The sequence below is a fragment of the Felis catus genome, chromosome X (assembly GCF_018350175.1).
Source record: "Felis catus isolate Fca126 chromosome X, F.catus_Fca126_mat1.0, whole genome shotgun sequence".
Classification (NCBI taxonomy): domain Eukaryota; kingdom Metazoa; phylum Chordata; class Mammalia; order Carnivora; family Felidae; genus Felis; species Felis catus.
Genome location: NC_058386.1, coordinates 113,432,289 through 113,576,467, shown reverse-complemented (window position 1 = coordinate 113,576,467; position 144,179 = coordinate 113,432,289). Strand labels below are relative to the sequence as shown.

Here is a 144,179-nt window from a genome sequence, read left to right as displayed (position 1 = left end):
GCAGGAATGAGTTAAAAATGTATGAGGAGATGATCGATTTCATTAGTAATTAGAAATACGCAGGATGAGCCAGCGACATAATGTGACTTTATGCTCACAGCCCAAACTTTTAAAAATGGATAATGCCCAGTGCTGGAAAGGATATACATAATCAAGAATCCTCAGGTAGGGGCGCCTGGGCGGCTCGGTTCGTTAAGTGGCCAACTTTGTCTCAGGTCAGGATCTCGTGGTTTGGGGGCTCAAGCCCCCCCTGCCCCCCCCCCCTCGTTGGGCTCTTTGCTGTCAGCCTGGAGCTGGGTATGGATCCTTCGTCTCCCTCTCTCTCTCTCTCTCTGTCCCTCTCTGTCCCTCTGTCTCTCTCTCTCTGAGAACGCGTGCATTCTCTCTCTCAAAAATTAAAAAAAAAAAATGGATCCTCAGGTATGTTTGATAAAAGTAGAAACTGATGCAGCTATTATGAAAGGTCATTTGGAAGTTTTTATGAAAACAGAAACGTGAATTTCCCGGGACCCGGCAATTCCACTCCCAAGTATTGAGCCCAGAGAAATTACTGTACAGGCACCCAAACGATGTAGGAGTGGGGCGCCTCGGTGGCTCAGTCAGTTAAGTGGCTGACTCTTGATTTCAGCTCAGGTCATGATTTGTGGGTTCGAGCCCCACTTTGGGCTCTGCACAGACAGCGGAGCCTGCTTGGGATTCTCGGTCTCCCTCTCTCTCTGCCCCTCCCCTGCCTTCTCTCTCTCTGTCTCTGTCTCAAAGATAAATAAACAGTAAGAAAAATATTAAAAAAACCATGGAGGAGTATATTCACTGCAGCAGTGTTACTAAAATTAAAATACTTGATGCCGCCTAAATGTTTGCATAAAGTAAGGTACCTGCAAAGGATGAGTAGCCTATGGCAGTAAAAACAAAATGAAATTGGTGTAGACTTCAATAACACAAGGTCGAGTGAAAAGAGAAGGAAATGAAAAGAATACGATGTATAGCCCGATATTATTTGTATAAATGTAACACCAAAATTATACATGCTTGTGAAGACTTCCCACTGTATGTGCGTAACGGGCTGGAGGAGGGTCGATTGAAAAGAGCCATGTGCATTCAAGATGAAATCAAATGGAACTGCATGCTGGTTTTAAGTCACTGTTGCATTTTGAGGTTGAGAGAGAGGGGAGGAAATGGGGGGAGGGGCAGGGCTTGTAGATTTGGAGGCAACAAGCACATTCTGGAAAGCAGAGGTTGTATGGAAAAACGAGTCCCCGTTAGACAATCGTAGCCTTCCCAGGGAAGTCTGTTCGTAACCATTCTCCAGAAGCCCGCAAAGAGGCAGCGAGAGGGGTCCACGTCGGGATGATGATAGTATATTCACATCATTTTGCCGGAAATCATGACGGGGCCTGAAATCCATGGTCTTTTTCTTTGGTTTCATCTCCATTAGAGACAAAGCCAAACACTCAGGTTTTATGAAACAGGGATTTTATCTGGTGCTCAGGTGCCTAACAGGACAGTTGATGCGAGGAGATTTTTGTGAAAGAATGACGAAATCATTTTTAGTTTCTGCTAGATACTGTCAAAGCTTAGGAAGTATAGGACCCAGGGAGTTTGAAGGATTGACAGGTCTCCGGTGGTGGCACAGGGGCCGAGGGGGGCCGTTTCGTTGCAAACTGCCTTATTAGGGGAAGTACCCCTACCCTTCTAACTTGACCGTGTATTTGTATTAGCTGATATCATGGCTCATATTCCGTCCGTTATCCTTGATTAGCATCAATTAATCTCAGTAAAAATTTGCTTGTGTGTAAAGTGACTCATCCCTAAGGGTAGTGACTGTATGCAATTATCGGGTAGACTTTTGACAAGAGAAAAAAAAGATCGGAGCTAAATAGTCCACAAATGAGTACAGGATTTTGTTATGATTGGCTCACCGCAACACTGTCCTCCGCAGGCCGTGTACTGTGCCTTTAATTATCTCATAAAAACACTGGAAGGAGTGATTTTAAGACCCTGCTGTGTGATCCCGGGTTACATATTTAATTTTAATGAATCGTAGTTTTCTCTTCTGTAAAATAAGAAACTCAGTTTAGATGATCTCTAAGCTTTCTTCAAGCCAAAAAAAAAAAAAAATTCTGAATGTGGCTTTCGAGATTTTCCAGGTTTGTGACTTGGGCTGAGAATAATTCAAAGACGCACACAAAACTGAATCCTAACCCCTCTCTAACGCTACGTCATTATTTTTGAATGATAATTTTCACATTTTTAAATTTGGTCCATTTTTAACGCGAAGCTGCATAACTTAATGACGCATATGCAGAGTAACATATATGAGGTATTGAAATTAAAAGCAAATATGCAATTCAAAAGAAGTTTTATTTTGAGGTGTGAAAGCAAATTATAGGGGTGCCTGGCTGGCTCAGTCCGTGGGGCATGTGGCTTTTGATCTTGGGGTTGTGAGTTCGAGTGCCACATTGGGTGTAGATATTACTTAAAAATAAAATCTCAAGGGGCGCCTGGGTGGCTCAGTCGGTTGAGCTTCCGATTTCGGCTCAGGTCATGATCTCACGGTTCATGAGTTCGAGCCCCACATCGGGCTCTTTGCTGACAGCTCGGGGCCTGGAGCCTGCTTCGGATTCTGTGACTCCCTCTCTCTCTGCCCCTCCCCCGTTCATGCTCTGTCTCTCTGTGTCTCAAAAATAAATAAACATTAAAAAAAAATCTCAAAAGCATGGGGTGTCTGGGTGGCTCAATCGGTTAAATGTCTGACTCGATCTCAGCTCAGGTCTTGATCTCAAGGTTGTGAGTTCAAGCCCTGCATTGAGCTTCACGCTAGGCATGAAGCCTACCTAAAAATAAGTGGTTATATTAGGAGAAAAGTGCAGGGACCTTCTAAGAGAGCCTTTCTTCCTAATCCCTAGAAAAGCTACACGTAAGTAGATGTGTCGGTCCATCTATTTTAATGCTGTGTTAGAAAAATTTAAAGACTGGTTTTGTCGACACATGATATGTTGGAAAAGGGATCTACGTACAGTTGTGGGTTTTTGTTTTTTTTTACACTGACCTTAATTTCTATATGGGTGTAATCAAACTTTCAGGGTGATTTGGTAAAATCATGTTAACAGCTACAAACTGTCTGAAATTCCTGCAGACCAAGAGGGCAGAACTGATTCCAGGGCCTTCTATTTGGGTTGTTAGTAATACTCCCTTTCCAAAAAACACCTCAGAGTCACAATTTGGAAAACCAGGACCAAAGTAGTCTCTGCCCGTCCACATTCCTTCCTTCTGCATCGGGGGGGTCGGATTACATGTCCTCTGTTTCAGAGATCCGAGAGAAATACAAAACACAAAACGGTCTCCCCCAATCTGTTAGAAATCCTTGCCCGGTTTCCTGGAGTGACCAGGAAGCGGAAGGAATACTGGTCTCCGAAGTAATATTCTGCGAGAGAAAATGACTAGTTGAGATACCCTCACGTATGACAGCAGAACTGTAGAGCCACAGAAATAATTTTTCCAGTGCATTCGGTTTTAAATGGACTTTAGGCTCCGGAAGGAATTTCTACTTACTGTAAGACTGATGGAACACTGGAAAATAGCGATCAGAACCCCATCAGTGCTCTCCCTCATGCAGCGGAACAGCCAAGTTGGTCAGCAAGAAGACGAGAAGAGAGAAAACTTGGGTCCCCTGATTAAATCCCAGGGTCTTCCGAGGGCGGAAAGATTGAATAAATTACCACCCGCTCTGACCTGGCATACCAAAGGGTTATATCCTCAGGGTAACGTTGAAGGAGAAGTAAAAGGAAGTAAAACGGACCACAGGTGATTCTTGGGTTGTCTAGACAAGACGCCCTGTGTGAAGGGGCACAGACTATATATATATATTATATATATATATAATATATATATATATATAATATATATAGGGACTGAGAGCGCCCCCCCCCCCCAGCCGACAGTCAACAAGGAAACCATGAACTCAATGCCACAAACAGGGTCGACTTGGAAGACTGTCAGAGGCAGGTGAGAACGCAGCCGGCCTCAAACTTTGATCTTAGCCTAGAAACCCCAAGCACGGAACTGTGCCTGCATTTCTGACAGAACTGTGAGCTAATAATGGGTTGTTGCATTAAGGTGACCGAATTTGTAGTCACTTGTTAGGCAACAACAGAAAAATAATAACGCCTGAGAAATTGGAATGATCTGCAATCGACCGTGAAACAGATGTGTTTACTGTGCCTAGAGAAATCAAAGAACAGCTTGAAAAGATCAGCCGGAAACAAGAACCCATGAAGTTTGTCACAGATTGCTGTAGCCATCCATGATAGGGTAATAAGGATCAGATTTACTCTCCTGACTTTAAGCAACTAGAAACCTTGGTAAAATACGTGACTCGGTTGCTTTCAGACTGGACAGCAAGGCAGCCCAGGACTGTTATCACAAAGAGAAGAGAAGTAAATGAGATGATCCCTCCAATCCCCTCAACATATTGCCAGGAGGCGTTTCCAAAAGCTACCCTGCGGAGGGAGGGGGGCCTGAACTGAAGAAATTGAGGGAGGCCAGTGCAGCTGGTAATCACGGAGCAGAGCGCCAGAGAGGAGAAAACCGCAGGCAGAAAGCTCCAGAGATCTGCGGAGGTGTTCCCTTGAGTCTTTGGCGTATTACTCATGAGAGGAAACTGCCAGACGCAGGAAATAGAATCACTGTCGAGCACCAGGCTGAACAATTACCAGAGGTCCCATCGGGCTGAGAATATTTTGTGTTCCTACCAGCCAGAGTGGAAAGACATCACACACCGTGCATAGGGTAGAGTTGTCACGATAGCACCATGGTAGAGGAGGTACATTCGTTCTTGAGAGAAGAAGACTCTAAGAAGGCTCAGAGTCTCCCAAACATTGGTCTTAGCAAAGCTGTTTTGGATATGACACCACAAGAGCAGGCAACAAATGCAACAATAAACAAGTGGGACTAGAGCAAACTAAGAAGCTTCTGTACAACAAAAGAAACAATCAGCAAAATGAGGCAACCTAGGGAATGGGAGAAAATGTTTGCAAACTATCTCCCTGATAAGGGGTTAATGTCCAAAATATGTAAGGAACTCCTACAACTCAATAGTAAGAAAACAATCAGATTTAAAAATGGGCAAAGAGGACACCTGGGTGGCTCAGTCGGTTGAGCACCTGACTTCGGTTCAGGTGGTGATCTCACAGTTCGTGAGTTTGAGCCCTGCACGGGGCTCGCTGCTCTCAGCACGGAGCCCGCTTCAGATCCTCTGTCCTCCTTGCTCTCTGCCCCTCCCCTGCTCATGCTCTCTCTCAAAAATAAAAATAAAACATTAAAGAAAAGTGGGCAAAGGAGTTGAATAGACATTTTTCTGAAGAAGAGATCCAGGTGGCCAACAGGTACATGGTTGCTCACCGTTACTAATTATCTGGGAAATGCAAATCAGAACCACAATGGAGCTATCACCTCATGCCTGTTCGAATGGTGATCATCAGAAAAGACAAATTCAACTGTTGGCAACGCTCTGGAGAAAAAGGAACCATTATGCACTGTAGGTTAGAATGTAAATTGGTGTGGTCATTATGGAAAACAGTACAGAGGTTCCTTAAAAAATTAAAAACAGAGGGCGCCTGGGTGGCTCAGTCGGTTAAGCATCCGACTTCGGCTCAGGTCATGATCTCACGGTCCGTGAGTTCGAGCCCCGTGTCGGGCTCTGTGCTGACAGCTGGGAGCCTGGAGCCTGCTTCAGATTCTGTGTCTCCCTCTCTCTGACCCTCCCCCGTTCATGCTGTCTCTCTCTGTCTCAAAAATAAATAAACATAAATTTTTTTTTAATTGAAAATAGAACTACCATAAGATCCAGCAATCCCACTTCTGGGTATATAGCCAAAGGAGATGAAAACACCCCCCAACGTACATTGCAGCATTATTCACATGGAAACAACCTGTGTCCATCAATGGGTGAATGGATAAAGAGAATGTGATATATATATCCCCATTATCTATCATCTGTGTACACACTATCATCTATCTACCTATCTATCCACTACATATACATATATATATACAGTATATGTACACCATATATAGAATTTACACACAATCTATATAAATGGTAATGAAATGTTATTTAGCCAAGAAAAAGCAGGATATCCTGCCCTTTGCAACAACATGGACAGACCTACCTTGAGGGCATTATGCTAAGTGAAATAAGTTAGACAAATACTGGGGCACCTGGCTGGATCAGTTGGTAGAGCATGTGACTCTTGATCTTGGGGTCGTTGAGTTCAAGCCCCATGTTGGGTGTAGAGATTACTTTAAAAGTCTTTTTAAAAAAGACAAATACTGTGTGTTCTTATTTATAGATGGAGTCTAAAAAAAGCTGAAGTCATAGAAATAGTAGAATGGTAGTTGCTAGAGGCTGGGATATTGGGGAAATGAGAAGATGTTGGCCAAAGGGTATAAACTCCCAGCTAAAATATGGATAAGTTCTGAGGATCTAATACACAGCATGGTGAGTATAATGATCAATATTATATACTTGAAAATTGTTAAGAGAGTAGATCTTAAATGTTCTCACCACACACACAAAAAATGGTAATTACGTGAGGGGGTGGAAGTGTTACCTTATTGTGACAATCATTTTGTAATACATACATGTATCAACTCCTATTTTATTTTTTAATATTTTAAACCTTAAACTTATATATGTTGTAGGCCAATAGTATCTTAATAAAGCTGAGGGAAAATGTAAAAAACTAGATTAAACGAACAAAACAAGTTGTACCTACCTTTTGTAGATGCTGTCTACAAAAGATGAACTTTAGTTTTCTTTAATGTTTATTTATTTTGAGAAAGGGCGAGAACGTGCGCAGAGCATGAGCACTGTCTGGGCTCAGATTCACAAACCATGAGATCAGGACCTGAGCCGAAATCAAGAGTTGGATGCTTGGTTGACTGAGCCACCCAGGCGCCCCTACAAACAATGAACTTTTAAATGAACATTCACAAGTAAGTCAAAAGCTAAAGATGGAAAATAATGTAGAAGTAATACTGTCCGACAATCTGGGGTGACTGACTATACAAAATACAATTCAAGACAAATAGTTTCACTAGAGAGAAAGAAGGGCATTTCTTAAAATAAATAAACAAGGGCACCTGGGTGGCTCAGTCAGTTGGGTGTCCAACTTCGGCTCAGGTCCTGATCTCATGGTCCATGAGTTTGAGCCCCGCGTCGGGCTCTGTGCTGATGTCTCGGAGCCTGCAGCCTGCTTCTGCTTTTGTGTTTCCCTCTCTCTCTCTGCCCCTCCCCTGCGTGTGCTCTGTCTCTCAAAAATAAAGGTTAAACTTAAAAAAAAATAAACAATACATCAAGAGGACATAAAAATGCTAACTCTGTATGCGTGTAACACACAGCCAAAAAGGAAATGAAACAAATCTGACTATATTAAAGAGAGAAAAAGATAAACCCACAAGCATCATCAGAGATTTTTAAACATCTTTTCTCAATAACTGATCGAACTAGATAGAAATGAAGCAAGTATGAGGAAGATCTGGAGAACACTGTCAACCACCTTTACCTAATTGGCATTTCTAGAATTAAACACCAAACAACTGCAAAATATATATTCTCTTTACATGCACATGGAATGTATACCAAGATAGGCCATATACAGGAACATAAATCAACTTTCAATACATTTCCAAAGTTTGAAATCTTAGAGAGCATGTTTATGATTAAAATGAAACTATATTAGGTATCAATTACAACAAGAAGCCTAGAAAAGTCCTGATTATTTGGAAATAAAAAACATTTCTAAATAACTCACGGGACAAGTAAGAAATCAAAAGGTGAGACACACAATATTTCAAACGGAAAGAAAATGAAAGTACAACATAGCAAACTTCGAGATTGGCAGCCGAAGCATGTTTGGAAAAAAAATTATAACTAAAATGCTTCGATTACAGAAGAAGAATGGGTAAAAAGAATTGCTAAGTTTCTATCTTATGATCCTAGGAAAACAATACCAAATTGAAATCAAAAATAAGTAAAGCAAAAGGAAATTATAAAAATAAGACATCAATGAAACAAAACAAAACAACAGAACGTGTACTAAGTCAAATGCTGGGTTTTGAAGAGGCTAATAAAATTGATAAAAGCATGGCAAAACTAAGAAAAAAAGAAAAACCAAGTAACCAGTGTTAAGAATGAAGGAACAGATATCACAATAGATTCTATGGATATTCAAAGGGAAATATTATGTTAATACGTTAGACAAGATAAAATGTTGAAATACAAAACATCTTACAAAAGATGACATAGAAAATGTGAATAGCCTAATATTTGTGAAATTAATTGAAATTATTATTAGAAACATCTACACAAACAAAATCCCAGGCTCAGATGATTTCACTGGTAGATTCTTCAGACATTTGAAAAAGAAGTAACAATTTTATACAAGCTCTTTCAGAAAATGGAATAACCCTGATTTCAAAACTTGGCAAAGGCATTCCAACAAGAGAGATACAAATCGAAAAATATTGCATCAAATACTAGCAATTTGTATGAAGTAATACCTAAAATAGAAAATACATATGATTGAACGGAATTATCCTTGCAATGTAAGGTAAAAAAATATATTCCATGTAATCCCCCATTTCACGTAAGATTAAATATTGAAGGAGTATATTTCATAAAAATTAAAAATTTCTCAGAGGAGATCATTAAGAAAACAAATAGGCAAACGATAGGTCAGATGCTGTTTTCCATGGTCCCCGTGGTTGGTATAAAAACCACAAGGACAGCTGAAGCCTGGTAGTTTTTTTTTTAATGTTTTTACGTAGTTTTGAGCGAGACTGAGTGCAAGCAGGGGAAGGGCAGAGAGGGAGGGAGACACAGCATCCGAAGCGGGCTCCGGGCTCCGAGCTGTCGGCGCAGAGCCCGACGTGGGGCTTGAACTTGGGAACCGCGAGGTCGTGACCTGAGCCGAAGCTGGACACTTAACCGACTGAGCCACCCGGGCGCCCCTGAAGCATGGTAGTGTTAAAGGCACGGTCGTATCGTTCTGCGTGATTCTCCCACATCTGTGTGACTCCCCAGAGGGCTTGGCAACATAGGTTCCTAAATGCTCAGCCTTCAAACTTGAGAGGTCAAAGAGTGTCTGACGGAGTCTCAAAAGCCTATCTCTTTACAAGAGTTGAAACTATTACCGGCCGCTGCGGGAACTCGAAAGTCTGAGGACCTGGCCACGGGGAACGCTAACCCCGACATGGTTCACCCACCTATTACGGCTTCTTGATACATTTAATGAGTTATTCTGTTGTGTTGTCCAGTGAATTACCCAGGAGACTACGTTTTGTGCTATAAGCAACAGCTGTAAATCCAAAAAAATAGTTTTTTTCCCCAAACATTTCATTTTTTTTCAGCTTATTTATTTCGAGAAAGAGAAAGGGCGAGCGAGGGAGGGGCAGAGAGAGGGAGAGAGAGAGAATCCCACGAAGGGCAGAGAGAGAGAGAGAGAGGGAGAGAGAGTGTGGAACCCGAAGCGGGGCTCGCTCACTCAAAGTGGGGTTTGAGCTCCCCTGATGCGGGGCCCATGCTCACTCGAATCAGGGCTCGTGCGCCCCCATAGCCGGACTTGAACTCACGAACCGGGAGATCAGGACTGAGAGGAGGTTCGATGTTTCACCTGCACCACCCAGGCGCCCCAAGAGTTAAAATTTCTTTTCTCACTTGAAACGCAATTTACGAAGAATATACCTTCACGTTTTATTTTGTCTCATTTTTTTAATGTTTATTTATTTTTGACAGAGAAAGCACGAGTGGGGGAGGGCAGAGAGAGAGAGGGAGGGAGAGAACCCCAAGCAGGCTCTGCGTTGTCCGTGCAGCTGTGAGGTCAGGATCTGAGCTGAAGTTGGACACTCAACCGACTGAGCAACCCAGACACCCCTACCTTCACCTTTTAAAACCCTCATTCAGCCACTTTCAAGTCTGGTGGGGGGTTTTTCCTAATGTTCATTTACTTACTGAGAGAGAGAGAGGGGGGGGGGAAGGGCAGAGAGAGAGGGAGAGAGAATCCCAAGCAGGCCCCCCACTCAGTGTAGAGCCTGATGCGGGGTTGATCTCATGAACTGTGAGATCATGACCCGAGCTGAAACCAAGAGTCTGACCCTTAACCCACTGAGCCACCTAGGTGTCCCAGCTGTAGTGTTCTCTCAAACATATAAGTAGACTCATTGGTGTTTCATCGGAGAATGAGATTGATAATTGTATTTACAACGGAATACATTAACGAATCCATTCGTTAATATTTAATAACCATTGAGAACTGCTTGGCTTACATGTCTTAGGCCAGAGAGTAGCCTGTATGTAATATTCTTATTTATGTGTCCACAAGAGAGGACAGAAGGATATATTCCCCTGGAAAAATCACAGTGCTATCGAAGAATCCCTGCTTCCAGTCCTTGTTTGGAATGAGACAGGGCATAAATAAGTAATAAATAAAATTAACATACCCATGATTTCTTTGTATATCTGTTTTCTGTTTCCTTCATCACTCCTCCTCAATCTTCGTGTAAAACCTCTGTGCCATTAAGTTCAAGCCCGTTGCTATACAACCCTCCCCCCTCACCTCCGTTGCTGTCATCTTCGTTCTAGGAATTCAACAAGCCTAGGAGGCCCCCCCACCCCACCCCACCCCACCCTGCCGTCCACTTTCTGGCCTCGAAAGGCCTTACTTCCTGAGACCCAATATGGACACCTTCATTCCCCCACTACCTCAGCTGGGCACTCCCGCCATGACCCCCCCCACTGCTACCATTAGCAACTGCTCCTCTGAACCCACTAATTCGAGACGCGAGAGAGTATATACTGTATATGTATGGGCATACGAAGTTCTAGAAGAGTCAGAATTCTGGTTGCCTCCAAGGTAGAGGAGGGGCAGGACTGACGAGGAAGGAAACTTTCTGGATATAGGTGTGCGGTACACGGATGTATCCATCTTTTAAAATCGTGCGGCTGAAATGCGCGCACGTTAACATAGGCCATTTTTGCTTACAAAACAAGTGTATGAGGGTAATAAGTAACTTGGCAAGTGGGGGGACAGCTGTAGAATGTTGGTAGTTGAAGCTAGGTGGTGAGTACACGGGGTTTCGTTGCATCATTTTGTTTATTTCATGGTTGAATTGTTTACAATAAAAAGTTATGAAAAAGAAACAAAGGATGAAACGATGGAAGAAAGAAGGCAGACATTAGTAATCCATCATAGGATCCTGGTCTAAGAATCCCCACCAGTCCATCATTGTCTCTAATAACCAGAAGAACGTGTGAGAGACCACCAATTTTCCATCCCCGGTCTGAGGCATATACTCCCGAATTTGTCACACACACACACACACACACACACACACACAGCAAAAAATAAGTAGAACTTACTGCAATATATTAAAGTGCCTAGCTTCAGGTGGTAGGATTATGAGTGATTTTTACCCTCTCTATATTTTGCGGCACCTTGCAAATGTGTAATTATGAATATACATTTCTTTGATAATCAGAAAAGTAAACCATACAAAATTTTGAAATATTTTCATTGAGTTTCTCTTGTATCGTTACTATGGTTTCAAAAATTCAACAGGCTTTGCCACATTATCGCTCTCAGGAAAAGCAATGCCACTAATCGTATTATTTGTTAGCAAAAAAGCTTTTGCCAAGGTATGAGACTCCAGGGTACTTTTTTTGTAAAGATAAAAATGCAATACTGCACAGGAGATCTGCTTATTAGACATTGGGCACGCTCTCTGTAGAACCAAAATAACTCTTCAGAAATTTCGTGCCAAATTCACAGCTAAACTGTTATGCAAATGTAACTACATCTAAATTAAAAGTGCTGAGACGATACAGCCAACAGACTTTGAAGTTTGATTGCTTTTGGTGGTGTAGGCAGAAAGGTTGGGATATCTTAAAGTAAACAAGACGCATCACACTTTATTTTGTTTCCTGTTTGATTGGGGGTTCACAGGACACAGGAAAACCAAAATGATCAATGAAAACAAGATAGAGCGAAGGAGAAAGGAAAGGATGGGATTAAATGTTTGAGGTAAGAGCCTTTGAGCCCTCAGAGAACAACACCGGACATGAACTTAATTGCAGGCAGAGTCTGTAAGCCTTAGAACTACAAGCGAAAAAGGGATTGACCACCTTTGAATTCTGTATGTTAGAAAGTCTCATTATTTAACTTCCTTGCATGTATGCCTTGCCTTCTCAACTCGATTTTAAAAATAGCTGTCTCCCGGGGCGCCGGGGTGGCTCAGTCGGTTCAGCCTCCGATTCTTGATTTCGGCTCGGGGCGTGATCTCACAGCGCGTGGGTTCGAGCCCCATGTCAGGCTCCGTGCTGACAGTGCTTGGGATGCTCTCTCTCCCTCTCCCTCTGCCCCTCCCCTGCTCATGCGTGCACAGACACACACACTCTCTCTCTCAAAATAAAATGGCTCCCAAGAGCAGAGAATCCATCTTCTACTTCAGGCTACTTGTCTTTGAGCTACAGGCTCTACGAGGCCACCCTAAATTCTCCATAGTCAGACCCGTAGAACCTAGCTCGGTGCCTGAGACATAGTAGGCACTCAGTATGTGTTGAATAAAAGAACGACTATTCCCGAGAGCATGCTACCTGGTGCCTGGCTCACAGTAGAAACTCGGTAGATATGTGTTGAAGCGGTTATCCATTAATCCATTTATTCAGCCCACGAATATCATTGAGTGTCTGCTATGTGTCAGGCACTCTTCTAGGTGCTGGCGACGTGGCATCGAGCAAAGTGACATCCTGCTTCCACGGCACTTACGCTCTAGGGAAAAGATCGCCATCGAGACCCCATAACAGAATGTGATTTTGAGTTTTCGTTGACATTACGACAACTACCCCCCGTTTTAAACGTTATAATATGAAGCAACTCCTGGGTGCCGGCGTTTGACTTCCGTGGCACTTGACGTTGGTAGGTGAATGTGATTGAAAGCGGTTTCAGGTGACAAGTAGCAGCATACGTAATTATCGCGACCGGAGGGCTTTCCAAGACAGCACATGAAAACTGCTGCGGAATATCCAGTTCTTGAAGACTACATCCTATGAACCAGGAGAGAGATGGTTTCCAATAGAAACGGAGATTCCTTGTATTGACAAAGATGAATGGTTCCACTCTGACTCTGCTCTTTCTAATTTCCTGGCTAGTAGAGATCAATCAATACTCCTTAGACAGTACCCATTTAAGGCTCTGACAAGTGTTATTTTTTAGAGGCCATTCTTTAAGCTTCTCATTAATGAAAAGCGGTACCGTAGCAATTCGTCGCTGGTTCCACTCTGTTTCCTGGCCTTGCTCCGTCTGGTCCTGATATTACAAACAGCTGAAATCAGTACATTGCGATATTATGCAAATGTGCTCTGGCAGATTGAGCTAAGAATAGTGTGCATCGGGCTATTTCAATTTATTGGGCGTATAGATGAATTTGGCAGTTTTTAATGAAGGAACTTTACGGACATTTAAACATGTCTCTGCATTAGAAACGTTTTTCCTTATGAAGGTTAAGTAAACACCAGTCCGTGGAAGAACTTTAAGCCTGCTGAGGTTAAACGTAGGAATTCAGAGAGGAAGGGGGAAGCAGGCATCGGGCAAGCAGATATTAGTGTTTTTTCATGATGTCCTTTTGGATGAGCTGTGGAAGCCTGGGCTGGATGCCCAGTAAAGCTTGGTGGATTCAGCCCTGGTCAATTTACTGTAGCCAAAAGGTGCTGATGATGGCTCAACTGCAATCCTGGAGGGAACTTTCTAGTGTCATACTGCAGAGCTGAAAACTTGGGCTTGTCTTGTTCAACAATTGTTTAATGACTTGGAGGAGGACATTCATAACATATACATAAAGTCTGCCTATCACAAGAATCTGGTAGGGACAGTAAATGCACGGTTATGACAAAATCGGGGGCCTTCGAGATCTCTCCAAGCCAGACTCTTCATCTGAATCTGGAAGATGACCCTGGATTGATGTAAACAAACATAAACGTTTCATATTTATGTGGAGAAAAAGCCAGCTTATTTCAGGGGAATTCTTAGTCAAAGATCAAGGGACACTTCTTTTCAGCCCCTGAATTAATTAATTGGTTATTTTCATAAGGCAGCAAGTGGAAGATTTTGGAGTCAAAAGGAAAGTTGAAAGTTTCCCCACAAAAGACAATAAAGATAATAGTAAAGAACAATTCGTTTTTACATGTAATGGTCTTCAAACCCAACCCTGGTAATAGGTTTTTCTCTTTCAAAATAAGTCTGGGGGGCACCTGGGCGGCTCAGTCGGTTAAGTGTCTGACTTCGGCTCAGGTCACGATCTTGAGGTTCGTGAGTTCGAGCCCCGCGTCGGGCTCTGTGCTGATGGCTCAGAGCCTGGAGCCTGCTTCCGATTCTGTGTCTCCCTCTCTCTCTGCTCCTCCCCCGCTCATGCTGTCTCTCTCTCAAAAATAAATAAATGTTAAAAAAATAATTAAAAGTCTGGAAGGTGTAAACCCCACCCCTTCCTGTCTGCCTTCTCAGGAGAACCAGGCTCCTTGGACATTATTGCATCTTAGGGGAGAGCACACTTAACTCCTATAACCAAGATGATAGTCGTTGTCTAATTACCTGTTTCCCTTTTCCGTTTGGGACACTGAGAAGTGGGCTTCTTCTGTACTTAAAAAAAAATTACAAAGTCACCAACACACCTATTGTCTCAGGACAGAAAGCAAGATAGAACACTTTTGCAGAGCATCTCGTGTTTTGTTCTTTCCCTTGTAAAGCATGTGATGCCTAAATTACCATTTGGAAATTGGATGGCTAGGTAGTGGTGATGCCACTTTCTAGGAATATGAATGAGACTTTATTAAGCTCATTTCATTTTGTTTTTAATAAAGGATTGTCACATAGAAAGTGACAAAAAAAAAAAAAACACCTCCTGGCTTGAAAGGACAGGAGTTTTCAAGTATGTCCTGGCATAGTACTAAAAGGAACATACTTGAAAACACACACACACACACACACACACACACACACACACACATAGGGTTTTCATTTACTGAAAGTAGATAGGAATAAAGTACGAAACACAACTTCCAAAAAAGCTGGTGTAGGCTTGGCTCTATTTTTTTTTCTTAAGTTTACTTATTTATTTTGAGAGAGAGAGAGTGTGAGCAGGGGGAGGGGCAGAGAGAGAGAGAGAGAGAGAGAGAGGGAGGGAGAGAGAGATCACGTGGTGACACGGAGAGGCTCAGCCTTTTCAGCTGGAGCAGTCCTTACAGCCAGAGCCGTGATGGGGTGGGGAAGACATCTAGGACCAACCAGCTCGCCAGCCAACCCATTAGCTGAGGGAAAATGCGTAAGTGGGTCCAACTGGCGGAATGTAGAACAGAGCTGAGCCCTGCCCAGATTGCCAACCCACAAGATCATGAATAGATGACTTTTGTTTTATAGGGCGGTTTGTCATGCAACAATCGAAACTGATACATGCTCTTACCTGGCAAATTTTGCTTCTAAAAATGATCCTGTGCAAGCCGTGTGGATACATGTGGCCACTACAGTATTTCTTTAAAAAAATTTTTTGTATAAATGTTTATTTTGAGAGAACGAGAGAGCGAGCAGGGCAGGGGCAGAGAGACAGGGAGTGAGAGAGAATCCCAAGCAGGCTCCACACTGGCAGCGCAGAACCGGACGTGGGGCTTGAACTCATGAACCGTGGGATTATGACCTGAGCCGAGACCAAGAGTTGGACGCTTAGGCCGACGGAGCCACCCAGGCGCCCCGCTATTAGGGCATTTCTGGAAGAATCGAAATGGAAAAAAAGGTGACTGGTTAAAAAATTATGGCGTATCCAGGTAATAGGACACTCAGCCCCGGAGAGGAGTCAGGTGGTTCTACATTTATAAACATAGAAAGATGTCTAAGGTATGTTGTTACGTGGAAAAGCAAACTTCGGCGGGAACAGCTCGCCACATTGATGCAGATGCACAAGCAGAGGCGAACGTGTAGGCGCCGGAGACACACAGAAACTATACAGAAGCGCAGTTCTGAGCTAAGGCGCTGGGCCGGAAGTTGAGGACAGGAGGGGGACTTTGTCCATTTCATTCCTTTCAGTAGTTTCCTTTGGGCGCATATTCCCTAGATACACTAACTAAAAATTAAACGGAGATAAAAACAAACACAACCTCCACGTCCTCGCCCTGCCTGCAGTCGCTCCTCGTCCTTGCAACGCAGGCTTTGCGGTATCACTATGTGCATCTAATTCTCATACCCTTTGCCATCTCCTGCTCGGCGGGTGTCGGGAGCTCTCCACCTCTTAGCAGCGGTCTTCAAAATGAGGGATGTCCGATCCGTATGTTCTAGCTCGAATAGTAAGAAAAAGAGCTCTATTTGTGTTGTATATGTGGATGCATGCGGGCACCCTCACTCGGCATTTATGCGACCATCTATTGCGTAAGGGAGGCGAGGGGTTTTAGGGAAAGAGCTGGAGGTCTGCCACACACGGGGGTTTCCGGAGGTGCCCTTGGACTTTCCCCTGATCACAATTAATTACAGTTTGTGTGGGCCCAGCTAATTTGACCTGTGGATGTTCAAACACCCCGCTTGAAATAAAGCAACTTGTACAAAACCGACGAGTAACTTAAAAGAAAAAAAAAAGACTCCTTCCAAGAAACTCAGCTTCCAGGCTAACACAAATAACCTAAGTGCAAATTAATGACAAGCAAATGACAGATGTGACACATTTCCTTCTCCTGGTACAAGCGCTCAGTCAGCCAGATTACAGGGTAAAAGCAGTACCTAATAGATCCTACAGAGTTCGCCAAAAGGAAAAAAAAAAAGAAGAAAGTTGACTCCAGAGGTCCAAGTGTATAAAATCACATGAGACTCAGTCCAGTACTTTCCCTGAGTTCATTTAACAATGACGACAGTTTTGAGGCCTCTGCCGAGGACTCCTGCTTCTTAACAAACTACAAAATTTCACACACCACTTGGAGCACATTTGCTTATTCGGCACGAAAACATGATTGAAATAATACACGGGAAAATATGATGATAAAACAGAAATGCATTCCTCGTCAGAAAATGCTGTCGGAGGAGGCACACAAATTACTGTGGCAACACAGTTACATGAAGGGTTTTCAAAATCATGCCGAATGAGAGCAGCTAGGTACCGTGCAATTCCATGTATACGAAACTCCAAAAATTCTAGAAAATGAAAATTTGTAGAAATTCCAGGACACGCGGACAAAAACATGAGCGGTTGCCTGAGGCCAGGGTCAGAGAGAGGGATGGATTGCCAAGGGGCTCAAGGGGACTTTTTGGGGTGATGGAAATGGTCCGTATCTTGGTCGTGGTGGTGGTTCCGTGGCCGTATGTGTCTATCAGAACTTGTACATTTCAATGTATTCAGTGTATTTGTACGTAAATCATATCTAAAGTTAATTGAAAAGAGGGCGCCTGGGTGGCTCGGTCGTTAAGCATCTGACTTGGGCTCAGGTCATGTTCTCACCATTTGTGAGTTAGAGGCCTGTATTAGGTGAGTCCTGTCCCTCTCTCTCTCTCTCTCTCTCTCCCCCCGTCTCTGCCCCCCTCCCCTGCCCCTCCTGGGATTCTCTCTCTCTCTCTGCCCCTTGCTCACTCGTGCCCTCTCTCTCTCTCTCGAAAAATACACACATACATACATAAAGTTAATTTAAAGATATTAGAAAGTATACTAAATGGAAAACACGAGAGGGATGGTAAGCACTCTCCTAGGTGCTGGAGATAACAGTGGTGAGCAGAAAAACGGTCGTCGGTCTTTCCCACTGATGACAGCTTATACAGCGGAGGTGACCAACCACAAAGCAGATTATCACGGAGAGTTGCAGACTCCAGAAAAGGAGTAGCAAGGAAAGCGGAGGTTTGGGGAGAGCCGACACTGAAAGAACTTGCCCTAGCTTGTGAAGTCAGGGGAGGAAGGTAGAAATTGGGCCCCGACCGATGGGGAATCATGAGCTCCCCTAACCTGTGTAAGCTCTACCTCTCATCTGGCACGTGGCACAAACTTTCAGTGTCGGATTGTCGCGCGTCGGTATCTTCACTCCCTAACTAGACGGTCCGAAATTGGAGTCTGGAGTCTGGAGCCCAGGCCACACAGTTCTGTCTCCCTCTTACTGTACCCAGAGAGGAGTGGACGCAGGAGACACTTCAGATTTACCAACTCTGCAGGCCAGAGAGACTAGAGGCAGCCAGGGTCGCCTCGTGCGGGGGCTAGTGGCTGTGGGCCGAAACGGGAGATCCGGCCAGTCACTCTCAACTCCCCGTCCCTTCCTGAGGCCGTGTGCACCGTGGCTCTCGCTGCCCCTTGCTGCTGGCTTTCCCAGTGACTGCTTTCGGGACACGGCATTTGGGAAAACTTTCCGGGTACCTCGGCCTCGTTGGCCTGGACGTTTTCGTTTTAGGTTTTCACTTCACAAGCTTTGAAGCTCGTCGTTTGCCTTCTAACTCAGCCAAACAGTGCAGTCACTTCGGCAGCCGTCGACGCGCGGCAAGGGCTCGAGAAATTTCTGGCTAAAAATAGAGAATTGACTCTTCTGTAGATACACGACTTTAGGGGCATAGGAGTATGAAAATGGTTGATGTCCTGGAACGAAGAGACTATCTCCCAGACTTGAAGAAAGAATCTCCCGGAAAGTGCTGGGGGATTTTTGTTTTGTTTTGTTTTAAAGCTACAACTAAGGCGACGAGCCATAAATGGGATTGGCCTCAGCATGACCATTGATTACTGTACAGACTGGTCATTCAATTAACAGTCTTTTGGTGGTAGCTCTTCTAACTCAGCCTTGCTCTCTCAAGACGAAAATGAAGAAAAGAAACGGAATACTCTGTGGAACCAGGAATTATGTAAATTGTACCGCAAGGGTTATTTCTTATGTAAACAAGGGCATGAAAACTCAGACAGGGATTGAATGCGGCTACAAACCAGAGTTCTGTACTAAACTCAATGTCAGGCGGTCCTTGGCCCTCCCTCAAAATATAGCACCGCTTCGGTCCTAAGCCACCGGGCTTTAGAATACTGACAGGACAGGGGTGCCTGGGGGGCTCAGTCTGTTAAGCGTCCAGCTCTCGGTTTCTGCTCAGGTCGCGATCTCCCGGGTTCGTGGGTTCGAGCCCCGCGTCAGGCTCCACACTGACAGCTCGGAGCCTGCTTGGGATTCTCTCGCTTTCGCTCTCGCTCTCCCTTTCTCTCTGCCCCTCCCCTGATTGCGTTCTCTCTCTCTCAAAATAAATAAACTTAAAAAAAAAAAAAGAGGACTGACAGGACATGTTCCCAGTTAATATAAAGGGAAGCCCGGGACTTCCAGAACTTCAAATCAAGGCACCCGGTACTACCAAAGCCACACGGATGAATCATACTATGAGGTGTAGTATATGCTGTGGCGGATGGGCTATTATTCATGTCACCGCGCTATATGACTCTCGCTATTGGAAACGAGACATGAAATACAAAGGCAGCCACTTCTGCACGTAAAAAATCAGAGTGATGGGGGTGACGGGAGGTATCGCAAGTAAAATATGGCAACAGCCAGTTAATGAACTTTGCTAGGAGGCCCCGGGAGCCACAGGAAACTGGGGTTTGGCGGAATGCCTTTATATTTTAGATAATTATTTTCTCAACCACTTTGTAAAGCGGCAGAGGCTCCGGTTCCTTTCAAAAATGTTACTTATTTGTCCTTACTGTTCCAAGAAGGACAGATTTCCTTTGCCCGAAACGTGTTTTTGTTCCTGCTCTCCTGTTTCGTTCTCACGACAGCACCAGGAAATTGGCAAGAAACGTGTTGTCCCAGTTTATGCGTGGGGAAATGGAAGGCCCTAGAAATTAAGGACCTGCTCAGTGCCATCAGCCAGTGTGTGGCTGAGCTTGGCCCCGCGGACACCTTGGTTTCAGCTCAGCGAGACTGACTGGCGACCTCTGGCTTCTAGAACTTACAGTTCAGAGGACACGTCTGTGTCGTTCTCGGCCTTGAAGTTTGTGGCAATCTGTTACTGCAGCAATAGGAAATTATTACAGGGAGATACAAAACCAGATAATAAAGTGAAGTGTGAGGGCCCGCTTTGTCAGCATATATGCTAAACCCGGAGCGGTAAAGAGAGGCGTGGGCTGAAGCAGAAACATGAAGGGTTTCACTGTAGGAAGAGGAGAACAGTTCACACAGTTGTTCTGGAAAAATTGGCTACCCGTGTGAAAATTAAGTGCATGTGGATTTCTACTCCACACGACATACAAAACTCACTTTCAGGTGGCTTGAAGGTCTAATATGAAAAGCAACACTTGTGAAGCTTCTAGAAGAAAATCCAGGAAAATATCCTTATGACTTTAGGGAGATAGCTAAGAAGACAAAGGAAACCCAGACTGTGAAAGCAACAACCTGATAACTAGAAGCACTGTCATTTTTAAACCTTTTAATACAAAAAAAATAGGTTTTTAAGTGAAAAGACACACCACACGCTGGGAGAAAATATTTGCCATGCACGTCCCCCCCCCCGAAAAGACCAGAATATGTACAGCATGCCCACAAATCAGGAAGCAAAAGGTAATTCCAATAACAGTGAAGGCATGATTCTAGCTCGTGCTGTGACGGCCTCACAGAGAAGGGACTGAAGGAACGACAATTCTGCCCTCCATTCAATTTCCTTCTGATGCTCCCCACGTGAAACCAAATAGAAGCGGCACAAGACCCACCAGACTTTTGAAAAATTTTTACTGTTTCTCTATTTTTGAGAGAGAGACCCGGCACGAGCATGGGAGGGGCAGAGGGAGACGCAGAATCCGAAACAGGCTCCAGGCTCTGAGCAGTCAGCCCAGAGCCCGACGCGGGGCCCAAACTCACAAACCGTGAGATCGGGACCCGAGCCGAAGGTGGGCGCTCAACCAACTGAGCCGCCCAGGCGCCCCAAGACCCACCCGATTTTAAATCCAACCATCCCAAGTGTTGGAGAGTATGTAGACCAAGGGCAAATCCCACACAATTATGATGGGAGTGTAAATCCCTACGACTGCTTTGGAGAGCAGTTTGGCAATATTTATTAAAGCTTAGCTCAATCATACTTTATGCCCCAGCGATTGTACCTCTATGTGCTCTGCTAGTGCAGCAAAAGTACAAGAAGGTTCATGGCATAATTATCTCAAAACATGGCTTGAAAAAAATGCGTCAATGAGAAGAATCTACTGTAGATTCAAGCCTGAATATGTCGTATACTCAAGGAGACAACATGGGGGCCATCTCACAAACGTTGAGCATCAGTGCACATCACAGAAGGATATTTTCAGCATAATTCCATATAATGTTTTAAAAACGTACCCAATCATGGCAAAGGCCGTATAGCTGTACATCTGTGTGCAGCTAATTGATACAGAATTGCACGGAATAATGGACATCAACTCAGAATAGTAGCTACCTCTGCGAGCAAATGTTTTTATTCAGTGTTATGCCATATATGTGTTAGGGTGCCCTTTAAAACATGAAGTGTGACAGGTGCTGGAAGAGAGCTATGCCCAGGGGCCTTTGAGAGCACAGAGTAGGGGCCCAATGATCTAGACCTGGTCAGGGCGGTCAGGGAAGTCTCATTAGAGGAGCTAGCACTGATCAAATGGCTTAGACCATCGTAAACTCTCTGGGACATCAGTGTAAGGAGAAATCAGGGTGGTGTGGACACAGCATTGAGGAGCTCGACTTTACGTGGGCCTGAAAGAATGGGCAAACACCGCATGGAAGAAGCAGTAGGTGGAAAGAAGCTAAGCCAGAGAGAGAGGACAGAGGCACCCTTCCAGAGAGAGCATGTTTCCATGCGAGAGACAAGTTTTAGCCAGTAGGGCTTTACATTTCACTCATTTGGAAACTAGAATTGCCCCCGGGAAAACATGGCCACTCCGAAAAGAAAAGGTCAAGGGAGCGGAATCTGGGTACGGTATAGCTCTCATCCCTTAAATGTGTATGGCTCTCTCTTGCTGAAAAGGCTTGTATATAGTCACAGAGCCAGAGGTAAGAGGACGGGAGCGCTACCCACCCCCACCCCCCACCCCTGCCATTGTACAAGACACAGGTCAAAGCCTTGGAGAGATACGATGGTTTGCCCGAGGCCACCTGACTACTAAGTGATGGGGTCAGGCCTAAAACCAGTCCTTCGGTGGCAAGTTCAAAATTTCTTCTGCGACCGTCTGCCTGTTCCTTCGCCTTTTCACAGCCAAAGTTAGATCGGCAGTGGAGCGCTTTCCCTTGCAGAAGTACAGATCAACTGAAGAGCTTTTTAGCAAATTTGAATGGAAAGAGAGTGTTCACAGACACGTTGCTGACAATTTCTTTGTACGAGGCAGTGATGTATTGCATCGGCGTGAAGGGCCCCATCCCTTGGGAAGGGTGGGCTGGTAAGTAATTGGGATATTCCAATCTGCATAACCTTTTTTAAAGCACACAACCTGATTAAAAGTGCAGTCTCCCAGTAATAAATGGTTCAGAGGTTACATTTCTTCTATTAGACCAGAAATTCCATAAATGAAATCAATGAAATAAAGCTGATCAGTGAGCCTGCCTAAGAGCCCAGAGACGGCATGAAGCACGATCTCAGCGTAGGTGACCAATTGGGTTAAAAAGATTAATTTTACTGGGTTTTATACTCGGAGAGAGCCATACAGCACAAATGCCGGTAGCCGATGCATTGAAGGAGCAATCGAACTGAAACATAACCATGACTTTACCTTTGGAGACCCACTCGGACTTTAACGTTTCACCTGATATTACGGGGGCAAGCAAAGGCACGATACACGTTTTCTGCCTTCAAGAAGTCTACAGTTACATCTGGGAACTATAAAACATTGCAACACAGTAAATTAGGACATATAGATTGCAAGAACTGTTTGGAAGGAACTAATTACGACGCCTAGCAGATAGTTACTGCTCCATAAAAACGGGTACAGTGGGGCGCCTGGGACGGCTCAGTTGGTTGAGCATCTGACTTCACATCACGGGAGGATCTCACGGTTTGTGAGCTGGAGCCCCGCGTCGGGCTTTCTGCTGTCTGCACAGAGCCTGCTTTGGATCCTCTGTCCCCTTCTCTCTCTCTCTCTGCCCCTCCCCCACTCATTCTCTCTCTCTCTCTCTCTCTCTCTCTCTCTCTCTCTCTCTCTTTCAAAAAATGAATAAACAGGGGCGCCTGGGTGGTGCAGTCGGTTGAGCGTCCGACTTCAGCCAGGTCACGATCTCGCGGTCCGTGAGTTCGAGCCCCGCATCAGGCTCTGGGCTGATGGCTCAGAGCCTGGAGCCTGTTTCTGATTCTGTGTCTCCTTCTCTCTCTGCCCCTCCCCCGTTCATGCTCTGTCTCTCTCTGTCCCAAAAATAAATAAAAACGTTGAGAAAAAAAAAAAAGAATAAACGTTAAAAAAAAAATAGGTGCAGTGGCATCATACTGAGGCATGTTGCACCAGTGGTTGGTTTCTTTCTAAAATATTTAAGAAATGTGGTGAAACCACTGTGCTTCTCAGCCAGTTGGAGCCCCACACCATGTGAAAGGCTAGAAACTACAAAACGGCTCCTGGACTGATTATTGAGCCAATAGAGGGGGTTGCTTTTGAAGCCGCTGATTTGCCAAGAAGATGAAATTTTGTTTAAATCGCGTATACCTTGAAGTGAGAATAGTTTACCGAGACAAAAATGGTTTGTTAAGAAAAACCCTCAAAACAACATTTTGTAACTCGCGTTATTCCCCAGGTCGCCGAGAGATGATACTTTATCCGCTCTTTCAACGCGTTCCAAAATACGCAGCATTAACCATGGTTTTAAATACAACTGGAAATACTTTACAATGAGGACAGGACCGAAGAAGAATCTCATAAGGAAAAAAAAAAAAACACAATAACAAACCAGTGGTTAGGGCGAAGAAAACAAAAGCGGTGTGCGGTAATTGGATGGGCTCAAAGAAAGAGAACAAAGAATAAGCAATACCATATTAAATTATTGTTAATTGGAAAAGCCGAGATGTTCCTTCAGGCAGAAATCAGTAATTAGAATGTGGCGAAGCTCCTTATCGTCCTCTGGGTTGGAAATAAAAAGTGGATTGCCTCTCCTCGACTCGGGTTTTTCCCAGTCAACCGTAGTTAGGTGTTTCCACTGGTGAGAAACAGCAGATCGCGAAATAAAATGTGCCACCCCAACCCTTTTTTCCCTTAGAGACGGAGCATATAAGCCCTTGCCTTCCAGTCAACACCTAGGTGCTCAAGGCCACCCCGACCCAGCAGGAAGCGTACAGATAGGCAGAGGGGACGCGGCGGCCGGAACAGCGTCCGACTAGACCCGTGGCCTACACCACCCTCCCTCCAGCCCTGATGCGCAAACCTGCGTGATTCCACCTGGCCTGTCTGTCCCCTTGTCAACCCCTGCCTCCGGAATGACAAGATTCTAGGGATCCTTTCTCTAGGCCCCCCTGAGCTCTGGATTCCCCAACCCGTTTTGGGTCTCGGTATGCAAATCCATCCCACACACCAAGAAGCAGGCCCCGGATCCGTGTTTCCGAAAATAGGATTCATAGACCACCAGAGTCAGAAATGCCTTGGGGTGAGCGTGAGGCTTTGCTAAAACGAAGATCCGGGGGCTCAACTCAGACTTACTGAACCAGAAGAGTGGCGTTGGAGCCCAGAAATTGTCATCGAAGTCAGTACTCTGGGAGATTTTAACATACATGAATATTTAAGGACCAGCCCCCCACCTCGCTGGCGCTGGCTCCTTGTCATTTCTTCCCTGGGAAGTGTCCTGCCCCCAATCCACGCAGCTTTTCCTCCTCATTCAGCTGTCAGCTCCTAGGGCACCCCCTCCTAAAGGCTTTCCCGGGGCAAGATACCCCGTCCCCCGCTTTCAGTCACCGTCACATCGGCTTCTTGCATCTTCCTCGCGGTGGTTACCACTATCTAACCAGTGATCTTGCTGTGTGTCTGTTGACTGGCGTAGTGTCTCTTCCCCAGGGAGAAGGCAGACGCCCCCAAAGCGAGACCCAGATCTTTCCTGGCGCTTCCCTCACTGGGCCCAGGATAGCGTCTGACAGGTGATAGGTAGGTTCTCAATAAAACTCGCTGAGGGGCGCCGGGGTGGCTCAGTCGGTTAAGCTTCAGCCTTGAGCTCAGGTCATGGTTTCAGGGTTTCAAGGTCTGAGTTTGAGCCCCGCGGGGGGGGGGTGGGCTCTGCACTGACAGTGCGGAGCCTGCTTGGGATTCTCTCTCTCCCCTCCCCTCCCCACCCTCCCCTGCTGGTGCTCCCTTTCCGCTCTCAAAATAAAGAAAGAAACTAACCCCCCCACACACACCAAAACCTTTGAAAAGTAGTTGTTAGGAAAAACGATTTTTCTAGAAGGATTGAAGATGCACCCTTAAGTTTAATGGAATTCTTTCTATGATGCTTTACACATTTGCAGTATTAGGATTTATAAGAAATGGATCTGAATGACCAAAATATATTCCTCATATATATTTGGTCTTTGCCCGCGGTTTCGAGCTCACAGTTCCCCAAAACTTTGGAATTGCCTAAGTGATGAGGGCTTCAAGGTGTCTTTTGTTATGTTAATCAGGCTGCTTCGGGAAAGCTCCTCAGTGTGGGGGCTGGTTGCTTCTGGAGCCCATCAAGTGATTAGAGGGTTGACACTCTAAGTCCCACCCTGCCCCCCACCCCCGGCCCCGGAGGGAGAGAGGGGCTGGAGATTGAGTTCAATCACGAATGGTCAATGATTTAATCGATCACACGTATGTAACGAGGCCTCCATAAAAACCCCCAAAGAGAGGCCGGGGCTGGGAGAGTTTTTTGCTCGGCGAACACGTGGAGATTCCGGGAGACGGGCGGCCTGGAGAGGGCAGGGGAGCTGTGCGCCCTTTCTCCAGACCTCGCCCTATGGATCTCTTCTTTCTGGGAGTTCCTGAGTTACATCCTTCTATAATTAGCCGGTGATCTAGTAAGTAATATGTTTCTCTGAGTTCTGGGAGCCTCTAGCAAATTAATTGAACCCAAGGAAGGGCTGTCAGGAACCTCTGATTTAGAGCCAGTGGGTCTGAAGTACAGGGAACAGCCTGGGCTTAGCCATTGGTGTCTGAAGTCGGGGTGGGGGCAGTCTTTTGAGGCAGACTCGGGGATCTGATGCTAGCTCCAGGTACAGTGTCTCGACTGAGGTGAAGTTCGGGACACCCTACCGGTGTCCCAAACTTGTTTGTTGGTGTTGGGTGGGGGAAACCTCCTCCCCAACACGCATGTTGGAAATTGATTTTCAGCACATCAAAAGAGCACGGCCTGGCCTTAACAAATGTATTAAAGGGCAGGGAGTTTGGCCTATGACTTGGGATCACCTGAGCACAGATTCCCAGGCATTCGGATATCAGCGGTTCCTGAAGGATGAACTGAAGCCCCATTATCAGCGTGTGTAGAGTGCAGAAATCCCTCGAGTTAATACATTTATTCGGGCACGTGATCGGTGGTTTCCTGAGCATCTGGGCACCTCTGGCGGCTCTTTTGAAGAAATGTACCTTGTTGTACTGAAATCCGGCAGCTCCAAGGATGTTCACTCCCCTGTTCTTACCACTCCGTTTTGGGGTTTATCATCGCGGGGCCTAAGACCTTGGAGTAGACCTTGCTTCATCCATGTATTTGCAGATGCCATTTAATTAAAAGCTGCAGCCTCCTAGCATTTTCTCTATTTTACGGAGGAGCCACAAAGGCTCAGAAAATTTAAATAACTTGCCTAGAGTCCACGCTGGTGTACGACCATGTGCACACTGGCCTTCCAAGAATTGATTACTTGGCTTCCCAGATGAGTAGCAAGGCCTTGTCGGGTTCCCCAGTTCTAGTCTTTCCCCGTGAGCTTGGTTGGCCCATTGGTGACTCATGAAATGCAGATGAGAAGATGCCTGGATTAATATTTTATCATTGTCCTTGTTTTTAGGTTTTTACATAGGCCCTTTTTGAGAAAAGAGTACACGATCATAATAAATTCCGCACAGCACAGAATGGTATACCGTGAGATGTACCTGAGGCAGACCCAGTGCAACCACCATTAATGGCCTCTTGTCCATCCTTCCAAAATATTTTATGCATAGAATACAAGAAACTATCCACACACACAAACACACACACATAATATATATATTATATTATATTATATATATAATTATATATTTATATAAATACATAATAATATATTATAAATATATATAAAATATATATATAAATATATATATAAATATATATTATATATAAATATATATTTATAAATATATATATAAATAATATATATAAATAATAATTATATATGTTATATATATATAAACATTTATATTTATATTACACAAATGGAAGCATCTGCACCTTGACTTTTTTCACTTGATGATACATCTTAGAGGGGCACCTGGGTGGAGTAGACTTTGGCTCAGGTCATGATCTTCTGGTTCCTGCGTTCAAGCCCCGCATTGGGCTTGCTATTGTCAGTGCAGAGCCTGCTTTGGATCCTCTGTCCTCCTTCTCTCTCTGCCCCTCCCCTGCTCAAGTGAGCTCCCTCCCTCCCTCCCTCCCTCTCTCTCTCTCTCAGATAAACATTAAAAGAATGATATATCTTAGATACAATTCCTTTTCATTGTTAAACCTAAACATATACTCCTGTCTGATTTTTACCGACATTTGACAATTAAGTCTTTGAAGCACACGTAATTGAAAGAATGAGACAGTACGAAAATGCACATTATGTAGATTTGAAAATTAACAGTTTACAGTATCTGTTCTAACACCTACCTATCTACTGATCAGTTCATCTTCTTTTCTTTAATGCCTTTCAAAAGAAATGGCAGGCATCCATTCACTTCTGCGGGGAACACCGAATGTCTATCATGAGCCAGCGTTAAATGTTTGTTTACAGTTCTTAAAGTAAAATTTACACAAAATGAAAGGTAGAAATCTTAATATAGCCTTGAATGGGTGTTGATAAAGGAGTACGCCGTGTAATCCCAAACTCTATCAAAACTGTAGAACATTCCATCACTCCAGAAATTTCCCTAATGCCTCATTCCCTGTCAGACTCCACCTACACCCTCACCAGAGGTCACGTTTTGATTTTTTTTCCCCCAGTGGATTAGTGTGGTCTGTTCTAGAACTTCATATAAGTGGAATCATAATGTCCTGTCTCGTGGAAGGCTTTTACTTGACATCCTATTCGTTCGTACTGTGTGTATCAATCATTTGTTTCTTGTTATAACGAAAACGTATTCCATGGTATAAATATACAGTGTATGTTATTTTACATTTATGTCCACGATCCATCTCAAATTCGTTGTTTGTGTGTGATGCGAGGGAGGAGTTGAGCTGTATTTATTACCTTCCCATATGGAGAGCCAGTCGCTCATTCTACCGCCATTTGTTGAAAAGCTATTCCTCTCAACATTGGATTGCTTTAGTGAGTTTTTCCAAAAATTAAATGACTGCTGTAAGTGTGGGTCTTTCTCTGGACTCTGTTGCATTAACCTTTATGCCAGTACTGTACCGTCTTAGTAATGGAACTTGACAGTAATCTTGGAAATAAGGTAGTGTGTCTTTCCAAATTTGCCCTTTTTCTAACTCCCTTTACCGTTCTAGATCCTTTTAATGCCGTATACATTGAGGGAATTAGGTTGACAGTTTCTGCAAACAAGCATGGTGGGATTGCGTTGGAGATTGCATTGCACCTATAGATCAATTCGAGGATTGATAACTGACATCTTAGAAGTATTAAGCCCTCCAGTTCATGAACATAGCAAACTTTTCCATTTATTTAGGTGTTAATTACCTCCAGTAAAGTGCGGTATAGATAGGGTTAAAGTAGCCATTCTTCCCTTGTTCTGAGGAGAAAAATAGTCAACGTGCGCAGCACCATTAAATGTGATGTTGACTCTAGTTTTGTTTTGTTTTGTTTTGTGAATGCCTTTCGTCTAAATAAAGAAATTTCCTTCCATACCTAGTTTGCTGAAAGTCCTTATGATGAGTGGGTGTTGAATTCTGCCTTCTGTGGTTTTTCCTTTATTCAATAAATACAGCAAATTACATTGTTTCATGTTTTGAAGTATACCAGCCTTACATTCCTGAGATAAATGTTGCATGGTTATGATCTGTCGTTCTGTATTTTTGACTTTTATTTGCCCAAATTGCGTTAAGTGTTTTGTGCCTGCCTCTGAGGGATACTGGTCTCCTGGTGTGTTTTTTTTTAAAGTTTTATTCATTTATTTTTAAGTAATCTCTATACCCAACTCAGGACCCCAAGATCAAGAGCCCGATGGTCCCGCAGCTGAGCCAGCCAGGCACCCCTGTGTTTTTTGTTTTTTATTTTGGAATGAGTTTCCCACATTGTAAAATTATGTTTTTGCTTTGTCTCAGAAAAGAAGCTGTGAATCGATCCCTCTTCCTCTATTATTTGGAAGAGTTTAAGATTCATGTTATCTCCTCCTTAAATATTTGATACAGTTCACCAGTGAAGCTATGAGACCCTGATTTTCTTTTTGCACAGTTAAAAAAGTAAAAAAATTCAACTTCTTGAAGACTTATTGTGTGATTTAGATTTTCTGTTTTGTTTCTTGTCCGTTTTGGGAGGTTGTATTTTTCAATAAGTTGGCACACTTCAACTAAGTTGTCTGCTTTGTGGTTCCAAAATTATCCATAATATTTCTTTATTATACTTTAACATCTGTAAGATTTGTAGCGATAGCCACTCTTTCATTACTTTCATTGCTAATTTGTATCCTGCCTCTTTTTTACTTCAAAAAAATTTTTTAACGTTTATTCAGTTTTTGAGAGACAGAGAGAGAGAGCATGAGCAGAGGAGGGGCAGAGAGAGAGGGAGACACAGACTCCGAAGCAGGCTCCAGGCTTCGAGCCGTCGGCACAGAGCCCGATGCGGGGCTCGAACCCACGAACCGTGAGATCATGACCTGAGCCGAAGTCGGACGCTTCACCGACGGAGCCACCCAGGCACCGCAGTTGTTTTCTATTGCATGGAAATCTGCTCTTCAGGATTTATTTCCTTCTACTTATTTAGGATTAAAGGTTATCTTTGCATTTCTTTTTCTAGCTTTTTGGAGTGGAATTTTTTTTCTATTATAAGTGTTTACAACTACAAAGTTTTCTCTAAGTGTTGCTTTAGCTACATTCCATAATTCATATATGTTATATTTTTATTTATTTTGATATATTATTATTATTATCATTCCATTCAAAACATTTTCTAATTCCCCCTGTGATTATTTCCTCTCCTGATCATTTAGTAGCAAGCTATTTAGTTCCCAAATATTTATTTCCTTTTCTAGATATATGTTATTGTTACACGTTTATAATTTAACTCCCTTGTGATCAGAGAACCTATTTTGTATGATTTCAGTCTGATTAAGCACACAGTGGTCTTTCTACACTCAGATAGGAATGTGCACTCTACAGCTGTAAGGTGTGATGTTCCTTAAATACAAACCAACTCAAAGTGCTTGATAGAAGTTGTTCCAATTTTTGGACTCGTTACTGATTTTCGTTTTATTCTACGGTTACTGAAAAAGGTATGTTAAATGTTTTAAAATATTTTTATTTATTTTTGCGAGAGAGAGAGAGAGAGAGAGAGAGAGAGAAACTGTGAGTGGGATAGGGGCAGGTGGGGGTGATAAAGAATTTGAAGCAGGCTCCAGGCTCTGAGCTGTCAGCGCAGAGCCCGACGTGGGGTTCGAACTCCCGGAGTGAGAGATCATGACGTGAGCTGGACGCTTAATGGACTGAGCCACCCAGGCACCCCAGCTGGGAGTGCAGAAGTGTCCAGTTTTCCTTTTGCCTTTGTCAAATCTATTATTCTGAAGATCTGTCATAAGACCTTCACACGTAAGGCACATTTATTATTGCCACGTATTCCTGATGAGTTGATCCCCCCGTTTTTAAGTAAAAATTTAAAGTTTATTTTATTTTTATTTTCAAGAGAGAGAGGAAAGGGGAGAGAGAGAGTGAGCAGGGGAGGGGCAGAGAGAGGGGTGGGGAGAGAGAATCCCAATCAGGATCCACGCTGTCAATGCAGAGCCCGACATGGGGCTCAGTCCCACAAACTGTGAGATCATGACCTGAGCCGAAATCAAGAGTTGGATGCTTAACTGACTGAGCCACCCAGGTGCCCCGATCCCTACCCCCCTTTTTAATTATGAAATGCCCCCCTTTATCTCTGGTAATATACTTTTATTGAAGTCTCCCTTATCTAATATTAATATAGTGACCCATGACTTCCTAGGCATACTTTGATATCACATATCATTGTTTCCCATCAATATTTTTTTTAAATCAATTTGTTTCTGTACATGTTAAAGTGTATCTCCAGTCAATAGCACATACTTGGGTCTTGGTTTTTATCCATTCTGACAACTTCTGCATTGTAATTGGAGTGTTTGTTTGTCAACATTTACCGTACAATTTGACATAGTTGGATTTGGGTTTACCATTTTACTATTTATTTTCTGATGTCTCCTTTGCTGTTTATTCCACTAATGCTCCTTGCCTTCCCCCTATTGGGTTAATAGAATATGTATTTCTAGAAATCCATTTCATTTTATCTTTTGACTTGGTAGCTGTAGCTCTTTCCTATTTTGACTTTAGTATTTACTCTAGAGATTATAATACACTTCTTTAACTCTTCAGCAGTCTACTTAAAGTTAATGTGTTATTGCTTCACAGAATATATAGAAACCTTGAACTTTATAGGTCCCTTTTCTCCCTTTCTCATTTTTTAATGCTATTTTTTTGTCAGAGTCTGTGTATATGTCTACCCAGGACACTTTATGGGCTGTGAGAAAGGTGGAAACTTCATATCCCATCCAAAAGAAAAATTATTTGAAAGTGATTTTATGGGTTCCAGGTGTTAGTAGTTTACATATTAACATAGCGAATTGGAAAGAGACAGTATCGCAGGGTCACAGAATGTCAGAGCTGGAAAGGATCTTAAAACTCAGCCAGTCCAGTGTTTCCCCAGAGGGACACTGCTGGCATTTTGAGGGAGACCATTCTCGATTGTGGACTGTCGGGCACATTGTAGGACTTTCCGTGTCACTGGCACCTGCCTTCTAAATGCCAAAAATGCCTCCATACGTTTCCAAAGTCCCAACTGGGGGTATTCGAACAGCCCTCAGTTAAGAATCATTAAGTTATTAATGATTAAGTTATTAGTGATTAATCATTAAGTTATTAAGTCCCCTCATTGTCCAGGTGGAGAAACAGATTCAGAGAGCATACATAGGTAACTTGCTCAAAGTTGAACGCCAACTTTTTCTTTCCTTTTTTTTTTTTTTAAGGAACTGTGACTAAACCCTTCTTCTCATTTTAGTTCTCCTAACTGTATTGTGTTCTGAGATTGGTCATGAAAATATCCCAACTATAACTAAAATGTAAAGCTAGGAGACGTTTTTATTTCTTGTGTCCGAAATTAATACCATCCGTTGGAAAAACCGCCCTGCGGAAGTTAAGAGATGGGGGTTCTGAACCCGACTGTAGTCTGTGTTTCACGGACCTTCCGTAGCAAGAGAGTTGCATTGGCTGTTCTCTGCTGGGCTGATTTAACGATGTTTATAAAATGCTCCATGCAAAACCTTCACAAGGAAAAGCCTCAGTATAATCTCAGCAGAATAATTAGTGCTTTATTTTGGTTCCGTATAAATATGTATACATTTCTATTTTTAAATTCCAAGAAGCTCAGTTCTTAGTATTTTTTTTCTTCTGGAGTTTAATGGGCACGAATACAATCTCAGGCTGCTTACTGTCATAAGCAGAGCTGCTCAGACGGCTCCTAAAACGGCTTGAAACCTAGTTCCCGCAATTGTACTGCCCACACACGACTCAGCTCGTCCCTACGTCCCCAGGATGAGGCAGGTATTGAACTTAGTCTGTACAAGATCTGCACCTGCGTCAGGTCAGCAAGGCGATGAGGGGGGCTGGCGGATCACCGCCGAGGAGAGGGGGCTGCGGTGCGGAATGGCTAGGATAAGAAATAACACCAGGTCTTGAACAGGAAAAGGCTAAATATGACCAGACACTGAGATTCTGCGTCTTCCTTTGGACGAGAAAAAGTTTAGATGGGACTAAAAGCAAAGCTGCAAGGCAAATACACGAATAGCAACATTTAGCAGATGGAAAGGGCAAAGGGGGTTCTGAGTGGGTGTTGACAGAGATCGTCATAGTTCTTGGATTCTGTCCAACCAGATTGATGCCGCTGAAGTGTGGAAGGACTTTCTTCGTAGCGTTCGTTAGTAATTAATAGGAAGAATATCATTGGGTTGCGTTGGATTACTTATTCAGTTTCTTCATATAACAAATACTTATCGTGAGCACCTACTGAAAGTCTGGCATTGTTCTAAAATGCTGTAGTGAGGGGGCGCCTGGCTGGCTCAGGTGGTGGAGCATGCGACTCGTGCTCTCGGGGTGGTGAATTTGAGCCCCCCGTTGGGTGCAGAGATTGCCAAAAGATCATTTAAAAATCTTAAAAAAAATAAAATGATGTCGTGAAAAAGACAAAGACTGCATGCTTTCCCTTATGTGTGGAATCTTAAAAAAAAAACAAAAAACAAAAAACAAAAAAATAAACTCTTAGTTACAAAGAACAGATTGGTGGTTACTAGGGGGGGTGGTTAGGGAATGGGCAAAATGGGTGAAGGGAGTTGAGAAGTACAAGCTTCCAGCTACGAAATAAGTAAGTCCTGGGGATGTACTATACAGCATGGTAACTACAGTTAATCACGCTGTATTGTAGGTTTGAAAGCTGCTAAGAGAGTAGATTTTTTTTTAATAGAATTTTATTTTTTGAGAGCGAGAAGGAGTGTTTGCAGGGAAGGGGCAGAGAGAGAAGGAGAGGGGGAGAATCCCAAGCAGACTCCATACTGTGAGCACAGAGCCAGATGCAGGGCTCGGGCTCACAAACCATGAGATCGTGACCTGAGCTGAAATCCAGAGTCAGGCGCTTAACTGACTGAGCCACCCAGGCGCCCCAAGAGAGTAGATCTCGAAAGCTCTCCTCACAAGAGACGAATTCTGTAACTTTGTGTGGTGGCCCATGTTAACTAGACTCACTGTGATCATTTCATGATGTATGCAAATAGGAAGTCGTTATGTCTAATTACCAATGTATGATGACACAGATTTTGTGATTTTTGCAAAGAGAAAGAGGTAGCTATGGGTGAAGCACTTTCTCGTGGTTTCAGATCACCTTATGTGCCCCTTTCTTTTCCGGTACTGAACCTCTGTTCCCTTTATCCCTGTCTTTATCCACATCTCTCTGTTTATCCTCTTCCTCTCTATCCTGCTAGAGAATTGAAATTAGCAGACAGGTTTGAAGAAACCCAGGAAGGAGAGCAGGCAGTCGTGGAACACAAATGTGAGTTCCGAGCACTGTTTTTTAAGATGGCCGAGTGGGAGCCTCAAAGGCGGGTTCAGGATGGCCCTAAGGGTCATGGGTGCAAGCTAACTTCTCCCCGGGAAAGGAATCCAGGCCTCTCAGCTCCTGAATCCTACCTCCTATGGTCTCTATTAATATTTTCCTGTCAACTGTGACCTTAGACTGTTCCGCAGAGAGCTGTGTGTCTTTCGCAATAGTCTTCTGAAAGATGAGCATCTCTTCTTCTGCAGTTCCGGTAACAGATTGATTTTCCTCCTGATCACCTCCTCTCCAGTGGCTTGACAACTGCTGATTTGAGCAACTCCTCAGGGCCCTGTTAAGTTATGTTCTATGTCTACTGTGTGGAAAGTAGCCCATAGTAGTCCAGATACGATAGGGTTGCGGCTTAGACTAAGGGGAAAGCTGTAGAAAGGGAGAAAGATGGACAGATTCGAGAAATACTTAGCTGGGGCTATTGCCAGGACTTTGGGATGGATTAGGGAACAGATGCTGAGGGAGGAGGCGATGTTACAGCTGACTCTTAGGTTTCTGACTCACCAGACTGAGTGGAAAGTGGAACTCTTCACTGAGGCATGGCATGTTAGAAGGGGACCCCGCTGGTGGGGGAAGATTATAGGGAAAAATTGCATTTAAAATGCCTTGGAGGGGTGCCTGGGTGGCTCGCTTGGTTAAATGTCCGACTCTTGGTCTCGGCTTGGGTCATGATCTTAGTTTGTGGGATCGAGTCCCGCACTGTGCTCTGTGCTGACAGCATGGAACCTGCTTGGGATTCTCTCTCTTCCTCTCTCTCTCTGCCCCTATCTCATTTGCACGCGTGCATGCTCTATCTCTCTCAAAGTAAATAACTTAAAAAAATTTAAAATTTAGGGGCGCCTGGGTGGCTCAGTCATTTAAGCATCCGACTTTGGCTCAGGTCATGATCTCACGGTTCGTGAGTTTGAGCCCGCCCGTGTCTGTGCTGGTGGTTCAGAGCCTGGAGCCTGCTTCGGGTTCTGTGTCTCTTTCTCTCTCTCTCTTTCTCTCAAAAATAAACGTTAGAACATTGAAAAAAATTAAAATTAAAAAAGTTTAAAAAATGCCTTTGAAAAATCAAATCTCAAGTAGACGAAGAGATACGTTTCTGTGGAGCAGAGGAGAGAGTTGCCTTGGAAGTCTAAATTTTGGAGTATCAGCATATAGGTAGGCAATGGATCTTTGGACACCTTCCAAGGGGAGTCTGTCTAAAACAGTATAGAATGAGAGGGGATGCCCCCTTGCCTGAATCCCAGAGGGTGCCATCATTTCCAAGTCAGGTTGTGGTGGAAGGGCCAACCAAAAGACAACTGAGGGTTGATGGGGGTGGGGGAGAGGGGAAAGTGGGTGACGGGCATGGAGGAGGGCACTTGTTGGGACGAGCACTGGGTGCTGTATGGAAACCAATTTTTCAATTAATTATATTAAACAAAGGACACTGAGTGGGATGGAAGGAAAACCAGGAGAATACGTGGTCACGCTCAGTCCCTTCCGTTCTGAGTTGCTTTCCTGAATGAAAAGAGAAGGGTATCCGTTGTGACCGGCGTTCTGGGGCTTTCTCACGGGAGCTTCACATTCCGTGTGCCATGGAAGAGTCGAGTTGACTACTGCTGCCTTGAGTCGTGCTATCTTTCCATTTACTGTAGCCAGATAAACATGGAGTCTTTGTAAGAAGATCTCTTTTTGACACCAGCCAGGGAAATTTAAGACAAAATTATCTTTGCAAGCCAACAAGGAGGCGTTTTGGAGAATGAGTTGGTGTTGGGAGGGACTAGAGGACTGAGAGGGATGGGCCATGCAGTGTTTTAATGATACTGGTGAAATGCTTGGAAAATAAATGGGTTGTGAACAACTGGGTCCCTTAATTCCTGGGAATATTCTACCCCACAGAGCAAAACTACTCTGCACTTCAGTCTCAGCCAAAACTGGCCGAGGTGTGTGTCATGGAGAGTCTGCAGGTAACAGCTTGTGGGGAGGACAATATTACTGCACCAAAAGCCGTAGTGAGGTTGGAGGCAGTGAAGATACTCCTGCAGTTGACATGAAGTGGGGAGAAATGGCTGATACCATAACAAAAATGCTGAGAATGCATTTCTCTTGTGCTTCTGGCTGCTGATCAGCCGGGGCAGCCGATGACCTTTGATATATAGTCACGCTGGTCTCTGTGGTAGCCGTGACTAGAGACACTTTGAAATGAAGAAAGCTACCACTTTCTGTTCCTAAGGACAAAGGAGTGCTGGGGATGGCAGTCTTGTCTTGTGTCCAAGAAAGGAGGGTGGAATTGGGGGTGAGAGGAGGAGGGAGAAAGATGGGTTTCCCAGTGCACGGCCAAGAAATAGTTCACTCCTGACATCATCTATAGAGATTGTCTGGGATAATATCTGGCTCCCGACGAATGCTTAGTAAACGTTTGTTGGAGCTGATCTTTAACTATTTCTCTCACATGGAGTAATGGTAAGTGACTCATTCTTTTTTAAAAATGTTTACTTATTTTGAGAGAGAGCGAGAGAGCGTGCATGCACGGGTGGGGTAGGGACTGAGAGAGAGGGAGAGAGAGAATCCCAAGCAGGCTCCATGCTTAGCGGGGAGCCCAGCATGGGGCTCAATCTCATAAACATGAGATCATGACCTGAGCAGAAATCAAGAGCCAAACGCTTAACCGACTGAACCACCCATGCACCCCTCATTGTTCAGATCATTAAATGAAACCAGCACCAACTGAAGGAATGGTTAAATATTAACATTTACGCCCAGTATCCTGCATTACGTTGTGTGTTTGTGGTTTATCGTCTACCGATAGCCCAGTTCCTCACAAGGCTGACAATTCTTCAATACTTCTTAGTAGGCAGTTGAGTAGGAATGTTCTGCAAGTAAAGGAATATTGACCTGGTGGTGCTGAGCGGCTGTTTATCTTTACTGAGACAAGGACGAGAGAAAATGGATTTCAGTGGTATAAATTAAACACCTCCTGTGACATCAGATAAAACTTAACCTGTATAGATTATTTGCAACTGACACAATACAGCCAGAGTAAACTTCCAAAAGCATAGCTCTGATCTAATAATTCCCTACTCAAAGATCTTTAATGGCTCCCCATTGGTTGGGGAATAAAATTAATCCCTTAATCTGGCTCTACGATTGGGTCTACCTTTCAAGGTTATATCTTGCTCTTCCCCTTCTCAGACCCTAAAACTTGACCTATTCTTTCTATGTTCCCTTGTGTTTCCTCCTGCTATGCCTTCTAATGTACATGAACTTTCTCACATTCAGGTCTATTCACATCCTATCCATCCTTTAGTTGCACCGGGTTCAAAAGTTACCTGTTTTCATTAAATTGTGCTTGATCCCTTCGGAATCATCCCATTCTCCTTTCCCCAGACATTTTGAAGCGTTTTTATGGTGGCAACACAGGTCAACCGTCTCCTTGTAACTCTCAAATCCCCAGAGCTATGAAAATAGAAAAAAAAAGTCACAATTCATTAAAGAATCAGAACTGACCTGAACCTGTTCAGTAGTAAAATCATACTTGAAGCGATCTGAGACTCTCTAGTCTTTACTGATCTCACTTTAGTGTTAATGGTTCTACATTTGAGTTCAGAGGTATAAATGTGTTTGACAATGGGCTACTGCCCTAAATCCCACTCAGTGTGTTATTTAATATGCAGTATCTGGATCTTATAACTGCTCTAAGTCTGAGAATTTATGAATTCTGAAATCATGTTTCCAAGGTTTTTAGATAGGGATTGTAAACTTGATTACATTTATATACAATTGTCTTTTTTTTTTCTGCCTAAAATCTAAACAACCATTCCATTCTGAGAGAATCGGCCACTGTGTGAGCCTTGGGGAGGGCCTTAGTGTTCCATTTCCATCCTGGATTTTGAAGGGGCCATGTACCTGTTCCTTCCTGGTGCCTAGTCATGGAGACATGACCTAGGCTTTTAGTAGAGCCCAGGTCATGCTCCTGCCTGGGACTTTGAATTCTGAGGGACTACTATAAAGAAACAGGAAAAGTTAGAGATGATTAATTGGGGTGGTGTAGTCAAGTGGCCAGCGACAGTGGTGCCCACACCCCACTCTTCCTGTGGAATGACATGGGCTATAGTTCTTGCTTCCTAGTCACCTTGGGTTCTTGACGATTTCTGAACCTCCGTTGCCAGACTTCCAGTTCTGTGAACTCTCCAATGTTCTTTCAAGAAATGTTTCCCTTAAGTTAGCTGGAGTTTAGTTTCTGTTATGTGTATCCCCAAACCTTAACTTACAGACTATATTGTCTTTCCATCTTTGCCTGACTTGGTCAATTTGGGCTTCTCTAACCAAGTACCAGAGACTGGGTAGCTTATAAATGTGACAGAAATTTCTCTCTCGCAGGTCTGGAGACTGGAAGTTTGACATCAGGGTGGCGGCATCGTTGATTTCTGCTGCAGACTCTCTCTCCTCCAGGGTGTAGACTTCTGACTTCTTGCTGTATGGTCACATGGTAAAAAGAGCTAGCTAGCTCTCTGGCCTCTCCTTTTAAGGGCAATAATCCTATTCATGAGGGCTCCATGATCATGACCTAATCACCTCCCAAGGCCCCGTCTTCTGATATCATCTCATTGGGATTAGGTTTTCAACATATGAATTTTGGGGGGACATAAACATTCAGTCCATAGCACCACCCTCATCTAGATTTGAAGCTCGTTAAAAGTGAATCACATATCTTTTCATCTTTGTATACTCAGAGCCCTTAGTAACAACAGATAATTGATTAATTTTATATATGATAGTGACAAGATCATACTGGTATTTTGGAAATCTCACTCTCTTTCATGTATGAAAAATGGGGTAGAAGAGGAAAGGTCGGAGTAAAGACTGGAATACTGGGAGGCGATTTTTGTGATAGGTAGTGGGAATGGAGATGGAGAAAAATTTTATGGATTTGAGAGATGTTTAAGGAAACAGGTCAGGATTTTGGTGACTGATTGATCATGGTCGATGATGGATAGGGAGGAAGAAACATGACTCCCAAATATCTGACTTCAGTTACTAGTTGGATAATGGTGCCATTCAAAGAGCTAGGAACATAGGAGTTGGGGGGTGGTGGTGCTGAAGGAGATAATTGGGTCAACTGGAAATGTGTTGAGTTTCTGGACCGTTGGAGAGGTCCCATATACCATGAGTGATGGGTCTAAAGCTCATTCAGGGTCAGAGATTAGGTATCCTCACAATATCCATACGTGACTGAAAGCGGCTGGGTATGGAATTGACCATCTTCATCTCGTTGGCTTGCTCTTGGCCCTTGAGGTTGTTTCTCTTCAGAAGAAATATGTTAGAGCCCAAAGAACTCAGGAGTGAAAAGAGGCATCCTGGTTTCTAATTCCACCTATGTTGCTAGTCAAATTTGTAATCTTAGAAAAGTCACTTTTGCCCTCTGGGCCTTGGTTGTTACATCTTTACAAGGGAGCTGCTGTCTGCCCCGGAGACCTCACAGGATAGTTGTGGGAATCAAGTGAGAACCTGATGTAAATAAAATTGCTTGGATAACATAAATGTGCTTGTGAAAGACAGTGCTCTTGCATTTTCCATATGCTCCCCTACAGATCCCGGGATCGTTTGAGTTATGTTGGGACCATGTGAATACTCTGGCTAATGAGCTGTGAGTAGATGTGACAGGTGTCACTGCTAAGTCAAAGCATTAAGAGTTCGTGCGCCATCTCCAACGTCTCTGTTCCTCTTCTTTAGTAACCATGGATGCGATATGTTGAGATGGCAGCATTGTAAAATAGAAGGAACATCAGTCTCTGAGTCATAAAATGGAGGAAAGGAAACCCCACCTGTCTCATGACCCCCAATTGAGTTTATGTGAGTGAGAAATAAATTTTTGTGTCTTTAAGTCTCTGAGATTTGGGGACGATAGGTTCCTAAAACACATCTAACCTTCTTCTGGTTAACATAGTGTTGCAAGCATAAGGCATTGTTCCTGGAGGTTTTTGTGGAAGTCGGTGGGAAACTGGAGACATGGGGCTCTAAAAAGCTTTTGGAGATAGACAGGGAAAGCAATGAAGATAATTTGGGGTAAGGGAGAAGTTGGAACCTGGGGGGCTTGACTAGGAGGCTGGGGCAGTAACTCAAAGGTGAGGGGATAAATATTTGGAAATGGGAATAGAGAAGGGAAATCATACGGATGCAAATGACAGTCATTTTGAAAGAAAGTGGATGGAGTCTGTGGCTAATTGGAATGGGAGCTGTGTCAGTAGAAATTGCCAAAGACGATTCAAAGTTTGAAGCCTGGATAGCTTAAGAGAATAAAAGTGTTGTTAATGGGGACCAGGTTTTTTGGAATCGAGCAGAATTTGATTGGAAGAGGTAGCCGTGGAAAAGGAAGTTCATTATGGATATAATTTGTTTGGGTGGAAAGAGCTCACAAATTCAAGAAAATGTCTGGTATCCAGGCAGAGCTATTAGCGCAGGAACTCAAATAAAAAGATCAAACTGGAAGGGTAAATGATACGCGGAGCCACCGTATGGTGCATTGGTTAGTCCTGCCAACGTGGGAGGTTGGGTCGGAGGATAAGGAGTCCATGAGAACCACTGGTAAAAACCAAGTGGGGATGTCCGTTCATTCGTTCAACAGACATGTACTGAGCGCACATTATGTGTCCTGTATTTACTCCAACATACTCATTGCTCAACAAACTGGTAACTGTAATTTGGGTGAGTTTTATTATCTCAGCACTTCCAACGTGGAAGGCAGGCACACTGGGAACATCGGTACACATATTTGAAAAGTTGTTTTGTAGACCTTCTTTCCAGAGCCTACCTAATAAAAGACAGCTAATACAATGAAGGAGCCTGCTGAGACCATAGCTGTGACTTTAATGTCATTAGATTAATGCAGAAATAGGACTTAGCATGCCACCTATATACTTAGTGTTTATGACCGTGGCATAGCAGTCTGGGCGATCTCCGACATCCTCACAATTTTCCTCCTCCAGCAACAGAGAGGGAAGACCGTTTTAGTTGCATAATAAAAGTTACAGAACCTAGATGTAGAAGATTGTTTTATTTGAGATTCCATTAAGTACCTTACAGATACAGAAGGTCTTTCGAAGAAAAACAGGCATGTTAGCTAAATGTAATTTGACATTAAAATATAGATTAGCAGAGAACTGAGAGAGAGATTTCAAAGCAAACCATCTCCGAACTTCACTTCATTGACAGGAGAGGAAAGCCCTTACCATCCATAAAATAGGAGGATGGACTCTTGGATCACTAAAGCAGTTCTTGCTCTGATTTTCTATAAATATGGAGCCAAGCCTAGAATCGTGGGATATCTTGAAGTTACAAAACACTGCTGCTAGTTTGTAAGCACTCCCACACAGCTTTTAGTGATAGCCACTTTAAAAAGACCATCCAATATTTTAATTGCCTTGACCACAGATCTGAGGCAGTTTTTCGCTAAAAAAAATTATGAGGTCATTTTGGAAATCAACCAGATGACTCTATGGGGCCATAAAGCTTACTTTCAGCAGAATGGTGACCAGCATGTAGAAGACAGAAGGGCGTAGAGCATGTCAACAGAAATAAGAAAGGGGTGGGTTTTCATAAACCAAGGTTCTCACCATAGCCCTAAGATTCCAGCGGGGAGAACCCTGGCCTGGCCAATCACCACGTTGAGCCCTAGGTTGAGATACAGTCTTTTGAAGAATTTTCCGTATTGCCTAATTTGCATACACTTCCCTCCTTTCCTGGGGTGTCCTTGGAAATTCTGGGTGTCCTTTTTCTCCAAGGGTGGGTGCGGAAATGCGCTGAATCTCTCATTTCTGCCTCACCATGCAGCTACCTGGGATCGAGTGGAATACTGAAGCCGACCAGGAGCCTTGACTTGGTGAGTGCAATTTTTAACCAATCAAGTCAGCTGCTCATGGATCACATAAGGATTGGTTGTCCGACACAAGAGATGTCTTCTAGGAAACCTGCAGGGCGTCCGATATTTTCTAAATTTTTCGGGACCGCTCTAGATAAGGATGGAGGCAAGACATTTGCCAGATTGAACTCATTGCAGCCGTGAATGTGTTTGTGATGAGATCCATGAGACACTTCTGCTATTTACCGTTGACTAAAGCTTAGCTTCTTTATTTAATAGCGCTTTATTGATTTTTATGGTTATTTTTGAAACAGTACCTGTTTCAAACCAGTATTTGATGTATTTCCACAAAATGCAAGGTTTACCTTGAGAAGAAATTTTACCGTGTTTAAATGTTAGCTAAAATAGCACAAACCAAATATCCCTGTGCTAAGAAAATAACCCGGGGACGGAGGGGAGGCTTTGCTCCTCAGCCAGTAAATCCTGCTTCCTAAGCTCTAGTGTGCATAAGGCTTTCCCACGGATCTCCTGTTGCTACGGAAACCTCTCTCAGTGTCTGGGCTCTAAACAGCTGACTCATTTCAAAGTCTGGCTCTCAAACTCTCAGCTCACAGCTTAGAGAGACAAATGGAAACAAAGAACAGCACAGAAACAATGAAATACCAATATATACCATTCCATTACAAAGTGAATAAATTATGTGTCTTGAATAAAGGGACAGGGTAAGGTCGTGCAGATCGCCGGTGGCTACAGACTGCAGTCCAGGTGCCCTAGAAACGCAACGGAGGCCAAGGTCAGTAAGAAGAGATTTCCGTCCTTTGGACTTCGTGACCCAGAATAAAACCAAAGCTTAAAGAGATTCTCCATAACTCCCTCATATCAAAATAGGCTAACCAGCTACGTATGTAAACACAAGCAAAGAGCGTGAGCAGCAGGTTAGCTAGCATGGGATGGGGTGCGGGGAGAGGTGGGGAGGGTAGGGGTATCTTAGAAAAGCCCAAAGCCGGCTCGGGCAGTGTCCAAACAAAGCTCGAAGGTCTCTCTTCCAAGCACGTTCTAAAGGGGCCTTCCTGTTTTAGTGCCTTTGGGCCCTATTAACTCAACATATTCCATGAATACACGGAGCCATGTTTGGAATCTCAGAATGAGGGAATAAGTGTCCCAGCACTCTTATCCCTGTCAACTGGCCCGGAAGGTATGGTGGGATTTTCTGTTTTTCCATTTACAACTGATAATGATGATAGGCAGCAATGGAACTTTGAATCTGAACTCCTGAAAAAGTGATTTACTTAAAAAAATTTTTGAAAAAATTTGCTTATTTTTGAGAGAGAGGGAGAGAGAGAGAGAGAGAGAGAGAGAACGAACCTGAGTAGGGGAGGTGCAGAGAGCGAATGAGACACAGAATGCGAAGCAGGCTCCAGGCTCTGAGCTGTCAGCCCAGAACCCGACGTGGGGCTCGAACCCATGAACCGTGAGATCGTGACCTGAACTGAAGTCGGCCGCTTAACCACCTGAGTCACCCAGGCGCCCTGTGATTTACTTTTATGTATTGAGGATCAACTTTAGTTTGGTAGCGAGAAACTTCCTTTTGAGGACCTAACATGGTAGGGATTAGGAAAAAATGCTGCCATGTGGATGTTTCAGATTTACATTTTTTTTTTTTTAATTTTGAGAGAGAGAGGGCGTGTGCGTGAGCGGGGAAGGGACAGGGAGAGAGGGAGAGAGAGAGTCCCCAAAGCCCCATTCGACGTGGGGCTCAAACTCACAAACCTGTGCCTTCACATTTTAATGTGGGAAATTATGTACATGATAATATATAAATTACATATAAAAATTATATAATCTTTTGTATTTTATATATATTTAGAATTGTTTAGCTTTCGTGAGATTCTGTTGTCTCTGTTATCTTGTGCCTTTGAAAGCACTGGCCGTAGTATAGCTCAAATGAATATTTAAGCATCATTTTATTCTATTTACCAAGACAAATTCTTTGTGACTTTCCGCTGGGAAGGTCCAAGTCGGTAATACATGCCAGCAAATAGTATTGGTGAAAAGATGTGGAAAGGATCATTAACCAATGCATATTGAGTCTGCAAAATATCCCAAGCACTGCTCCCAAACAGGCAGAGTGTTAACGGCAGTAAGCAAGGCTTGGCCTTTAATAAAAGTTGTAACTCTAGAGAAGTCATGTTGTGTGTGTCCAGACTTTGGTGAAGGATAATTGGCACGTCCAGTTTATTGTGGAACTTTCCACTCAATTCATTCTGTGCATTGCGGCTAAATTAATGGGTTCTGCTGATGATCCTTGAGAGGCTAACTAAGCTGGTAAATCAAGGGAACGCTCTTGAACCAATATGTCTGGAATTTAGCAAAAAATACTGTGGGAAGCTGAATAATGGCCCATGAAATATGTTCACATTCAGAACCCTAGTATCTGTGAATACATTAATTTACACAGCAAAAGGGACTTTGCAGATGTGATTATATTAGGGAACTGAGATGGGGAGATCATGTGAAATATCCCGGTGGGCCCAATGTAATCTGTCTTATAAAGGGGAGACGGGGGGCGCCTGGGTGGCGCAGTCGGTTAAGCGTCCGACTTCAGCCAGGTCACGATCTCGCGGTCCGTGAGTTCGAGCCCCGCGTCGGGCTCTGGGCTGATGGCTCGGAGCCTGGAACCTGTTTCCGATTCTGTGTCTCCCTCTCTCTCTGCCCCTCCCCCGTTCATGCTCTGTCTCTCTCTGTCCCAAAAATAAATAAACGTTGAAAAAAAAAATTTAAAAAAAAAAATAAATAAATAAAATAAAGGGGAGACGGGGTGGCTCAGTTAGTTGGGCGTCCGCCTCTTGATCTCTGCTCGGGTCATGATGCCAGGGCCATGGGATCAAGCCTCGAGAACTCTAAAAGCAGAATTAGTGTCAGAGAGAGGGGGGCTGTGATAATGGAAGCAGAGGTTGGAATGATGCTTTGAAGATTGTTGAAGGGGCGGGAGGCAGGGAATGTGGGCATTCTCTGACACCTGGAAAGGACAAGGAGATATATTCTCCCCTGGAGTTTCCAAAAGGCACACAGGCCTTGGTTCTAAGCAAGTCAAGGCTGCTCCAGACTTCTGACCTTCAGAATTGTAAGATAGTAAGTTTGTGTTGTTTTAAGCCTCTAAGTTTGTAGTAGTTCCATACAGCAGCGGTAGTCACTAATACAGCTGATACAGATGCTCATTAAATTCAGCAAAGAATTTCACTATAGCCTTAGAAACAAGAGGGAGAAACATGGACTAGATGATAGGATTGGTAAGTGGCCTCACATCTGGTGGAAATGTATACAATATGAATGGAGCAGTGTTAACGTGGGTAGAGAATGCCCCCGACATGCTAGCTGGCTTTGTGCTTGGCTTTGGCCCTTTCATCAGTTTCTGTGAAGACACAGAAGGCAGATGGCTTGGATTGCTCTCAAGGGAATTATGCTGAATGAAAACAACTCATCTCACAAGGTTAGATGCTGTATGATTGCGTTTAGATGGCTTTCATTTTTTTTATCGCGGTGAAATTCACATAACATAAAATTAACCATTTTAAAGTGTACGTGTCAGTGGCCTTTAGGGCATCCATAAAGCTGTTCAGCCACCACCTATATCAAGTTCAAATCATTTTTATCACCTCAAAGCGAAGCTCTGTACCCAGTAAGTGGTCACTCCCTATTCAACCCTCCTCCCAGCCCTTGGGCAAAACCAATTTGATTTTTTGTCTCTATAGGTTGGACAAGTCTGGATCGTTCATGCCAATGGAATTCTGCAACATATGACCCTTTGTGTCTGGTTTCTTTCACTTAGCATAATCTTTTTGAGGTTTATCCACATTGTAGCATGTATCCATACTGCATTCCTTTTCATGGCCGAATAATATCCTATTGTATGGACATACTACATTTGTGTATTCACTCACCCAGTGATGGAAGTTTCAGTTGTTTCCACATTCTTTTTTTTTAAGTTTTATTTATTTAAGTAATCTCTACACCCCACGTGGGGCTCAAACTCACGATCCTGAGGTCGAGAGTCACGTGCTCTACTGAGCCAGCCAGGTGCCCCTTGCTGCTTCCACATCCTGGGTGTTGCGAGTAGTGCTGCTAAGAACATTTGTGTGCAAGTTTTTGTTTGAATGTTTTCAAATCTCTTGGGTGTGTTCATTCCCAGAGTGGAATTTCTGGGTCATATGGTAATTCTCTGCTTAACTTGAGGAACCACCAAAATGCTTTCCATAGTAGCTGTACCATTTTCCATTCCCACCAGCAATTTTTCGCCATCCTTGCCAACACTTGTTATTTTGTATTATTATTTTTTTAATTATAGACATCCTAGTGGGTGTGAAGTGATATGTCATTCTGGATTTGATCTGCATTTCCCTAATGACTAATGATGTTGAGCATCTTTCCAAGTGCTTGTTTGTCATTTGGATGTCTTTTAGGATAAATGGCTGTTCGAGTCCTTTATCCATTTTTTAATTGGGTTGTTTGGGGCTTTTTGTTACTATTGTTGAGTTGTCAAAGTTTTCCTATGTTCTGGACGAGATCCTAATCAGATATGTGCTTTTCATATAGTTTCTCCTATTCTGTATTTTGTCTTTTCCCTGTCATGGTCATGTCCTCTGCACACAACTTTTTAAATGTGATGAAGTTCAGTGTATCTATTTTTTTCTTTTGTTGCTTGTGTTTCTGATGAATCCATTGCCAAATCCAGGGTCATGAAGATTTACACCTATGTTTTCTTCTATCTGTTATATACTACTTTCATTTAGGGTATTGGTCCATTTTGTGTTGATTTTTGTATGTGGTGTGAGATAGGGGTCCAAATTTATGTTTTTGTATATGGATATACAATTGTCTAAAAACCATTAGTTGAAGAGACTGTCTTTCTCCCATTGATCGGTCTTGGGATCCCTGTTGAAAATCAATTGGCCATAGATGCTTGGATTTATTTCTGGACTCTCAATTCTATTCCATCGGTCCATGTGTCTATCCTTATGCAGCACCACACCATTTTAATCATGGCAGATTTGTAGGAAGTTTGAAATTGGAAAGTGTTTAAGTTTAACTTTGTTCTGTTTTCTAAAATGGTTTGGCTATTTGGGGTCCCTGGTAAATTTATATCAATTTTAGTATCAGCCTTTCCATATCTGCAAAAAAGGATGTGGAATTTTAATAGGGTAACATCACATCTGTAGATTGATTTTGGTAGTGTTTGAATATTATCTTAACAATATTATGTCTCCAATCCATAAACATGGCATTTGTTTCCATTTATTTAAGTTCTCTTTTGTTTCTTTCAGCAATACTTTATGGTTTTCAGTGTATAAAATGTTTACCTCTTTGGTTAAATTTGCACATAGATATTTTATTCTTTTGGATGAAATCGTAAATGGGATTTTCTTTTTCTTTCTTTTTAAAATTGTTTTTTAATGTTTATTTTTGAGATAGAGACAGAGCATGAGCAGGGGAGGGGCAGAGGGTGAGGGAGACATAGAGTCCGAAGCAGGCTCCGGGCTCTAGCTGTCAGCACAGAGCCCGACATGGGGCTCGAACTCACAGGCCGTGCTGAAGTCAGACGCTCAACCGACTGAGCCACCCAGGTGCCCCTGGGATTTTCTTAATTTAGTTTTCAGGTTGGTCATTGCTGGGATGTAGAATTACAAATGAATTTTGTGTGTTGATCTCATATCCTGAACTTCTGCTGAATTTTTTTTAATAGCATCAATATTTTGTGTGTGTGTCTGTGTATTCTTTAGGATTTTCCACGTGAAAGGGGGCACCTGGGTGGCTCAGTCGGTTGAGCATCCAACTCTTGATTTTGGCTCTGGCTCTGATCCCAGGGACGTGGGATTGAGCCTTGCATTGGGCTGCACTCTGTAGAGTCAGACAAAAATTATAAAGTATGGAAGAGTCAGAAAAAAATATTTAAAAAAATGATTTGAGTAGACATTTGTTCCAAGAAGTCCTATAGGTGACCAACCAGTACATGAAAAGGTGCTTAACATAACCATCAGGGAAATGCAGACCAAAACCGCAGTGAGATATCACCTCACTCCCGTCAGAGTGGCTAGAATAAAAAAGATAAGACATAATAAGTGTTGGTGAGGATGTGGAGTAAAGGGATATTTCAGCATGGACTAAAAAACTATGTCAAGGATGTCAAAGAGGGATTCCCACACAGAAAGGGAGTTGAACTTGATCAACTTTGTTTTATTTCATTTTTCTTTTGAGAGAGCGAGAGAATGTGCACAGGGGCGGGTGTATTAGTGGAGGAGGGGCAGAGGAAGAGGGAGGGAGAATCTCAAGCAGGCTCTATGCTCAGCATGGAGCCCGATGCAGGGCTCAATCCCACCACGGTGAGACCGTGACCTGAGCCACAATTAAGAGTTGGGCGCTTAACCGACTGAGCCACCCAGGTGCCTGGGCTTCATAAACTTTGAAATAGTTTTCAACACTGAGATTCTATGGCTCAAATCTAGGCAGGTGAACTGACCTATGGCAAAGTGGGTGATCGTCTCCCATGCTTGGATGCTTGGTCTCTGGCCATGGTGTTTAGCAGAAATCAGTGAGTTTTTAGAACGTTGGAAGGTGCCCACAACTGGCACTGGTGTATTTTTTGTCACTTCAAGGCACCTGTGGACGGTCCTATACTTTTCCAGACAAGAGTAAGCTCAGGAATGCTTTGCTTCATTCATTCAGGCTGCCTGCAGATAGAGACCCTTTCCTCTGCTGCCTTATCACCAGTTACATTAAATACAGTCTATGACCAGAGTTGATTAATACTGTAATGTAGTCAACATCCGTGCGAGCATATACAATGGCCCCCCTGCAGAAAAAGATTCCATTGAGCTAACAGATAGCAGTGATTCCGTGAGTGACAGTGAAAGTCGTCCTACACCATAACCCTCCTCTCTCGTCTCCCTCACACTAGCCACAAAGATTTTCAAAGGTAAGTGAAGGTTAATTTGTTTAGTTTTCTTTATATTTTGTATTTATTATTTTGTATTACAATATTGTAATCATTTTTGTAAGAATATTTTGGGGTTGTGGAACGAATCATCTGAGTTTCCATTATTTCTTATTGGGAAATTTGCTTTGATATACAAATTATGTTATATATTATATTATATATTATAAGCATGTTTCTGGAACGAGTTATGCTTGCAAACTGTGGTTTTACTGTATATATGAAATTCTTAAGTGCAGACTTAGAAACGATTGTGTCTCTGTAAATGTTAAACAATTTTGAGTTTCTGTTTCCTCAATGATAAAATGAAAGTGACCATATATCTAGTTCGTAGGATTTCTATGAAAATTATATGAAATGATATGTTAATTATTTAGTTCTATGCCTGGCACATCAGGCTCCCAGTCATTCTCCTATATGCTTACTATTATATATATTTTTTTATGAGAGGGAGAGAGAGCGTGCAAGTTGGGGAGGGGACGGGGGGGGGGGGGAGAGAGAGAATCTTAAGCAGGCTCCATGCTTAGTGTGGAACCCGACATGGGGCTTGATCTCAACAACTCTGGGATCATGACCTGAGCTGAAATCAAGAATCAGACACTCACCCGACTGAGCCACCCAGGCACCCCCCATGCTTATTATTGATGTACATACGTTAGAGCCTTGATAGGCGGTGAAAGACTCCATTTGATCTAACATACAAATGTTCTTTCTCCAGGTTAAACTGCTCTTCTATGAACCTCACGAGACACGCCCACATTTCACCCACGTTATTCCACACATTGGCATTGGCTTGAACAAACTCCGTTGCTACCTAAGGCTGCAACTGATGTTGCTATATAGAAATTGCAAACTGGATTAAAGACCAGAAATTCAATTTTATATATGCCCACATTGGCCCAGAAAAGTCATCTTGATCTTGTTTGGTTAGTTATATCCCTTGTGATGAGGATAATCTATGCGTTCTACAAAAATATTGGTTGTTAGCTTTTTCCACAAGTTGGTCTTTTCCTAGCTGCAATCTCTCACTTTATATTCAGGTATATTAATTATGAGATGGTTCCACAAATAAGGTAAACAGCAACCCCACCACATCCATTGTACTGGATCTTTTTATGGGATATTGACGAGCGAAGGTTAAAACTACATTGAGCGGCAATTTTCCTTCAATAAGATTTTCAGTTCTGTCAACTGCAAGAATGAGCGCCCTTTATTGGTTCCCTGGCTTTCATCGTTTTAATTCGATCCCGATGATTCCCAAATGTCCATCGGCAACTTAATACGCCCAAAATATCATTTGTCATCTTCCCTAAAAATCTTACCCCTTCTTCATTGCTTCCCATGTCATCTATCTAGTCACTAGGATAGGACATTTGGAGTTACCCCAGACTCCCTCTCTCTCTAATCACCCCATTTAGTCAACCACTCAGACTTCTGGATTTTACTCCTACAAGTTTCTCCTGTCCCCTTATCTCCATCTCTCCGAACTACTGCGCTCGTTTAAACTAACATCATCTCTCCTGGATTAACCTAACATTAGTCTGTTTAGTAATTTCCCTGTCTCTACTCTTATGTACTGGAATGTATGCTTCATGTGTTTTCAGAACAACCCATCTAAAAGAGAAGTCTGATTGTATCACTCTGTTGCCAAAAACTCTTCAATGGCTCACTGCTGTTCTCAAAACAGTACAAGGAGAGGTGCCTGGGTAGCTCAGTCGGGTGGGTGTCCGAATCTTGATTTCCACTCGGGTCATGATCCTGTTTAAGATTCACTCTCTCTCCCTCTGCCTCTCTCCACCCACCCCTCTCTCAAATAAAAATAAATAAAGCAAAAGAAAAACCTAAGTACAAACTGCCTGACTTGGGAAACATAGTTTTTCATGATCTGACATCTGCCTACCTTTCCAGCTCTGTCTCTCATAATCTCTAAAGTGCACTTGACATTCCAACAACCCAGAAATATGTTCAGTTCTCTACATAGAGACTTGCCAGGTATAGAAAAGATAAATATAGGACATCCAGTTAAATTTGAATTTCAAATAAACAGCGAATTTTTTTAGGAGAAGTATATCCCATGTAACACGTTGTGTCTTACGTGTGTTTTTGTTCCCACTATCACATCTCCCTGGAATGCACTTGCTAATGTTAAGATTCAGCAGAATTACTATCTCTTGTAGGGCACCCGTCCTCTGCACTCCCTCCCTCGAACCCTGAGTGAATTAGAGGACTCCTGTCGTCACATACTGGAATTGTAATTTTTTTGTATCTTTTCCTATCAGTGAGACTCCCTGAGGGCAGGGACCGTTTGTCTCTGTATTGGCATCATCCAGAAGGGTGCCTGATATGTGGTAGACACTTTACAAATATTTGATGAATAAATGGTTCTCCTGACATTAATATTAATATTTTCTCCTTAAACCCAACATGAAGAATATTTTTGCCAGCACACGTGACAAAATTAGGAGAAAGCCCGTCTTAAAACAGAGTTCCAAACTCAAAGCTGAGAGGACAGTATATTTTCCCCTAGAGATTAAAAAATTAAAATAAATTTAATGGCGACAATTAAACTTTTTAACCTTGTGAAACCTATCCTGTTGCATGAATTTTTAACAGCATCTTTGACCTCAAAACAATACGATGCAGTGGCTCATATTGTTTGATTTTCTATGTCTGCGCCTGCACATCTTTAAACTCCTATGTTTTCCATATTTCGAAGATGTGTCGGCATGGGAGAGTGCTATAAATCCCAGCTAACAACCTGAGAAGGAACTCACACTAACGCTTTAGTAGGTACAAATTTATTTGCCTGTTGCCTGCATTTTCTTTCACTAAAAATACATTTTTTACTTAGCCCTGGAAAAAGAGTGCGCTTGAATATCCATTAAAAAGTGAGTCAGCTGCAAATTTGATATTCAATTCTATGCTCCTAGGGAGGACAGGTAAACACATTCATCAGTGAGTAAGCAAAGATTAGTCAGATGGAGAATCTGAACACTGCAGTGAAATTTCTGCTACCAGCCTATCCTGTTTTCAAAGCACACTCTTTAGTAGTTCATTAAACTATGCAGTGATTCTTCAGAGGTATAGTATTTTGTAGTCTTAGTCATAGAGGTTGCAGCAAAATTTGCTTTATACTCTCCTCAAGGTACCTTGGGTCTGGCTGCTGAACAAGTACCTGAAAACGGAAGGATCCTGGCTTTCATAGCTTGCTGCAAAATAGTTTTAATAACAGATGGGACTGGAGAGGGTATTAGTTTGCTAGGACTGCAGAAACAAACTGTGTGGCAGAAAACAACAGAAATTTACTGTTTCACGATGCTGGGGGCCGGAAGTCTGAAATCAAGATGTCGGCATTGTTGGTTCCTTCTGTGTGTTCTGAGGGGGAATCTGTTCCATGCCTATATTCTGGCTTCTGGCGACAGCTTACAATCTTTGGTGTCCCTTGGGTTATGGGAACATCGCTCCGATCTGTCTTCGTCTTCATATGGCATTCTCCCTGTGTGTCTGTGTCTTCACATTGTTTTCCCTCTTTCTGGAAGGGCGCCAATCATCCTGGGTTCTGGCCCACCTCTAATGTCTTGAGTACATCTAGAAAGGCCCTCTTTCCAAAGACGATCACGTTCACAGGTATTGGGCGTCAGGACTTCCACAGTTCAACTCCCAACAGGGAGGAATCTATCAATCTCTGAAATTGTAGACAAAATCAGGAGCTTTATGCACAAATGAGAGCATTTTCTTGGCAAGAGTTTCCATCTCCCTTACTTTCGTCGAATTCTGAAGGAGATCCATACCCTGAAACGTTAAGAGCCACACTCTGAATAAAAGCAGCATTGATGGGAACGGCAGAAAGGGTGTCCTTGACAAAGTTTTGGAGTATTCTTTGAAAGCTGCTAGGTAACTTCAGGATGAGTGTTGTATATCCAGTTCATGATTCAAGAGTCTCTCTTATGCTTACTGTCCGTGAAGGGCCGGGTAAGGGAAAAGTGAAAGCCCTACCAGATCCTTCTATTTTTTTTTCATTAAATTTTTTTCAAGTTTGTTTGTTTATTTTGAGAGAGAGAGAACAGGGGAGGGGCAGAGAGAGAGGGGGAGAGAGGGAATCTCAAGCAGCCTGATGCGGGGCTCGAACTCACAAACCTTGAGATCATGACCTGAGCCAAAATCAAGAGTCGGATGCTTAACCAACTGAGCCACCCAGGTACCCCTGAGCCCTACCAGGTTCTTTTAAGTGCACAGCATGGCTTCAAACGCTTTGCCTTTCGCCCATTCGTGATGGGATTATCCCTATTTCCTTATATAGATATTCAAAAGAACATTCCAACTTCCTGCCTGTATGATACGGATGTCGTCATGCTTAGCTGTATGGAAAATGTAACAAAAGCCTTTAAAACTGCAGAATCTTTGCTGACTAGAGGTAATGTTGTTTTATGAGGCAAGCTCAGCACTAGTCTTGCTTACTTTTTAAGTCACACGTGTTGGCTGATGATTGTTCTACTTCCGTGGGAGTTGTAAGCTCCAAGAGATTTGTTGAAAGAAATGTTTTGATTTAAAACAGCATGGATAGCTTGTGAAAATATATAGCGGCCAGGCTTTCAGGTATATGATTCAGAATAATTAGGCAGAGATTTATAAGATGCTGATTTCATACTAATTATGTCTCACGACAATGACGTTTTAGGTTCTAAGTAGCGAAGTAGCGATTACTTGTAGTTTGAAATGCGTATGTTAAATGTAAGTATCTCCTCCACTGACAACGATTTTACCCCAGTTTGAGCAATTTCACTGGCTTAGCTGTGATAATGGGGAAGCCAGTTATTCATGTAGATAGTTAAAGTGTGTGCTAATTAGGTTTGTAGATGACACTAACTAGTGAATTTGCCGGTACATTTAAAATGGGATTTAAATTCAAAGTGACCTGACTATGTAGAGACCCGGTCTTTCAGAAACAGAAATTTAATAGTTGTAAGTGCATCGTCTGGCATAGTTGGGTAGAATGAGTAGCCGACTCCTAGCTACCTCCCTACTTCTTGCCTCCCATCCATTGCACCCCTCAAAAATGTTTTTTTTATCAAACATAACTCTGATCATGTCCGTATACTTCTCAAAAACCATCAGTGGCTCCCCATTGCTCAACACATTAGGTACAGAATCCTCACTCTGGCGTTTAAGGCCTCAATATTTATTTATTTCTTTATTTATTTTTGTCGGCAGGATCCCTAGATATTTGGAAATGAAATAATACATTTTTGCTAACCTGTGCTTCAAAGGGAAAACTGAAGGAAATTAGAAAATATTTTGAACTGAATGAAAACCTAAATACAGATCGGAATTTATGGCACTTCACTAAAGCAGTGCTAAGTGGGAAATTTATGTCATTAAATGCTTATATTAGAAAGGAAGATCGGACTCAGTTTAATAATACCAGCTGCCACCTTAAACTATAAAAAGAAAAAGTAAATTAAATCCAATGCAAATAGAAGGAGAGTAACAATATATATAAAGGCAGAAATCAATGAAATTGAAATTAGAAAATGATAAATAATTATCAATGAAACAAAAACTGGTTTTTTTTTTAAAGACCAGAGAAGCTGAAATAGCCAATCTTTTTCTTTTTTAAAGACTGTTATAAACCAAAAGCTTTGGACATTGTCTTAGCTTAGATATGTTAGGCTCCCATAACATATAGCCATAAACTGAGTGGCTTATCAACAACAGAATTTTATTTCTCACAGTTACGAAGGCTGGAATTGTGAGATGACGCCGGCATGGCTGGGTTCTGGTGAGAGCTCTCCTCCAAGTTCTTGACTGCCGACTTCTTGGTATCCTAACGCAACAGAAAGAGAGCTACCTGGTTCTCCGGCCTCTTATGAGGGTACAGCCCCATTCACCAGGGCTCCACCTTTGTGAACTAAATACTTCCCAAAGGCCCCACCTCCAAACACATGAACTTGGGGAAGACACAAATATTCCGTCTATTGTAGACCTAGCTTAAAGTATATGACTCTGAGCACATAGAGAAAAAGATTTACAGCAGTTTGCAGAAAGGGCAAAAATGATAGGACACTTAGAATCATCAATGACGTATTAGTAATTTGTAATTGTTGGGATATAGTCATCAAATTATTTGGATTTATGGCAAATGCATATAAAGGCAACAAGTTAATGTGGGAAAATAAGGCCCAGTTTTAATTTTGCAGGGGGGAAATGCTAGCTCAATATTACATGGTGTTGGGACAAAAGTGGTATATTGGCAGATACTGGTAATTAATTCACTTGCATCTTTCTTTAGAGAAGGTGAACCTATATTCTTTTTTTTTTTTTTAACTTTTTTAATGTTTGTTTATTTTGGGGAGAGAAAGAGACCCGGAGGGCGAGTGGGAGAGAGGGAGACACGGAATCTGAAGCAGGCTCCAGGCTCCGAGCTGTCAGCACAGAGCCCGATGCGGGGCTCGAACCCATGCACCGTGAGATCATGACCTGAGCCGAAGTCGGACACTTAACAAGAACCTATATTCTCAAAAGGGAAAAAAAAACCCACAAAAGTATTATGAGATGGTTCCATTGCAAAGAAGTAAACAATACGGGAGGATTTTACAAGTTAAAATCTATACGAACACCTTTGGATCCAAATCATTCGGTAAAACTCTGGGATTCTGATCGGTTTCAGAAGGAGTGCCATGATTGAAAAAATAAAGAGAAAACGCTCGCTTTGAGGAGAGCGGCTGTGCAGTTGTTCTAAAGTAGAACAAGTAATCCAGTAAAATCCTAGGGCACACAAATAATATGGAATGGCACAGATGACCATTAATGGCTTCGTTCGGGCAGGGTGTGGATGAAATCATTAAAATGGCAGAATTGTTGAGTGCAGAATGTGAGCCTGTGGGAGCTAAAAACAAAGCATGTAACATGTATCAAAGCGAACGGCATCAAAATGACCCAGCACTTTTCACATGGTATTTACTTTGTAAAAGATACTGTGTGTTGAGAAACTGGTGATAGTGTTGCGCTGGTCTAGGAAGAGAGGATAAACATTCTTGTGAAAATGTTGCATCAATCAGGAAAATAAAAGTGCATTTCAGGCCCGACTGGAAGTATTGCGGTGATGACTGAAGAATCTATTTTTAAAATAGCGTGATTTATTTATTATGAGCTTTGACAAGAGGCATAAACAACCCTCCTCGTAATGAATGTGATCATTGTAACTCCTTCTCCTAGAATTGTCTGTATGTTATGCTTCCTGTAAATATTGGATTCAATCAAATCACGGAGAATATGATTTAGATGTAAATATAATTCCCTCATTTAAAATATGTGAATACTTTTTCTGGAGAGAGGGCTTCAAAGAGAAGACCGATTCTTACCTGTGTAGCGTTGTCTTTGAAAGCGTGAGCTACACACAGCTAATGAAATGGATTGCATCATGTTTTCTTTCTAGTCGGACAAGCAGGAGGCATGCCGGAGGTGGGTGCAATCTGGCAAGAGGTTGATCACTGTTGTAAACAAATCGTCCAGAGAATGTGTGCATTTATTTTCAGGAGTCAAGGTCACATTTTAAAATATTTGTATTTGTATTTTTTGTAATGTTTATTTTGAGAGAGAGAGAGACAGTGCACGAGGAGGGGAGGGGCCGGAGGACAGAGAGGGAGACACGGAATCGGAAGCAGGCTCCAGGCTCTGAGCTGTCAGCACAGAGCCTGACGCGGGGCTCGAACTCACAAACCATGAGCTCATGACCTGAGCTGAAGTCAGATGCTCAACCGACTGAGCCACCCAGGCGTCCCGAAAATATTTATATTTGTAATTATAAAGGTAAAAATTTGGGGGCATCAGTCATGCCTAATTTAGATTTTAAATTTGGACTATGGGACTTCTAGCCACGGTGAAATAACAGGAACCCAACTCCTACCTGATAGACCTAAAAATACGAATGAAAACTACGAAACAATTTTCAGTTTATTAGACATCTGGCCGTGAAGGACAGCGACCTCTAAGAGATGGAAAACAAAGGAGGTAAGTTCTAGGGCACCCTAGTTTATTTGCCTAGGAGGATAATGCATGTGTGCAAGGAGGGGGGGGGGGCCTGGACAGTCTCCTTGAGTTCAGATGGAGCCGGGAGTCCAGGAAGGCCAGGGTAGCTAAAATTGGCAGGACAGGTTGCTAAGAGGAGATTGCTGTACAGAAAGAGAACTCTGGAAATCACACAGGGCTGGGAGTAATTCCTGTTCCCATTAGAGTAGAAACCCTCATAATTTGTGTGGCATTAGGGTACTTGACAGGGTTCTGCCTTTGCAGTGAAAATATGGGTACAACATCAGGGAAGGCCCTCTGTGTTATTTATTGTCTTTTTGTGTTTTTATTTTTTAATATTTTTTAAATGTTTATTTTTGAGAGAGAGCACGAGTGGGGGAGTGACACAGAGAGAGAGGGAGACACAGAATCCGAAGCAGGCTCCAGGCTCCAAGCTGTCAGCACAGAGCCCGACATGGTGCGCAAACTCACAAACCGTGAGATCGTGACCTGAGCCGAATTTTGACACTTAACCGACTGAGCCACCCAGGCACCCCTATTGTTTTTGTTTTTGTTTTTTAGAGAGAGAGCACATGAATGTGAGTGCGAGTGGGGGTAAGGGGCAGAGGGAGAAAGAGAATCCTAAGTAGGCTCTACACTCAGCACTGAGCCCGATGTGGGGCTCGATCCCATGAACCTGGGATCATGACCTGAGCCGAAATCAAGAGTCAGATGCTCAACTGAGCGACCCGGGCACCCCGACTTTTGTTTTTTTAAACCAGAGCTAACATGTCCACCAAAGAAACCATTGTTCACCTCCTAGGACTCAGGGGTTTTAGGAATTCAGCCCCTGTAGTTGTTTGCTTACATAGTGGTTTCCGTGGTGTTTCCTCCTCCACTACTTAGATGTTTTGGTGTTTGACCATCTAGGTGAGTTGTTCATCTGCTGATGTCATCAGTGGCCTGTTTCAAATAATATGTCTTATTAGACTCTTACCTGCAAATATCAGTGTGGTTTCAAGAACCATCCCTAACGTCAGGATTATAGCCTAAGAACCAGTAGATTATGAGCAAATCAGACTCTACTTGCCAGCTCATTTGAAAGTGTGTTGCAGACGCCAGGAGGGGCGCTCAGGCATCTGACCATCCTCCAAAGTACACTTTTACTGCTAAGGGGCTGTTGCTATCAGGGTTCCGGAAAGAGAGAGGCCAGCCAGCCGGACATCCTTCTGCAGAGAGTCTGGGGGAAGGCAGGCGATTGGGGCTGTTCATTGGGAGCACAGGTCTCCAAAGGAAGAAAAAGTGATGAGCGGTCAGCAGGCCGGATTCTAGAGCTGGACAGGGAGGCAGACAGAGGGAGATCAGGGGAAGGGTGCAGTCACGCAGGAAAGTGCCTGGATTGAGACACACACCAGCACGTGGGCAGTCGCCTCCCCAGGAGCTCTGGGGCTCAGGCAGGCCGGACGGTAGGGAAATAAAGCCCGGACAGTCCACAGTGTTTGATTCTCATTGTCCCCTTCCTTCTTTGGGCCTACTTTGGACACAGGGACCTTCTCTTTGTTGCCTGAAAGACATTGGAAAGAAATGAGCCAGAAGACAGAAAGGTGAGCCTCAGGCTGGGAGGAGGGAGAACAGCCTGGGTTTAGACGAATTCAGACCAGGCATCTAGTCCCAGCCCTGTCACGTAGGAGACATGTGACCTTGGGCAAACTGCCAAGTGCTGTGAGCATTAGGTTCTTTACCTGTGAAGTGGGCTTGATGAGTCCTGTCTTGTAGGACCTGCTAGAATGATATATTGGCACGGTGCTTGGCTTTTATGGGATCTTTAATAGCCGTGACTACTTTTTTTTTTAATGTTTATTTTTGACAGCGTAAGCAGGGGAGGGGGAGAGAGGGGGACAGAGGATCGGAAGCTGGCTCTGAGCTGTCAGCACAGAGCCCGATGCAGGGCTTGAACTCACGAGCCATGAGATCATGACCTGAGCTGCAGTCAGTTGCTCGACCAACTGACCCACCCAGGTGCCCCAAATAGCAGTAATTTCTATGTGGTTTTGACCCCAAACTCTATCATGGTCTCATCGGGGATTGTGCGTGTGTGTGCGTGTGTGTGTGTGTGTGTGTTTTCCACGACATCTCAGAGAATGAGCATCTCCAGGGAGCAAACCACCAAGTGAGCCCCAAATGCTGCTTTGTAAATAGAACTAAAATGTCCCTGTTAGTGGATATATTATTTAATTGGGATATGGGGAAGTCTTCCCCAGCAGAACGCAACTCATAGCTCCTAGAATTGGAGTCAAGGACTAACTGTTCCTCCCTCCCAGCTGCTCTTGCATCCAAACGACAATTTTCACTCATTTCACCCCCACCGAAAGTCTAGCCCTTGCTTAGAGGTGACCACATCACGCTCGAGATAACCTAATTAAAATGCCCTTTCAAAGGCGTGGGGCCTCTGCTTTCCCAGGCCAAGGAAAAAGCGCCAGCTCCCCCGCACCACTTCAAAGGACTGTCACCCTCTTCTCAGGAACTCTTGTAGACAATGCATACAGAACACTTATCTGTGCACTGCGTTCAGTGGCATGGGGACAGGGGTGCCGTGTGTCTTCCATACGTGCCCCAGGTGGAGACTTCTCTCTGGTTTACCCACGATCCCCAAGGAATTGCTAAGAGCAGTTTTCTATTCTAGACTTTTCTCTTACTTGTAAAACACTTGCAAGAATAAATGAGCCAGTGACCCAGGGCTTTCATTTATTAAGATTTAATTTCTCATGCACACTTTAGCTGAACAAATCCAGGTACAGATCTTTAATTTTACTAGCCAGCCGATTAAACGGGATTCAGGAATCCTAGCATGACCGTCTTGTACATTTCCCCCTCTATTTCTCCATCCCATCGATTTTATTGCCGGACTCTTGCATATTTCTAAGGAAATTCCACTATCTGTGCCATGCTATCTTCTTCCAGATCAGAAAATAAGATTGAAAGTTTCCCAGTATGTTTTCCAGAAGAGCAAAATTCTTATTCTTAAGCCTAATGAACAGCAGTAAAGATGTGACCAGGGTCATTCATGAACCTAGACCATGAAGCTAACCTTTTAGAAGAGCATTTGAAAAATACCAAAATGAAAAAAAAAAAGATAAAATCTGCAATTCAGTCCTCCACCGTTTAGAACTTCGACTGCCCTCTTCAACCACAGAGTGGAGGATCTTCCTCAGGCTTCACTCAGGGCGAGAGAAGCTGCCGGACGGGACACTGGAACCTTCACTGGCTGTGACAGTAGTACCATCGGTGGTGGCCACTGTGGCCCGGGCTCGCTCTCTCTCGTCTCGCAAAGCTTCTCCATACCAGTACGGGAAGGAAGTGGGGTCAGTGCCAGTGACCTTGGAAAAAAACTGCAGGACTTTCATCTTGCTGGTTTCAGCGCGGGCCCTGGGACCCCACAGGAGTTCGTACCGTGGAGGATCGCTGTGGGGCACCTGCTGGTATACCAGGTACTTTTCCTGCACTAAATCTTCGGTGATGAGCTTCCTGGGTTCCCCATAGATGAAATCCTTCCTCCCAGCATACACTCCGATCTCGCTCAGCACCCTCCAGATCCTATCCTCAGGGGCATGGTCGCCCTCCATAAAGATCACACCCAGGATAAGGATCAGGAGGCCGGTCTTGGGCATGCCCTGGTCGTCACTCAGCATCCCATCGTAGGTGAGGTCTAGGGTTTTGATAAGCACGTAGGAGTGGTTGATGGGGTCCACTTCCTTCACTTTGAGGCCAAAGACAATCTCCATGCACTCACAGGCCTTCTTGAAGATCACGGGGAAGTGGTTCTTGTGCTCTTTGATGCTCTTCAGCATTTCCGCCTTTGTGATGGGCTTCTTTGCTACGTACTTGCCACTCAGAAACTGCAGCAATTTAGCTACCATCTTGTCTAGGACATCGTCAGGCAGGATCGCCGGGTCTGGTGGAGCCTGGGAGGCACCTGCATCCCGTCTTGGGCGGCCGGAGCCCTCATTTGATTTGCTCGATAGAGTGGCTTCGACGGCGGGGGAGGAAGAGCAGGCTTCCCCAGACTGCTGGAGAACACCTGGGTTTCCAGCAGCAGGCACCACCTCTGGGGCACCCTGGATCAAAGGAGAGAGAGGAGAAGAGGCAGTTTCCTTCTCCTCAGTTGCAGGAACCTGTGCAGCTACCAGGCCCTGAGCCTCTCTTTGGGCCTTAAGGCCTACTTCAAGCTCGTGGCTCTGACTCTCACTGTGAGACATGATGACCGGTGTCAGGGGCAGCAGGCAGAGATATGGGCAGCAGGTGGGTGACGGCAACCAACTGGCCTGAGGGAGAGAGGAACAGCGTGAAGGACTCAAGTGTGTCAGCTCCGACAAAGGCCATCATAGCAGGTGTTCCCTTCCTTAGTACTCTAGGGATCTCCTGTCTTCCTGATTGGAGAAGGGCTGGACGGACTCTGGGGATCTCTCTTCTGGAACAGGGGGTCACCTGTCCTTACCTTGATGCCTGCCAGGGTGTGGGACTCCTCCCTCTGTTGACCTGAGGTCACCTTCCTTAACCCAAGGCCTCACCGCCGTGAGACAAGAGAGGAGGAAGCGAACGGGGTGCCACATTCAAACGCCATGCCCTGGGTCCTATCTTGTCTGACGGCAGGGGCAGGGGCAGCTGGGCCCCATCTGTTCTTGAGTAGGGGTCCACCGCATCCTCCATCCTCACATTAACTCCTGGCAGAACCTTAGACTCATGCCTCTGCTAACTGCCTCCAGCTCCTTGAGACCACCAGGTAGTTCAAGTAGCAGTGAGGGTGCATTACCTCTGGACACTGTGTACCAGGGTTTCCCTAGGCGGAAGCAGAGGGGAGAAGGGGACTTATCTCTCCAAGGGCCAGAGGTGGGGAGAGCCCCCAATCCTTATTCAGGGCCCTCATTTTAACTCCTGGGAGAGCCTGGGGTTCCTCTCTCGATGGTCTGACATGACTCCCTCTGCTGGTGTGAGGCTGTCCTGTCAGACCAAGGCCTTCACTTCCTTGAGACCAATGAGACAAGTGAAGAGGTGTCACATCCACCCATCCCTGCCCAAGATCTTCCAGGGCTGACAGCAGGGGTTAAAATCCAGGATGTTTTGGGATGGTGGCTCGATTTCGTCATCCCTCCTGGTACTTAACTCAGTGGCCAGCAGGAGCTGAGATGCCTACCTCTGGTGACCTGAGTGGCCTTTCCAGACAAAGATCCTTACTTCCCTGAGATCCACCCCCCGCCATGCCAGCTGGAAACAGGGGGGACTCAGGTAGACTGACATGCTCCTGGGCTACCAGGGGCGGGGCAGGTTTCTGTGGGGACCTCTTTGTCTGGAGTGGAAATTACCCTTAGCCTTCCATTAGCAATTCGTATTGGGCCTGCATTCCTTCCTTTCTGCAGACCTGAGGCTGCATCCCTCACCCGGAGGCTCTGTCTCCTGGAGAGGCCAAATAAGTGAGGGGGTGACAGGGGGTTGCAGGAAGATGCTTCTGCCTTACAGCTCTACTTAGAGCCTCGCAGGGCTGACGGCAGGAGCAGGACAGGGCTGGAGACCCCTCTATCCACGGCTGAAGGTCCTCCGGTCCCACATCAGAGTCCTCACCTTGACTCCTGCAGGGCTGGGGCTCCTCCCCCTGTACTTGAGGTTGCACCTCTCAGACCAAGGCTGTCCCCTCCCTAATGCCACCGAGAAGGGACTGAAGCTGGGCTTCGGCCTCCCGGGCCTGCCTGGTGTATACTAGGGCTGATGGCCTGGGGTTGTGTGGGTCTCCACGCAATTCCCTCCGTGTTCTGGCTTGAGGGTGACCCCCAGCTCTCCTCAGGGTATCCCTATTTATTCCTGGGAGGGCCTGAAGCCACTTTTCGTTGACCTAAGAATGTTGCCCTCAGGGAAACGCCCCCTTCTTCCAAAGACACTAGGCAAGGAGGTGAGCAGGGCGGACGGGGCATCTGTATCTGACAGCCCTGGCTGGGGCCCCTCACGGCTGAAAGACAAGACAGGTTTCCGCGGGGCCCGCCCTATCCTCTCGGCCCTAAAGATCCTCACCCTTCTACCTGGCAGGGTCTGAAACTCCTCTCTTCGATCACCAGATATTGGGTCCTTCAGACCAAGGCTCTCACCTCCCTGAGACCCCCGATTCGGAAACAGAAGGAGGTTCCGCCTGACGCTATCTTCCGGGGTCCCCGGGGGCTGACAGAAGGGGTCACGAGAAACTTCTGGAGAGGTTCCTTAGGGTTTGGGGGGGGGCGGGGCAGAGCCACAGTCCTTCTCGAGGACTCCCCACGGACTCTCGACGGGGCCTGCGCCCTCTCCCTTTGGCGAACCCGAGAATGAGGCCCGCGGGCCGAGGCTCCCAGAAACCACCCACAAGGAAGTACAGAGGGTTGGGGGAGGCGCCTCGGCCTAAGCGCCCTGCTCCGGGCCACCCAAGGCCGGCGACCAGGAAGGGTATCTGCGTGGCCCCCCCCCCCCCGCTTTATCTGGAAAGAGATCCCCTCGGCCCTCCATAAGGGTCTTCACCTTGAGGCCTGGCAGAGCCTGGGCCTCCTCCCTCTGAGGACTTGAGTTCACGCCCCTCAGACAAAAGCCTTTTTTCCCCTCAGGCTCTCAAAATGGAGGCCCGGATTAGGCCCATCTGGGGCCCTGCGTGGGGCCTGTGAGGCAGACGATGAGCGAGGTGGGGGTGGAGAGCGAGAGCTCCTCCTCAGCCCTCATTCTGGGTCCTCACCTTAACCTGGCCACCCCAGCCGGCGGCACGTCCCTCCGACCACCGGGGCCCGCTTCCCGTCAGAGAAAGCGAGGCCCTCGGGCTCCCAAGATGGACGTTGGGATCAACCACATCCGGGACCCCGCGGGGGGGTCCTTCCGGGGGGGGGGGGCGTTGGGGCCCCCCCTCCGCGAGGAAAGCTACCGCCAGCCCTCCCTCTGAGTCCTCACCTGACGGGTGCTGGAGCCGGCCCTGTCCCTCAGGTGCCAGAGCTGAGCCCACGCCCGGGACTCCTCCCTCTGGCGACCTGAATCCATGCCCCAAGTGATGAAGACAGCCTCGCGGTCCCCCGGACCGCCCTAAGGCGGAAGTCAGGTACGTCACTTCCGGGAACTCTGCCTGGGGCCTTCCAGGGACGATTGTGGGGACAGGGAAGAACTTAGGGCCCTTTGTGTCTGGGGAGAGGACCCCTGGCTCCTCCTCCTGGTTCTTTACCTTGAACTCCCTCTTCTGACGGGAGTCCAGCCCGCTCAGAGGGAACCTCGCTTCCCTCAGATTCCGAAAGGCAGGACGCAACACATCCCTGTCCTCAGCCTGGTGTTTCCTAGAGTTGATAGTAGGGGCGGGTCCCGACTTACTTGGGATGGGAAAACCCCTGACCCTTACCTTGACTTATTGCACTGGCCGAGTCCCCCGCCCCCTGTTGAACTGAGGCCTCATCCCTCAGGTCAAGGCCTTTATCTCACCAAAAGAGGAGGCAGGCTCCGTCTTGGCATGACGGGCCCGAGTGGGGTCTGTCCGAGCTGACAGTAAGGGCAGGCTTGCGGCTCCCTATATATTGTGGGATACTCCGCAAGTATTTATATTTCTTCCTGATAGGGCCTCTACCCCCTGCCTTTATAAGGCCCCCTGAGATGCCCACCGCACAAATGCAGACGATGTGAGTGGTAAGTGATAATTGTTCCTGGGGCCTCCCCGGGGCTGAAAGCAGGTGTGCATGCCTGTGGGGCCCCTCTGTTTGGGGTGGGTGGCTAATTCAGCTCTCCATAAGGGTCTTCACCTTAATAGTTGGCAGGGCCTGGGGTTCCTCCCTCTGCTAGCCTGAGTCCTGCCCCCTCAGATCAAAGCCCTTACGTCCCTGAAAATGTACCCCTTCTCTAGTAGAAATCAGGCTCTGCCACATCTGGTCGTCACGTGCCAGGGTCTCTCATGGCTAACAGCTGGGGTAGGATGAGCGTGGGGACCTACCTCTTCTGTGGTGGGAGTTCTGGGTTCTCCCTCAGGGTTGCTACCTTGACTTCCAGCACTGAGTTGGCCTTCGCCTTCCATGGACTTAAGCCCAACCGCTTTGAACCAAGAGTGGAACACAACCCCCCAGGTTTGTTGTCTTGGCACATACAGGTAAGGCAATAAATCTGTAAATAACTTAAGGACAATTAACATATTTCCGGCATTCTGAATCTGTCAGGAACATTTTATAGTTGTCTCCATGAAGGACTTGAACATTTTTGTGAAGCTTTTTCTTAGGCGATCTTTGGATTTTCATGCCGTGGTGAATGGGATACGTAAACAATTTTCATAATGCACTTATCATCCTCCACTTCTTTGCGTTTTCCCAGAGACAAATCAATGAAAGGTTGCAGCGTCAATGAGACAGAGGGTAGTGTCTTTTTACAAAATTTATTTTTTCCAGCTTTATTGAACTGTACTTGACAAATAAAAATTGCATGCCTTTACGGTATATAATATGATGTTTCGATACGTATTGTGAAATGACTATGACAGTTGAGCTAATTAACATATCCGTCACCTCCCATAGTTACCACTGTGTGTGTGTGTGTGTGTGTGTAGTGAGAACACATGAGGTCAACCCTCTTAGCAAATTTTAAGTATATAGTAGAGTATGGTCAACTATAGTCACCATGCTGTGTATTAGATCTCCAGGACTTATTCAGCCCAGGTAACTGAACCTTTATACCCATTTCCCGCACACCTCAGCCCCTGGCAACCACCATCCCACTTGGCTTTTATGAATTCGACTTCTCTAGATTCCATATATAATTGAGATCATGCATCCTTTTCTGTCTGACTTACTACACCTAGAACAATGGCCTCCAGGTTCGTCGATATTGTCACAAATAGCAATTATTTCCTTCTTCTTAAAAGCTGAGTAATATTACAATGACACAAGGGAGTATATGCTAATGAACAATATACAATATTATATATTAATAATATATAATGATATATTAATATAGATCACACTTTCATATATATCTCCCATTTTTATATATATTTCACATTTGCTTCATCCATCCATCCATTAATTGACACTAGGTCATTTCCTTATCATGACTTTTGCGTATAACGCTACAATGAACATGGAGTGCAGATAGCTCTTTCAGATACTGATTTCATTTTCCTTTGGATACATAACCAGAAGTGGGATCGCTGGATCATATGGGAGTTCTATGTTTTAAAGATGTTTATTTATTTTTGAGGGAGGGAGGGAGAGAGAGAGAGAAAGAGGCAGAGAGAGAGAGAGGAGGACAGAGGATCCAAAGCAGGCTGTGAGCTGACAGCAGAGAGCCTGACGCGGGGCTCGAACTCACTAACCGTGAGATCATGACCTGAGCCAAAGTCGGACCCTTAACCAACTGAGACACCCAGGTGGCCTGGGACTCCTGTTTTTAATTTTTTGAAAAACCTTCCTGCTGTCTTCCATGACGGTTGTACCAATTGACATTCCCACTGACAATGTACAAGGATACCCTTTTCTTCACATCCTTGCCGGCCCTTGTTACTTCATCTTTTGGTAATAGCCATCCTCGCGGGTGTACGGTGACGGCTCACCGCAGCTTTGATTTCCATTTCCCTGCTGATGAGTGATGCTGAGCACCTTGCCATATAGCTGTTGGCCGTTTGCATGTCTTTGGAGAAATGTCTATTCCGGTCCTTAGCCCATGTTTTAAAATTCAGGCGATGTATTTTTTGCTATTGGGTTGGTCAAGTTCCTTATATACTTTGGACATTAACCCTAATCAGATATGATTGGCAAATATTTTCTCCCATTCAGTACGCTGCCTTTTCACTCTGTTGATTGTCTCCTTTGCCGTACAGATACTCTTCAGTCTGATGCAATCCCCCTGGTCTCCTGTTGCTTTTGCTGTCTGTGCTTTTGGTGTCCTGGCCAAAAAATCTGAGACCAATGTCCGGTTTTTTTCCCTGGAGTTTTACAGTTTCAGGTCTTCCATTTAAGTCTTTAATCCATTTGGAGTTGATGTTTGTGTGTTGTGGGAGACAGAGGTCCAATTTCAGTATTCTGCATGGGTATATCCAGTTTTCCCAGTCATTTACTGAAGACGCTATCCTTTCCCCATTGTGTACTCTGGGCACTCTTGGCCAAGGTCACTTGACTCCAGATGTGTGGATGTATTTCTGATCTTGTTATTCTGTGTCGTTGGTCTGCGTGTCTGTTTTTATGCCAGTACCATACTATTTGATTACTGTAGCTTTCTAATATATTTTGAAATCAAGGAGTGTAATGCCTTCAGCTTTGTTCTTCTTGCTTATGCTTTGGCTATTCATGGTCTCCTGTGTGTTTTCATATGAAATTTTGGGACTGGTTTTTCTATTTCTATAAAGAACGCTATTGGAATTTTGATAGGGATTGCATTGAATCTGGAGACCACTTTGGGTGGACATTTTAACAATATTAATTCTTAAAATCCACGGACACAGGAGTCTTCCCAATTATCTCTGTGTTCTTTAATTTCCTTCTTTGATGTTTTATAATTTTCATTATGTAAGTATTTCACCTTTTTGGTTATGTTTATTCTTAAATATCTTATTCTTTTTGCTGCTATTGTGAATGGGGTTGTTCTCTTAGTTTCCATTTTTAATTGTTCATTGTTTATGCATAGAAACACCACTGAGTTTTTTTTTTTTAATTTTTTTTTTAATGTTTATTTTTGAGACAGAGAGAGACAGAGCATGAACGGGGGAGGGGCAGAGAGAGAGGGAGACACAGAATCGGAAGCAGGCTCCAGGCTCTGAGCCATCAGCCCAGAGCCCGACGCGGGGCTCGAACTCATGGACCGTGAGATCGTGACCTGAGCCGAAGTCGGACGCTTAACCGACTGAGCCACCCAGGCGCCCCAACACCACTGAGTTTTGTATGTTAATATTGTAACCCAAAACTTTACTGAATTTGTTTATCATTACTAATAGTTTTTTGTTCTTGAGAGTTTTCTGTTTATATGATCTTTGTCATTTCAACTTGAACAACTCTGTTTAGCATTTATTGTAAGGCAGGTCTAGTGATGAACTCCCTCAGCTTCTGTTTGAGAGAGTCATCATTGCTTCTTCATTTCTGAAGGACAGCTTTGAGTAGTGATGATCCCTGTTTCATTTCTGATAGTGATAATTCTGTCTTCTTTTACCCTGGTTAGCCTGACTAGAAGTTTATCAATTTTATTGATCTTTCCAAAGAACCAGCTTTGTGTTTCATTGATTTTCTTTATTGTATTCCTGTTTCAATTTCATTGATTTTTTTAGTGCTTATTTATTTTGAGAGAGAGAGAGAGAGCGCGAGAGAGAGAGTGCACACACACACCAGGGACAGGCAGAGAGAGAGGGAGAGAGAGAATCCCAGGTAGGCTCTGCACTGTCATCGCAGAACCCAATGCGGGGTTTGAACCCACGAACCGTGAGATCACGACCTGAGCCAAAACCAAGAGTTGGACACTTAACCACTGAGCCATCCAGGGCCTCCCAATTTCATTGAGTTTCACTCTGTTTTTCTCTCTGCTTTCTCTACAATTTAAGTTGTACTTTCATTGTCACTTAGCTCAAAATATATATATTTTAAGCCTCTGGATTTTTTTCTTTGACCCGTGAATTATTTAGGAGTGTGTTATTTAATTTCCAAAGATTTGGAGCAATCTTGCTATTGCTTTTTAGTTTAATGGCATTGCGGCTTGTGAACATACTTTGTATGATTTCTTCTGAATTTGTTAAGGTGTGTTTAATGGCTCTGAATTTTTTTTTATCTTGATAAATATTTTATGTCACTTGAGAATAATATGTATTCTGTTGTTGTTGGATGGAGTATTTTATAAATGTCAAGTAGATCAAGTTGATTGATAGTACTGTTCAGGTCACCCGTATCCTTACTGATTTTCTGCCTGCTTGATCTATCCACTACTGACAGAGTAGTATTGAAGTCTCCAAATAGAATAGTGGATTTGTCTGTTCCTCCTTTCATCTCTATCAGATTTTGCTTTACATATTCTGACGTTTTGTTTTTAGTTGCATATGCATTTAATATCTTCTTGGAGAATTGACTCCTTTTTCATTATGTAATGCCTTTCTGTATCCCTGATGGTTTCCCTTGCTCTAAAGTCTGCTTCTCTGGAATTAATAGAGCCACAACAGCTTTCCTTAGATTATTGTTAGTATGGTATGATTCTTTACATCCCTTTACTTTTGGCCTATCTGAATCTTTATATTTAGCATTAATTTCTTAGAGACAAAATATGACTGGATATTATTTTCTGTCCCTTTGGCTATCTGTGTCTTTTAACTTGTGTATTTAGGTCATTCACATTTAAAGTGATTGCTGATATAGTTAATATGTATCATATTTGTAACTGTTCTCTATTTATTTCATTTATTTTACATTTCCTTTTTTTCTCCTTTCTCTGCCTTCTTTGATTTTGAGCACTTGACTGTGATTCCATTTTATTTCCTCTCTCATTTTGTCCCTTTGTATATCATATATATTTTTTATGGCTATATTGAGACATAATTGCCATGTAACCTTGTGTAGGTTTAAGTATGCAACATGACAACTTGTTATACAAATGTATTGCAAAATGGTTACCCCAGTAAGGTTAGTTTAATATGTCCATCACCTTATACAGTTATAATTTTTGGTGTGTGTGGTGAGAACTTTTAAAATCTATTCTCTTAGCCACTTTCCAGTATGTAATCCAGGATTGTGAAACTGTAGTGACCATGCTGTGTATTACATCCCTAGAACTTAATTCATCTAATAACTGGAAATTTGTACCCTTTGTGCATTCTTACCCATTTCAGTGCCCCACCTCCATTCCTGGCAGCCAGCAATCTGTTTCTATGAGTTTCGTTTTTCGTATTCCTCATATAAGTGAGATCATATGGTGTTTGTCTTTTCTTTCTGACCTATCAAATATATGTCTTTAAATTTTTTTAATGGCTTCCCTAGTTTACAATATACACTTTTTTAAAAATTTTTTTAACATTTATTTATTTTTGAGACAGAGAGAGACAGAGCATAAACGGGGGAGGGGCAGAGAGAGAGGGAGACACAGAATCTGAAACAGGCTCCAGGCTCTGAGCGGTCAGCACAGAGCCCGATGCGGGGCTCGAACTCACAGACCGTGAGATCGTGACCTGAGCCGAAGTCGGACGCTTAACCGACTGAGCCACCCAGGTGCCCCTACAATATACATTTTTAATTCATATAAGTCTACTTTCAAATGATACTTAACTATTTCACATGTATTATATATATTTTATTAAAGAGTAGTCCCAATTTTTTCCTGTTATTCAGTTTTCTTATGCATATACCATAATCATCCAGTACATTGCTACTAGGCAGTTATCAGATCAATTAAGAATAAGAAAAATAAATCATTTTATTTTTTTCTTCATTTATTCCTTCTCTAAAGTATTTCCTTTATGTAGATCCAAGGTTTTGGTCTATGTAGTGCCCCTTCTGCCTAAATAACTTCTTTTTAACATTTCTTTCAAGGTATATGTATAGGCAATGAATTCCCTCAGTTTTTGCTTGTTTGAGAAATTCCTTATTTTCTCTTCCATTTTTGAAGAACAATTTTGCTGGATATGGAATTCTAGGCTGGTGGCTTAAAATTTTGTTTTAAGTTTATTTATTTACTTTGAGAGACAGAGTGAGCGGGAAAGAGGCAGAGAGAGAGGGCGTGAGAGAGAATCCCAAGCAGGCTGTGTGCCGACAGCACAGAGCCTGATGCGGGACTCGAACCCACAAACTGTGAGATCGTGACCTCAGCCCAAACCAAGAGTTGGATGCTTAACTGACTTTTCTTTCAACACTTTAGATACTTCACCTCACACTTACTGCCTAGTTTGTACAATTCCACTGTCCACTGTAATTCTTACATGTGTGTATTAGTTTCCTAGTATTAGTTTCCTGTAACAGATGACCACAACCTGGGGATATTAGAACAGAAGTGTATTCTTTCACCGCTCTGGAGACCCAAAGTCTGAAATCAAGGTGTTGGCTGGACTGAACTTCTTCCCAAGACTCTAGGGAAGAATGCTTCCTTGCTTTTTCCATCTTCTGGTGGCTCCAGGCATTCCTTGACTTAGGGCTGCGTAATTCGAATCTCTGCCCCCGTCTTCTCATGACCTTCTCCCCTGTGTCTCTCCTTTGTGTATTCTATATCTTTCCCTGTTCTTATAAGGATATTTGTCATTGGATTTAGGGCCCATCCAGATAACCCAGGACGATCTCATCTTGGTATTCTTTACTTAATTACATTTGCAAATAATTTTTTTCTGTCCTATTCTTAGGTACTGGGGGTTAGGACTTCTACATTTTTGGGGGGACCATGATTTAATCTATTAAAACCTCTTTATAGATAAGGTACCCCCCATATTATCCTTTATTTAGGTCTTCATTAGTTTAAATCTATAATGATTTGTATTTTTTGGTGTACAGTTTCCCTACATCTTTTGTCAGATTTATCCCTATGTATTTCATACTTTCTTTTTTTAGAAGTTTGTTTATTTTGAGAGAGAGAGAGAGAGAGGAAGAGAGAGAATCGTGAGCAGGCTCTGCACTGTCTGCACAGAGCCTGATGCAGGGCTTGAACCCATGAACCATGAGATCATGACCTGAGCCAAAACCAAGAGTCAGAGGCTTAACCAATTGAGCCATCCAGGCACCCCTATATTTCGTATTTTCTGATGCTATTTTAAAAGCACTGTTTCAGGAGCACCTGGGAGGCTCAGTGGGTTAAGTATCTAACTCTTGATTTTGGCTCAGGTCATGATCTCAAGGTGGTGCGGTCAAGCCCCGCATCGGGCTCTGCACTGGGCATCCTCTCTCCTCCTCTCCCTCTGCCCCTCCCCTACTTGCATGCAGACACACACAATTATTATATATACATCCTGTGTACTCCAGCCTTGCTAAACTTCATTATTAGTCTTTCTCTCATGTTGCACTGAATAGAATCTTCACCCCCCTCCCTGTCTAGGTGAGCTCATCAGTTTTAGATTGTAGTTTCTTGAACGCAAATACCCAGGACAACTTTCAGCATGTGAATATCTGCCCCCTCTCCATCTATGCTGCAAAAAGACCTAAGTCTGGGTAATACACTTTCTGAGATGAACATAACCTCTCAGGTTTATTGTGTTTTTATATTTATTTTTTGATGTTTGAGAGAGAGACCGAGAACGTGAGTGGGGGAGGGGCAGAGAGAAAGGGAGAGAGAATCCCAAGCAGGCTCCCCGTGGTTAGCACAGAGCCCGAGGCGGGGCTCAGTCCCACCCACAAACCGTGAGATCATGACCTGAGCCGAAATCAAGAGTCAGTCGTTCAGCCCACTAAACCACCCAGGCGCCCCAGCCCCTCTGCTTTAAAACAATGCTAGGATACCCAGTAGGGCAAGTTTAATTCACTAAAGCTTTGACAGAAGTGATTCTGCCTTGAAGTCTTGAAGGCAGTGATTTCGGGCTGGAAATGGAAATCTGAGAAGTGCTACATGGACATTGGGAAAATGAGGAGGGATGGAAGTTACCTAGAAGTATCCGAGAAGTGAATGGTCTTCAAGGCACATGAGGGGAAATTGTAGGAAAGAAGTGAGATGATTCACATATCTACCAAGACTTAAATATTAAATGTCCCAGTACTTTAGAGGGATCTTAGGTAAGACATCCAAAATACTAGGTCAGGCTTGCTGAAAGATGGGCGAGAACAGAATGAACCACTGAATGGGATGGCTGCGGTCAAAGGCTTGGAGGAAACATCCTCTCTGCCACGTGGGCAGTCAGAATTGAACACGAGATGAGGAAAGGCAGAAGGTCATTTTGGGAAGGCTGTATAGGGTTGTTAATGCTCTCTTTCTTGGGGCGCCTGGATGGCTCCATCGGTTAAGTATCTGACTCTTGATCAGACTCAGGTCATGATCTCACAGTTGATGAGATGCAGCCCTGGGTGGGGCTCTGCACTGTCAGCATAGAGCCTGCTTGGGATTCTCTTTCTCCCTCTCTTTCCCTCTCTCTCTTTCCCCTCCCCTGCTTGCATGCCCATGTGCGCCTGTGCGCATACTCTCTCTCTCTCTCTCTCAAAATAAGTAAACATTTAAAAAATGTTTTAAATGCTCTCATTCTCCAATTAGAGAATCTTGTCTTTCAGGATCCCCTTACACTGCACCCTGACTTCCCGAGGTATCAGGAGTAGTGCTTTTTAATGTCTAAGTCACCCAAGAGTTACCATTGCTGGGGAAATTCCTTGGTGACCACACAAAGCCTAAGGGTATGGTTCCTCACCATCCTGGCGAAGGATATATAGAGGGAATGACAAAAATTATTTAGACATCCAGAGAACTGAAACCCTTGTCATTTGGCTGTGGTGAAATATACTGTGTGTGTGTGTGTGTGTGTGTGTGTGTATAGTCAGTTTTAGCATGCACCAGAAAAGGTAGAACTAAAACCTAAATGAATCATTATTCCCACGTTTTCATGTTTAAAAACTAAACATTCTATCCTACTTAATTGGGGAAATCTTTAGTATTTCTTCAAATAATTCAAGACAGACGTTTATATATATATGTATATATATACATATATATACGCGTATATATGTATATATACGCGTATATATACATATATACGCGTATATATGTATATACATACGCGTATGTATATACATATATACGCGTATATATGTATATATATACATGGCTAAGAAATATGCTTAACAGTGGGAAGCATGTTAAATAAAGCTTAGCAAAAGTATATCTCTGTTATCATAAATAATGCGCTCACCTTGTAATAGTTTCAGACATTTGAGACATGCTTAAAATAGATAATAAAAGCAACATGCATTTCTTTTCCACTTAAACCCCCAGAATTTACCACTGTGAACAAATTCTGTATTTTCTTCCAGAGGATTTTTATATGTATGCTAACATTTATATCAAAAATGGTTAATTATGATACCTTCTTGGACTCACTGTTTTGCATCTTGTCTTTCAGTAAACATTGGATCTTGGACGTTTTTCCATGTTAATCCGTGTCTGTCTATCTCTTTATTTTCATTGACTAGATAATATGGTCTTTAGGAGTTTGCCAGTTTCTTATATTACAAACAATATGACAGTGAACGTTCTTCTATCTTAGTGTATTTACGTGACAGTTTTTGGAGGATAAATTCCCATAAATGGAATCGCTCGATCAAAAATATATGCACATTTTATAATTTGTTAGTTACTGTCACATTTTCCTGCAAAATTGTGCCAATTTATACTCTCACAGTGTTCGAAAACACTTGTTTCTCGTACATTCTTGCCAACACATTTTAATCTTTGCCAATATGATTGGGGAAATGATATCTTAGCGTTTTAATTTGCCTTTTACAATTATTAGTAAAGATGGTATTAAATGCATATTGGGCAGTTTTGTTCTGTGAATTCATTTTTGTTTGCTTGCCTGTTTTAGGGTTTTTGTTTCTTTTCTTTATGGATCTGTAGTTCTGAATGTAACAACAACAATGATAGGTAACATTGTTAGAGCACCTAACTATGTTCCAGAAATATTTTAAGTACTTTATATTTATTACTTTATTTATTCTTCACAAGAATCCAAAGGGGAAAAGAATATATTCTCTCTCTTTATCTGACTACAAAACTGAAGTACAGAATTGGTGAAGTAACTTGTCCAAGGTCATATAGTAAGTAGCTGCATTGGAATTTGGACCCTGGGATTTTTAGATCCATAGCTTACTGTCCTAATTGGAGTGACAATTTATACATTAATTTGGCAAGAATTGATAGTTTGACTCTATTAAGACTTCCCATGACCACTTCTCCATTTATTTAGATTTTTAAAAAAAATTTTTTCAATGTTTATTGAGCAGAAGTGGGGGAGGGGCAGAGAGATTGGGAGACTCAGAATCCGAAGCAGGCTCCAGGCTCTGAGCTGTCAGCACAGAGCCCGAAGCAGGGCTGGAACTCATGAGCCCTGAGATCATGGCCTGAGCTGAAGTCGGACGCTCAACTGACTGAGTCACCCAGGCGCCCCTATTTAGGTTTTTAAAATACATTTCAATTAAAATTTTATAATTTTATATATAATATTCTTGCACATCTTTCACTGGATTTATTTCTAGGTACCTAGTATTTTTGTGGCTAACATAAATATTAAATTTTTCTTAAAAAAATTTTTTTAATGTCTGTATATTTTTGAGAGGGAGAGAGAGAGAAAGAGCACAAACAGCGGGAGGGCAGAGAGAGAGGGAGACACAGAATCTGAAGCAGGCTCCAGGCTCTGAGCTATCAGCACAGCTTGAACTCGCGAGTTGTGAGATCATGACCTAACCTGGAGTCGGATGCTTGACTGGAGCCACCCAGGCATCCTAAAATTTTTCCTTTTTTGAAGGTTTTATTTTTTAAATAATCTCTATACCCAAAGTGGGGCTCGAACTCACAACCCTGAGATCAAGAGTCACATGCTCCACAGACTGAGCCAGCCAGGCACCCTGATACTAAACATTTCCAACTGCAATTTCTAACTCTTTGTGGCTAGCGCATAGAAATGAAATTGAGTTTTGTATGCTCATGTCACTTTCAGCAAGGTAACTGAACCCTCTCCTTAGTTGCAAAAAATTTCTCTGTATGTTCTCTTGGTCTTCTATGTAGACAAAGTTGTATGGGCTTAATATCAGTCTTGTTTTCTTCCTTTCTAATCCTAACACCTTTGTTTCTTTTTCTTGTCTTATAGTGCTAGGAATTCTATGGTGTTGAATAGGTAGGATTCTAGTCCATTTCTTAGCAGCTAGGACCTTACAGATTCACAATGGACATAACCAGAGTAAAGGTATTATGAAGGCTCAGTTACTCAGCTACTACCAGTTATGCAGTATTAATCTGTGTCAGGTACTAAGTGCTTTCTGTATGTGAGCTCATGAAATCCACCTAGAATTCTGTGAGGTGAGGACAAATATTATCTTTATTTTATAATTGAGGGATTTAAGGCACGGGGAGAATATGTTACTTGTTCCATATCACATGGCTAGTAGACTGAGTCCACGTGGTGTGGTTCTGGAGTCCATTCTTTTAACTACTCTGCCAAACAGAATTAAAACCAGACCCTAATGCATTTACTTTTTTGTTTTTAAAGATTTTATTCTTGAGTAATCTTAAAAAAAATTTTTTTAATATTTATTTATTTTTGAGAGAGTGAGAGGCAGAGCACGAGCAGAGGAGGGGCAGGGAGAGAGAGGGAGACACAGATTCTGAAGCAGGCTCCAGGCTCCGAGCTGGCAGCACAGAGCCCGACACTGGGCTTGAACTCACGAACCGTGAGATCATGACCTGAGCCAAAGTTGGACGCTTAACTGACTGAGCCACCCAAGTGCCGCCCCTATTCTTAAGTAAACTTTACCCCCAGTGTGGGGCTCAAACCTACAACCCTGAGATCAAGAGTCGTGTGCTTTACCATCTGAGCCAGCTAGGCGCCTCCTCTAATGCATTTACTTTAAATAGTAGATGGCACTGTAATGTCACTTGCCTATATTAAAACAACAGTGAGTATGGATTACATTTATCTTGAGGTTGTGGGGAAAATGCACACCATTTTAAATCATATGTGTATGGAAATATAAAAAGAGGTCTCCTCTAGCCAGTTAATGCCTTCGTCTTCCTTTGCCTGTATGATCACATGCAGACCATGTGAGCTGGGTTCTCCAATAAGGTGAGGCATTAAATACCAAATGGCCATTAAGTAGAACAGTGAGGGGCATCTGGGTGGCTCAGTCAATTAAGTGTCCAACTCTTGATTTCAGCTCAGGTCATGATCTCACAGTTCATGAGATTGAGTCCCGTGTTGGGGTTGAGCTCTGCACTAAAGGCACAGAGCCTGCTTGGGATTCTCTCTCTCTCTCTCTCTCTCTCTCTCTCCCTCTCTCCCTCCCTCCCTCCCTCCCTCCCCCACTCAGGCTTGCACTCCCTCAGAATAAGCAAACAAACAAACAAACAAACAAACATTAAAAAAAAAAGGTAGAACAGAAAAAAAAGGTAGAACAATGATCAAAACATAATGAGTAGACTGCTTAGGTGTGTGTAATAGTGAATAGTGTATTTTTCCCTAAAGCGTTTATAATCTGGACATTTATATACAGACTCCAGTTAATTTAAGAAGACTTACTGGTGTTTCCAAATTGGCGTGATATCATTGGCAGATCTCTTTGTTCATGTATATTTATACTTGGGTAGTACTTCTAAGGTAGAGAGGAACCTTATCCTACCCAGAGCCAGTCAGAAGCAAAATGCCAGTGCCACTCATGTGGCCTGAGTCCATATTGGTGCTTCTGTAATGGAATGATGGGTTGACAACTTACAGCGTGAACTGGCTTATAGGAGCTCTGAGCCATATGAATCACTTATTTATAACTTATGAGTGACAATGAGTGGGTGAAAGTCTTGCAGGTTTTGTTTGGATTACATTTCCTTTGTAAACACAAATGAGATTAAAAAAAATTTTTTTTGATTACGCTTCTTTATTTTTGAGAGGCAGGGAGAGACAGAGCACGAGTGGGGCAGGGCAGAGAGAGAGGGAGACCCAGAATCCGAAGCAGGCCCCAGGCTCCAAGCCGTCAGCCCAGAGCCTGACGCGGGGCTCGAACCCACGAACTGTGAGATCATGACCTGAGCCGAAGTCAGACGCCTAACCGACTGAGCCACCCAGGCAACCCAAGTGCAGGTTATTTTTTAAGTCAAGGGCATGGTTGCTTTCACCTCTTAGTGCTCAGCATTAAATCATCCTTCCATTACTGACTTCTTTCTTGGCGTATTCCACTGTGCTTTAGGAATCTTTATTCTATGGGAGATACATCCCTCTATATCCAGAACTTCTACACAGACTACTTTGCTCTCGAGGCATGCAGAAATGTGAGAAGCCATGGCATACTGTCTCCCAACACTTGTCATCTGAACTGTAGACTGATACCTATTCAACTGCATACTGGACATTTTTATCTGGGTGTTCCAAAAGAAACTTCAGATGAAGCGTGTTCAATGAAATCTTTCTCTCCCAAACATCTGCATAAACCTTTTCTTGTATGTTCACTTCTTACCCAATGACAAACCTGTGGGTCACATACAGAGCCCCGTAGAAGCAAAGAAGAGGGAGGACCCTAACTCTGCCTTTGGTGTCTTGAGGGTGGGCATCAGGAAAAGTTCTACAGAGGACACGACACTGAGAAGAAAACTAGTGGATAAAAAAAGAAGGTGTTGAAGAAAGATAAAACAGTGTACCCCAAATTCATGCATTTGGGAAAGTATGGTAGATAAAGGGTATGGTCAGGCAAGGTGGGTAGGAGCAGAATCAGACTCAGGAGGAGGGGAGGCCGCTGTACAGAGGGTCAATCTATTACAGGCACTAAAACACTGATAAACGACACCAGTTCACTCATGTTCCTTTCTACACTTCATTATATAACTGGCAAAAACCGAAATCAGACCCCCTCTGACTGACATGTTCAGCACCTCGAGTAGAAATAAAAATGTTCAGGGGCGCCTGGGTGGCTCGGTCAGTTGCTCGCTCAGAGCGTCCAACTTGGGCTCAGGTCATGATCTTGTGGTTCGTGGGTTCGATCCCCGTGTCGGGCTCTGGGCTGACAGCTCGGAGCCTGGAGCCTGCTTCCGATTCTGTGTCTCCTTCTCTCTCTGCCCCTCCCCCGTCATGCTCTGTCTCTCTCTGTCTCTCAAAAATAAATGAACATTGAAACAAAATTTTAAAAAAAGAAATAAAAATGTTCCTAGTGGTGCTGACTTCTCACTGTCGAATGGTTTTTGCAACAGACCCGTGCAGGTTGTAGGTTCCAGCTACACGTGACACAACTAAACCCAAGACCAGTTGTATAGGACTGCCACCTAAATGCAGCAGTAAAGTATAGGACTATTTATTTGGAGTAAGAAATTGCATCTGGTGGCTACATTTTAAACGTTTCGCTATGCCTCCCAAGAAGTTGTCAGAGGATTTGGCAATTGTGTGGAATAAATTAATGTCATAAATCCTTCACCTTAGACATAAAGAAGAATAAAATCTTATTATCAGGAAATTCACTTCTTCCCATCCTCATTTTTAAAAATGGCTGAAGAAGTACTTAAAGAATATTGTTTTGAGGGATTCCTGGGTGGCTCAGTTAGTTAAGTGTCCGACTTCAGCTCAGGTCACGATCTCGTGGTTCGTAGGTTCAAGCCCCACATCGGGCTCTGTGCTGACAGCTCAGAACCTGGAGCCTGCTTTGGATTCTGGGTCTCCTTTCTCTATGCCCCTCCCCCGCTTGGGCTTACTCTCTCTCTCTCAAAAATAAATAAACACTAAAAAAAAAATTAAGAGTATTGATTGGACTGGGTGCCGAATTAATAGTCATCCTGGGAGTGCTACTTTCTATCCTTCATGCTCTGAATAGAGAGGAGCAATGAGATAGGCTGCAGAGATCAGTGGGGGACAGATAACTAGCAGGCCATATAAGCAACATAAAATACGAAATGTGTCTTCTGTGTCATTGGGATCCATGGAAAAGATTAAACTAAGAGATTGGTGTAATCTCATTTCCATTTCAGACGAGTCACTCCACTAGTCATGCAGAAGATGGCCAGAGCAGGGAGAGGAGGGAGTGCCATTAAAGGCCAGAAAAGCACCTAGGAGGCTGTTGACATAGTCTAGGGACAAAATGATGAATCTCTTTTCAGAGGCAGATGTGGCAAGACTTGGTGACTCGTTGGGTGTGGGGGAGGAAGTGAAGGGATGAGTCCAGAAAGATGTATTCACCCGTTCATTCCAAACATATATTGATCTCCTTATTTGTGCCAGAAGGTGCTAGAGCCTGGAAACCCAAAGACAAGTGAAACACACTTCCTGTGTTCAGGTAAAAGAAATAGATATGCGTGTAAATAATTATAAGGCGCATGATAGGTCTGTAGTAAAATTGCGTATAAGCTACATTGGGGGATCAAGAGGAGGAAGTCATTTACGCTACCTGGGAAATTTGAGGAAGACTGCAGAGAGGAGGTACCCTTGAGCCTGGTCTTCAGGAACATATGGCAGTTCCTGTAAAATCATTCCTGGAAGAGGGAGCTATGGGTACAAAGCAAAGTAAGTTTAAAGCAATGTAACCTTATTTGGGTAATGAAGCTTCAAGTTGTTCAACCTGACCGTGTGGGTGAATGAGGGGCTGAGGGTTGAGAGAGGCCATCTTTCATGAGAATAGCTCATGAAGTGCTTTGGAAAACCCCATGCTGATGAGTTTGATCTTGTCCTAAAAGTGATGAGTAGTCCCTGAAGGCTTTAAAAACAGGAAAGGGATGTGGTCTGCATTGTGTTTTCGGAAAAATCCCGGTTTTTGAGACGGAGTTCTGCAAGCAAAGTTGATGATGCTTTTTTTGTTTTGTTTTGTTCATTTGTTTCTACGGTACTTGCTGTTTTATCACTTATCACACTTGAGTCAGACTGAAAAGGGTTTGAATCCTGGATCCTTCAGCCACTTACCATTGGACCTTGGGCAAGTCAGTTTCCCATTGATTCTTTTTCCTCTTCTTTTGAATGAGGTACTAATAGCACCACCCCACTGGGTCTTGGTGGGGGTTAAAAGAGGTTGTGTATGTAACAGTGCCTTAAATACCACAGGCACAAAACAAAGAACACTGTTGTTTTTGTTTGCATGTTTCCAAGACAATGTACCCTGCCAGACTTTGACATTTCCAAGGATAAGAATTGTGCCTGTATTTGTTTCCAGGCTCTAGTGCAGTGCATAGCTATGGTGGACAAGATGATGTGCCAGCCAGATCCCCCATTAGTGAAGGAATTGCCCTAGTTGTTGGGATTATTGTCAGCAGAAGGTCTTCAGGTAGCCCCTTCAGGGATCACCTCAGCTACACAGAGCTGCCTTGCTCAAGGTCACGTCCCTTCCCAAGGTGCCTCAGACACAGTGAGGAGTTGATTTAGACATATACAGGCCTGGTGCTATCTACCCACGGAGAAGGCAGTTCTGAAGGGCAGCTATGGCTTTAGAGAGCACTATTGGGTTAGACAAGGCTATCACTGGGCTGCGTCGTAACTTGACTACTCCCACTGCCTGCTCGACTTCCTTTCTTCTCCCTTCCATAGATGTTTATGTCAAGGGCAACCCTTAGTAAACATCTTGCACATTGAAGTCCATCTCTGAACTGGCTTCCTAGGGAATGCAAACCACAATTGTGGCATTTAGTAGGTGGTCAAGAAGCTAGTTGAATGAATGAATGAATGAATGAATGAATGAATGAATTCTCAGCCAATTTATGCTGCTGAATGTGAAAATTATGGGCTTTCTGTGTTATTTAACCTTTCCTCCTTTCATCTTTATGGGGATATAGTAAACAATGTGCTCTGAAAGGAGAACATACTCTTAGGTATGTGAATCCAGGAATAAATTATACTCTGGCAGAGTGCAAACTTTCTGTGCCAAAAGTATTTCTGTTGGCTTCTCTCCTTATAATTAGACCATGTTCCTCCTTGAGGATGTCTTAAAAAGAAATGCTTCGGTTTTAAGAGAATGCAGTATGAAAGGAGGCTGTGTTGATAATGTCTTCCTTAAGAGATATCTAGTGCAAGAAACTTTAAAAATATTACATAAAATAAATCAACTCAGTACACCATAAGAAAATGTAGTCTTGTTTCTTAGTGTTCTTCTTGATAGGGAAGGGATTTTGATTTCTTTCTTCATCATGCTGTCATATATAACAAGGTGTTTTATACATATATATGTGTATATATATATACATAAGATCTGATGTCACACACAACTCAGATCGGCTTTCCTGTAGGGAGAGAGACATTCAGGTTCAGGTTGGAAAATTCCCTCTTGCATTTTGTCACAATTTTGAAGGCACAGGTCTAACAACACTGGTCATGTCTATAGCTATTCTAATTCAGATTTTTCTCCCCTGAGGAAGGTGTAGATGAAACCAGAGTTAGGGATGGGGAGAAATAGGTAGGTGCACACCATAAAATTATGCGTCTGAATGAAACTTCTGGACTGTGTTTCTTATCAGTTGAAAGCTGATAAGAGGCAATGATTTCAACGTTTATTTTTTTTTTTTATTTTTATTTTTGGGACAGAGAGAGACAGAGCATGAACGGGGGAGGGGCAGAGAGAGAGGGAGACACAGAATCGGAAACAGGCTCCAGGCTCCGAGCCATCAACCCAGAGCCTGACGCGGGGCTCGAACTCACGGACCGCGAGATCGTGACCTGGCTGAAGCCGGACGCTTAACCGACTGCGCCACCCAGGCGCCCCAAGAGGCAATGATTTCAATAAAATGTGACTGTACATCTAAATTCTGGTTTCCAAATGAAGAAATGAAATTACGAAGATATACGTTTGGAAAATAAAATGCGATTTAAGAAGGAGTAATCAAGTTAATCACTTAATCATGGATATCACTGGGCATACCAGAACCAAATGAAGCTTTATAAATGGTCAGGCATGGGGCACCTGGGTGGCTCAATTGGCTAAGCGTCTGACTCTTGATTATCAAGATTTCAGCTCGGGTCATGATCTCATGGTTCATGGGATGGCGCCCCGAATTAGGTTCTGCAATGGCAGCATGGACCCTGCTTGGGATTCTCTCTCTCCCTCTCTCTCTGCCCTTCCCCCGTTCACAGGTGCATGAGCTCTCTCCTTCTTTCTGTCTCTCAAAATAAATAAATAGAAACATTTAAGAAAATGGTCAAGCAGATGAACTTGCTAATTTAACAAATATGTCTTAGGCCGCTGCTGTGTACAGTCATTACTAGATTGTGGAGGAAGGAATCATGCTAGTGGCCTAAGCATGCTCGCGGCCTAACAGCCTAGCGTGGGCCTACAGGACCTACATATTTCAACCACGACCTAAACTCATCAGTATAGATAAGAGCTTCACTCCTGTAACGAGAGGAGTTTTGAGCCCTAAGTTCCTCCAAGAGGAAGAAAAATCCCTCTGAAATTTCATATAAGGGAGACATGTTACGGAAGAGACACATATTCCATATTCAAGAGTTCTAGATTGCACGGATGCTTTGTGAGGTATAGTAGGCACATAAGGGTAAAACCAGTTACTAGAAAGGTTTATGGAGTCAGGAAAAGAACTTGAAGTTATTTTTATTTTTACGAATGCTATCGAAGGAGAAAAATTGAGATTTGTTTTTGAATTTCATAATACTCAAATTCAGCAGACAGAAGTGATCAAATCAGAGAAAGAGCCGGGTGCCAACTTGTACTTACAAGAGGCTTTTCATGATCTTCCTACAGTACTTTTGATGTGACTGCAAAGCCAGTAGTTCAAACACATATCAAAAGATTCATTTCAATCAGTTGAAAGCAGAGAACGTATCCCGTGTCTTGGTCCCAACACAGGGAATGTCCAAAATTTAATAGTAAAAGAAATCAAAACTAAAGAACAAATGCAAAAACCCCAGACGTGTGGCAACCTTTCCTTGGGTTTGGTGTGAGGACGGACTATAATACTTCAAGTTGGTTGGGGTTGTTCATTCCTGGCCTATCCTCTGAATGTCTTTATGGTCATTCTCAGAGTAAGGGCTGTTCCCAGGAGTTCAGTTTCACCCAGTTTTTACCTTCCACACTTGTTTTGCTTTGTAAATACATGGCCATTACGTAAAAGTAAACATTCATTGAAAAGAAATAGGCTATCTCACCTCATTTTATAGCATGTAAGGTTAAAATATGGCTCTTAAGCTAACTGCTTCTCCAGAGGTATTAGCTGTGCAGTTACATATGCATTCATCCATTCAGCAAACTTTTAAAACAGTTGTATTATCAGTGGCACATAAAAATCGTATATATTGGGTCACATGGGTGGCTCAGTCGGTTAAGTGTCTGACTCTTCATTTTGGATCAGGGCATGAGCCCAGGGTCATGAGATCGAGCCCCACTTTGGGCTCTGCACTGAGAGTAGAGCCTGCTTGAGATTCTTTCTCTCCCTCTGCCTCTCCCCTGCTCACTCTCTCTCTCTTTCAAAAAAAAAAAAAGTATATGTTTAAAAAAATGTATATATTTAAGGTATGCAGCTTGAAGTTCTGATATATATACATATATATACACATATATGCACGTATATACATATATATGCACATATATGTACCTATGTACACATATACACATATATGTACATATATACATATATATGTATATACACGTATACATATATATATGTATATATACGTATGTGTATGGTGAAATCATCACCAGAATCCAGCTAGTTAGCAGATCCATCACTTCTGCATGGTTACCGTGTGTGTATATGTGTGTACTGAAGAGATTTAATTTAAGGTATATCCTCTTAGCAAAGTTCAAGTATGCAATACAGTATTAACTATAGTCACCATACTCTACGTTATATCTCCGGAACTTACTCATCTTGTGTAACTGAAAGTTAGTATGCTTTCACCAGCATTGCCCCATTTCCCTTGCGCCCCCCCCCGCCACCAAGCCCTGGCAACCACTGTCCTCCTACTGTCTGCTTCTATGACTTTGACTATTTTAGATTCCACATAGAAGTGAGATCATGCAGTACTTGTCTTTTTGCATCTGGCTTAATTTAGCATAATGTTCTCCAGGTTCACCTATGTTGTTGGAAATGGCAGGATTTCCTTCTTTTTAAAAAAATTTTTTTTTGATGTTTTTATTTATTTTTGAGAGACACGGAGAGCATGACCAGGGGAGGGACAGAGAGAGAGACACACACACACACACACACACAGAATTCGAAGCAGGTTCCAGGCTCTGAGCTGTCAGCACAGAGCCCGACGCGGGGCTCGAACCCATGAACTGCGAGATCAGGATCTGAGCTGAAGCCAGATGCCCAACCGACCGGGCCACCCAGGTGCCCCAGTATTTCCTTCTTTTTAATGGATGACTAATATCCCATTGTGTGTGTATGTGTGTGTATGTGTGTGAATATATATATATATATATATATATATATATATATATATATGTGTGTGTGCGTGTGTGTGTATGTTATATACCATATTTCTTTATTCATTCATTTGCCAAAGGACATTTAGGTTGTTTCCATATCTTGGCTATTGTGAATAATGCTGCAGTGAACATGGGGGTGTAGATATCTCTTCACCATCCTGTTTTCAGTTCCTTTGGATCTATACCCAGAAGTGGGAATGTTGGATCATATGGTAGTTCTATTTTTAGTTTTTTGAGGAATCTTCATCTGTTTTCCATAAAGACTGTACAAATTTACATTCCAACAAACAATGTACAAGGATTCCCTTTTCTTTACATCCTCACCAACACTTGTTATCTTTTGTCTTTTTAACAATAGTCATCCTAATATGACTGTGAGTATATATATGTGTGTGGAAAATACATACATATATACACATACATACATATATATTAATAGTCATCCTAATAGATGTGAGGTGATATTGTGGTTTTGATTTGCATTTCCCTGATGACTAGAGATGTTGAACATCTCTTCATATACCTGTTGGTTATATGAATTTTGTTTTTAAACAAGTGTCAATTTAGGTCCTTTGCCTATTAAAAAAATTTTTTTTAACATTTATTTATTTTTGAGAGAGAGAGGCAGAGTATGAGCAGGGGAGGGGCAGAGAGAGAGGGAGACACAGAATTCGAAGTAGGCTGCAGGCTCTGAGCTGTCAGCACAGAGCCCGATGCGGGGCCCGAACTCACAAACCGAGAGATCATGACCTGAGCCCAAGTGGGACGCTCAACCGACTGAGCCACCCAGGCGCCCCTGCCTATTTTTTAATTGGGTTATTTGTATTTTTGGAATTAAGTTGCATGAGTTCCTTATATCTTTTCAATATTAATCCCTTATCAAATATATGGTTTGCAAATATTTTTTCCCATTCTATAGATTGTCTTTTTTATTTTGTTGATTGTTTCCTTTGCTATGCAGAAGGTTTGTAGCTTGATATAATCCTGCTTATTTATTTTTGCTTTTGCTGCCTGTGCTTTTTGAGTTATATTCAAAAGAATCCTTGCCAAGAGTGATGTCAGGAAGGGTTTTCTCTGTTTTCTTCCAGGAGTTTTATGATTTCAAGCTTTATGTTTAAGTCTTTAATCCATTTTTAAATGTTTGTTTGTTTGTTTATTTATTTAGAGAGAGAAAGAGAACAAGTGGGCGAGCATGCACACGAGATCGGCGGGGGGCGGGGGGGCGGGCATAGAGAAAGGGAGAGAGAATCCTAAGCAGGCTCCATGCTGTCAGTGCAGAGCCCGATGTGGGGCTCGAACCCATGAACCATGAGATCATGACCTGAGCCCAAATCAAGAGTTGGACTATTAACCGACTGAGTCACACAGACACCCGAGTCTTTAATCTATTTTGAGTTGATTGTTGTGTATTGTGTGAAATAGGGGCTCAGTTTCATTTTTTACATGCAGATACCAGATTTTCCCAGCACCATTTGCTTAAGAGACCATTGTTTCCCCATTGTGTGTTTTTGGCACCCTTTTTGAATATCAATTGACTATAAATGCATAAGTTCATTTTTGGGTTCTCCATTTTATTCCATTGGTCTACATGTCTGTTTTTATGCTGGTGCCATATTGTTTGGATTACAATTACTTTATAATTTGAAGTTACATTCAACATACTTTTTATTGCGTATGTGGTTATATGGAAAAATGATACAAAAGTTGGGGATCCAAAGGTGAATAAGATTGTCCTTGCATTCATGGAGCTCACGGTCATTAGGATATGGAAAAGGAAACAGAATACTACAATCCAGTATAAGAAGAACTCTGAGGGAAGCTGTAAGCGAGAACAAAAGGCTTTGGTTTCCCACAAAATGTACACTTAAGAATGGAGAAGGGGAAATATGCTAGCGCAGCTTACTGGAGAAGATGGTGATGCCCAAGTCAAGTCTTGCATGACCATTACGAGTGATTTAAGCAAAGAGACAGGGGAAAGGCATTCTAGGCAAAGGGATCAGTACGTACAAAACATTAAGCTAAGACTAAAAGAGTCAAAATGGGAATGATGGAGGTAAAAAAACAAACAAGAAATTCAATAGGATAGAAAATTTCATTTTTAGTTCTAATGTGGTATTTCATCACCTCATTGAACAATTCAATTCAGAAGTTACCTGTATATGGATGGGCTATTTCTTTCACTTTATAATTCATACATTTCCCAGAAGAATCTTCTGATTTCTGAATGTTTACTATCGATTTTATTCATTTGGGAATTACATTTCAAATGGCCCAGCTTTTACAAATACCTACATGAGGGATTGATATAGCATTGGTGCAGTAGTTTCACTGTATGTTTACTACTGAAATTGGTCCAACCCTGGGCTTCTCAAGATGACTTTCTTACCCATGCACCCTGGGGCCAGCATACCATAATAATGGAAATTTGTAGCTTTCTTTTTTTAAAAAAAAATATATGAAATTTATTGCCAGATTGGTTTCCATACAACACCCAGTGCTCATCCCAAAAGATGCCCTCTTTGATACCCATCACATGTAGCTTTCTGAATAATAGCACATGGCAGCACCACTTAGGTAAGTGTAGAGATCTCATAACTTTTTAATACACTTTTGTAGTTTATTTATTTATTTTGAGAGAGAAAGAGAACAGGGGAGGGGCAAAGAGAGAGAGAGAGAGAGAGAGAGAGAGAGAGAGAGAGAGAGAGAATCCCAAGCAGGCTCTGTGCTGTGCAGAGCCTGATGCTGGGCTCGATCTCACAAACCATGAGATCATGGCCTGAGCCAAAATCAAGAGACAGACAGACGTTTAACTGACTAAGCCACCCAGGCATCCCGAGATCTCATAATTTTAGACCTATCACCCCCTTCTAAATACTTTCATGGCAGCCCACTGCCTTAAAAAATAAAGCCTAATTTCTTACGGAAAGTATTTAAAACCTGGGACAAATTCACCCCAAACTACTATTCCAGGCGTCTTTCCCTATGTCTTTATTCCCCTTCACACCCTGAATGCATCAACCACAACAGAGTTCCTTGTTATTGCCTGAATACATCCTGTAGAGTTTTAGTTTGAAACTCTGCCTGAAATTCCCTTCCTCACTGCACCCCACCACTTTATGGCTCCCTTCCTTTATATTTAATATAGCTCTTTTTTTTTTTGAGCCTATTGGACTTTATTTCTAGTAGAAACACTTAATCCTATTGGATACTGGTGGTTAATACCAAGTCCAACTGTGTTGTGTTCAAATTCTCTGCCTTTTAAAAAAAATATTTATTTTTAAGTGTTTATGTATTTTGAGAGAGAAAAAGAGCATGAGCAGGGGAGGGGCCAAGAGAGAGGGAGAGAGAGAATCTCAAGTAGGCTCTGCACTGTCAGCACAGAGCTTGATGCAGGGCTTGAACTCACAAACCGTGAGATCATGACTGGAGCTGAAATCAAGAGTTGGACGCTCAGTCAACTGAGCAACCCAGGTGCCGCTGTAATTTATTTATACAAACTCAAGTTGGTTAACATACAGTGTAGTCTTGGCTTCAAGAGTAGAACCCAGTGATTCCTCTCTAATGTATGACGCCCAATTCTCATCTCAAAAGTGCCCTCCTTAATGCCCATCACCCATTTAACCCATTCCCCCACCCACTTCCCCTCCAGCAACCCTCAGATTGTACTCTGTATTTAAGAGTCTCCTATGGTTTGCCTCCCTCTATGTTTTTATCTTATTTTTCCTTCCCTTCCCCTATGTTCATCTGTTGTTTCTTAAATTCCACATATGAGTGAAATCATATGATATTTGTCTTTCTCTGCTTAACTTGTTTCACTTAGCATAATACACTCCAGTTCCATCCACGTGGTTGCAAATAAATCTCTGCCTTTTTTAATAGCACCAGTCAGTTGATCATATTAAGCCTTTGTTTCCTCATCTGTAAAATGGAAATAATTACAATACCTTTGTCATAGGGTGTGGTGAGGATTAAATGACATAATTGTAACATGCTCAACACAGTGCCTGACATGTAATACTCAATAAATATTGAATAAATGCTCAGTACATGTGAGTTCTTTCATTAGTATTTCTCTAGGTACCTCTCTCTCTTTGTAGAACTGCATCTTTCAGAACTGTGTCTGGATGTACACAGCACTTGTCATGGGCTTTGTAAATAAGGAGGAATGAATCGATTCGAAAGGAGCTATGTGGCCAGTTCCCTAGCGGATCAAGAGATTTGTGAATGGATGAGAACTTGTACTGAGCCAATTTTTCTTTCCAAACATATATCTAACTATAACCAAAACTCACAATTCTCCTAGGTTTCATAGCATTCTGTAGACATGATATCATCTGGGTATCATGTGACTTCTTACGGGGTTTCAGATTATGAAATATGGTTAGGCTTTTGACTAACAGAAGAAGATTTGTAGGAGATTTCAAATTTACATAATTGGTTCTTGTTTTTCATTTTTTTCTATATTTGGAGTTCACTGAGTGAAATAATTTCCTAGTCACAGTTGAATGGAAAACCATAGTCAAGCTACAAATTAGAGCAAAATACTAGCTTCTTGATATATTTGTTCAAAATGCAATTTCCCTCTGCTCCCAATATAATTTACTAAATAAGTACAGTCTAATTACATGTCAATTTTTTTCCTTTTTGCGATACACCAAGATATTTTTCTATCATTTAGTGATTGCTTGGAATCTTGCCAGCTAGGAATCATATACCAACCGCCAAACATCCCACTCAGAGTCCCCTCAACATAAGAGGCTTAGGAAGTGTTGAAACCTACATCTGTTAGAGCTGGATAACAATCAGAGGGAACAATGTACAAATGGCTAATACATGCTTAGAGCACAGTTTCAAAAGCACAAAGCCATTTGCTTTGCTTATCAAATTAAAGATATTATGATATCCCAGAGCATTATTGAAATAAATGTCTCTGGTTCAGGGCACACCATGTCGGTCGGCATACCAGTATAGCCCCGCATTAGAAATGTATGTGCTTAAATTGCAGAAAGTAAATCAAAGGCCCAAAGATATTTTCAGTAGTCCCAACCCCAACTTTGAATAGAGCTGTGTGATTTGCCTTGGACGATAGGATAAGATGGAAGTAACAGCGAGCCAGTTCCAAAGCTGGGCCTCGAGTGGTGTGCGTGTTTCCGCTTGCTCTTGGACCTCTGCCGTTGCCCGAAGAGCATGGTGAACTCAGGATCGCCCGCTGGACTCCAAAGGAGGGTGAAGGAAAAGTGGGTCAGAGTGGCTATAGCACAGCGAAGCTCAGCCGAAGTCAGCCAGTTCCCAGGTATGTGAGCAAGTGAGTGAGATGGGCAGAGCTGCGCTGTCTGTTGCGGGCTAGATTGACCAGCCCTCGGATGTGTGAGCGAGCACACTCGAGATAAGAAGAGCTGCCTCGCTGGGCCCGACCCAGAGAAACCAACCCCTAGATGCACGAGGAAGCAAAACCGAGACCAGCAGATTTGTCCCTCAGAGTCCAGCCTGGGTTAGTTGACCCACGGTGTTGCATGCTAAAAAAACGCTTCCCATTTGCCACCGAGATTTCGTGGTTGTTTGCCACATAGTGTTATTGTGGCCGTAGTTAATTGATAAGTTGTGTACAAACACGTAGGAGTTCTGTAATACTATGTCATAACAAGAATTCTATTATCATGACTGAAGACCAGACAGGTTTATGTTATCTGTATCTATTTACATTATCTATATCTGTTATCATGAGTGAAGACCAGATTTATAGACTATTACACGGATGTATCCAGTCTGCATGATTTCATTTCCATCTCTCAGCCTGTCTACTCATCATAACTCTGAAACCTAACTATACTGCTCTAGGAAAAGTTGATTGTCAGGAATTAAAGCAACTAAGAAAATGTAAATTTCTGAAAATCTGAATCTAAATTCAGAAAGCTCTTATTTAATTGTTTAATTTTAATTTTTTCATGTTTTATTTTTTGAGAGAAAGAGCGTGCAAGTGGGGGAAGGGCTGAGGGAGAGAATTTTTTTAATTTATTTTGTAAATTTCCATCCAAGTTAGTTAGCATCTAGTGCACCAATGATTTCAGGAGTAGACTCCTTAATGCCCCTGACCCATTTAGCCCATCCCCCATCCCACACCCCCTCCAGTAACCCTCTGTTCTCCATATTTAAGAGTCTCTCCTGTTTTGTCTCTGAGGGAGAGAATCTTAAGCGGCTCCACAGTCAGCTTGGGGCCCATGTAGGGCTCAATCCCATGACCGTGAGCTCATGACCTGAGCCGAAATCAAGAGTTGGATGCTTAACTGACTAAGCCACCCAGGTGCCCTGCAATTAGTATTTTAACACGAAAGGGCTGGGAATGACCATAATAGGGTATTTCATGTAAGGCAATGGATTATCTTAAGACTTAGAAAATTAAAAAAAAAAGTTTCATTCACAGTAACATCGAAAAGGGTACAAATGCTGAGGAACAGATTTGACAGAATAAGTGCAAGTTTATATACTGAAAACTACAAAACATTTGTTATACGAAATTAAAGAAGAGTTTCACGAATGGAAAGACGTTTCGTGTTCAGGGATCGTAAGTCTTAATATTAAAATGGCAAGTTGATCTACAGATTCATTGCAATCAAATTCTCAGCTGGCTTTTTTTTTTTTCCCAGAAATTGACAAGCTATCCCTAAAATCGATATGGAAATGCAAGGAATCCGGAATAACCACAAGGACATTGAGAAAGAATAAAATTTGAGGGCTCACACTTCCCAATTTAAAAGTTACTATAAGGTTATATCAGTAAAGACGTTGTGGTAGTGGTGTGCAAGTAAGCATATCAGTTAATGGAACAGAACTGAAATTCTCCAAATAATCTTACATGTGTGGTCAATTGATGTTTGACAAAGTTGAGAAGTAAATTTGATAGAGAAGGGAATCTTTTCAGCAAACGGTCCTGGAACAGTTAGATAGCATATGCCAAGAACCCCTCGAATTTATACAATTACCTCACACAATACAAAAAAAGCAACACAAGATGTAACACACCAAAATGTAAGAGGTAGAACTATAGCACGTTTAGAAGAAAATCTTTGTGACCTTGGATTAGGCAAATTCTTTTTTTTTTTTTTTTTAAGATTTTCTTTTTAAGCAATCTCCACATCCAACATGGAGCTCGAACTCACAACCCTGAGATCAAGAGTCACATGCTCTACTGACTGAGCCAGCCAGGCACCCCTGGACAAATTCTTAAATGTGACTCCATTTTTTTTTAACATTTATTTATTTTTGAGATAGAGACAGAGCATGAACGGGGGAGGGTCAGAGAGAGAGGGAGACACAGAATCTGAAACAGGCTCCAGGCTCTCAGCTATCAGCACAGAGCCCGACGTGGGGCTCGAACTCACGGACCGTGAGATCGTGACCTGAGCCGAAGTCGGATGCTTAACCGACTGAACCACCCAGGCGCCCCTTAAATGTGACTCTAAATGCATGATCTATAAATGATAATACTGATAGGGGCGGCTGGGTGGCTCAGTCGGTTAAGCATCTGACTCTCGGTATCGACTCAGGTCATGATCCCATGGTTCATGAGTTCAAGCTCCACATCGGGCTCTATGCTGACAGCACAAAGCCTGTTAAGGGTTTTCTTACGCTCCCTCTCTCTATGACCGTCCCCCAGGCTCGCTCGCTCGCGCTCTCCCTCTCTCTCAAACATTTAAATAAATAAATGTCCTTATTATTATTTTTTTATATATGAAATTTATTGACAAATTTCTTTAAAAAAATAAAATACTGATAAATTGGACTTTACATAAATAAAAACATTTTGTGCTTCAATAGGCAACATTAAGAAAATGAGAAGACAAACCACAAACTGGGAGAAAAATATTTGCAAGTTATATTATCTGCTAAAGAGCTGGTATTAAGAATAAAGAACTCTTGCAACTCAATAACAAGAAGACAACCCAGTTAAGAAATGGGTGAATGATTCTAATGGACATTTCAGCAAAGACGCTATATGGGTGGTAAATAAATACATGAAAAAATGCTCAATGCCATTACTCATTATGCAAATGAAAATTAAAACCACAATGATAACCTCTAAAGTGCAGCATACATTTAGTAATGGACATACATTGCTGGTGGGAACATAACATGTTGTAGCCAGTTTTAAAAACAGTTTGACAGTTTCCTGGATAGTTCATCATAAACCACAGAACACCATAATTTTAATCCTAGATATCTGTCCATGAGCTATGAAAACATATTCCCACAAAGACTTAGGAGGGAATGTTTCTAGGAACATTTTTTCCCCCTAACATCTACAAACTGGAATCAATCCAAATATCTATCAACGGGTGAAAGGATAAACAAAATGTGGTTTTTCCATACAATACAAAACTATTCATCAATAAAAAGAAACAGAATGTATACATTCTGCAACATGAATGAACCTCAAAAACCTAATGCTAAATGAAAAGAAAGCCAAATGCGAAATATTATGTATTATATGACTTTATTGTTTTATTTTTTAAGTTTATTTATTTTGAGAGAGAGCGCAAGCAGGGGAGGGGCAGAGAGAGAGAGAGAGAAAGAGAGAATCCCAAGCAGGATCTGAGCTGTCAGTGCAGAGCCCAACGTGGGGCTTGACCTCACAGTGAGATCATGACCTGAGCTGAGATCAAGAGTCAACGCTTAACCAACTGAGCCACCCAGAGGCCCCTGTATGACTCTATTTATATGCAATTTCCAGGAAGCATTAATCTGTATAGACCAAAAACAGTTCACTGGTTACCTGGGACTGGGTCTGGAAGTGGATATTGACTGTGCACGGGCATGAGGAAACTTTTTAGAGTGGTGGAAATGTTCTTAAACTCGACTGTAGTGACAGTTGAACAATTCTGTGAATTTACCAAAAATCCTTGCAATCTATACTTAGGAGTAAATTGTATGTTATGTAAATTATACTGCAATAAAGCTATAAAAATGGCACATGAAAACACATGCTTATTTATGCTGCCGCCTCAAATCCCATTAAAACAACAATAAAGAAACATGACCATAACCATGACCAAAACCGTACCCACAGAAGAAGGGGAGATATTTGAAAAATATACCGTGGAGAGCAGATTGGTAAGTGATTTGACGGAACATGAAGAACCTCATCCTGAGCAGCTGCAGAGGGGAATAACAAGAAGATCAATGCATCTTTCTTTGTCAAAGCAAGGCTTTGATTGGAGGCCCCAAGTGCTTCAGAAAGCATGCGTGGACTTGGGGCAATATGCCAGCGTAAGGAGTGGTTAGAAATCTACATAAAATGCCCTTCGCCTTCCTGGTCTCCAATACCAACTCGTGTTAACCACGTGTCTATCCCAACAGAGTAAGGGACATAGGTTTATTTTCTGGAAGAATTACACACGCTTAAAGAGGTTCTAGACTGCCTATCGTGATGTTAACCAGTGGTAATCTTAGAATATGCCTCATTAATCCAAGGTCTCAAAAGCTTACGGTGAATTTTTTGGATGTGAATAAAAGTCACTGTTCAGTATAAAGTGGAAGATAAACTTTCGCTGTGACTAAAATTGTAGAAGTAGATCGCCAGTGGAGAAATGTACATTTTTGGAGATCGCCTTTATCAGGTCGAGGAAGTTCTTTTCTACTACTAGATTTCTAAGACTTCTCCTCTTTTTTGGCCTGAATGGATGTAAAATTTTCTTACTTTTCTTCATCTACTGAGATGATCATAAGATTTTCTTGTTTTGTCAGTTGGTATGGTGAATTCTTCCGATTGATAGTGAATGTTGAGATAGTCATGTTTTTTTCTGAGATAAACCCCACCCACTGGCCCACTTTTTATGTATTGTTGTTTTTAATGTATTGTCGTTTTTATGTATTCCATTTCTGTGCTTGGTGTCTATTTTGTGTCCTGTTGGGGAGTTTTGCATTTATGTTTATGGGGGATATCGTGTGATTTTCTTTTGTTGTAATGTTTTTGTCTGGTTTCCTTAACAGTGTAATGCTGGTCTCATAAATGGAGTTAGAAAGGGTTTCCTCCTGTTACATATTCTGGAGGAATTTGCGTGCAGTTGTTATTATTCTTAAACGTGTGATAACATTTGCCAGAGAAGCCATCTGGGCCAGAAATTTTCTTTGTTGGAAGTTTTTAAACTACATGTTCACTTTGTTTGAATAACATAGCACTATTCAAGTTATCCGTGTTTCCTTCAGTGAACTTCGGAAGCTCCTATCTTTTGAGGAATTTATCCATTTTTTTCCAAGGTGTAAAATTTGTTGCTATAATATTGTTTGTGGTATTCCTTATTGTCCTCTTTTTTTAATTTTTAAAACTTTTTTAGAGAGAGAGAGAGAGAGAGAGACTGTGTGAGCAGGGGAGGGGGCAGAGGGAGGGAGGGAGAGAGAGAGAGAGAGAGAGAGAGAGAATCTCAAGGAGGCCCCACGCTCAGTGCAGAGCCTGACGTGGGATCCCATGACCCTGGGATCACAACCTGAGCTGAAATCAAGAGTTGGATGCTTAACCAACTGAGCCACCCAGGCGCCCATCCTTTTTGCCCGCCCCATTTTTTTTAAACTTTACTTATTTATTTTGAGAGAGAGAGAAAGAGTGCAAGCATGAGCTGGGGAGGGACAGAGAGAGAGGGAGAGAAGGAGAATCCCAAGCAGGTTCCATGCCATCAGTGCAGAGCCTGACATGGGGCTCAAACCTACAAACCATGAGATTATGACCTGAGCTGAAACCAAGAGTCGGACACTTAACCGACTGAGCCACCCAGGTGCCCCTCCTTAATGTCCTCTTAACATCTCTATTATCTATGGTGATTTCCCCTCTTTCATTCCTTATATTTGTAATTGATGTCTTTTTTTTTTATTTTTGGTCAGTTCAGCTAGTTTATCAATTACATTGACTTTTTAAAGGAACCTGCTTTTGGTTTCACTGATTCACTGCTGGTTTTTTTTTTTGTCAGTTTTACTGCTCTCATCTTTACATTTTTTGTTCTCCTTTTTCTCCCATTTGCTCTTTAGCTGGTTTCTTTTTGTGAGATCTTAGATCATTAATACGCAATCTTTCTTTTATGATAGAAGCCTCAAATATTATACATGGTCCTCTCAGCACTGCTTTAGTTGTGTCTCACAAATTCTGGTTATGTTGTTGTTGTTTTTAATAGCATGTGTGTGAGCGGGAGAGGGACAGAGAGAGAGAATTTCTTTTCAGTTTATTTTTTTATTTATCTTGAGAGAGAGAGAGAGCGAGTAGGGGAGGGGCAGTAAAAGAGGGAGACAGAATCACAAGCAGGCTCTGCACTGACGGCACGAAGCCCGATGCGGGGCTTGAACCCACAGACTGAGATCATGACCTGAACTGAAATCAAGCATTGGATACTTAACCAACTGAGCCACCCAAGCACCGAGAGAGAAAGAGAGAGAGTGAGAGAGAATATTTCTTTCTTTCTCTCTTTCTTTCTTCCTTTGTTAATGTTTATTTATTTATTTATTTATTTATTTATTTTTGAGAGAGACAGAGACAGAGAGTGAGCACGAGTTGGGGAGGGGCAGAGAGAGAGAGAGAGAGAGAGAGAGAGAGAATCCCAAGCAGGCTCTGTGCTGTCAGTGCACCATCCCAGGGCTGGATCTCATGAACCGTGAGATCATGACCTGAGCCGAAATCAAGAGTCAGATGCTTAACCGACTGAGCCACCCAGGCGCCCCTGTTGTGTTTTGTTGTACTAAAACTCAAGAGTATTTTCTCGTTTGCTTTGTGATTTCCACTTTGACCCACGAGGAGTTTCCAGCATTTCTTTTTCTGATTTCTTGTGTAATTCTGTTACAGTCAGAGAATATGGTTTGTAGAGATGGATTAGGTTTGTTGAGCTTTGTTTTGTGGCCCAGAATATGTTCTTTGTGAATGTCACTTGTTTATTTTTGTTAACAGTATGTTATGAAGAGCTAACGTTTTAAATTTTGCCATGGTGGGGGCAGCCTGGGTGGTTCAGTCAGTTAGGAGTCTCTTGATTTCGGCTCAGGTCATGATCTCATGGTTTGTGGGTTCAGGCTCCATGCTGACAGTGGAGCCTTCTTGAAATTGTCTCTTTCTCTCTTCTGCCCCTCCACCGTGCGCTCGCGTGCGCGCGTGTGTGTGTGTATGCGCGCACATGCACTCTCTCTCTCAAAATAAATACATAAACTTAAGAAAGATTTAAAAAGTATTTTCGATGTGGACCAGTAGGAGTTGCTGGCTGTTACTCAGTTGCACTAATGCCCTGCAGAGAGATAATAAGAAACGAAGCGTGGTTAAGACCAGCTGAAGGCCATGTGTAAGAAGTAGCAAGTCTCCTTGGTAGTTTGCAGAGGCCTGTATCTTCCCCAGTGGGAAGACAGGCACAGCCGAGGAATAAACTCAGGATCTGCTGGTTCGGATCCTACAGCTCCGGAGGTGCTGGAATCGTCAGCCACCGTCATATCTGTTCTTGGGAGGGTCCCTGAAACACGAGAATTGGACAGCTGAGAGGATGCTCTTGAGGATTTTGGCTCTGTAGATTCCCCCCAAACCCCTCAGAGCTTGCAGAGATGGCCTGCCATCCTGGAGTCAGAGCTAGCCCTTTTCCCATGAGGTAAAAAACGGAAGTCTTCTCCGACGCAAGGCAACAGGTACCCCTCAGTCCTCAGAGATGTCTCATTTCTTCTCCTGTTTGCCGGACCAATGACTAGGGGTAAATCCCAGCATAACCGAACTCAGGATACAACGGGTCTGATAAAGAATAAAGGAATTACACATGGAAGGAGCTACAAGAATTGGCTAGCATGTCCTGTAGAAGCCATACGACTCCATGGGATTGGATTTTAAGGTGCTTCTCCAAGGGAGCTGGGATGCAAGCGTGGATTATTGAGAATCGACTCAGGGCATTTTCTTAGGGCACAAGATTGAACACCCTGGCAAGGACCCCTGCGCATGGTACAAATCCACTTAGCGTGTCTCTTAGAAACCTGGTGAAAGATACAGTTCAGGCCGTGGGAAGTGGATCCCAGAGTTTCCCTAGCAGTGGTAGGGGAAAGGTATAAAAAGGCTTAGGAAAGTGAGCCTACTGTAAGGGATATATTATGGAGGGCCACGCAACCCACCAGAGAATTATGTGCCACAGAGGAACCACCGTTCACCAAGGTCCTCGGGAATATGCATTAGCACGTTCATTGAGAAGTTAAATGGTGGCCCTCTTCTGCAGGCCAAGAATGATGGCAGAGGACATGGGCACAGAGTTTGGCTTGTTAATAACCATGAGGATGATGGCTAATCAGCTAATAGAGGCTAGAAGCCAGAACAGACACATTCTCCAATAAAGATGACGTTTTTAAAAAGAGCTATTCGGATGATTCTGAAGCACATCTAGTTTGGGGATCCATAATATCTGGTGGCTAGCCCAGTGGTCCCCCCCTCTTGTTTGTTTAACCCTGCTCCTAAGCACATGGTTATTTTTCTCCTATAACCGAAGTAACTGTATATTGTAGACATTTAGGGTGAAGGAGATCAAAAAGAAGATAAAAAATTTTTCGGCATCACATATGACACTGACATGAGCATTCTGGTAGCTCCATCTCTGCGGATTTCCATGATTATTTCCTTCAGATAAATTCCTAGAAGCAGAACCTGTGTCCCAGCTGATGTATGCTTTTAAGGTTTTTGGGTCCACGCTGCTAAAGTGCCCCCCAGAAGTTCATCAGATGACTTTCTCAATTTCAGCCTATCATGTTCCCATTCCCTATCCCATCGCCTACACTAGTTTTCAGAATTTTACAAGGTTCTGCCAGTTTAGTAGGTGAAAATGGTCTCTACTGACATCCCTTCGTGACTTGTGAGATTGGACTTCTTCATGTTTTAACTTGTCTCCATGTTTGTTTGCCTTCTGTTTTTTTTTTGAATTCATATAATTATCAACTTGGGGAAAACGTCACTTTTCTTCTCTTTGATTTGGAATAGTGGTTTACATAGTAGGTTCCCCCCGCCCCACCCCCGTTTCGTCATTTGACTTGAATTTTCTTCATAGTGTTTTTTCCTCACATGAGGTTTTGTTGGTTTGCTGGCTTTTGTTACATCATGTATGACAACTTTCCTTTTCCTATTAAATTGACATGACTTTTTTTAGTGTTTGTTTATTTGGGGGGGGTGGGGCAGAGCGAAGGGGAGAGAGAGAATCCCAAGCAGGCTCCGGGCTGTCAGCGCAGAGCCCGATGCATGGCTCGAACCCACGAACCATGAGATCATGACCTGAGCCGAAATCAAGAGTTAGATGCTTAACCAACTGAGCCACCCAAGTGCCCCCAAATTGACATGACATTTTAATCCATATGTTTATATTTGATATATTCTTCAGTATCTCTCAAGAGTTCTTCCTGTGTTTCATTGAGCTGACTCTGTGGCCGTATTATGCTTTTAGAATTATTTTTAAAACAAGTACCCTTTAATTAAAAACACTTCTTAATGTTTTAGTTATTTTTGAGAGAGAGCACAAGTGGGAGCAGGGGAGGGACAGAGAGAGAGGGGGACAGAAGATCTGAAGCAGACTCTGCACCAACAGCATCAAGCCTGATGCGGGGCTTGATCGTAAGAACCGTGAGATCATGAGCCAAACTCAGATGTTCAAGTGACTGAGCCACCCAGGCGCCCCTTTAATTTTTTCTTTTAAACAGTTTCTTGATGGATCACATGTTTATTCTTTCTGATGAGCACAAGAGGAATTTTAAGTGCAAGAGTAAATTCCGCTGTTTTTTACATTGTGTGCAACGTATAGAGTAATTTAGAAAAAAAAACGAATATTCGTATAGCATCAGATCTTCGCATTCAGTAACATGGCATGAGACGTCACTTATTCTGGTGCAGTTTTGTTTCCTTAAATAAGGTTTTGTGATGTTTGGGTGTATTTTAGTATGGAATGATCAAGTTCTTAGGTGTTTTCTTTCTTCCCCCTGCCACCCTCGCCATATGGTTCTCTTCTTCACTAAAAATTGTGTCTAGTGGTCTTAAGCTAACAGCCACTTCCTTGGCCTGCCAGATAAATATAGCATGCATTTTTGGCCAAAATAGGAAACGGACAGACATATAGGAGAATGTAGAAGGAGGGCAAGCAAACAGTAAGATGAATGGATACCCGAGGAGAGGATGGCTGTGCTTTAGGGCCTTAGAGAGGCTCCTTGATGGAAGTTTGACTCATTGATTCAATAAAGTGGTTTAATTGATTCTTGGGGCTTGGTGTAATAGATTGTTAGCTCCTGTCTCCAGGCAGTGGTTATTATAAGCCTGGCATTTCACTTCGATGATGAGGAAAAACTCCCTTCAGCAACTTGAAAAGCCATTTGGGCTGAGGACAGAGGTGGTACCACTCAGTGTGAAAGTGTTAGAGGAAAGCAATCACGGTTTCCATCAGAGGTAACGTTCTCATTAACGAGCTTGAGATCTTAATGGAATTGTACATCGCATCGCATGTGTTTGAGTGTATGAGTGTGTTTTAAGGATGAAAAGCAAAGCAAACGGATATGAATGCTTTGAAGGTATTCTAGTTATTTGATTTGAAACAGTGATTTTTTTTTGTTTCAAAGCAGCTTCTCAAACCAAGAGGATAAAGCCTGTGATACTTTCTCATCCATCCTGGCTCTTAATTACAGGCAGTTGAGCACTTTATTGTGTGCCCCTTTCTCTGAGGGGGTATTGGTGTTGAGAATGCTAATTCTGTCTTCCCAGGGAGGTTACAAAACCACTGAAAGAATATACACACACAGAGAGAGACAAACTGCATGGCACTACATGGCTGAAGTCCCATAACAACATATAAATGCATTTAGCTATTGCATGACGGCCGCATTTTAGGGATGGGAGAGTGGGGACAGAGAAAAGTTGAGGTATTACTGCAACAGTGCAGGGGAGACACAACAGGGGCTGAGATGAGGTAGGCCAGTTAGAGCAGGCATGGAGAAGAGGGGACAGATTCGAGACCTGCTTAGGAAGCCAAATATGTGGGATTTGATTAGTAAGAAGATGAAGTCAGGGGTAATTGCGAGAGTTAATTTGAAGCCAGGAAATTTAGATTTGAATTTTAGTGGCTTCTTAGTTGTGTGATTTGGGCCACTTGGGGGTTTGTTTAAATGGTCTTTGGTTTTGTTTCACCATTCGCAAAATTGAGGATACTGATACCTGCTGCGTAAAGTTGTATAGATTAAATTGAATATATAACAATGCTTTGTCACTTCTAAAGCACTACATAAAATTTAGACATTATTTACTTCATTAAAAATAGTATATCTCAAGGGGGTACTGATAAGATGTTTATAGATCCACGTACAAAAAAGATCAAATAATGACATTTGTATCTTTTTTTCCTTGGTGTAAGAGGGTATCTAAAAGGAGACGTCGATGAGGTATCTTCTGCATCATAGAACTTGTTTCCATGTTTGCCAAAAAAGACACTAGGGGGAAAAAAGAAAGAAAAGCTAGAATGTAACCCATTTCTTAAGGCCTAGCTCGAATTGTAGACCCTTAATGTATTTGGTGGTAAAGTCCCATTCTTTCCCTTTGCCTTGTTTTCCCCATCTGTAAACTTAGAGTATGGGCCAAGGTCTGATTTTTACCATCAGGTAGTAACCACCTCTTAACTCCCACCATTTGTATTAGTCCTCTTCAAGAAGAGCTATTGAAGTAGTTTCAGCCCTTGCCAAACTCATGGAAAAGATAACCTTCCAGTTGGAGGAAGTAACTCTCATTTTCCTGCAGGAAATAATGAATGGTATAATTTTTTCCTTGCCCTTCTTCCCCAAAGGACAATCAGTCTTATAGATCAGAGGCTGATTTGTGCTAAGTCTACGATTAGATATTGTTATTTTCTTTTTTTTAAAGTATTTATTTATTTATTTACTTACTTACTTACTTATTTGAGAGAGAGACAGAGATAGGGGCAGAGAGAGAAAATCTTAAGCAGGTTCCACGCCCAGCGTGAGCCCAACACTAGACTAGGTTCAGTCTCACGACTGAGATCGTGGCCTAAGCCGAAATCAAGAGTTGGATGCTTACACAACTGAGCCACCCAGGTGCCCCAGATACTGTTATTTTTTCCATAGTGTGGCCTCCTTGTTTTCCTCCATAGTAAAAGCTTTTCTCTCTACTCTCCATTGAGTCTTCCTGTTCCTTAAGACCCCCTCAAATATTAGCTTCTCTGAAATGCTCCCTCTTCCTCAGGGTTTGCTGTTTTTTGATTGTTGAAGACTATAGTAGTGTATTTAGTGACTAACCCAAACTGATGTTGCAAAGACACGTCTTCCTTTTTATTTCACTGAAATCTCTGTTCTTTGTTGTTGTTGTTGTTTGTTTAATGTGTATTCATTTTTGAGAGACAGAGACAGAGCGTGAGTGGGAGAGGGGCAGAGAGAGCGGGAGACACAGAATCCGAAGCAGGCTCCGGGCTCCAAGCCATCAGCACAGAGCCCGATGCGGGGCTCGAACTCACGGACCATGAGATCATGACCTGAGCCGAAGTCGGACGCTCAACTGACTGAGCCACCCAGGCGCTCCTGAAATCTCTGTTCTTTAGCTTGTGTTCAGGTAGTGTTCTGACAGAGATGTCCTTGACCTTCAGGAGCTCAGACAAACACACAAATGGCACCTCTCTCCATCACTGCAGATTAGCTCTGCCAGGGCACTCCTTCAACCCTTAGGCTTACACTGAGTCTAGGAACCAGTCCCAGATGAAACCTTCGGGTATTCTTAGGTCTTTTCTAAGCGTAAATCTTGGCCCTGGACATGGACGTGCCTGTCTAAATTACCACAGATGCACAGCTGCCTTTGAATATCCTAGTTTCACAGAGAAACTCTCCTCAGGTTTTATTGCTGTGCCTTAGGTGGTCTATTGTATGTTTCACTTATGGCGTTTTGCTCCTAGTTTCTGAGAGTTGCTGGGCCAACCTGAAGTGTTTTTGAGCAAATTCTTGCCACTTTTCTAGCTCGAGTCCAAAGTTAGAACAGAGATGAATTCCTCGTGTTTAGTCTTTCGGGAAGCCCCAAAGAGGTTAGAACAGACATACACAGTAGTTTTGGGGGAAAGTCTGTTCTGTTTCCTCCAGACCCAGGGACCATGGTCCCACATTGGGGTTGCAGGTTGTTAACTGCTTGGCGAGCAAGACCACCAGTAGCACGGAGGGGAGGAGATGGGACAAGGGCAAGTAAAACACCACAAAACTTTCCGATCGTTTGTAAGTTGCCTTTTTCTTGAGTCCGTGTTTGCTCGGTTGCTTTAAACTTTTGACTATTTTCCAGGATTCTGACATAGTTGGTTCTGACAGTTTCTGCTTGGTTTTTAATGCTTCTTCAGGGGCAGGGGTAGATGTAACCCTGGAGCTGCCTACTCCATCATTTTGCTGATGTCATTCATCTATACTATCTTTTATATTTACATAATTACCTTAACTGGTGCGTGTGTGTGTGTGTGTGTGTGTATGTTCTTGAATTATTGTCTCAGCTTACTTACTTTCAGCCTGAAAAACTTACTTTCATATTTCTTGTAAGGCAGGTCTGCTAGCAGCAAATTCTCTCAGTTTTTTTTTTTTTTCATGTGGAATGTCTTTATTTCCTCTTCATTTTTTAAATATAGTTTTGCTGGATATAGGATTCTTGGTTGACAGGTGGTGTTTCTTTTTTGAGCATTTGGAATATATTATCATACTGCTTTCTGGCCTCCAATGTTTCTGATGAGAAGTCAGCTATTTATCTTATTGGGGCTCCCTTCTAACTGATGAGCCATTTTTCTCTTACTGCTTTCAAGATTTCCTCCTTTTCTTTGTCTTTCAGCCCTTTTACGATTGTGTGTATGTTTTGGGGTCTCTGCTTTTATTGTATTTGGAGATCACTGAGATTAACATTTTTCAAGAAATGGGGCAAGTTTTGAGCCATTATTTCTTCAAACTTCTTTTTTTTCTCTTTTCGCTCCTCTGTCACTCCCATGACGCATACGTTGGGGCCCTCAGTGGTATCCCGCATTTCCGTGAGGCTCTCTTCATATTTCTTCTTCTTCTCTCTGTTTTACAGATTGCATAATACCTATTTTTTTAACAACATACTTCTTTTTTTAATTTTTTAAATGTTCTTACTTATTTTTGAGAGACAGAGTATGAGTGGAGGAGGGGCAGAGAGAGAGAGAGACAGAGACAGAGAGACAGAATTTGAAGCAGGCTCCAGGCTCTGAGCTGTCAGAGCTACAAATACACAAATTATTTCTTCTGCCAGTTTACATCTCCTGTTCAGCCCCTCTGGTGAAACTTTCACTTCAGGTACTGTACTTTTCAGCACCAGCATTTTCATTTGGTGCTCTTTTATATTTCTCCTTCTTTATAGACATTGTGTATGTAACTAGACATTGTCATAACCCCCTTTATTAAGCGCGGTTTCCTTTACTTCTTTGGGCACACTTTTAATGACTACTTTGAAGTCTTTGTCTGTTACTGTATGACATCTGTTTCATCTCATAGGTTGTTTCCTGTTGTCTGATCTTCCCCTCTTATTTGTGTCAGGCCTTCCTGTTTCCTAAATTATTATGGAAGCTGGACATTTTAGATAATATATTGAAGCAACTGTGGATACTGCCCCCACTTTCCCCTTTGGGCTTGTTGTTTTCTCGTTTATTTGTTTGCTGACTGGCTGAATTACTTCAGTAAAGTCTGTTTGCCTCTGTCATTGCTCCCTAGAAGGTACAGCCTAGGCATGTACATAGTCACTGTGGGATGACAGTGCTTTCAGTAGGGCTCTATTTGACTGTCTCTTTCCCTGACTATGTGCAGCTGATGATAAGCTCCATTAACTGCAGGCTCATTACTATATTGCTTTAATTTTTAAAATTAAAAAAAGCGACCCCACTCTACTTCTTTACACAACACAGTAAAATCTTGGTTCGCAAGCATACTTTGCTCCGGACACATGCGTGTAATCCAAAGCACTTGTTTATCAAGGCGAATTTCCAGGACCATTGTCTCAGTTGTGATCACGTGACGTTCGGCATCTTGTACTACTCGTATTCCAAGACATCGCCCGTTTACCAAGTTAAAATGTATTAGAAATGTGTGCTTGTCTTGCAGAACACTCGCAGAACAAGTTACTTGCAATCCAAGGTTTTATTGTACTCTTAAGTCCTGGGGAAAGAAGGTAGAAAGAGGTTGCTGAAACCATAGTGGCATTGGCTCTCAGAGGAATCAAGAAACAAGACTTGAAACCTTGGGGGTTATTAGCAGGTATGGCTTTAGCAGAGTGACAGTTGAGTGGTGGTAAGAGTTGTGGTGATGCTGGTGGTAAGGAATGGATGGTGAGGTTAGAATTGTAGAAAATATGAATGTAAAGGGATAAAAATGGTTAATAAACCAAATCCTCTAGTGTTTCCCTCCTCCCACTTGCTAAAGAGAATTCTAGCTTGGCATGTGTCAGTCTCTTCTTTTCCTGCACCCCGGAAAGACGGCTCTGCCTTACCAGATCCACTCTTGGAGTCTTGTGACATAGAATAAATAAAGAGCAATGGGGGAGGGGGTGCCTGGCTGGTCAATTGGTAGAGCATGCGACTCTTGATCTTGGGGCCATGAGTTCAAGCCCTATGTTGGTTGTAGAGCTTACTTTTAAAACAAAGTAAAAGGGGAGAGCAGGAGACATTGATAAGAGACATTGATAAGAGGTATCTAGAGTAGAGAACTGGAGGAGTCCTTCAGGGATTATGAAGAGAACAGCTATGGCTTATGAAGGAAGTGGATGAAAGAGAAATGAGACATATTGAGGAAGTGTTGATCTGGCTTATGAATCCCTATTCATAGGTATGCTGGTTATTCTCCACTTGTCCCTGTGGAGTCATTCCCTACCCTTCTCTGCTCTACTTTGTACCCCGAGAGGCCCTAGGTACTGTACCTCCTGGGTCTCTAGCTGGGGCTAAGGTCAGATTCAGTCAGTGGGAGGCACTGGCATGAGATCAGCAGATGGAAAAAGAGAGCAGTGGGGTAGGGTTTTCGTTCCCCATTCTTTCATGGCTATGGCTCTCGTTGAGTTCTAGTAACACCACTTCCCTCCCCTGGTTCCTTCAGTCCTAAGCATGGTAGCAGCTTCCCTCTGTCCTTAAGTCCCCCAGGCACTTTATCATCTTTGTTGGTTTCTCATAACCTGCCTACCCCTTTGTAAAAATGACCCCTATATCAAACCTTCCTCACTTATACCCTTTGAGTGTGCCATTTATGTCCTGCTGGAACTCCGAGTGATACAGCAGTGTTTAAGAAATCCAAGTAAAAACTCGGCTCATTTTGAAATTGCTCTTGATTGTGTAGGCTGTTTTTGGCTGGGATCCAATTCCAGGAATAAACACAGGATAACAACATTGTACGTGTCTTACAATATAGGATAATTGTAGTCTCTTATGTAAAGTTCTAGAATTCTAACGAGGAAGGGGGCATGAGAAAATGAATTATGTTTCTGGCAGGGTTTTGAGGTAATACTGGATAAATTTAGAAGGGAAATAGATTCCATACTTACTGCTCTATCTGTGGGCTTCATGATTTTAGACATGTAATTTGATTTCCTAATGGCTCTGACTCGCCTTAATGAAGTCAGCTAATGCTTTCCTTTAATTTTAATGGAAACTAATTTTATTTCCTTCTTGCCTTTCTAAATTCTAATTTCTCCTCTATCACCAAAAGAGCTGTAGCTGACACATGGAGACTTCCCGGGCCCCTAGAATCAGTATTTAATAGGCTTAACAATAGTATATAGCTACAGAATGCAATACTTACTACAAGGGATGCTGGTATACATAAAAACTTTGTGGAAATGTTTGATTCCAGCCAATTCAGGAACCACACTCAAAGTTTCAGCTCATTGGGTAACTTATTCAGCTGTTCTTAGCGATTGGTGATGAACACAGGTTGACCAATGAGACGGCAGTTGAACTAATCGGAAGAGTCATGTCCAGTTCATGCTTGCTTTCCTTGGCTCTTCATAAATCATCACTTCTTTCCATTTTTGTACAGGCCTTTCTGCCTGTGCTCAATAGGTACCTTCACGAGGAGTTGCATATGGAGAAAAGCCATTCTAAAATGCACTATTGAAAAAAATCTTGGTGTGAATCTTTTTGTAAAGGAATGGGTTCTAATTTATCTTCATGTGACTTCAATGTAGGAACTTCCAATTTGACATGGAAACTCTGCCACATTTGTAACACGTTTGCTCTTCCCCAGAATTTCTTAAAGCAGAGCCTTTTTAGGGGAATGACTTGACTCTAACAAGCATTTGTAACTTTCAGTTATTTTCTGAACTAAATCCTGTGTAATGTCTGGGCTTTGGGCCACTGATCCATTAGGCTCGTCTGAGAGCAAACTTTGTGGCTGATTCTAGACAAGGTAAGTGGGGCGGCCTGCTTGGTAATACCACTGCCTGCATCCTTCCTTCTCGGTCTTCCTCTTCCCCATTCTCAAAAAGGGCTACCCAGAAAGATTTTTTAGCTCCTCTCTCCAATTCCTCGATTTCTCTGATCAGTCAGTATGAGTTCTTCATGAGTGGGGGTCTTTATCAAGCATTTGGGGCAAAGATGAAGGGCTCCTGAGTCTCCCACGGTGTACCCTACCCTGACAAGCCCATACCCTACCAAGCCCACCTGGCTGATGTCTTCAGAGTGAAGATGTGCAGAACAGACTAAGGAGCCTTGAGAAGTCATAAAATTTTCCCTCCTGTCTCTTGTAATAGCATTTTAAATGTTCCGGTTTAAGGAACTGTTCATTTTAACTTCCCTTCTAGATGCCCCAGGTGGTTAAAGCAGAGCCTTTCAGAGCCACAAGGCAGCAATGGTTTACCTTTAGCTATAGTTTGGAGAAAAGAAGTGTTATGATTAGTCGCCCTTCACTTTTTTGGCCTTCCTAGGCCCATGTCTGTGTCTCAAGGCCGACTTAAGACCTTGTACTCCAGGAAGCCAAGAAAAAAAGGAGGGCAAAGTGTAGAGGAGGTGAATAACCATTTATTGAGCACCCATTAAGTGCCAGACCTTTGTGCTAGGGGCTTTGTAGACAGCATTTTAGTTAATCCTAATTAAACCTTCATAAATGGGTGCTAGTGTCAGTCCCATTTAACAAATGAGAGAACTGAGACCATGTTGACTGAAGTCACAGCATACACATTCAGTGGCAGATCTGGGATCTGAACCCTGGCTTCGTTGGCTCCAAAATCTGGGCACCGTCCACCATACCACGGATACTGCCCACTTGGTAAGACCCCCACCTCTCTGAGTTTCCTGTACATTTTCAGCCAGGTATTTATGGCTGGACAACATCTGACAGAACTGTATGAAATGAAAAAAGATATTTGGTGGTCACAACCCATCTCTCTGCCTGTTGGTAAGGCTGCACCTGCGCTATGAGATGACACGCAGGGATCGTGAACTTCCAAGATCCTCCCATACTTGCTTAGAGGAATGAACTTGACCTTCTATTTTAGAATCAGAATCTTCACATTTACCGCTACTTTTCCCACACTCGCAGCCTCTCTCACCCCCATCCCTCAGATCGAACGCGTGGGTGACTTGATGTGGGCACTGTTCGTTGTGCTTCTCTTCCTTGTCCAATAACCACGAGCTGGACTGGGAAGGTGGCAGGAAACGAGCTACGGCCGTGTGACCAGAGACACTAGATGCTTCCACATCTCAAGGAGCCGTGTAGGACGAGGGTCTTACCCTGCTAACCATCTTGTACTGCTCTTGCTCCAGCTGACCCACCTGCTTACTATAGGTGCTGCTCAGGGGAACCCACCCAGCATGCCCTGCTGTGATTTGAAGTTTTCTAGACTTTTATCTGTTTGGCTTTCGAAGTAGCTAGAACTCCCGGGGTCTCCAGGCTTTGGTGGAGATGAGCAGCCGTGAGAGAACTCCCTTCAACCGGCACTAGAGGAAGACGGAGGTGATGAGGAGAGGCTTAATGGGCTCCTGCTTGGACTCCTAAACCATCTGCTATTTATCAGTTCTTTTAGCTTGTATGTACTCCTTCCTCAAGTCTTCCCTGGCTTATTAGCTGTGCCAGCTCTTAAATAGCTGGCAGCATTGGGCTGTCAAAAGTAAATAAACTAGAGAAGCTTTGCTTCACGGGAACACCCCCGACCTCTCTCCGGTGACGCTCTGGAAGAGGGCCTCCTTTGCATGAGCAGTGTATCTCAGGCAAAACCATAGAGGAAACTCTATCTTTCAAAAACCACCTTAAAAAGTACTCTAGCCTAGGGGCGCCTGGGTGGCTCAGCCTGTTAAGCATCCGACCTGGACCTCGGCTCAGGTCATGGTCTTACAGTTCGTGGGCTCAAGCCCCGCGTTGGGCTCTGTACTGGCAGCTCAGATCCTGGACCCTGCTTCAGATTCTGTCTCTCTCTTTCTCTGCCCCTCCCCCACTCATGTGTGCGCGCACACGCGCTCTCTCTCTCTCTCTCTGTCTCTCTCTCGCTCTCAAAAGTAGATAAGCATTAAAAAACTACCCCAAACATCTGGGTGACTAGAGCAGATACCAACAATAGATCGGGCTGTGTAGGAATGTCCTTAGCTGAACGTTAGCCCCGTCAGGGGTGATTATTTTACTGCTGGGGATGTAAGACCAAGAGAAGACTGAAGACATATTTTAGCAGGTATCTGGTTAACACTTTGCTTTCCAGTAGCAGGCAAACACTTGAATTTTCATTTTTCTCAAGGCTTCCGTGGGTGTGAAGAGACACTTAACAAAACGCGGAGCTCTTGGCATCCCGTCTGAATGCCCTTCTCCCTTGTCACTCCCTTAGCCCCTTGAGATGCTGTAAACTGGCCGCTGATCCCATGCAACATCCTCGGTCCCCTGATTGGTTGGTTGGTTGGTTGGTTGGTTTTCTATAAAGTCCTCAGCTGGTGTTTACGGCTGTGCTGCTGGGGACTGGTATGTTTATCCAAGTGTCACCGGGAAAGGTTTACGTGTTGTTCAGTCTGTTCTCCTGCCACCATCCTTCAAATTCCATGTGACAGTGCTTTGTCACTTCCCCTCAGAATTCCCTGTAGCATTCAGAGAGCACCCCCCACCCAGATCCCCAAGAAGAAAAAAAAAAGAGATACTTGACATTTCCTGTCCTTCACCCCTTGCTTCATCTGACACCCAATCCCTTTTTTCCTGGCTTCCCCCGGCTAATAACAGGGAATTGCCGGGCCATGGACATCACCGGGCAAGTCTCTGATTCCGCCAGAAGTTTCTTGCCTTTCTCCACCCCTCAAAGACTGCTCCCTGACTTTGCACTCTAATTGGTCAAAGCAAACCAAGATGCAATTTGAATGAAGGGAAGAGAAACCAGGTGGAAGGGAAACACAGGAGCAGTGTCGGGGGTGGGAAACAGGCAGGTGGCTAGGAAAGTGGGGCTTCTCTCTTATTCTGGAAGTCCGGCTGTGATTAGTGTTGAAAACGTAGAGATCTCTGCGACAGGGATTTGTGATGCTTAGGTTTTTGCCTGTGTCCGGCCCCAGTGCTTTATCACCGTGAGAGGTTGTCAGAGCTCTGCTCCTTGGTATCATTCATAATACACTCTGTCAGCTGTGAGGTCTTGAAGAGCCACATAACATCATTCTCTAACCTTGAGTCACCGATATTGAGCCCCCCCAGAAACAAAAACAGGATGCCTCATTAATAAACCTTATTCATACGGATAGTTGTTTTCCTAGTCCGTTTTAAAAGGCATTAACAAAAAAAATAATAATAATAAAAAAATAAAAGGCATTAACAGCAGATGTAGTTCAGGAAGCATTAACCATCACCACTTTAATAATAACACGAATAGGGGACACCTGGGTGGCTCAGTTGGTTAAGCGTCTGACTCTTGATTTCAGCTCAGGTCATGATCTCATGAGCCCCACGTTGGGCTCTGCACTGGGCCAGGAGCCTGCTTAAGATTCTCTGTCGTGCACAAACACACACACACACACACACACTCACTCTCTCTCTTTCTCTCTCTCTCTTTCTCTCTCTCTCTCTCTCTCTCTCTCAAAAAGAAAGATAAAGAATATGAGTAGGACACAAGATATTATAATTCAAAACCTTAATATAAGGAACTACCTAGCTTGAGACTTCTCTTGGTGTTTACCATGGGCCTATATTGATCCATTGCTGGGGGATTAAAGTAAATAAAATAGGCAAAAAAAGGAATGTTATAGGAAGAGGCCAATAGGGAGTCAAGACTCCAATCTCAGCAGATCCATGACCTAGCATTATCTAGTAATGATTAACAAACATCTGTAGTCGGAAAGGAGACCTTTATTTGTATTTTTCATTGAAAAGCATTGTTAGAAGGGCTGACAATTTTGTCCCTCGCTCCTTTCCCACATCCCCAGATAATTTAATGCTGTAGCTGTAACTGCTTCGCATCATCCCCTTTTTGAACTAGATATGCTGCTCAATCGTTCAACATTCAATATGTCATGCATTGGTCACCTGTACCTTCTGTCCAGATCGGAATAGGTTTTGGGACGAGCTTTCCAGTCATTTCAAATTCTCTCTCTCTTCTAACACCCTCCTAGTTCCATATCTAGGTAAGAAAATGAACTTGGTGGTGATTTAGTGGCAGGGTCAAAATTGGAGCTCGGATCTCCTGATTCCCAGACAAGCAGTCTTCCCAGTGTCCAATGCTCCTCACCACAGGGGCTCCAAGAAGGAAGACAAGGCACTCTGTCTTCCCTGCGAGGGGCCTACTTGCCACTTGCTGACAGCTACCGGACTGAGGTCTCTTAAAAACGAGCTTCACGATAGCTGGCAAAATGGCGAAACCTCACACAGTTGTCTTGATGATGCCTGTGCTCTTGACTTCACCTGTTAGAGCACTAATGAAAATCACCAAAAAGATTAAAATTGATAAGAACAGACGTACGGGCGTTAATTAGGCAGCGTGGATGACATAAGACAATGAAGAACCATTTTTTTTTATTGTAGAAAATATCTCTTGTGACCGTATGCACAATAAGTTCCCTATTTATCAAAAAATATATTAAAACGGCATCATTTTACCAGACGGTAATAGGAATAATATCGGAGTAGTAGGATTCTAGCAGGAAAATTTCATTTTCTTTTGTACTTGTGTATTTTCCAGGTTCTTTACAATGGCGATGAATCATTCCAGCGCCTAGATAAACATTTGTAATTGCTTTGAGATGAGATAAACATATATCATATACAGGATTGGGAACCACTGAGCTATGTGCCTCATAGAGTGGTTCTCCCACAGAGTGACGATTCTCATTTTTTATGTCGTACAGATGAGGCATATTTATGTACGAATACTTCAACTCTGGAGCTATATAGTTTATGTTTACTATTCCAGCACATACATTGTGTGGCATCCGGCCACCTGTCCTGTTACTTGTGTCTAGGTCATGTGGTTCAAAGAAGTTAGGTCAACTGCATTGGCCTAATATATGTGTACACATATTGACCATTTTTAGGAACTGCCTCGTCAGATAAATGTCCTTACAAGAAACTATTTAATCATTTTATTTTTCATGCATCTATTAAGCTGGCACCGTGGTCCAAATGGAAACCATTTTGCCATGCTTCAGCGTTATCTGGTTTTAATGAGTCTCTGGAGGTCTCTGGATGGATTTTCCTGCCAAATATGATTCAGCCCAACACTACAAGTGAAGCGTTAGACCCAGGGTGTTTTGTCTGTCGATAGATTTCTGCTTGGAGTAGCATCCTATACATTTGGAAGAGTTTCAATTGACAAATTCCTAATACTTTACTACAAGACCACTCAGATGAATGCAGTGTGGTTCTGAAAAGTTGCATATGCTAATCTTCACAGAACTACAAAAATATTTGGTACTACAAAAATATCTTATATCTACCTTTAATAAGTGAATTGATTCACTACGTATTTGATCTCTGCGTAACTGTATTTGTGTACCGTATCGCTATTAAACAGATTTTGTGTGATATTTGTGTGATCGGTGATGGGGGTTGATACTATATAATCTCTGCCTTCAGTTTGCTTACAAAGAGGTTGTAGGAGACAAGAAACAGCCCGTCCCCCCAAATGTCTGATAAATGTGTACAGAGGAAATGGACGAGTGCATTTTAGATGGGATTGACAAGAGTAAAAGGGAGCCATTTTTGCACTGTCACCACATAAAAGAACGAAGGAAATCAGTTCAGCTTTTGCAGTGGCCCATGTCGGAAGTGATAAGGGCCCAATCCAGGATGGTCGATGTGGAAAACGGAGACCTGAGTTCCAGGGCATTATAATGAAAAACCAACAACTGGCTTAGTGATTAGTTAATAATGGGGAGAAAGCGTGAAAAGTATCAGAGATGACTTAACTTTCAATCCTGGGTGGCCTGAAGGAGAAAGGGCCTCTCTGGCGGGAATAGGAAAATTAAGAGGCAGATCCTTATGGAGGTAAGGTGATGAGAGGAACTATGTTGAATTTTGTCAGACTGACAGAGAAAGGGCATTCTGTGAGAATAGCGTAACCGGATCTCCATGTGGCATCTTACAAAGCCTTTCCCGGTATCCGATGGCATCAGATGGATAAATTGGGACCAGATGATTGTGTTGATACGTATTGGGTTAAATTATCTTTGTCCTAATTCATAGATCAATATTAACCCATCTGTAATGAGTGTCTATCTTATTCATTTATATTCATGAATTGAGTGAGAATATACTTGACCTGCTTATCTAACCATTAGTAGATACAAAGCCAGAAGGGATAATGCCTTACATTGGAAAATAGATATTCCTCATCTCGTGAGCCTGGTGATATCAGGTTTTGGATTCTGATTTTTAACAAGATGAAATTTGGTAGCGACACATTTTGATGTTTTGCTTTTGCGTATAAACCAGATGTTGCCAATACAGTCCTACAGTTTTGGGGTGACCCGCCTTATAAAAGCAGGAGACATGTGAAAAAGACTTCCTGTCTTACTCGGAGGGTTCCGTGAGTCAACAGTGTTACGTAGCTATATTAATAGATGTTCAGTTTCTAGAATAGGTGATAGGCCTGCTCCATTTTGCACAGGTTGAAAGCTAATTGAAAAATGGACCCGATTCTCGGTTTGACGTTTTGACGGGTTTATACTGGGATGTGCTCAGAGAAGAAGTACCAGGATGGCGAACAGACCCAAAACCTCAATATCCGCCAATATTTAAAAGAACTAGAGTTGTTTAATCTCAACAAAGCTCAGAGAGGAAATAGGAAAAATACTGCAGTGGCGTCAGTGGAATTTCTGCTAGTGTCCCCATGGCGTGGTCAGGCCTTCTACTTGGCTGTGTTGCTGTGCAGGATCCAGGGTTAGGCCCCGCCCACTCCCAGACATTCTGGAAGTTGTCCGGCAACCTGTAAAGATTCCCTTTTGGCTCAAGCTAGCTAGAATGGATTCTGTTGTAACTAAAAACTCGAACCGATACAGGTATAGGTCTCAGACCAATGGCTGTTACAAGGGTCGCGATTTCATGAAAGCTGACCAATGATGCAATGGGATGTCTCAGGAAGATCATTAGTTATGCTCAGTTATAAGATGGACGATCACTTGGTGGAGGCAAAAGCATCAGGGGGGCTTAGAGGAGACAACTTGTAAGTCTCCTGGTGACCTGAGATTGCACTGGCATGCGTAGGAAGTATCCGGTTACCTGATCAAAATCATTCTCACTTTGATGTGAATGCCAGATAGACTCAACCTTCTACTGAGGCTATGTACTTCATATTAACCCCTTTGTGAAATTACAGAGCAAAGGTCTTTGAGGAAAGAGGAGTTTCCAGTACTTTCTGTGTACTTTGGGGACTCCCCCTGACCGCCTCACCCCTCTTCTTCATGGTTTCAGGCAGAGAAGGCTAACCCTCAGACGGATATTTCATAATGTATTTAATTGCTCATTACTTGTGTAAAAATGGAAAGGAAATAGGAGACTTAAGACATGAAATATTACAATATATTCGAACTCCTCTGATTCGATGTTATAAAGCCATGGTAATACAGAACCAACACTCTCCTCGAAAGTTTTGTGTTTCTAAGCCAGCACGCACTTCTCTTTCCCTAATCTTATAAAAATCTCACCTCTTCTTTGAGTTCCGTCCCAAATGCCACCTCTCTAAAGGCTTCCCCGAACACCCCAAACTCATCACTTCTTCAGAGGCTTTACATTTGCTATTCCCTCTGACGGCAATGCTCTTCCCGTAGACACGGGCAGAGATCACTCCTTCCCTTCATTCAGGTGTCAGTTCAAATGCCACCGTGTGGAAAGAAAGGCCCGACTACCCTAACTTAAATAGCAATACTAGTCCTCTTCTCTCTCGTTACTCCATTTTATTGTTTTTATTTAACTTCCCACTCTCTGGAAGACTATTGGGCCCTGAAACCACCCTACTTACTTGTTTTCTTATTTAGTGTGAAACTAAATTCCATGAGGGCAGGGAGTTTCTCTTTCTTTTTTCAATTACTGTATTTACAAAACCTAAAATAGTAATTGACCTATAGGAGAACTTAATAAGTTTTTTATATTAAAAACTTGGGTTTTTAAATATATTTAAATATTTGTATATTTAAAAGTTGGGCTTTTTATATTAAAAAACATTTTTTAACGTTTATTTATTATTGAGAGACAGAGAGACACAGAGCATGAGCAGGGGAGGGGCCGAGAGAGAGAGAGAAACACAAAATCCGAAGCAGGCTCCAGGTTCTGAGCTGTCAGCACAGAGCCCGACGCGGGGCTCGAACTCACAAACCACGAGATCATCACCCGAGCCGAAGTCAGATGCTTAACCGACTGAGCCACCCGGGCGTCCCTTAATAAGTATTTGTGGAAGGAAGGAAGGAAGGAAGGAAGGAAGGAAGGAAGGAAAGAAGGAAGGAAGGAGGGAAGGAATGGACATTCTCTCTCAATGGGATGTGATGTCTCCCTTCTCTGAGTCTCCCTTCATTGTGCTTATACGTTTATAGAGGTATTAACAATCTTCCTGTCATGTGACAATAAAGACGATGTCCCACTCATTTTTTTATTTCTTCTGCAACCCCTAGCATATAATACGGGCTCAATATACACATTGTCAAATTGGATATGATCAATAATTCCCTCTAAGCTCTTTATCATATCCTATACATATAGAAGATAAAAAAATTTTCAAGCATGAGGATATATATGTAACTATCTTTAGCTTGACCAGAACTGAAGACAAGGGGATCACATATAATGAGGGAGGGGCACCTGGGTGGCTCGGTTGGTTGGGCTTCTGACTCTTGGTGGCTGATCGGGTCGTGGTCCCACGGTTCATGGGATTGGGTCCCACGTCAGGCTCTTCACTGGCAGCGTGGAGCCTGCTTGGGATGCTCTCTGTCTTCCTTCTGCCCCTCCCCCATGCACCCTCTCTCTCAAAATAAATAAATAAAACATTAAAATATATATAATGAGGGACACAAACTATGTAACAAGTAAACAAATAGAACCATATTTTTTTGACAGTTCTTATCAAAAGCCAGTGTGATGGTTAATTTTATGTGGCAAGTGGGAGGATATTTCTGGACGAGATTAACATTTAATTAAATCCACGAACTTTGGGTAAAGCAGATGGCCCTCCGTAATGTAGGTGGGCATCATCCAGTCGTTTGATGGTCTGAGTACTACAAAAAGACCCGCCTGCCTGAGCAAGAGGGAATTCTCCAGCAGACTGCCACTGAACCGGAACTGCGCCATTGGCTTTCCTGGGTCTCCAGACTGCTGGCCCACACGGCAGATCTAGACTTGCCAGCTTCCATAATCTTGCCGGCCAATTCTTGAAAATGAATCCGCACGTGCAAACGTGTGCATACACAGCAACACCTTATTGGTTCTGTGCCTATTGGTTCTGTTTCTCTGGAGAATCCTGACCAATACGGTGGGCGTTGGATTTATTTGCTCTGCCCATTTTCTTGATGGGCAAACTCTGTAACTGACATTCCAGTTTTTGGTCTCAGAATTTCTCGTTTTCCTGTTAAAACGAGACTGTTGCTGGAGGAGCAAACATCTGCAGCCTTATTAGCCATTCATACTTTTGCAAATGACTTTCAAATCTTCTTTTCCTTAGAACAGGGTTTGACAAGAGAGAGGAGCGAGGGGGAAACGAGGTTGAGAGAGAGTGATTCTCCAAGTCTTGGCAAGCTTCGTTAAATGGACTTTGATGAAATATGGGCTATAACTTGATGTAATCTACAAAAGAGGTTTTAGATATATTGTGCCTTACATCCAAAATGCTTAAAACTACGATTTCATCATCGGGACCTAGTCACAGCTAATACTCACACTAATTGACCAAACCATTACTGCTACCGCTTCCCAGAATAATGTAGTCTTTACACCCCAGAGAAAAGCCTAAGGACATCCGGGAAGAAGTCTTAGGTCATTAGAGTGATTGAACATTTATCAGGCTTTCACAGCGTACCCGACTGGCTAGGATGTGCAGGAGACGTATGCTTTACTGGTACACAGCCCTGTTTGAAAGAAGAAGGGCAGCGCTCTGCTAAATCACTCTCTGTTACAGAAGCAAAAGAAAAATTAAGTTCATTTGACTGAATTCTATAACGCTTGTCATTTTGAGGCGGGAATGTCGATTGGGAGGATCAAAGGGAATGCCACGTTTCTGGGCGTCAACACTAATAACATGTCACAGTCTAGAAGCCACAATTAAAATATTCACTTCCTCACTGCTAGAATTAAAACTAGCCTTTCAAGGGTAGGTAGACAATAATCGCCTAAATGTGTTCGGAGTCACCTGAATTTTCATCCACGTTCTCTCCTTACTGGCTGTGAGTACAGAACATGTCCCACAGCCATTTACTTTTCATTATCTGTCCTGCCCCCAGTCTAGACGATGCCTTCATCAATTCTCATGTGAGCCACTGCCGTCTTCTCCCAACTGGTCTTTCGGCTTCCGCCTTCAACCCTTTAAAGGTCTTCTCCACAAAGCAGCCAGAAATAGCCACTTTAAATTTCAAACCCGATCATGACACTCCCCTGCTAAAAGCCTTCCGTGACTTCCCATTTCACTCGGAGCAAAATCCCAAATGCCCAGATCCTTCTAGCAATCAAGTCCCTTTGACATCTCCCCTCTCCTGTTCTGATGTGCCCCGTTCTCCACATTCTAGCCACGTTCATTTTTTTCTTTCTTTTCGAAGTCATTACCACCTTAGAGTTATCGCTTTTCTGATTTCCTGATGAACCCTGTTCTGAAGTCTCATACATGGCTGCTTCTTCCCTCTTAGTCATATCTCAGCTCCAATGTCTTCTGCTCAGAATGGACTTCCTAGATCCCAATCCCAAGCAGCTTCCCCCCATCACTGTCTTTCGCAGAAGCTTTTCCACTGTTTTCATATAACGTATTACTAAGAGCAACTTCTCTTTCTCTTCACTGCTAGAATAAAAGCTCCTTGTGAGGAGCGAGACCAAATCCGTTTGTTTGTTGCTCCACCTCCAAGGTCTTGAAGAGCATCTGGTATATAGTCTGCACTCAGTAAATAATTCCTGAGTAAATGAATAAATAAATGATCTTGGAGAAGTGGTTAAGAGCTTGGCTTTATCATCTTTAAAAGTGGTGATATGAAATGGAAGCTACCATGTAAGGTTGACGTGATGATCCAATGAATTAATATATGTAAAGTACTGAAAACAGTGTCTGTCACATAACACGTGTTATACGAGGGTTTTATCGTTACGATCCTTAACAGTACTCCTGCTGCCGCTACCGACGTTATAACCACCTCCGTCGTATGGTTCTGATGGAGATCAAATAAGTTAAAAGAGGTAGAAATAATTCCCAAGGTATAATTATTCTTTACAACATACAGAGCACTATGCGTATTTTAGAGATTGCTACCTGGCTTGATCATTGGGTTCAGGTGTCAACCCTTAAGCTTGTTTACATTTTAAAAGAGGTTGCCAATCAAAACGGGTGAATTACGAGCGGCGAGCGGTGTGTGGCACAAGTAATTCTGGGCAGAAGGACGTACCCAGGGTTCCTTATATTATACTACTGATGATGTCTGTGTTATATAAGGCCATTTCTTGATATTGGCCCCGTTTCTTTCTTTGGAACTATGAATTCAGACTGTTATAGAGATGCCGGATATGGAAACATTTTAACCAAGAGATAGCTATTGCACAGTTTTAGGCATCCAAGCATTGTTTTTAAGTATGATTCATGGTAAAGGCTTACATTCATACAAGGGATTATTTACAGACGCACAATAACAGGACGATAGAGACAAAGCCTTGTAACTGTTATTCCAGAAAGGGTTATTGTATTGTGACTTACAAAAATGTATTGTATCTTTTGCAGTGGGGGAAATTCTGATTGACTGCAGATAACCTCTCACTGTGGCTAAAATCATTCATGTGACTAAAACCAGAATCTTATCCCCCACCCCCCGTGCTCTATGACAAAGGGCAATTTTCATGAGTCACAGGTTCACGGTACTTTGGCATTTGTGTCATAGCTAAGATCATTTGTTGTGTTTGATGGAAATATAATACATTATGTTGTGTGTTCTTTTCCTACCTAATCATATTTGGGAGTCAGTAGCAATAGATTTGGGGCCAAATGGTCTGTAATGTTATTTTTGTTTATGCATTTCTGTACCTACTCAGCCACTGTGATGTGACTTGAATCTGAGAGGGAAGCTAAAATGTTTAAGCTTTAGTCATTTCTAATTTTTCTTAATATTTTGAGATTCAGCATTTGATTAAAAAAATGTAGACTGTCAAGTACAAAAGTGGGCGACACCAGGTCCATATTATAATAAAGAACTTTCAAGAAGTTCAAAGGTTAGACCTACATATAAATAAGGATCAAAATGAGGAAACTAGAAAAATTTGCCTCTGGCAGTTTCCCACTTCCTTTTTAAGGATGTAGAAGGAAAATGTTGAATTTTGAGTCAGCTGACCTATTTGAGTACTGGATTTGCCACTTACTAGCTGAGGGACCTTGGGCGAGTAACTTCAACACTGAATCACATTTTGTTGTCCATGGGATGGGAAAATAATGCCTACTTTTCGGGAAAAGTAAGAGTCAATAATGCATATAAAGTTCTCAGTACATAGTAGGTCCTTAATAAATGACAGCTATTAAGGTGGCTCTAGCATTTGAAAATCAATCCCTATAATTCTTTGAACATTAACAGAATAAAGGAGGGAAACTGTATGATCATTTACATAGATGTAGTAAAATCATTTGATAAAAGTACCCTCTTGTGATAAAAAAAAAAAAAAATTCTCAGCAAACTAGGAATCCAAGGGAATTTCTATGGCATATGACAATTACCAGAAACCTACAGCTAATGTGGTAGGCTTTCTGCAAATATAGCGACCAACAATCAAATACACGTTACTTCTCCCAAAAAGTAGTGAGCCCTATTTCCTCTCTCCTTGAACTAAGGCTGGTGCTGTGGCTTCTGTTGACCAAGAGATGTGGCGGACGTGTCCTGTCTGACTTCTGGGCCTAGGATTTAGAAGCCTTACAAGCTTCCGTAGTTGCTTGCTTGAAATGCTCTCGTAGCCATGTAAGGAAGCCTCATCAAACTATTCAGATGAGAGACCGCATGGAGAGAGAGGTCCTGAGATTTCATAAAGGCCTAGCTGTGCTAGCATCCCGGTTGAGTCAGGTACATCATGCTGTACATCATGGCGAATGCATCCACAGGGGTTAACCTAGGAGAAACTTGCAGAGAAAGTCCCTGGCCAATCCACAGGTCTGTGAGAAGGGATAAAGCAGCTTGGTTTTTAAGCACTAAGTTTTGTGTTAGTTTGTTAAGTGGTAATAGGTAACATCGCACATAACAGCGAAGTAAAGAATGTTTTCCCCCTAAGATCAAGAACAAGGCAAGAATATAAACTGTAACCAGTTCTCTTAGCGATCTAGAGGATCTAGCCCATGCAGTAAGGTAAGAAAAATGAATAAAAGATATTGGTACAGGGACAAAATCCTAAGGAATCCACACAAAACTGCTGAAACAGAAGTAAATTCAATAACATTGAAGAATACAAGGCCCAATATATAAAAATCAGTTGCATTCTTACATACTAGCAGAAAATATTTGGAAAATAAAATTTTTATTTATTTATTGCCGTTTATGGCAGCATCAAAAATATTTAGTACTGAATGTATTTATTTATTTATTTTTGAGGGCGGGGGGAGGAGGAGGAGGGGCAGAAGGAGAGGGAGAGAGAGAATCTTAAGGAGGCTCCATGCCACGTGTGGAACCCAGAATGGGGCTCATTCTCACCACTGTGAGATCAAGACCTGAGTCGAAATCGAGTGTAAGAAGCTTAACTGACTTAGCCACTCAGGTGCCCCAGGACTGAATTTAAAGGAAAGATAAGACCTCTTTACTGGAAATTACAAAATATGGCTGAAAGAAATTAAAGACGACCTAAATAAATGAATTGGAAGATCCAACATTGTTAAAATATTAATTCTCTCCAATTCATCTAGAGGTTCAATACAGTCCAAATTAAAACCCTGTTTTTTTTGTTATTTTTCTTTTTTAATTTTTTTATTTGAGAGAGGGAAAGAGAGCAAGAGTGGGAGAGGCAGAGGAAGAGAGAGAGAGAGAGAGAGAGAGAGAGAGAGAGAGAGAGAATCTCAAGCAGGCTCCATAGCCCAATGCGGAGCTTGATCCCATGACCCTGGGATCCTGACCTGAGCCAAAATCAAGAGTTGTATGCTCAACCTATTGAGCCACTCAGGAGCCCCTAAAATCTGGTTTTAAGAAAATTTTTTTGTAGAATTATCATAATTCTACAAAATTATATATAATTACTATGGAAATCAATATATATGTAATGGACAAAACAATGTTGAAAAAGAACAAAGTTGGAAAACACATAGTTATCAGATTTCAGTATTTACTGTAAAACTCTGATAATCAAGGCAATATGTGGTGTTGATGTAAGGACAGTGGAAAACAATAAAGAGTACAGAAATTAATTTAAACATATATAAGAAATCTCTGGAAAACACAAGGAATTGAATGGGAAAATAACATACGGTGCTGGAATAATTACATAAGCATACAAAGAAAAACTGAAACTTGATTCCCTACCGCACGCTTTACAAAAGTAATTTATTATTGATCATAGACCAAAACGTAAAAGCTAAAATCCTTCATTTTCTAGAAGAACACAGAGCAAAATATACAGCCTTAGGGGCAGGTGAACATTTATTAAACCAGACACAAAAAGCACTAACCAGACAAGGAAAAAAATGTCCTGCGTTAAAATTTAAATATTCTGCTCTATAAAGAGATGATTGAAGAAACAAAGAATAGATAAACTGCGGTACATCCAGACAATGGAATATTATTCAGTGCTACAAAGAAATGAGCTATTACAGCACAAAAAGACCTAGCGGAACCGTAGATGCATATTACTAAGTCTTTAGAAGCCAATCTGGAAAGACTACATACTGTTTGATTCCAGTGATATGACATCCTTGAAAAAGCGGAACTGAGGAGAATCTTTAAAAGATCAGTAGTTACCCAGGGATGGGGGGAAGGAAGGATGACTAGACAGAGCACAAAGGATGTTTAAGGCAGTGAAACTACTCTGTATGATACTAAAATGCTGGATACGTGGCCTTAAAAATTTGTCCAAACTCAGAATGTACAACATGAAGAGTGAACCTAATGTAAACTGTGGACTTTGGATGATAATGGTGTGTCGATGCAGGTTCATCAGTTGTAACAAATGTGCCACTCTGGTGGGGAGATGTTGATAATGGGAGGGGCTATGCATGTGTGGGAGCATAGGGCATATGGGAAATCTCTATACCTTCCCCTCAATTTTTCTGTGAACCTAAATCTTGTCTAAAAAATCAAATCTGTGGAAGAGAGAGAAAGAAGAAATAAAGGATTGGGGGAAGGAGGGAGAAATAGAGACTGTGGGGGAGAGGAAGAAAGGAAGGGAGGAAGGAAAAGAAGAGAGAGGGGAGGGAGGGAAGGAGGGATCAAAGGGAAAAAAAAGAAGGAAGAAAGGAAAAAAAGGGCAAGACACAGACTGACAGAGACCTTGAAAATAGACTATATAAAGACCTTTTAAAATCAAAACTAAAAAGACAGCCCAGTCAAAATGTGCAAAGTACTGGAACGGAAATTTCGCCAACAGAGATCTACATGTAGCCTTTAACCACGTGAAAATGCGCTCAGTATCAGTATCAGTATCGTTCGGCAGCAGGGAATTCAAATGAAAACCACAATGAGATGTCACCATACCGCCACTCAAATGGCTAAGATTGAAATACCTGACGGCACCAAACGTGGGTCAGGAGGTAGAGCAACTCTCCTATTTTGCAGGTAGAGGTGTAAAACGATACAACTATTTGCAATACCGTCTGGTAGTTTCTTATCAAGTTCAATATACGCCTACCATCTGACCTAGAGAGTCCATTCCTAGGTGTTTACTCAAGAGAAATGGAAACATATTTTCATACCCAGAGCCGTGCGTGGATGTTTCTAGGAGCTTTACTCACAAGAGTCTAAAACTGGAAGCAACCTGAAAGTCCAGCAAAGAATGGCTAAATAAATTGTATTATGTTCGTATGATGGAACACTGCCCTAGGGTTTAAAAAAATGAACACTGGTATATGCAACAGTTTGAACGAATCTCATAGTATGTTGAGTTAAAGAAGCCAGAACAATAAAGAAGTAAAGCCTTTGTGACGCCATTTATATGAAGTACAAAAGCAGGTGCAATAAATCTATGGTAATGGAAATCCAAGCATGGTTGCATCGGGGGTGGGTGGGAACTGACTCGAAACGTGAATAAGGGTACTTTCTGAGGCAATGGAAATATTCTTGATTGGGTTGCATTTACACAGGTCTGTATGTAACTGTCAAAACTAATCCAATTCTGCACTTAAAATATGTGCATTCCTGGTACATAAGTGTTACAGTACCAAAAAAAGGACAAAAAATAAATGAGAGGAATTACAGTTGAGCTTTGGAAAAAAAAAAGATTTGAACTGCATGGGTTCAGTTTTATATGGATTTTTTTCTATACAGAATCGTAAATGTATTTTCTCTTCTTTTTTTAAATAATTTTTGTAATGTTTATTTTTGAGAGAGAGAGAGACAGAGACAGAGTGCGAGCAGGGGAGGAGCAGAGAGAGGGAGACACAGAATCCGAAGCAGGCTCCAGGCTCTGAGCTGTCAGCACAGAGCCCGATGTGGGGCTTGAACTCACGAGCCATGAGATCATGACCTGAGCAGAATGAAGCCGGACGCTTACCCGACTGAGCCACCCAGGTGCCCCACCTCCATTCTTCATCTTAACAAAATTCTCATTTCGCCAATGCCCCCATTTCAAACGGTTCCTGTGGAGGAATATAACTGCGTTTCAAAGTGATGTGCAACAGTTTTTTCCCGGTTCTGGATTATGGCGTAACTGTATTTGTATTGAGCGTAGCCAACTAGCTGAGTCCTATCAGGCGAGTGATTGTATTTCCCCGAACCTTGCTTTCCTCATGTGTGGAATGAAGAGGGCTGGTGCGAATATTTTATAACGTTTCTACAAAATCAATGACCATTTTCACCAGGGCTTTTGCTTTAGCGGAGGGGTGCGAAGGAGCGCACACACTCAGGGCACCCGACTCTGAGAAGTCACTAAAGGCAGTTTGTGCCAGTCCTCGCCTGAACGTGACCTGTAGGGACAGTTGGAACGAAAACACTGCGTGGTCATTGGACACCGCTTTTCCTTGCTTCGTGTGGGTTGCTAAGGAGATGAGGCAGTTAAAGTTAACTTCCGTAAGCTGCCTCCTCTATTTTCGCATTGTCAATACTTGGATATTCAGGAGGAGAATCAACTTGGGCATAGGGCAGACTCACCCACTTTCTGCAGTTGTTTGGGGTTGCGGTAATGGACAGAAACTGAGTTAGTCATGTTGTTTTAAGCTACAATTGAACTCTATGTTTTTACTACTATTTACTTCCCATATATACAAGTGCAGGTACTTAGATCAACGTAAACCATAAATGAACGAGCGTAATAAGCATTTTAAATGAGCAAGAAAGATATACACAGGATCACCTCCCGTCTGATTTCCTTTCTTTGACTCTTCTCCAGAAAATGGGAAAGGAGAAAGAAGTAGGGGCACCTGTTAGCCGGTGAGGGCGTGTCCAAGCTTTTCATTGGTCACAATCTGATGCTGCCTTTTTTTTCCTGGACTGTTTGCATTCATGTTTACCTCCAATTATGGTTTCTATAGTGTTGATCATTTTCAGAGGGCTCTAGCATATCTTCTAGATTAAATGTAATTTCGTGGAATGTATTAAATATTATTTAATCAGTTCTACAATTTAATTTCTAATTAACAGTCTCTTCACAGCCTGTGCTTTTTAGGTAATCAGTCTGTAATTCACCAAGAATCTACTCAGAGCCCCCAGCACTTCACCAACTGTTGAAGGCCCATAATCAAGGTTAATTAGGTTTCCATCCTTAAAATACCCACAGCTTGAATCGAGAGGTGGCTCTTTGTCTTCAGATACTTGGAAGGGAAGGCCACTCTCTATTCACAGAAAACAAAATTTTGGGGGCGCCTGGGTGGCTCAGTCGGTTGGTTAAGCATCCGACTTCGGCTCAGGTCGCGATCTCGTGGTTCGTGGGTTGGAGCCTCGCGTCGGGCTCTGTGCTGAGCGCTCGGAGCTTGAAGCCTGCTTCGGATTCTGGGTCTCCCTCTCTCTCTGCCCTCCCCCGCCCACATTCTGTCTGTCTTGCGCCCTCTCGCAGAAATCAGTAAATGTTAAAAAAAATTGTACACGAATTTGGGAAAACTGCTTTACAGTATCAGCGTCGACACCTGCCAATCCTTTTGCTGTACATACAGCTATTACCAGGGACTACTGGTCAGGTTTACAGCGGCATAGAACAGTGGACAGATGGGGAAAGTGGCTTGAGATGCTGATCCTAAAACACATCTGTCTAGAACATCTAGACAGATACATGAATGAAAAGTGGGTTGATTTTAATGATTTTGATAAATGCCTTCAGTCGATCACAAAGACTAAATCAGTTCAAGCAAATTTCCGGGATATAATCCACATGCGACATAGCTAGAAATAGCCACACAACTTAAATCAGCGTAAACAAAGATCCTCCACGGAATTCAGAGGAGGAAAAGAAATTTAGTCCAGTTGATGGTATAAAATGACATTTGCATTTCTTGTTTTTGCAAAATCTCGGGCAAATCAAAGCAGAAAGCTGGCTCCCAGCTACATCAAGGGAAAAACTGACTGAGGAAAATGTGATCAAGGCAGAACCATCTGTGGCAATTTAATGATATTTCGGGCTTGTACCAAAAACACACTTAATCAGAAATTAACAGCTAAAGGGAAGACAATTTCAAAGGGATTTGGACACTGAAGAAAATATCTGTGTCTATAGATACAATTAACTGATGATTTGATTTTAATTCTCCTGGAACAGGATGTCATCAGTGGAATTAGGAAGACTTAAGAGAAAACAAACTGCCTTAAAGCCTTTGTTTGTTCTTATTTGGGTCAGTTTTTTAAGAAATTCATTTCACTGCCTCTCTTTTGACATCTCAGTCACGTAAGGAAGAACACATAGAGACCCAGCTAAAAAACCAGACACTTCGGCACATTTTTTAACTCAGTTATAACAGATCATTTGCTAAAAGCATTTTTAGCACATTGCTCCGTGAATAAAAATGCTGGTGTTCTCTCAGTTTGAGAAGTTCGGCCCTATTTAGTGAGGTGGGGCTTTCCTGAGTCAGGTGAATACAGTATCCAGCAGCCTGTGGAGACGAGAAGGCAGGGACTCCCGGAATTCTGTCATCAGGTTATGGCCCTGTCCTACTTACAGAAGTAGACAAACCCAAATATAATATAAAAGAGGGCATGAGTGGCCTGGCGATTTCAGAGCATTACCTTTTCCATTGCCAACTGAAGTGAATGAAATAGCAACTTTTAGGAGTCAGAAATGAGACAGAATCTTTCCTTGGTCCACGGAGAAATTAATCAAAATCATTTCCCTGGGTGAAAATCTTCCTCTGCAAGTAATATCAATAATAATATTGAGGTCAAGAAACCTAACATTGAGCTCTGTTAGTTTAATGTACTCAACAAGTGACAAATACAATAAAATGAAAATGAATATTCTGATTTGGCTAGGTGCCATTCACTGGGGAACCTTTCAAACTTTATTGGTGCTCAGTCACCTTTCATTAATGATCCTACCAACTGTCCAGGGGCATAGTTATAATTTTTTTAAGTCAATGATCAATCACATTTTAGAGGGAGTAGTTAGATCACACCCTCCCTTCTCAGGCCAAATTTTCCGATAGCACATCATAGACCGATTTTTAAAGAATACAACCGAACCATGCCCCACTTTGCAAGGTAATTTTTTATTTGCTCTTTACAGGGGGAAACTGTGCGTTTATACCATGAATCATATCTGTAGTGTTCTAGCTGTGGCGCGAGTGGCAGGAGAGCGTTAGAGCTGCAGGTTGAGAATCTACAGAGACACCTCTGGGCCGCTTACGATATCACCATGGTGAGAAATGCGTATGCTGTACTTGTAGGGCATTTAAACTGTCCCTTTGTTCTCTGGAAGCTTGTTTGGACATTCCAGTACGAGTGGACAGCAACTCGCATTCCCATGGTCCACTCAGCCTCTTTGTCGAGAACGTGCCAGATAGTGAGGAAGAAAGGGAGGTTGGGGAAAAAAAAGCAATCATTAAAATAAAAGGCAGACAGCATAAATACATGGGATCAGTAACTAAATCCACCTCTATTCAAATATGAGCTGGCTTGATGCTTGAAATGTCTGCTCGGATGCACAACAGGGTGTTTGGCTACACCAAACTAATCCTTCCAATGGAATTCTTTCTGCAGAGAAAAATAAAGTAGGGTAAAGGTCCAGGAACACGGGTGCACCGAAGGCCACAACATTTGTAGCCCCCAAAAAGTCCAGAATGAGTGAAGACTCCCACTGTCCCTGCTTCACCCAAGTCTCAGTCGTTTGATAAAATTCCAAAATCAGTGAAACATCTCCCTAGCGGTAGCATTTGTTCAACGATTTAAAGCCCCAGAGTGAAATCAACCAGTTGGAACGACCGCTTTGTACGTCACAGAGCGGTGTCACCTGTCTGCACTTTAGGGTCAGAGGCATTTCATTGATTTCATGCGCTAGATTTAGCTCATGTGGGGGAAATATTTGTTGACACTCTGCTTCTTCACGGTATAAAAGGGTAACATCAGTACCTACCTCATAAGGTGGTTATGGTGTTAAATAAGTTATTATAAATATAGTGCTTAGAACAGTGCCTATGACAGACTACGCATTGAAAGGTCATCATCGTCATCATCATCCCTATTGAGATCATCTAACCCACTCAAAATTATTTTACTGAGAGCTTTGACTAAAACAACGTGACAGAAGAGAAATGGTACGAGTTCTGAGCCTGACAAGACTTGGTGGTTTATTCTCATGCTCTTGGGAACCCTATAACCACCTCCAGGTGAGCGAGCCCAAGACAGCCCTGCCGCGGGACGACAAGATGTACATGGATGTCCCTAGGTCTTCTCGGAAGACAGATTCTGGGGTTGAGACTTTCGAGCAGGAAGTCTATTGGGGAGTGCTGTTGGCACCAGCTGTAAGGCGGTAATAAATGTGGAATTGGTCATAGGGGAAGTTAGGCTGCAGGACAACTGAGACGGGGGTCTCAGCTGATCCCTTGGGGAGCCCTAGAGCTGAGATAGCCCTTGAAAGTTGTTTCAAGTTGAGGCCAAGGGGCCAAGCATTTTAATGTCTGCCTCAGTCACTGGATACGGGCTGCCCTTGAGGGAGGAATATGATCTTGGATTAGGAAGCTCTCTTTGGCGATCATTGGGGTAGAGACTCAGTGGTAAGTTGTCAGCAGGCAACACTTCTAGACTCCGTGGGGAAAATGTCTTCGCCCCGAAGATGGGGGTCATGGGTTGCATGCCATAGTATTCACTACAGAGGTAATGTAGGTGTTCCATTCAAGCCTGCCAAGTGCCAGACATGTGAGTGAGGCCATCCTAGACCGTCCAGGAGCCACTCAACCAAGCAGCTGATGACAGACACATCAGTGAGCCCAGAAAAGATAAACCAGCCCAGACCAGAAAAGTATCACAAAATTTGAGAGATAAGAAATAATTGCTTATTTAAGCCATTAAATTTTGAGGCAGTTTATTATGTAGTGATGGATAACTGATACAGAATATTGCATTATGACAGTAATCATCAAAGGCCAAGAGTACGTCAGATTAAGGTGATTCTAGGGGCGCCTGGGTGGCTCCGTTGGTTAAGTGTCCGACTCTTGATTTTCGCTCAGGTCATGATCACATGGTTCATGAGATCGAGCCCCACGTTGGGTGCTACACTGACAGCGTGGAGCCTGCTTGAGATTCTCTCTCTGTCTCTCTCTTCCCCTCCATGCCCCCCACTTGCATGCGCTATCTCTCTCAAAATAAATAACATTAAAAAATAAGATTAAGGTGATTCTAGTTGTAGTGTTGTAGTGTAATAACATGTTTCTTTTTCCCTCCAAACACCCGTTGTCAAGGGCATTAGGATCAACATACACTTGAAATTAAATCAGCGACGCATATGACACTGATGGAGACTGGGCTGTGACTATGCGGTACAATTCTTACATCAAGAGGACGTCTGTTGCCAACACATGGGATGGGCACACAGGCCTCTTGGGAAGGACCAGCATACACTTCTGGGAATCAGTGTTCAAAGCATTTATGTCATCCAGACAGCCTAACTGCACAGGGTTGTCAAGAGCTTTCCCTAAGGTATTCTTTGAGAAATTGGAAACTTACAAAGGGGAACCAATGTCATTCTATTTAAATATTGGTATTGTACCAATTTACTTGAAAGCTAGAAATATTTTTTTTCTGTAAAGAAAGTTGAATCAGTTGAAACAAGAACTTTACAAAAAATTTATCTCCTGAACAAATATAACTAGGAAAAAAATCACCATTCTAACAAATCAACGATTTTTATTCTCTCACCTTGATTTTCAGTCCTTATCTACGTAACGATTGGATAGCTTTAGCTATCAGGTAGACACAGTTTTGTATTTGAGTAAGATCTTTGGAAGAAAATGATCAGAACTTGGATTTTTGTTTTTACATGGGGCCTGAAATTCTTACCCATCAAATGGAACTCTAGACTAAAGGCCTTCAGGAATTCCTTGCTGTCAAAGAATGGTTATGCTTTAGAGACTCTCTGAAGGACCTATAAGAGGATACATTTCAGAAAAAAGAAATTGATCCTACAAGGAGTGGGAAGCAAAAGTTAAAAAAAAGAAAAAAGGAAGGGGGTGGGGGAGACTGAAGTTGAAGCTGAACAAACTCTAAGTCTATAAAGCCAGGATTCTGCAGACTACTTCTGGTGGGCCACATGCTGCCCACTGCCCATTTTTTTGTACATACAGCTTTTATTTTATTTTATTTTATTTTATTTTATTTTATATCATTTTTTAGGAGAGACATAGAACATGCACATGCAAGGGGGGCAAAGGGGCAGTGGGAGAGGGAGAGAGAGAATCTCAAGCAGGCTCGATGCTCAGAGCAGAGCCCAATGGAGAGCTCGAACCCACAGCCCCGGGATCATGACCTGAACTGAAACCAAGAGGCGGACGCTCATCCGACTGAGCCACCCAAGCACCCCTTGGACATACAGTTGTATTGGAGCACAGCCATTTGCGTTAATTCACCTATTGTCTGTGTCCATTTTCATGCTACGTCATCAGTGTTAGGGACTGTGTGGTCTGTGAAACCAAAAATATTTGCTATCTCATCTTTACAGAATAACTTCACTAGCTTCGTATTCATGACTCATCACATTCATGACTAATCTTGAGGTGACATGATAAAAGAGAAGGTGGGGGGCGCCTGGGTGGCGCAGTCGGTTGGGCGTCCAACTTCAGCCAGGTCACGATCTCGCGGTCTGTGAGTTCGAGCCCGGCATCAGGCTCTGGGCTGATGGCTCGGAGCCTGGAGCCTGTTTCCGATTCTGTGTCTCCCTCTCTCTCTGCCCCTCCCCCGTTCATGCTCTGTCTCTCTCTGTCCCAAAAATAAATAAAAACGTTGAAAAAAAAATTTAAAAGAGAAGGTGGGACTATACTAGAAACCAATCACATGGAAGGGTGGCCGGAGTTATTTATAAGATCCTTGTGTTTATTGTGTGGAAAGAAAGAAATTTCCAGGTATGCATGTTAAAAATACATGCATATCATTTTTAAAATATATACTATAGTGTAGCACTCTGAGATTTCATATTGAAAGCTTAAAATAATTTCAAGTGACCCTTCAGGTTGACGATGCAGTAGTTGTCTTTTTCCCACACGGCTAGCAACCTTTGGGATTCACTTAGGTGGCAGGGAAAGCCAGGGGACGGGTAAGCATGTCCTCTGCATGTGGCATGATTGCTCTTGAGTCCGCCTCTCACAATTCTGAGTGATTAAAACTTATATGGGGGTGTCTGGGTAACTCAGTTAAGCGTCCGACTCTTGATTTCTGCTCAGGTCATGATCCCAGGGTTGTGGGTCTGAGCTCCGCATCGGGCTGTGCTCTGAGTGTTGAGCCTGCTTGAGATTCTCTCTCCCTCTCTCTCTGCCCCTACCATGTGCTCTCGCTCTCTCTCTGTCTCTCAAAATAAATAAATAAAACTTAAAAAAAAAAAAGACTTATGTGGGAGAAAAGTAACCCCAAGTAGAAAGTCAACTGTTGGTGACACATGTAAAAACAGAAAAAAAATAGTGATTCCCAAGCATAAAACAGAAGTTTTAGGGGGAAATTATTTGCCTTAATATCTGTGAAGTTTGGAACTTGAAAAGAAAATGCCCTGTGTAAATGCAAACAAAACTGCCTAATGTAAGAAGTTCTCTACCGAACCAATTCAGCTACTCCCAGTTGTGCAGAGGTGCATCAGGGCAACAATTCTGTGAACCAATGGACGTTGCTATATTAAATTTTTTTCATGTTTATTTTTGAGTGAGAGAGAGAAAGAGAGAGAGAGGCAGAGTGCGAGTGGGGAAGGGGCAGAGAGAGACGGAGACAGAACCTGAAGCAGGCTCCAGGCTCTGAGCCATCAGCACAGAGCCCAAAGCGGGGCTCGAACCCGCAAGCCATGAGGTCATGACCTGAGCTGAAGTCGGACGCTTAACCGACTGAGCCACCCAGGCGCCCCTTCATCCTACTGTAAACATTTCTTTCTTTTTTTAAAAAAGATAATTCATTGTCAAATTGGTTTCCATACAACACCCAGTGCTCATCCCAGCAAGTGCCCTCCTCCGTGCCCATCTCCCACTTTACCCTCTCCCCCACCCCCCATCAACGCTAGGTTTGTTCTCAGTCCTTAAGAGTCTCTTACGGTTTGCCTCCCTCCCTCTCTGTAACTTTTTTCCCTCCTCCCCTCCCCCTCCCCCTCCCCCTCCCCCTCCCCCTCCCCCTCCCCCATGGTCTTCTGTTAAGTTTCTCAAGATCCACATATGAGTGAACACTTCTTACTTTTCTGTCTTCTCTAGGCACATCTCATTTCCGGAAACAAAAGCTTCATCTATGTAGTCTCAGTCACCAGCACTAGTACAGTTTCTGACACAGAGTAGTGGGTACTCAAGAAGAGATTTTTGAACCGACTGGATCTTCGGAAGTTATATTCTCTTCGCGAGGGGAGGCTTCAGACTGGAAGAGGATAGGAGGAGTCAGCCCTTATGATATTCTCTCTCCCTCCCCTTTGATTCTTCTTGAAGGTAGGGTATGAGGCCTAGCCACCTGTCCTCGGTACCCGGCACCTGTGTGGCACACAGTGCTCGAATGGACTGGATTGAACTCCCACCTCTAATCTTCCGTCGGACTTCATTACAGATTAACCTAGCCCAACCATTAGAGGCAAATAGCTTCCTGGCTTGATTCGGTAAATGCAATCAGATTCAAATCTTGAATGTCTGCAATAAATCTTAGAGTTTAAAGTGCCAGATTAGACGATTCTGCCTTAATTAGTTTAGCTTTCTTTGAGTTGAACACGGCTCATTAATTTAAATTAAATAAGCAATTCAAAGCCTGTGGACAATCAATTAGATAAATGTACACGTCAAGGACTGCGGTCCCCTGGCTATATTTTGAAGACGGTAAATATGTAAGACATCAGAACCAGACATTCCTTTTGATGATGGTAATGAGATGTTCCAGATCGAGAGTAAAACTGGAACGTATTTTTAAAACCCACAGACACTAGAAGCATTCTGGCAACAACTTCTCTCTATTTCTGTGCATAGAAGTTGCCCTAGTTCAAGTACAATTTTAGAAGTTCTCACCAAGTTGTTGCATTGTTGTGCTATTTTTAAAGAGTGGGGCTGCGATGATGGTTTAGGAATCTTTTTGCCATCCCATAGTATCTGCTTTGTTTCTGGTGATCATGTGTGGAGGAGCGTTACAAAGTCAACTACATCGCAGGGGCGCCTGGGTGGCTCAGTCGGTTAAGCGTCCGACTTCGGCTCAGGTCGTGATCTCACGGTTCGTGGGTTCGAGCCGCACGCTGGGCTCTGTGCTGCCAGATCAGAGCCTGGAGCCTGCTTCGGATTCTGTGTCTCCCTCTCTCTGGCCCTCCCCCACTCGTGCTCTCTCTCTCTCTCTCAAAAATAAACATTAAAAGAATTTAAAACAAAGAACAAAGATTGCTTCCACCCATCCACTAGAGTTTGTCCGAATGTATCCCCCGCGCTACAGAAAACCACCGCAACTAACAATTTGGTTAAATGTGCCAGTTTCGTGGACACTGACAGCAGAATACACGAATTATTTGCATCAGCCGAGAGTTTGTTTCAGGGCGCCCATCAGTAAATCCCTCCGAAAGAACCGATGCCGTTTTCTAACACCCACCAAGCGTGTTTGTTGACATAGTTTCTCGCGCTTTCTCTGTATGATAGTATTCTGAGGGAGGATCCGACATCCTCTGGGTCAACACGGCCCTCCCCCTTCAGATGTTCATGCTGCTATGAGCCATTCCCCGCGCATGTGCTATCCATATGGATAAATAGCTCCCAGCAGCTCTCGGATTTTCAGAGAGGCCCTTTTGCCTGAGCTGTAGGTGCTAACCTACAACACAGTAACCCATTTTCAAAGGGATCCCATTTTAGATGTAGGGGAAGAAAACGTCGTCAAGGAGAAGCCAATTTAGGTGGAGAGTGCGTGGCAACGTTAGTACTTGAAATAGCTCCCTTCCCATGAACAGATACTCTTTGCCTAAGAATTCATTGTCAGTTTTCTTCGTTTCTTCCAACAAAATAAATAGTGTAGACGACGGCACTGTCCAAATGACAGAAACGGTTTGTGAGGTTCGGGGTCATCAAAATGTAGGAGTACAGGGAGTTTACTAGGGCACTAGCAGCTGCTTAAAGTTGAAGATTTGAAGCAAATCTAGACCCAGCTGATACGTGTCTATATCCCACGTTTGTGGAATATGTCATGAGTCTTGCCATTAAAGCAGTGCAAGTACATTTTAAGCACCAACTCCGTAGCGCTTCAGGGACTAAAAGGCTACCTCCTTAACCGCGAAACACATCCAACAGAGATATTCATGAGAATGACTAAGAGCTAGCACTGGGACACGATCTGGGGGACAGTGATGTGGGAATATCCCGCCGACTGCCTGATGATCATTCGAAAACCAGGAGCTTGTAGGAGAAGATAATCAGGAATGGACGCAAAGGAACAAAAAGAAAAGTCAGGGGCTTCGTGGTCGGCACGCTCGTCTGACACAGTTTGTGGAGAACTTAATACAGGGATTATTTACAACAGTGTGGGTAGGGTTTTGAAGAAAGCGTGAGTGGGGTTTAGGAAAAGCAACAAGGAATTGCTAAATTGGATCCCATGGGGTTACCAACCCTGGGCTTGAAAGGACAAAGGAGGGAAGTAAATATTGGAACTCAGAGAGCACAGTTAGATGGAGAGGGCCACAGGGCAGGAGTTGTGGCCATTGGTAGAGGGACACTGCCATCCCACAGGCCGGCAGGGAGGGGGGAGGGGCAGGACACTACATACCCTAATCTCAGCCTCGCCTCTTTGTCTCACCTGGTAGTGCCTCCCAACTGGCCAAACCCAACAGGAAGCTGGAGGCGAGGGAGCTTGTTGGGATTAGTACAGAAGACAGCCCCCCCGGGGCAATTAGCGAGGTGTAGAAGGACGCAGAGTTTTCCACTGCAAGGATTTGGGGAGAAAAATGACCTCATTGTCTACACGTCTCCCAAGGTGGATATGAGTATAAGTAGGTTTCTTGTGAAGAAGTGAAATTAATTCAATTTGCTTTGAATTGCTATAGCTGAAGAGTACTATAGAACAATAGAAGTACAATTACAATTTCATGGCATAACTTGCTCCGTAAATGTGTTGCAGATTTTGGTAAAGAAAGCGTGTGGCATCGCAGAGGACAAAGAATTGAGTATCAGAAGATCTAGATTTTGGTCCCGGCTCTGCAAACAGACATGCTCTTGTGACTTTGGGCACGTCACTTGACTTTCCCTGACCTTAGTTTAAATAAGAGTAAAACGGATAACAATACATCTATTTTTCCATACCTCCAAGGGCGGTTGTACAGCTCAGATGAAAACATATTAAAAAAAAAAAACCCACAACACTTTATGAACCCAAATGTCCCTTCTACCACAAGTGTCTACTCTTCCAGCATTGCAAAGTGGTGTTTACTTATTATTTTTATATATATATATATGATTTATTGTCAAACTGGTTTCCATACAACACCCGGTGCTCATCCCAACAAGTGCCCTGTGGTGTTTAAAGGTTAATGCTGGGCTCATAGAGAAATAAGCTGACTTTTCGATATTTTTTCTTATAGCGACAGATCTATTTCCTTCCACCCAGACGGGACTTTGCCAGCTTCCCACCAGATCTAATTAGGTTTTAAATGAGATTCAGGAAGACATAATAGCTTATTCTGATTGTTCTTTTTATATCATACAGTCTCTAAATATTCATTGTGCTCATATGATTAAGCTGTAAATCAATAGAAAAAGCCAATGGGCTTTTTTGAATTTTTTATTTTGTCCCATATATTTGGCTGTACCAGTCATCTTAACTTTATATCAATCTTTACTCTTTTCACATTGCCTTTACCCATTTGGCTCTGTCCAAAGAGCTCCTAATCATAGTTCAACACCCAAAGTACATAGTCCCTCCTCAGGGAAGTCCCTCCTTATTTCCCCCTAAGGTGATTTGTTCCTGCTCTGCTACGTATCGTGCTTGGAACACATCTCCATTTTTGCAGGGATGACTCCATATTGTATTAGAATAATTTGCTTCTATTTTTGTATTTCCAGGTAGATCCTGAGAGTCTTGACCGTCAGGGCCATGTCCTATCTGGGTTTCCATCTGCATCAGTTAGCAAAGCGCCTGGCACTTCGTGTGGGCTCAGTTCACTGGAATTCAAATCCTGGGGACAGGTGTAGTTCTGCAAAAAGAAATGGGGGTGGGGGAGACTGGTTTCACTGAAGTGTCATTTCTACTCAGATTAGTTCGTCAGATTCAAGCTACTAATATTCGGGAGAAGGTACTCACTATTTTCTCTCAGGGTAGAGCTTCTGCTGAAGATCAAACACTGACTTAGATGAAAGTTCTCAAAAGGGGTCTAAGCTGAGAGTGATCACAAATGCGTCTGTTGAAGAAAAACTTGCCCGGCAAATGAACTTGAGAACTTTTACCAAACGCTTTAAAGCCACACTAATGTGATGGAGGGGAGGGGTGGATAAGATTTGTGTTCGCTTTTTTGCTGTCAGTCCCTGTTTTCCATTTGCTAATTAGCTTTTGTTATCTATGAGTACTCCCTAGCAGGCGTGTTGTAGCAAGTGCCAGAGGTTTAAGGAAAAAGTACTTATGGGAAGAAATAATTAAAATGGAAGATATTATATCTATTGACTTAATTCCACCCCCTTACAGACACAAAGACCGACAACTCAACGGTAAACACACGTATAATCAGTGTTCCGTGAAACCTAGTTTGTTCTGTTGGCCTTTTCCGTAGCCTGAATCTGTGACGTTTAAAGATAAAAGCAGAGGCTCCAAAGGCTGATTGCTACACACATCTGCCTCAATGCGATAGATGGACGAGGGGCAGTAGAGAACGTTTCTGAAAGTTCTATTTATGATTATCTGATCTCAGCGGTTGGGCTAAAGAATGGCGAAGTAAATTTTAGACTGTGCCTGTGAGTTTTCCCATTTTGTAACCACACTAAATAAAGGCCAAACTGTTCAGATTTTAACAGTCTTTTTTTTTTTTTTAATGTGCTTTCAGAATACCTTAAGGTTCAAAAGATGACTTTGTACTGGTCAGAATGACCCAGTCAGAGGAATGGTTTGAATTTTTACAATTTTCTCCTGAAAGACAATAGAGCCAGACCAACGTTGCTGGCCCTTCCTCTCCTGTGTCTGTATTTTGGGAAACAATAAACCAATGAGTCATAAGTGCCTCTCCCCACTTCTAGTGTTCCCGGCTTAGGGGAGAAGGACCAGTGGGAGGTTGGTTCTTCTCAGCTAGGCAGGAATTATAAAAGGTATTGCAAGCATCCACGCACCAGAACCAACTCTGTTATCCACTGGGGTTCCCAGGGATGGGGAAACAGATGAGGGCCGGGTGCTGCCAGAATACTCGTGCAGCTGAGGCAGTGGGCCAGTAGGAGCCGTGAACGTCGTCCACCGTGAGCAATATTCATCCCCGAGGCGGGACATGCCCGAACCGTAAGAGCGTTCCAAACTGCGGCCAGTGAGAGGCGGAAATGCTGAGCGATGGGCCTCGTTTCTGGTTTGCATTTTTTATCAATTCTTCCAGCAAATAAACTTATGTTCACATTTTTAAACATACTTACTTCTTTTTGAGAGAGACAGCGTACACGAGCAGGGGAGGGGCAGAGAGAGAGGGGGGCAGAGGATCCCAAGCGGGCTCTGCACCGATAGCCCAGAGCCCGATGTCGGGCTCGAACTCACAAGCTGTGAGATCGTGGCCTGAGCCGAAGCTAGCTGCTTAGCCGAGTGAGCCATCCAGGAGCCCCCAGATAAACTTCTTTTTAAATGCCCCGCTTTGAGGGGTGCTCAATTTGGTTGAATCATGTGGCTGTGCCAGGGAGAAGTGAAATAGTGTCAGGCTCTAAGCTGCGTGTGGAGCCTGCCTAAGATTCTCTCTCTCTCTCCCTCCCTCTCCCATTGCCTCTCCCCCACTTCCTTGCACACATGTGTTATCTCTCTCTTCTCATGAATTAAGTAAGTAGGGGCGTGTGTTATCTCTCTCTTCTCATGAATTAAGTAAGTAGGGGCGCCTGGGTGGCTCAGTCGGTTAAGCGGCCGACTTCGGCTCGGGTCACGATCTCGCGGTCTGTGAGTTCGAGCCCCGCGTCGGGCTCTGGGCTGACGGCTCGGAGCCTGGAGCCTGTTTCAGATTCTGTGTCTCCCTCTCTCTCTGCCCCTCCCCCGTTCATGCTCTGTCTCTCTCTGTCCCAAAAATAAATAAACGTTAAAAAAAATTTAAAAAAATAAATTAAGTAAATAAATAAATTTAAAAATAAATAAAAAACCCTGCATTGAGGAATTAAAAACAAACAAACAACAAGATGAAGCGACTTGCCCAAAGCCGTACAGCTGTAAGATGAAGTTACGGTTGGATTCATTTGTTCTGATTTTTAGTCCAGGTCTCGTACTGTGCTACCTATGAAAGTGTCACGGCCTTTGAAGAAATTAAGATTACGCATAAAGAACCTAGCTGAGAGGGCGCTGTAGCAAATGAACCTGTTACAGGGATTGGGGCTCTTGAAAATCAGATCTGCTAGCTTTCTTTGCAGAAATCAGAATATGACTTAAACAGAAGGAGCTTTGTATCTTCTAGAATGATTTCTGTGGGCTAGTTTCAGTAATTTACCTTCTATTTCAGAGCCCGCTTGGGATCCTCTGTAATTATACCTGTAATTCTTTTTTTTAAGTTCACTTATTTTGAGAGGGAGAATGCATGCGCATGAGCGGGGAGGGGCAGAGAGAGAGGGGGAGAGAGAATCCCCAAGCAGACTCCTCGCTTCGACATGGAGCCTGATACGAAGCTTGATTCCCACAAACCGTGAGATCATGACCTGAGCTGAAACCAAGAGTTGGGTGTTTAAGTGACTGAGCCACTCAGGTGTCCCTATACCTGTAATTCGTTTTTTTTTTTTAATTTTTAAATGTTTATTCATTTTTGCGAGGGAAAGAGAGACAGAGCAAGGGAGGGGCAGAGAGAGAGGGAGACACAGAATGCGAAGCAGGCTCCAGGCTCTGAGCTGTCAGCACAGAGCCCGACGCGGGGCTCGAACTCATGAACTGTGAGATCATGACCTGAGCCAAAGTTAGCTGCTTAACCGACAGAGCCACCCGGGTGCCAGCCATGCCTGCAGTTCTTACCAAAATTATGTGTGTAGGACACAATACAGTTGTCGGGGAGTAGTCTGTAATGTGTGATTGGAAAGGCACATATCCTAAAATGTCACCCAAAGAATTCTTGAGATGACTCCCATTTTAAGAAAGTTATATCTAATACCTACAGGGGTAGCACAGTATCAGTGATTGGTTTTCCCCTTATCCACTGGTACTCATCTTAAGGAAAGATTTATGCTGTAGGTGAGCAAGGAGTAAAAGAAAGAATAACATTTCTTTCATGACCACTATGTGCCAGAGCCATGTAGACATTTTCCAAAAACTTATTGCTTCCTTATAGTAATCCTGAGGCAGGCATTTTCTCCATTTTCAAGAGGAGGACGTTGGGGCATAGAAAAGAATATAATTTTCCCGTGATCTTGCATTTCTTAAGTGACAGAGGTGGCCTTAAACAAAGGTCCATTTGAATATAAAGTCTATTACATTTTCCAAGAAAAAAATCTAAACCATGGGACCACGTGGGTACCAGAAAGAGGTGTCACTGTGTGATGGGAGATGGTTGACCGCCAAAGACCATCCCTTCCAGAAGTTTTCCCTTCCACAGAATTTTTTAAAGATTACTAAGTTGACAGGAATGAAAGAAGAACCAAACAACTGGAAAGACGTCTGGTGTTCATGGATCGGAAGACTTAATATGGTTAAGATGGCAATAATCCCCAAGTTGATCTACAGATTCAACATAATCCCTATCAAAATCCCAGCTGCTTTTTTTTTTTGTAGAGATTAACAAGTTGGTCTTAAGATTCGTATGGAAATATAAGGGACCCAGAATAGGCAAAACAGTCTGGAAAACCTTACCACAAAGCTAGAAAAATTATGATAGTGTAGTACTGGCCTAATGGTAGGCGTATAGATCAATGGAATAGAATTGAGAATCTAGACACTGACCCATACATCTATGAGCATTTGATTTTTGACAGTGGTGCTAAGATCACTCAACAGGAAAATAATAGTCTTTTCAGCAAATGCTCTGGGGACAACTTGATACCCACGTGCGAGAGAATATAGTTGGACGCATAAAGTACCTTATGCCATATTCAAAAATGAACTCAAAATGGATCAACAACCTAAATTTAACAGCGAAAACTATACAGCTTTGAAGAGAAAACAGGAATGAATCATACGACCTTGGATCAAGCAGCAGTTTCCTAGATAGGACATACAAAGCACAGGAAACAAAAGAAAAAAAATGGATAGATTGGACTGAAAAATCTTTGAAATTGTGGGTCAAGAGATATCATCAAGAAAGGGAAAGGTAAACCCACAGATTGGGATAAAACATTTGCAAACCATATATCTGGTAAGAGACTTGTTGTTAGGAGATAGAAAAATTCTGATAACAAGATAATGACAAATAGCCCAATTAAAAACGGGTTAAAGCATCTTAATCAATATTTCTCCAAAGAAGAGACACAAGTGGCCAATAAGCCCATGAAAAGATGCTCGATGTCGTTGTTCATCAGGGAAAGGCGAATCAGAACCGTGATGAGATACCGCTTCACACCCACTAGGATACCTATAATCAAAAAGATACGTAATAGCAAACGTTGGCAAGGATGTGGAGGGATTGAAAACCTCAGGGACTGCTCACGGGCAGGAAGAGGGTATAGCTGCTTTGGAAAGCAGTCTGATAGTTCCTCAAAAGGTTAAACGTATGGGTGTCATGTGATCCAGGAATTCTGCTCCTTGGCATATATAGCCCAGTGAATTGAAAATGTATGGCCACACAAAACTTTACATGAATGTGCATGGCAGTATTATTCATAAAAGCCTAAAAGATACAGCCCAAATGGCCATCACATCGTGAATGACAAATAAAACTTGGTATGTGTATATGATTCCGTATTATTAGGCAAGAAGACGGGCTAGGTACTGGTCTATGCTTCAACGTAGATAAACCTTAAAAACATTATGCGAGACAAAATAAGCCGGATACAAAAGGCCACCTGTTGTACGATCCCATTTTGTGAAATGTCCAGAAGAGACAAAATTACAGAGACGGGAAGTAGATGAGTGGTTTCCAGGGGCTTGGGGAGGGAGGGGAGAATGGGGATTGACGGCTTCATGAGTACAGGGTTTCTCTTCGGGGTGATGAAAAATTTCTTAAGATTGGATAATGATGATGGTTGCATAACACCGTGAGTGTAATAAAACTGGATTCTCTGTATTGGCGAATTATACTTGGATATAACTGTTAAAAATTGAGTCATTTGCGTTAGTTTTGCTTCTAGAGGGAATAGCAATTTTCTTGCCGGTTTTTTCTTTTAACTTCCAGTTTTTGCCTCCCCCTGCCCTCCCCTCATTTGGCCCAAACTCATTTGTACACTTTATAGCTGCATATTTGCTTCTGGTTCTTGATGCAGCCTGGAGTGAAATAGGTCAGTTCCTCCAATCGCGCTCGTTCTGACGGAAGACTCAGGTCCGTGAGTGACAGGCATCTGAGAGCCTATCTAAGTGAGCTCAGTCATCCACATTTCCCTTACACATAGATGGCATAGTTTTGAGAGACAGGACGGAGTCCTAGCCACCACACTTCTAATCTAAAATAAGATAGCTACAGTTCTTTAAACCAAGTGACACAGCTAGATTTTCTACTCACTGAAAGCCACTTGAGTATATTACTTACGTTGCAATCTTTCAAAAAGAACATTTCATCATGTTGGCGAATACTTTTTATGGTGAGTATGTTGCTTGTCTCCGGAAATGCAGTGACGGTGTTCACTACTTTCTCTACTAATTTGGAAAAGTCCCGTGCAGTCGTGAGATGTAATTAATTATACCGACTAGCAACCGACGAGAGAATCCAAAAATTCCCATATCTAAAACTCAAAATTAGCTGCACCCTTCACTTCCCCTCTGTCTCTTTATGTGATCGGTTAGAACGGATAAAAAAAAAAAAAAAGAGGATTTCAACAGAGACTGATGCTGATTCTAGATCGTCCTGACTCCAACACCTGCCTTTTTTTTTTAATCTACTGCATTATGCAGCCTCCCCATTAAGTGAAGCTAATTTCACAATCAGAATGCCCCCCACGGATTTTCATTAGTAAGTGGCATATATGTCTATGTGATGGAAAGACTAAAACATTTATTGTGTCACTGGGTCGGAAAAGCATACTGAAAAAGGAAACCCTTTCGGAACTCTGGTAAGAATGCCGTAAATTTCAGATCGTATCCAAATGTTACAACCATGGTAATCTTCAAAGGCTCAGGCCTGGCTGACTCATTACATAGACCAGAGTTCCCTTGCCCATATAACGTGTACACGTTGGAAGGTTGCTGATTATTTCTGCTCTAATTCATATGAGGTTGTTTTTTTTTTTTGCTGCAGTTTTATACAATTACAATTTGCTACCAGCGTCTGCTTGCCCTTTCTCCCTTCATTTTGTGGTTTCTTTGACTGCTGATAAATTATGAATTTTTCATTTATGTTAATATTTTTCTGGAGGAATTGTTTCAACCCAGAAAGAAATTCACAATGAAAGGGACCGGAGCAGTATCACCATATTTATGAGCACTTTTTAATCCAATCAACGAGGATCAAATGGACGTGCGAACACTTTCCTGAAAGAAAAAGAAAAAAATTAAATGCCTTCGGTGAAGGCCTTTTTCTGCTATACCCAACAGTCTGAAACCAACATAGATCAAATAATGGCATCCAGGAAGAACATTTTCAGGGACATACTACTACCCATCGGGGACATTGTTATGCGTCATTGATAAGATGAAATAATTTAAAGAGAAACACCCAAAGGTTAAAAACTGAAGCCGCATGCCCTTCATTTATTCCAACTGGTATACTGTCCGAGAGCCAGTTACCATCTCTCTGCCCTCGAGTGGCCAGGTTCAAGCAACCTTTTCCTGCACAGGACTCTGTCGTCTACACTGGTTGCTTTCAATGAGAATTCACCAATAACAGCCGGCACCATCCTTGATGAGACCAACTTCCCTATGGTCTTCTGCAAGGGGGATTGGGTTTCATGCATTCATTCAACACTTATTTTTCGCGTTTATTATGTGCCTGGCATTTACACAAGTATTGGGGGTACAGTTACAAATCATGCACCGTTCATACCCTCACAGGGTTTCCATTTTGGTGAACGACGTAACTTACATGAATGTATGCCAGAACTCATCCTAAGCACTTTGTACACATGATTTCATTAAATGCTAACAACACTAAAAGAAAGATATTCACTGCCAGTTAAAAAAAAAAGGGGGGGCACCTGGGTGGCTCAGTCAGTTGCACATCCCACCTCAGCTCCGGTCATGATCTCACGTCTTGTGAGTTCGAGCCCCACATCGGCCCGGAGCCTGCTTTGGATTCTGTGTCTCCTTCTCTCTCTGCCTCTCTCTCTCTCTCTCTCTCTCTCTCTCTCTCTCTCTCTCAAAAATAAA

General features: G+C 42.9%; 1 protein-coding gene and 2 long non-coding RNA genes across 5 annotated transcripts; 2 read left to right on the top strand and 1 right to left on the bottom strand.

Moving 5' to 3' along the window:
• Nucleotides 1-25,574: 25,574 nt before the first annotated feature.
• LOC123383465 lies at nucleotides 25,575-55,661 on the top strand. Its single transcript, XR_006593219.1, has 4 exons — nucleotides 25,575-25,982; nucleotides 42,273-42,321; nucleotides 53,589-53,702; nucleotides 55,021-55,661. It is a non-coding gene; the product is annotated as an uncharacterized LOC123383465 (long non-coding RNA).
• Nucleotides 55,662-60,034: 4,373 nt separating this feature from the next.
• LOC101085187 (putative MAGE domain-containing protein MAGEA13P) lies at nucleotides 60,035-64,382 on the bottom strand. 3 transcript variants are annotated; one of them, XM_004000964.5, is made up of 2 exons: nucleotides 64,247-64,382; nucleotides 60,035-61,617 (listed from the first exon to the last, which is right to left on the bottom strand). In XM_004000964.5, the coding sequence occupies exons 1-2, from the start codon at nucleotides 64,331-64,333 to the stop codon at nucleotides 60,511-60,513; spliced, it is 1,194 nt and encodes a 397-aa protein (XP_004001013.2). In that variant the 5' UTR covers nucleotides 64,334-64,382; the 3' UTR covers nucleotides 60,035-60,510. The 3 variants fall into 3 exon arrangements, with proteins under 3 accessions (XP_004001013.2, XP_023105029.1, XP_044906966.1); XM_023249261.2 differs by lacking the exon at nucleotides 64,247-64,382 and adding an exon at nucleotides 64,038-64,191; XM_045051031.1 differs by lacking the exon at nucleotides 64,247-64,382 and adding an exon at nucleotides 63,830-64,020.
• LOC123383438 lies at nucleotides 64,258-66,181 on the top strand. The gene is made up of 3 exons (XR_006593161.1): nucleotides 64,258-64,391; nucleotides 64,896-64,963; nucleotides 65,321-66,181. It is a non-coding gene; the product is annotated as an uncharacterized LOC123383438 (long non-coding RNA).
• Nucleotides 66,182-144,179: the final 77,998 nt, after the last annotated feature.

Bases quoted from the DNA above. Each gene is read 5' to 3' on its own strand.
- LOC101085187 (XM_004000964.5), bottom strand. From the start codon at position 64,333: ATGGATTCAGGTCGCCAGAGGGAGGAGTCCCGGGCGTGGGCTCAGCTC. The intron at 61,618-64,246 runs GTGAGGACTCAG...TCTCTCCCTCAG, and splicing joins CCGGCTCCAGCACCCGTCAG to GCCAGTTGGTTGCCGTCACC.